The 127,181-nt window shown below is 43.5% G+C and overlaps 12 protein-coding genes, 3 long non-coding RNA genes and 1 other non-coding gene across 24 annotated transcripts; 10 read left to right on the top strand and 6 right to left on the bottom strand.

The window, feature by feature from the left end:
- Positions 1 to 10,040: 10,040 nt before the first annotated feature.
- On the top strand, positions 10,041 to 20,801 carry tgm2l (transglutaminase 2, like). The gene is made up of 15 exons (XM_085165635.1): positions 10,041 to 10,150; positions 10,579 to 10,749; positions 11,267 to 11,497; positions 11,685 to 11,803; positions 15,249 to 15,377; positions 15,533 to 15,710; positions 15,891 to 16,032; positions 16,929 to 17,032; positions 17,370 to 17,512; positions 18,050 to 18,149; positions 18,239 to 18,384; positions 18,462 to 18,591; positions 18,699 to 18,859; positions 19,711 to 19,847; positions 20,289 to 20,801. The coding sequence occupies exons 1-15, from the start codon at positions 10,135 to 10,137 to the stop codon at positions 20,470 to 20,472; spliced, it is 2,091 nt and encodes a 696-aa protein (XP_085021761.1). The 5' UTR covers positions 10,041 to 10,134; the 3' UTR covers positions 20,473 to 20,801.
- Positions 13,907 to 14,612, top strand: LOC146515959 (uncharacterized). The gene is made up of 2 exons (XR_014874977.1): positions 13,907 to 14,347; positions 14,450 to 14,612. It is a non-coding gene; the product is annotated as an uncharacterized LOC146515959 (long non-coding RNA).
- On the bottom strand, positions 20,167 to 29,188 carry LOC146515957 (uncharacterized). The gene is made up of 2 exons (XR_014874976.1): positions 27,394 to 29,188; positions 20,167 to 27,206 (listed from the first exon to the last, which is right to left on the bottom strand). It is a non-coding gene; the product is annotated as an uncharacterized LOC146515957 (long non-coding RNA).
- Positions 29,189 to 30,218: 1,030 nt separating this feature from the next.
- Positions 30,219 to 30,301, top strand: trnal-cag (transfer RNA leucine (anticodon CAG)). Its single transcript has one exon. It is a non-coding gene; the product is annotated as a tRNA-Leu (tRNA).
- A 699-nt stretch (positions 30,302 to 31,000) lies between these two features.
- pllp (plasmolipin) lies at positions 31,001 to 40,537 on the top strand. The gene is made up of 4 exons (XM_085167235.1): positions 31,001 to 31,619; positions 36,100 to 36,270; positions 37,287 to 37,403; positions 38,285 to 40,537. Exons 1-4 carry the CDS (start codon positions 31,458 to 31,460, stop codon positions 38,390 to 38,392), a joined length of 558 nt encoding a protein of 185 aa, XP_085023361.1. The 5' UTR covers positions 31,001 to 31,457; the 3' UTR covers positions 38,393 to 40,537.
- On the bottom strand, positions 38,907 to 41,432 carry arl2bp (ADP-ribosylation factor-like 2 binding protein). Of its 2 annotated transcripts, none has more exons than XM_085167233.1 (7): positions 41,310 to 41,432; positions 40,951 to 41,070; positions 40,608 to 40,669; positions 40,431 to 40,537; positions 40,251 to 40,336; positions 40,003 to 40,099; positions 38,907 to 39,855 (listed from the first exon to the last, which is right to left on the bottom strand). In XM_085167233.1, the coding sequence occupies exons 2-7, from the start codon at positions 40,995 to 40,997 to the stop codon at positions 39,757 to 39,759; spliced, it is 498 nt and encodes a 165-aa protein (XP_085023359.1). In that variant the 5' UTR covers positions 40,998 to 41,070; positions 41,310 to 41,432; the 3' UTR covers positions 38,907 to 39,756. The 2 variants fall into 2 exon arrangements, with proteins under 2 accessions (XP_085023359.1, XP_085023360.1); XM_085167234.1 differs by having other exon boundaries at positions 40,951 to 41,020; positions 41,310 to 41,421.
- A 1,549-nt stretch (positions 41,433 to 42,981) lies between these two features.
- rspry1 (ring finger and SPRY domain containing 1) lies at positions 42,982 to 57,538 on the bottom strand. 2 transcript variants are annotated; one of them, XM_085167227.1, is made up of 15 exons: positions 57,135 to 57,538; positions 56,073 to 56,691; positions 54,514 to 54,566; positions 50,879 to 50,991; positions 49,756 to 49,882; positions 49,551 to 49,609; positions 48,844 to 48,910; positions 48,094 to 48,225; positions 47,874 to 47,989; positions 47,637 to 47,780; positions 47,415 to 47,526; positions 47,026 to 47,128; positions 46,750 to 46,902; positions 44,394 to 44,498; positions 42,982 to 44,297 (listed from the first exon to the last, which is right to left on the bottom strand). In XM_085167227.1, the coding sequence occupies exons 2-15, from the start codon at positions 56,468 to 56,470 to the stop codon at positions 44,201 to 44,203; spliced, it is 1,779 nt and encodes a 592-aa protein (XP_085023353.1). In that variant the 5' UTR covers positions 56,471 to 56,691; positions 57,135 to 57,538; the 3' UTR covers positions 42,982 to 44,200. The 2 variants fall into 2 exon arrangements, with proteins under 2 accessions (XP_085023353.1, XP_085023354.1); XM_085167228.1 differs by having other exon boundaries at positions 57,391 to 57,537.
- Positions 57,539 to 58,025: 487 nt separating this feature from the next.
- On the bottom strand, positions 58,026 to 58,880 carry pierce1 (piercer of microtubule wall 1). Its single transcript, XM_085167236.1, has 2 exons — positions 58,759 to 58,880; positions 58,026 to 58,451 (listed from the first exon to the last, which is right to left on the bottom strand). The coding sequence occupies exon 2, from the start codon at positions 58,439 to 58,441 to the stop codon at positions 58,115 to 58,117; it is 327 nt and encodes a 108-aa protein (XP_085023362.1). The 5' UTR covers positions 58,442 to 58,451; positions 58,759 to 58,880; the 3' UTR covers positions 58,026 to 58,114.
- A 1,190-nt stretch (positions 58,881 to 60,070) lies between these two features.
- On the top strand, positions 60,071 to 61,560 carry anapc13 (anaphase promoting complex subunit 13). Its single transcript, XM_085167238.1, has 2 exons — positions 60,071 to 60,302; positions 61,240 to 61,560. The coding sequence occupies exons 1-2, from the start codon at positions 60,204 to 60,206 to the stop codon at positions 61,363 to 61,365; spliced, it is 225 nt and encodes a 74-aa protein (XP_085023364.1). The 5' UTR covers positions 60,071 to 60,203; the 3' UTR covers positions 61,366 to 61,560.
- On the bottom strand, positions 60,439 to 67,618 carry LOC146515950 (lathosterol oxidase-like). Of its 3 annotated transcripts, none has more exons than XM_085167231.1 (6): positions 66,963 to 67,618; positions 66,259 to 66,474; positions 66,041 to 66,173; positions 64,304 to 64,404; positions 63,827 to 63,955; positions 60,439 to 63,376 (listed from the first exon to the last, which is right to left on the bottom strand). In XM_085167231.1, the coding sequence occupies exons 2-6, from the start codon at positions 66,466 to 66,468 to the stop codon at positions 63,107 to 63,109; spliced, it is 843 nt and encodes a 280-aa protein (XP_085023357.1). In that variant the 5' UTR covers positions 66,469 to 66,474; positions 66,963 to 67,618; the 3' UTR covers positions 60,439 to 63,106. The 3 variants fall into 3 exon arrangements, with proteins under 3 accessions (XP_085023357.1, XP_085023358.1, XP_085023356.1); XM_085167232.1 differs by having other exon boundaries at positions 67,250 to 67,618; XM_085167230.1 differs by having other exon boundaries at positions 66,259 to 67,618.
- A 4,084-nt stretch (positions 67,619 to 71,702) lies between these two features.
- On the top strand, positions 71,703 to 72,472 carry mt2 (metallothionein 2). Its single transcript, XM_085167065.1, has 3 exons — positions 71,703 to 71,852; positions 71,943 to 72,008; positions 72,239 to 72,472. The coding sequence occupies exons 1-3, from the start codon at positions 71,828 to 71,830 to the stop codon at positions 72,328 to 72,330; spliced, it is 183 nt and encodes a 60-aa protein (XP_085023191.1). The 5' UTR covers positions 71,703 to 71,827; the 3' UTR covers positions 72,331 to 72,472.
- A 119-nt stretch (positions 72,473 to 72,591) lies between these two features.
- steep1 (STING1 ER exit protein 1) lies at positions 72,592 to 74,787 on the top strand. The gene has a single exon (XM_085167064.1). The coding sequence runs from the start codon at positions 73,487 to 73,489 to the stop codon at positions 74,162 to 74,164; it is 678 nt and encodes a 225-aa protein (XP_085023190.1). The 5' UTR covers positions 72,592 to 73,486; the 3' UTR covers positions 74,165 to 74,787.
- Positions 74,788 to 77,266: 2,479 nt separating this feature from the next.
- On the top strand, positions 77,267 to 101,787 carry nup93 (nucleoporin 93). Of its 3 annotated transcripts, none has more exons than XM_085167062.1 (22): positions 77,267 to 77,419; positions 78,261 to 78,440; positions 79,673 to 79,790; positions 89,842 to 89,904; positions 91,239 to 91,367; positions 91,978 to 92,052; positions 92,915 to 93,007; positions 93,118 to 93,257; positions 93,345 to 93,477; positions 93,934 to 94,091; positions 94,194 to 94,359; positions 94,496 to 94,589; positions 96,726 to 96,917; positions 97,001 to 97,127; positions 97,211 to 97,283; positions 97,719 to 97,763; positions 99,076 to 99,192; positions 99,273 to 99,391; positions 99,464 to 99,581; positions 99,684 to 99,767; positions 99,873 to 100,001; positions 101,450 to 101,787. In XM_085167062.1, the coding sequence occupies exons 2-22, from the start codon at positions 78,262 to 78,264 to the stop codon at positions 101,558 to 101,560; spliced, it is 2,463 nt and encodes an 820-aa protein (XP_085023188.1). In that variant the 5' UTR covers positions 77,267 to 77,419; position 78,261; the 3' UTR covers positions 101,561 to 101,787. The 3 variants fall into 3 exon arrangements, with proteins under 3 accessions (XP_085023188.1, XP_085023186.1, XP_085023189.1); XM_085167060.1 differs by having other exon boundaries at positions 77,269 to 77,419; positions 78,258 to 78,440; XM_085167063.1 differs by lacking the exons at positions 77,267 to 77,419; positions 78,261 to 78,440; positions 79,673 to 79,790 and adding an exon at positions 79,803 to 85,322.
- Positions 91,460 to 91,984, bottom strand: LOC146515947 (uncharacterized). The gene is made up of 2 exons (XR_014875166.1): positions 91,755 to 91,984; positions 91,460 to 91,712 (listed from the first exon to the last, which is right to left on the bottom strand). It is a non-coding gene; the product is annotated as an uncharacterized LOC146515947 (long non-coding RNA).
- Positions 101,788 to 105,335: 3,548 nt separating the features above from the next.
- zpd (zona pellucida glycoprotein d) lies at positions 105,336 to 111,805 on the top strand. 2 transcript variants are annotated; one of them, XR_014875035.1, is made up of 10 exons: positions 105,336 to 105,841; positions 105,946 to 105,997; positions 106,075 to 106,182; positions 108,182 to 108,390; positions 108,479 to 108,636; positions 108,833 to 108,947; positions 110,917 to 111,044; positions 111,121 to 111,304; positions 111,402 to 111,526; positions 111,643 to 111,657. XR_014875035.1 is itself a non-coding variant. In XM_085166000.1 (10 exons), exons 1-10 carry the CDS (start codon positions 105,821 to 105,823, stop codon positions 111,762 to 111,764), a joined length of 1,203 nt encoding a protein of 400 aa, XP_085022126.1. In that variant the 5' UTR covers positions 105,458 to 105,820; the 3' UTR covers positions 111,765 to 111,805. The 2 variants fall into 2 exon arrangements, 1 of the variants encoding a protein (XP_085022126.1); XM_085166000.1 differs by having other exon boundaries at positions 105,458 to 105,841; positions 111,421 to 111,526; positions 111,643 to 111,805.
- A 474-nt stretch (positions 111,806 to 112,279) lies between these two features.
- Positions 112,280 to 124,529, top strand: LOC146515944 (matrix metalloproteinase-14-like). Of its 2 annotated transcripts, none has more exons than XM_085165986.1 (10): positions 112,280 to 113,080; positions 114,184 to 114,332; positions 117,238 to 117,354; positions 117,441 to 117,757; positions 117,998 to 118,159; positions 120,261 to 120,637; positions 120,727 to 120,865; positions 121,725 to 121,875; positions 121,947 to 122,062; positions 123,813 to 124,529. In XM_085165986.1, exons 1-10 carry the CDS (start codon positions 112,967 to 112,969, stop codon positions 124,277 to 124,279), a joined length of 2,109 nt encoding a protein of 702 aa, XP_085022112.1. In that variant the 5' UTR covers positions 112,280 to 112,966; the 3' UTR covers positions 124,280 to 124,529. The 2 variants fall into 2 exon arrangements, with proteins under 2 accessions (XP_085022112.1, XP_085022113.1); XM_085165987.1 differs by lacking the exon at positions 112,280 to 113,080 and adding an exon at positions 113,100 to 114,029.
- Positions 124,530 to 127,181: the final 2,652 nt, after the last annotated feature.

Here is a 127,181-nt window from a genome sequence, read left to right as displayed (position 1 = left end):
AACTCTACATCATGAGTGTGATGTTTTTACCTGACCATCCAAAAATAAATTGCAAGATAGCGTTTTGACCAGTAAATTGAAAAAAATGTCAAAACTCATATATGCAATTTGATATTTAATTTCTTTTTTTATTTGTCACATTTAACTGAGCTTAATAAACAGTCCAGCTTCAAAAGTTTGAATTTTAAAATCTTTGCCTGGAAATTGTTAAACCGGCCAGCAGGTGGCAGTGATCACTATCCAATAAGGTTTGGACTGAAGACGCATGAGGAATGACAACACACAGGTGGAAGGTCAGCAATGCAGACTGGCAAACATCAGGGAAAGACAGTGTTGCAGTCTTAGCAGTGACACTGTTGATTTAACCCCCAAAAGTTGATTCTGTTCATCTGGATGTACCTTCTTTGGATGAGTGACGAAACGTTTCTCCCACTAAAAAAAGGTGCGTCCAGATTAACAAGATCAACTTGTGATGCGCTGCAATCAAAGATGATCGAGCATGCATCGTGACACTACTGGTTCAGGTTCATACGTGAGTTCAAACATTTCTGGCCTCTTTGATTTCTAAATCTAAGTGACTGCATTTAAAGCAGGAACTGCCCACCTAGGAACATGAGTACTGTAAAGTTTCGCAGTACTCACACAAGCACCACGCTACATCTGACATATATAGTTCCATTTTTTACAGGACATTGTTGAAATTATAAACTATATATTGCAGTTATCCACTTATCAATGATTTTTGAATAAATGTATGATCAATCGGTGTTTTTAACAAACTTTGTTTTTTGTAGAATTCATCAGCAGCTGTGGAGAGAATTTGAATAGCTTCTGGTTCCACTTTTCCTAACCTGGAAGCTGAGGATGGCTGATTCCTGACAAGGACACCAACCTCAGCGCTTATTGGGTGTTACATCCTCCATGCAGCCATTCCAGAGAGAAGGAGAGAGCAACGACCGCTTATTAACATCAGCCAGAAACCAAACTGTCCCTTCCTGGCAGCTGTGCAAACTTCCAATTAGAAAGTTTGCATTCTTACAACAATGATGTGTGTCATCGTATGAGGATGTTACAGTTTCACTTAATTCTGCTCAGTTAAGTGTTCTGATGATCAAATATGGCAGCTTTGTGTTGTGCTGGAAGTTAAAACTGATTGTCCTCATGAGCACAGCATCTAACAACTCTCCTTTAAAAAATCGACTGAATTTAACTGGACACACTGGTCTCAGTGGGAGATACATTCATCACTCATCCGTGACACTCGAGAAGTCACTTGGATGAGTGATGAAACTATTTTCCATGGAAACATCCAGAGGAAGTGAACTTTTGGGCATATCCTTGCCTGTAACTCATTCATCAAGAGATTTATGTACACATTTATTTTCAGTTGTTGTTGCTCTTGGATTAATTTCAGCCTCAGCAGCATCTCTCAGAAGAAAACCGCTGTTAGCTTTCTGCCATTATCAGGCAAAAACACTGTGGATTCAGGAGGTATTCTCTGCAGTTTAAGACCCAAACTGAACTCAAGCAGTGAATTCAGATTAGACTGGAATTGATAAGATGGATAGAAAAACTGCCGGAGCTGAATGACTGTGGTGCATATTACGAAAGAATAAAAACTCGATGTGAATAACTTTACTCTTCTTAAATAGGGCTGGGTTTTGATAATCAATTTATCGATTAAAATCGATTCTGGCTTGGATAACGTGATATCGATTCATTAAAATCCTGAATCGATTTTTTAATATGAATTTTATTTTGTCCGAAACGCCAGAATCTCAGGTTAAACCTCACAAAATTTCAAGAACCACCAAACAGTTAAAACAGTAAATGAGAGCAGGAACATGGATTCTGCACAAAGACGTAAACACAAAGCGCCGACGGATCAGAATCAGTGAGGTGTCGCCTTTCTCACTGACGGCACGGACACGGTCGGGGCTGAAAGCCGACAGCTCGCTAATTCTGATGTTTCGGCGGGTCGAGCTTTGTGTTTATGCCGTTTATGCGCTGATTCTAAAGCTGTTAGTTTGATGTCTCTCCAAACAATATTGACCGAACCAGCAGCAAAAGAAGATCCAAACTAGGCTTCACATAAACATCGTCATGAATTCACTCTGACTTTTATTGTTTTGCTTCCAACACGATAAAATCACACTTCATGCACAGCTCTCTCTCTCTCTTTCTCTCTCTCTCTGTACTTCAAGAACAGTTTCCCTCTAAAAATCTGTTTTCTTCATTATTCGCTTGCTTGTTACGCACAAGACTACTGTTGTTTACAGGCTGTCGGTCGCTGTTTTTTTTTCCTTTTACTTACTTCCGAAAAGAAAACCTAATTTCTGCCGTTCAACAGGCTTCTAAACAAATTTAAACTTTTTAAAATTGTACAAAATGCAAAACGCTCAGCTGTGTCTCTAATAAAACCGCTGTAACTTCAGAGGTAATGTTCATATGTTGATTAATGGTTTTCTTTCGTTTTTGATGTACTGCAGAATATTTTTATAAAATCCCAGGCCAGGAAAATCACCTTCATGTGTTTCTGTGTTTTATCTTCAGCTACTTTGACACAAAGGCCTCTGCTGTGATACTCACACCTTATGAATCGGAATCGAATCGATTCTAGAAATCAGTGACGATACCCAGCCCTATTCTTAAATGTCACTCATAAAACAAGTAAAGTACAAGTGTGCACAGGGTACAGACTTTGTCTACATGTACACTTTTTCACAGTAATTTAAATTGTGTGTTAAAAGAGATGGAGATTAGGAAGTAAAGTAGAGGATGCAGGGTCCATCATGACTGAGGCACGCTCTCCTGCACGAAGGCCAGGTGCTGCTTTCCCTGTGACTCAGAGCTGTAGTCATGCCAAAACCTGATTGCTCATATTTAAACTGCTATAATTTCATCACTGAACTCTATTTGCCAACATAGGTAAAGACATTCCACATAAAAAACACAGGCAAACATTGGAAATCAGTTGTTGGCACAACACCGTAACTGTCCTCTCCGGCCGGCCTGCTTGTTGTGTCCGTGTGGAGTGTTTGATCGTGTTCTTCCTCTTTTCCCATCTCCCTGCGTTTGTTTACGCTCGCGCTCCCCGACATTTTGGACACCAATAGTCAATTTCATCATCTGTATCTTTGCCACACAGGTGTAGATACTGTAGGTGCAGTGAATGCTTAAATTGTCTGTGAAGGTTCTCAGTCATCCAGGTCATCGTAGTCAAAGGAGCTTGTAAAGAAAAGCGTCTGGACTTCTTTAAGTTACTTGAAGACGTTTCACCTTCATCCGAGAAGCTTCTTCAGTTCTAAGGTCAAATGGTGGAGAGTCCCAGATTTAAACCTAGTGGGAGTTTCCCCCCACAGAGGGACAAAAGGACCCCCTGATGATCCTCTAATCGTCTGAGCCAAGGTGTGGAACTGGGTGTGGGTCCCAATCAGCCAGAGTTTCGGGTGAGTTCATTGTGAAACCTGGCCCCACCTTATCATGTGATTTCCTGAGGTCAGATGGCCCAGGATGTGAGTGGGCGTTAAGGCGTCTGGGGAGGGAACTCCAAACTGGATTATAGATGGCAGAGAGTTGGTGTCGTAAACCACCGCCTCTGTTCAAAGATGGTCGCTCACAGTGGACATAGATGGCTTCTTTCACTCTTCATTCAAACCATCTGTCCTCTCTGTCCAAAATGTGAACATTGGCATCCTCGAAAGAGTGACCTTTGACCTTTAGATGCAGATGGACAGCTGAGTCTTGTCCTGTGGAGGTGGCTCTTCTGTGTTGTGCCATGCGCTTGTGAAGTGGCTGTTTGGTCTCTCCGATGTAGAGGTCTGGGCATTCCTCGCTGCTGTACAGCAAACACCACATTGTTAAGTCTGTGTTTTGGCGTTTTGTCTTTCGGGTGAACCAGTTTTTGTCTGAGTGTGTTGCTGGGTCTGAAGTACACCGGGATGTCATGCTTGGAGAAAACCCTCCTGAGTTTCTCTGATACACCGGCTACATAGGGGATGACAATGTTGTTGCGTCTGTCCTTCTTATCCTCCCTCGCTGGTGTCTGATCTTCTTTTCTGTGCCTCTTTGCTGACTTTAAAAACGCCCATTTAGGATAGCCGCACGTTTTGAGTGCTTCCTTTACATGTGTGTGTTCCTTCTTTTTCCCTTCAGGCTTAGAGGGAACATGTTCTGCCCGGTGGTGTAGGGTCCTAATTACTCCAAGTTTGTGTTCCAGAGGGTGATGGGAGTCAAACAGGAGGTACTGGTCCGTGTGTGTGGGCTTCCGGTAAACTTCGATGTTGAGGTTGCCATTCTCTTCAATGTGCACAGCGCAGTCCAGGAAAGGCAAACAGTCGTCCTTCGTGTCTTCCCTGGTGAACTTGATGTTTTTATCCACAGCGTTGATGTGCGCAGTGAAGGATTCCACTTCTTGTGTCTTGATTTTGACCCAGGTGTCGTCTACATATCTGTACCAGTGGCTGGGTACTCTTCCTTTGAAAGAGCCAAGAGCCTTCCTTTCCACTTCCTCCATGTAAAGGTTGGCTACAATAGGTGACACGGGGGAGCCCATAGCACAGCCATGTTTTTGTCTGTAATAGCCTTCGTTGTATTTGAAATATGTAGTGGTGAGGCAGAGGTCTAACAGTGTGCAAATCTGATCGGGTGTGAAGTTGGTCCTGTCCTCCAAGGAGCTGTCTTCTTGTAGTTGTTTTCTGACAGTCTCCACTGCCTCCGTGGTGGGTATGCACGTGAAGAGAGAGACTACATCAAAGGACACCATGGTTTCATCTGGATCCAGGGTAAGTTTCTGGACCTTGTCAGTGAAGTCGTGGAGTTCTTGATGTGGTGTGGGGTGTTCCCCACAAGAGGAGCAAGGATGGTAGCAAGGTGTTTTGCAATGTTATAAGTGGCTGAGTTTATGCTACTGACTATGGGTCTGAGTGGGACAGCTTCCTTGTGGATTTTAGGAAGTCTGTAAATGCAGGGTATGGCATCCCTTGGATAAAGGCGGTGATATGTAAGGCGGTCAATGATTAAATTGTACTGATTAGAATATACTGGACACTTAATGCTAAGATTCAGCACACTATGTTAGAGGCTGGGATTTCATGAATTTGCCATACATCCAACTTTTGAGGATTTATTTTCAAATTGCATTAATAAACACAGCTATCATGTAAAAAATAAAACTGCACATGGTCGTTGATCATGTGCAGTTGAGAATGAATGTGTGCATGCATATCAGTAGCGTCATGTCCAGTCTTATCAGAGGGCTGTGATTTATGGGAGACCTGACAGCTGTTATTTGAATCAGCCTGTCTCAGAGCTTTTATCATCATAGAGTAATGCGGTAACATCTGGACTGATGTGTTTACTGTCAGCATTTTAATCACTAGTTTAAAGGTCAGGGGGTTAGGGTGCGACGTAAAATTTTCAAATAACAGGGCTACATTCGGTGATGCTAGCATTAGCCAAGTTAGCCATGTTAACCATGTTAGCATACCTTCAACAGGTGGTCAGGCTGAGTCCACAGGCGCACAGTCAGAGTTTCAGCTCCACGTTTCACTGCAGGGTCCCCTCATTCATCACATATCGGTGTCGGGCAGAGTGTAAATCCCGAGGCTGAACGGCCTTTGTGCAAGGACACCGGTGTTAGCAGGGCAAAGCTTTTAGCACAAACAGCAGCATAGAAAAATCCAGGCAGCCAGCCTGTGTCTGTCCAACCAATCAGAGAGCTCGTTACATCGCACCCTGTGGCTAATTCGGATTGCTTCGGAATTTTTCTAATCCAGTAGCTAATCCGCGAGCTAACGGGAAAGGAAAATTGATTTTTGAATGAAGAGTGAGATCGCAGTTTTAGATCTTTGAGTTTTGAATCTATTTGCTTATTTCTCTTTTTTTAAAATGTACTCAAACAGTCTCTAACTTTCCAGTAACAGAGCTACATTTGAAAAATACATTCGAACCTGTGACATCCAGATCTCAGGTTAAATCTCTGTAGTTATATCTCAGTATACGTCAGTGAATCAGGAATAATGTAAAACTATTTGAAACACCTTTACAGCATACAGAGTTCGGTCACTCTCCCCTGTTGTCTCTAGTGTCAGCTGCCTTTTTCTATTTACCCCCCTGCTTCTCGTCTCTGTCCTCTCCCTCAGCTTCTCTTCTGTTGTGTGAAAGCAGGTAGATCTTTTATTCCCTGTAAGGTCCCCGGAGCTGTGTTCTCTCACCAGCTGACTCCCTGACCTGCACTTCATCCACTCAGCTTATCTTTCATCTTGTATATGTAAGGACCAGCTCAATCATCTAGCTTTACAGCATAACTAATGTCATGTTCGTGTGCAGACTCTGTTATAGTAGTTTGATGTTGTTGTAATTTCCCATTGACCAAAGCACTTACCTACAGTTCTCTTCATGTTTGAGATCCTCCTTTCCTGCTAGTATCAACTCTACGGAATCTGTGGAAACATCACTTCCTGAAATATCCAGCTGTCTGCAGTCACTCCACACAACCTCAGCTCAAATCTCGTCCATTCTGGGCTTCTTCCCATCGCACATTTCCACAGTTTCGTTTAAAGTTTCATTTGCATGCACTTTGATGCTCACACCAGAACATATTCTGTCTCAGACTCATCTTAGAGAAATACTTCATGAAGCAGGGGATGTACCGTGTACGTACTGTATATTTTAAAAAGGACAAATTATATCTTTAAAAGCATCAGTGTATTAATAAACATCGTAATTTGTCCTTTGAATAAAAGTTAAACTGGTCTAAAAGATTTTTTAAACTTTTCAGCCGTGGGGTTTTTCCACAGAATTGTGCAGAAATTGGGTGAAAGACCAGTGTGTCACTCTGATAACACTTTGGTGTGATCAGGACACTGAGGTCAGTTAAAGACCTTGGTTTCCCGAACATGACCATCCCAGCATTCCTCAGTTCAGCATCAGACAAACAATGTCTTCCTGTAACTCAGTCTGGATTTTGCTTCTGTTCACCATCACTGTGGATATTACATCAAACAATCAAAATGTGATTGCAGTGCAGAATCTAAGCGTTAATCCAAGCGCTGTAAGAGAAATATTCCATAAACTGCTTTAAATTTACAGGAACGGGCGTACGGATGATCTGATATCGTCGTGTTGGTGTTGTTCCCAGATCATCATGAAAATGTTGTTCCAGGTTCAACATTGCAAGTGACCAATCACATTATTGTGACGTTATTCTTTTGCGCACCAACCCATTCGTGCATTTATGAAATTCCAATGTTGCAAGGACAATATCAATTCTGCTTAGCGTTTATTAAAGGGTTAGGGTCCGTTGATCGGTGGACAAAGGCGGTTTCTCGCAGCTTAAGTACAGTTTTTTGTTTTACGCCGGTTTTTCCCGAAGTCGCAAAAGTATGACATCACAACATTCTGATTGGTCACTTGCAATGTTGATCCTGGAACAACCTTTAGTATGATGATCTGAGAACAACACCAACACGAGGATATCAGATCGTGCATGGGCGTACATGGTCAGAGGCTCAGAGGTAATCAGGCAATGAGTGAGATAGAGATCGATAGAATTTTATTTCGAACATGCAAATATAAGTGAAATAACAAGAGAAAAGAAGAAAAACAAACTAAAACTTAAAAAAAACATCAAGTTTTCATGTATATCTCTATGTCTACACAATGTGTGCGCTCGAAAAGGAGTAGGATGAAGTTTAGTGGCAAGAAGCTTCAAGGTTAGAAGAGGCCAGTGCCCTTGTAATCCCATTAAAGAGATAAAAGCTTCTAAACTGGTGGAAACATATTAAATCTAAGATGGAAACTGCTTAAGTGGATTTTCTGCTGTTTTTTGGCTCCACTCAGCAAAATGACGACCCAGCCTGGACTACCAGGTGCTGCTGAGAACACAACAGATTTCAGAATAAATTTTGATATGTCCTGGTGATATTTCCATCAAATTTGCCTCTTTCAGCTGTAAATGAGATGAGCTGGGCATAAATAAATGAGTCAAGTGGCCGTACACGTTTAACTGACTCAGTACTGAATATCAATACTGTATAAGTGTTAGTGAAAGTGAGTGTGTGTAGTTTACAAACAAATAATTCCCATTGTGCGTCATCCTTCTAACACAGTAGTGACACCTCAGGCTATTTTCTGCACTGTGTTCATTGTGTTTGCTTTGTCAGTGCTCTCAGTCTGTCACAGACCTCATTATCAGGCACAGACACTCGGTGGGCACTGAGAAATCTAACACAATGCAGGAAGAGCTCCAGTTGCACCAACACATTCAGTTTCTTCATTACAAACCAAAGAGACTGTTTTACATCAGCAGATTAGGACAGAGTCCACGTTTTCCAGCACCTTTATGGACTCTGCAAAATGTAACTGCAGAAACCCCCGAAACACAAATGACTCTTCTTAACCTGCTTCAACTACGTGTTGAACTCATTCAAGATTTCTGGATGTGTGCCTCACTGTTTAAGCAGGCTGACGGGAAAAGCTCAGTGTGAGGAAACAGTCGTGTTGTTGTGACAGGAAAAGAGTCACATATGGCTCTAAAAGAGAAATCTGACTGTCTGGCTTTACAAACACGTTGCAACATAAGTGCTTCTGAATCAGTCCTCGTCAGAGTGATGCTGTCTCTTTCTAGCTTACATCAGCAGCTCAAAGCACACATGTTCCCTCTATAGGGAATACGTGTGTTGTAATTGGTGTGAGCACACACCAATTACAACACACGTTACAATGGAATTACAAGGGTAAGTTGTAATTGGTGTGAGCACACACCAATTACAACTTACTGACCCCTCAAAGAACACCGGAAGATTTAGCATCAGCAATAACATTGGATTTATATGTGTACAGATGTGCATCAGTTATTTTCTCACCTTTTCCGTAACTTTATATGATTTCAGTCTGTTTTCAGTTTGTCCAAAAGCATCAGATATTATAACTTTAAAGTCTAAATTTAGTCCTCACTATATATTCTTTGTGGTTATTCTGACATGAATCCCTCCTTTATCCCAAGACTCCATCCTTACATGGTGTTATTTGCTTATCTAATTCAGGGAGCTTATCACAACTATCTACTTCTTGACTCAGTGTACTTAAGTCACTAAATGAAATCCTACAAAAAGTCTTGTGTAGCTAAAATACGTTAGAACGACTATAAATGGTGGTTTCCTGTTTTTTAGGACAGCAGCATGAAGCTTAAAGCTATTTTTCAGCTTTACTTGAACATTAAAATTCAGCAGTCCGACCGTGTCAGTGTTGCAGAGGTGCTGACATTTGGTGTATGGGTTAAATAGAGAAGTTCAGAGTCACAGACACCCTGCTCTTGAATAATCTGGGTGTGGACATTTGCTAGATGACTAAAGTTGTATTTAGTAATTCAAGAAGGGCAAACTGACCTCAAGTTTGTGACTCTTTGACCCAACTTTGACCTTCCTGCTTCAGCTCAACTTCAGATCACAGAGTAAGAAACAGGACCAGTTGCATACAACAACTTACAAGCTCACAAGTTCGCCTGTACGCGTGCATGATCTGACATCTTTTTAAAGAAGTGTATCCAGACCAGTGGGCACGTGATCCTGACCTTCTTTGTTCTGGGGTCACTTTGGGGTCACTGGGCCTATATTTGGTTAAGACCTGTGTCTGCCTTCTATCTCTGACAGCTTCGATATATTCTGTAATTTCATGATCTTTGTTTAGCACCAGATTTCTTTCTCACCTGCTTTGGCTTCTGCTTTCTTTGCATGGTGTTACAATTCGGCCCACTCTGAGTGGTATTTGATGGGTTTTGTTTCCGTTGTGTTTGTTCAGCGCTTTGGTCAACGTGAGTCGCTATTTCTTTATAAATGTGCAGAATGACGTTTATATTATTGTGCTCTTGATTTCATTCTATTTGTCACAATGACTGTAAAGACTCAAGAGAGATAATAAAGAGCCTCCGAAGCTTTCACTCATGCCTACAGAGGAGTGTAATTTTTGGTATGTGAGAGGTCACAGAGGGAGGAGAAGCAGCATGACCGAGTGTTTGGGGGGTGAGTGTGTCAGATAAGTGGGAAGTCCTCTCTAGAGTATAAATACATGAGCCTGGTGGACATCGAGCACGAATCTGAGACAGCGTGAAGACATTTGGAGCAGATATTTACAATGGCCAACCACAAAGGCAAGTGAACGTCTGCTGCTGACTGCAGCTATTACTGCTATTACAAAATTAGTTTGGATTTTAATGTGTGAGAAATGTGCCGAAGGGTGAATCAGCATTTGGGTGCTACAGGACTCGTCCTGGGTCCCCACTGAAGGCTTTCACAGCTTTTGAGCAAAACTAGGACAGGAAGGAAGGCAGCTATGCATTGAGAACAAATACGTGTAATTTTGCAGATTATGCAAAGTTAATACTTTGTTAATAATCTGATTTAAAGGGAAGAAAAATCAACAGTTGGAAAAATCATAGGCAGAGCAACACAGCCGACGTACATCTTGACTATGATCATGGACTTGACTCTTAGCAATGTTGCTTAGCAATGACAGAAACCTCTAGAAGCCTGATATCAGTGCATGACCGATGTCTGAACTTTCTGCTGTTCGTCTTAGGTTTGATTAGTGATGTGGATCTGAGAAGTCGTGAGAACAACTCGGCACACCGCACCAGGGAGATCGATCAGAAGCGCTTGATTGTCCGTAGGGGTCAGCCCTTCTCCATCACTGTGCAGTGTAATGGCTCTTTGCCCCCCAAACACCACTTGGATCTAGTCCTGCACCTCGGTGAGTACAGGCTGACCAGGAAGGAGCTGTAACGATAGAAAAGATTAAACTCGAGTCTTCTGGGGAACATTGCAAAGAAAGCATCTTGTTTTGGAAGATTTCTTTAGTCAGTCAGCGACCTTATAAGAACTGTAACTCATTAATAAGTCAGTATCAGTTCGTACGTCCTTTCTTATGCTGTCTCAATTCCAACTACAACTTCAAATTGACTTGAGAATTATATAACAAGTTACAATATTAGTTTTAATGTATATTTATACAGTTATACACAGCTTGTTTGTACCTTTGTAAAAGAAGAAATCATATACAAACACTGATTGTTAGTAAACATTGTGTGTACAATAGACTGTACTTTTACGTATGTAGAAAAACTGGGTCTACACATAAGTCTATTGATCCCCAACACTGAGCTCTTCCTGATCATTCAGATTTATATCCATCACTTGCTGTGTAAAGCTGAACACCTGTTCACACCTGCTGTTGTTTCTGACCCAGAAGGCTTTGTTTGTTTCACCAGGTAAGAGAGACGAGGTGGAGATCAAGGTTCAGAAGGTGCGTGGAGCTGGGGACAAATGGTGGTTTAACCAGCAGGGAGCACAAGATGAAATGCTGCTGACTCTGCACAGTCCAGCAGATGCTATAATTGGCCAGTACAGTCTGGCTGTGCTGCTGATGTCACCGGACGGACGCATTTTAGAGAAAAAGGACAAAACGAGTTTCCACCTGCTCTATAACCCCTGGTGCAAAGGTAAAGTGTGTGCTCTCTGTGTGTCTGATTGCTTCAGCAGGTCAGACTGAAGCCACCGACACACTCTGAGTTTCATTTGCTTTTTCTGCGATTACGATGAATTAAATTCCACAATAAGCAAAATGATCAGATTACAACTGAAGATTTCATATTAGCAACACTGTCGTGGTCTTTATGCGTTTACCAGACGATGTGGTGTATCTGCCTGACGAGACTCAGCTGCAGGAGTACATCATGAACGAAGAAGGAATAATCTACATGGGGACCTGGGAATACATCAAAAGCATTCACTGGAATTATGGACAGGTAACACACAAACATTTAAAGTGTGACTGGGCTGAATACACCTGTGTCTGTCAGCCCAGTGGGGGGGTGACACAGTGGGCGATAAGACCACTTGTCTTTATTCTTAGTTAACATTCTTGTTTTGATTGAACCATATTTCACATGGAGTCTGCGACAGGCAAACATCTACTGGGTTTGTTTATTGTTTGCACTTTTACAGATTATATAACATAACATCTTGGTTTAAATCAATCTACAAGTTTGTTAAGTTAACATGTTCTTTATTTCAACTGTTCATTTGTATTGTTTACAAGTTACCTTCTTCTTCATCTTCATCTTCATCTTCTTCATCTTCATCACCACCTTCTTCTTCTTCTTCACCACCTTCTTCTTCTTCTTCTTCTTCTTCACCACCTTCTTCTTCTTCATCTTCATCTTCTTCTTCTTCATCACCACCTTCTTCTTCTTCTTCTTCTTCTTCACCACCTTCTTCTTCTTCTTCTTCTTCTTCTTCATCTTCTTCATCTTCATCTTCTTCTTCATCTTCTTCTTCACCACCTTCTTCTTCTTCTTCTTCTTCACCACCTTCTTCTTCTTCTTCACCTTCTTCTTCTTCACCTTCTTCTTCTTCATCTTCATCATCTTCATCTTCATCATCTTCTTCATCATCTTCTTCTTCTTCATCATCTTCATCTTCATCATCTTCATCTTCATCATCTTCTTCTTCATCTTCATCATCTTCTTCATCTTCATCATCTTCTTCTTCATCTTCTTCATCTTCATCACCACCTTCTTCTTCTTCTTCTTCACCACCTTCTTCTTCTTCTTCACCTTCTTCTTCTTCTTCTTCACCTTCTTCTTCTTCTTCTTCACCTTCTTCTTCTTCATCATCTTCTTCTTCACCTTCTTCTTCTTCATCATCTTCTTCTTCATCTTCATCATCTTCTTCTTCTTCATCATCTTCTTCTTCACCATCTTCTTCTTCACCATCTTCTTCTTCACCATCTTCTTCTTCACCATCTTCTTCTTCTTCTTCTTCATCTTCTTCTTCTTCTTCACCACCACCACCTTCTCCTTCATCTTCATCTTCTTCTCCTTCACCACCACCTTCTTCTTCTTCTTCACCTTCTTCTTCTTCTTCTTCACCTTCACCACCTTCTTCTTCTTCTTCTTCGTCTTCTTCTTCACCTTCACCACCACCTTCTTCTTCTTCACCTTCACCACCTTCTTCTTCTTCTTCTTCGTCTTCTTCTTCACCTTCACCACCACCTTCTTCTTCTTCTTCACCTTCACCACCACCTTCTTCTTCTTCACCTTCACCACCTTCTTCTTCTTCGTCTTCTTCTTCACCTTCACCACCACCTTCTTCTTCTTCTTCTTCACCTTCACCACCTTCATCTTCACCTTCTTCTTCACCTTCTTCACCATCACCACCTTCTTCTTCTTCTTCACCTTCTTCTTCACCTTCTTCACCTTCACCACCTTCTTCTTCTTCACCTTCACCACCTTCTTCTCCTTCACCTTCTTCTCCTTCACCTTCTTCTTCTTCACCTTCTTCTTCTTCGTATTATTGGCGGTTGGCAAACAACTGCATGATGCATTACCGCCACCACTGCTATGAAGTGTGGACAGAAATCACACTCAAAAAACAACAAAACAAAAACACTTCATATCCTCCCAAACAACCTTACTTCTCTCAAAAACAAACAATGCCTGATAACACTTATCCCCCGACTCCCTCTGTAGTAACCCTACAAGATCAAGTTTCATATCAATGCTACTGAGATTTCGGACCAACCGTCTCCTCTCTACCGTATATTTCCGACACTGCAAAACAACATGCTCCAAAGTTTCAGCCGTTCCACAATAATCACATTTCCCTGAGGCATGCTTCCCTATCAGGAACAGTGTGGAATTCAAACCCATGTGCCCAAATCTCAGTCTTGACACCACCACCTCCTCTCGCCTACTCCTTCTTGTGGATCTCCTCACTCCCACCCCCCTTTGACTTTTATATAACCACCTTCCCCTCCTGTCTTCGTCCCACTGTTTCTGCCATCTACCCCTCATTTCTAGCTTAATAATACTCTTTACTTCCTCCTGACCAAAACTATCTACCAACTATCTCATGATTAGTGGCTTTTGCTAACCTGTCCGCTGCTTCATTCCCCCTTACCCCATAGTGAGCCGGGACCCATACAAACACTACCGATAGACCCATCATATGTATCCTGACTTACCTTACCTACCTGTCTGCCAGAAACAAAAGGAGGAAATGTAGTTTTACTTCCTGCTTTATAGCTTCTGGGTTCATCTGAGGTCACAGGAAGAGACCAAGTGCAGAAGGGGAAGAACTCTTATAATTTAATAAAGTTGATTTTAGAGGGTTTATGAAGAAATAGATTTATTGTTGTAATATGTATTGATTACACCACAGAGTTTATGTTGCCAGTAAAGAGTAGTAGTAGAGGTTTGAATATAATCATGTTCATCTTACCTACTGAATGGAATAGTCCAGAGGAGAAATTGTTTGGTTAAGTGGACGATTTAGGCAGAAGAACTCAGGTGGTTCCAGACCATACTCCATACCAGTTGGTGGCGGTAATGCACCTTTCAATTGTTTGCCAACCGCCAATACAAACGTAAGAAAGAAGAAGAAGAACTCAGGTGTTTCAAGAGAAAGGTTCAGGTCAGTGTAGCTGCTGCAGTTTGACCTTAATTTCCGTTGATTTAAGTTCAGTTATGTTTATTTGAACTGAGTTAATTATAGAGTTGAGTTTCTTATTTGTTTCTTTGTAAATATTGTTTGGGTCACAAAATGGTGAATAAATCACTTGCTACACTGGACAGCATCAGTCTCCTGCACTTCTTTGACTGCTTAAGTCACGTCCTACCACAGGGGGCTGGTGTGAACTGTCACAGCAGTGTGGCAGAGACTCTCAGGCTTTGGCTGGATCAGAAAATCTCTCAGTTGTCTGGAGGAAACATCTGGATGCGATGTGTCAGAATGTAAGCAGACCACACAAACAAAGGCTCGCCCATTCACAGGTAGCTGCGAGGACAGAGAGGATGACTAACAGGCAGACTGTGGGTGTAACAGATGCACACGTACAGTGGGGGAAATAATGCAAATCTGTGGAGGGAGCTGAAGCCTTGAGTTGCTAAGGAGCAGCCAATAAACCTGAAGGAGTGTTTCTGTTAAAAGGGGTGGACCAAAATCCCCCCTGACATGTGCGGTTGTCAGAAAGGGTTTCTTCACCAAGTACTAAGTTATAATTTTCTTGAGGATCAAAAGTCATCAGCACAGAATCCAATACTTATTTCCCCTACTGCACACACTGGGCAGCCGATGGGAAACATTTAGTATTTAGAAAAAGGTTCTTTAGGAAATCTCTCCTGAAAAGCCTTTCCTGTTTTTAGGCGCTCTTCCCCGGTCTCTCTCACTGGTGTTCTCCTTCTCCTGCAGTTTGAGGACTATGTGATGGACATCTGTTTTGAAGTCCTGAATAACTCCAACGATGCTCTGCGAGACTCACAGATGGACATTGAGCAGAGATTTGACCCCGTCTATGTCAGCAGGATCATCACTGCAATGGTGAGAACCATTTCTGGCTTCCACTGAAAATAATGTTAACGGCTGGAAAACAGCGCGAGGGGAAACATTTGGTTTCATTTGTGTGAGCACATGATGAACATGATCTCATGAATGCTACAGCAGAGATCCTGAGTCTGACAGGTGAACTCTTGCAGGTGAACTCTAATGATGACAGAGGAGTGCTGACTGGGCGCTGGACTGAGCCGTACTCTGATGGAGTTGCACCGTACCGGTGGACCGGCAGCGCACCGATCCTCCGTCAGTGGAGCAAAGCTGGGGTCAGAGCAGTGAAATATGGCCAGTGCTGGGTGTTTGCTGCTGTTGCATGTACAGGTAACACAGACTTCCCTGCATTCAAGGATAGCTGAATCATTCCTTTAAAAGCATCCCTTCTGTAGCAGTTGTCTTTTAAACTACTTCCATCGTTCCAGATCTTCAGCACAAATACATTCACAACATCGGATGTAGAAACAAATCATTTGTCTCAGTTGGAGGCGTGTGATCTTTTCACAGTGCTGCGCTGTCTGGGAATCCCAACACGCCTCATCACCAACTTCTCTTCAGCTCATGATGTCGATGGAAACCTCTCTATAGACTTCCTGTTGGATGAAAACCTGCAGCCACTGGAGAGCAGAGGAGGGAGAGACAGCAGCTGGTAGGATCACAGGAACTCCTACGATCAGAAAAAATACATAAATATGTAGGGATGCAACGATACCAATTTTTTCAAACCGATACGATACCGATACTTGGATCTGAGTACTTGCCGATACAGAGTACAAAAACCGATACTTCTACCACACACACACACACACACAAATGCAATGAATTGGAAGACAGGTTTTATTTTATTCTCTGCCGATAAAAAATAAAATCTTAATAAAAATGACCACAAAAAAATTTCAAGTGAAAAATAAGCACTTCTGTTAAATTATTGCAGAGTCTCCACATTGTAATTTAACAAAATATCACTGAACTATTGACACTGTCTCGAGCTTTCAGAATAATAAATAAACACTTCTGTTCATTTATTATATTTCATATCGCAGCTCGAGGATGCTGAGAAGACGGTGCAATCCTATGTTTTCCACGACCAGCATTGGCTGGTCATCCAGAGCGATAAAATGAGTCAGAGCCTCTGTTATTTAAACTGCCCGTGGATTTTCTCTTGACATTTTTCATCGCTTTTCCAAAACCTGAGTTAAAGTTGGCTGTTCCACACTGCTGACATTTTGTTTGGCCTAGCAACAGCAGCCTCCAGTTTCTCTTTTTTATCTGGAGCTGCCAGTCTCACTCGTCTAACCCTGTGCCTGTTTAGCGCGGGATGTCCCCCTAGTGGCCAATCTAAAAAACTACAACAGAAATGACAAGCCACCCTCTGACTAATGAAATAAGTTGGTATCGGTTCATGGTATCAGTTAACTTTTACGAGTATGAGTACACACACATTTTACAGTATCGGCCCCGATACCAGTATCGGTATCGGTGCATCCCTATAAATATGGCATTATCTAAAGGGCGGTGATATGTTTTCCGTCCTCGCGGTTTTAGGAATTTCCACTGTTGGGTGGAGTCTTGGATGAGGAGAGATGATCTCCCCAAAGGAAATGATGGCTGGCAGGTTTTAGATCCCACCCCTCAAGAACTCAGCGATGGTACGGTCCTAACGTTTGATGTTTTAGTCCACATGTTTTTCTGATACTTTTCAGTGTAAACTCATTTCTGTATTTCATCGTTATGAACAGCTGTGAGGATTGTCACCGCTGACTTTCTTTAGAGCTAAAACAAAGATGTTGATAAAAAAATACTTTTCAAAACCTTATTTAGTTCAGAAAAGTCCCACAGTTGTTTCCTGAGTGTCCAAACGTAGTTCCAGATGGACTTGGGTGGTCATCTAACTGAATAATAATTGTTAAAAGTGTTTTTATGTCACTTAGTGATTCTCTACTGATGCAGGAAATGCTTTTAAATAAATGGACGTTTGTGCTTCAGGGGTTTTCTGCTGTGGTCCGTGCCCTGTGACGGCCGTCAAGGAGGGAAATCTGGGAGTGAAGTACGATGCTCCGTTTGTGTTTGCAGAGGTGAACGCTGACATCATCCACTGGATCGTTCAGAGAAATGGCCAACGGAGAAAAGTATGTGTTGTTTTTGTCAGTTTTTCTATCTTCCAACTCATAAAGCAGTAACCACACACACACACACGATCGTGGCTCAAGAGTTGGGAGTTCGCCTTGTAATCGGAAGGTTGCCAGTTCGAGCCCCGGCTCGGACAGTCTCGGTCGTTGTGTCCTTGGGCAAGACACTTCACCTGTTGCCTACTGTTGGTGGTCAGAGGGCCCGGTGGCGCCAGTGTTCGGCAGCCTCGCCTCTGTCAGTGTGCCCCAGGGTGGCTGTGGCTACAATGTAGCTACATTGGCTACAATGTAGCTACAATGTAGCTGTAGCTACAATGTAGCTACAGCCACAATGTAGCTACGGCTACAATGTAGCTACATTGTAGCCGTAGCTACATTGTAGCTACAGCTACAATGTAGCTGCCATCACCAATGTTTGAATGACTGGTTGTGTAAAGCGCTTTGGGGTCCTTCGGGACTAGTAAAGCGCTATACAAATACAGGCCATTTACACACACACACACACGTTTTTTCTAATGGTCTCTCCGACTTCCACAGATCAGAGTGGACCAGACCACTGTGGGTAGGAACATCAGCACCAAAAGTGTTTATGGGGACTTCAGAGACGACGTCACTGTGCAATACAAATATCCTGAAGGTTAGTTGGAAAGCAGAACACACGCAGGAGCATATAAATTACGTTTACATGAGTTCATGGCAGTTCTTCATGAAAACTCTTCTCCACAGGATCCAAGAAGGAGAGAGAAGTGTATGAGAAGGCGGGGCGTCGGGTGACAGATGTCCTCAGCGACAGCTCAGAACCAGGACGACTGCAGCTGTCCATCAAGCACGCCAAGCCTGTGTTTGGGACAGACTTTGATGTGATTATTGAGGTATGGACTATTCACACTGCAGCTAAATGAGTGGATGAACTAAACCTGAATTCATGACACAGTCGTTCTGTCCGTAGGTGAAGAATGAAGGAGACCAGGATGCTCACGTCCAGCTGACCATGCTGGCTACGGCTGTTACTTACAGCTCTCTCTATCGGGGGAACTGCCAGAGGCAGACCAACACTGTGATGGTGCCTGCTCACAGAGGTCAGCAGCCTAGATGAGCTCTGACATGTTACAGAGTAACATCTCAGCTGCTCATTAAATTCTGTAAGAGCTGGATGCTGTTTGATGCTGTGTTTGTGTGTTATCAGCTCAGCAGGAAGTGCTGCGTCTGCGCTACGATGACTATGCCCAGTGTGTCTCAGACGATCATCTGATCAGGGTGAAAGCATTCGTAGAGGCTCCAGGCGAGAACGAGCCCCTCCTGACTGTGACTGACATCCCACTCAGCAGACCTGACGTCTTCATACAGGTGGGAACACCTGCAGGGGTCACCTGGGTTATTATAGTTTTATATTTTCTAACACGTTTTAACTTTTTGTTTGTAAGTCAGAGCTGGTTTGTTTGTCCCAGTTTAGTTTTTACTAGTTTCAGTGTTGGTTTGAGTCTTTTCAGTTATTATTGTGTGGAGGGGACACGTCAGAGGAAGACTTTGGAAAATCAGTATTCCGATAAAAACACTTGCAGTTGACTCGCAGCCTTGTAGACATTCAGTTTCAGTAATGCGTCCAAAAACCACCTCAAGTCCACAAAATCATTTCACTTATTTTTAAGTTTTTCAAGATTGTAATTTTTATTTTGGTTTGTATTTTATTTAATTAAAATGTTTTTTTCACATCTGGGTTTAGTTTGAAGTGAACTTAGACTGAACTATAATAACCTGGTAGGACACACAGATGTTTTTGCTGGTGATGTTTCTTTAGTGCCCAAAGAAGAAGAAATGTAAACAAGAAGACTCGGCTATCCTCACAAAGACATTTGGCTGAATTTAGACACGTCTTCCTTCTTTCACCCCAACCGGTCGCAGCAGATGGCCCCGCCCCTCCCTGAGCCTGGTTCTGCCGGAGGTTTCTTCCTGTTAAAAAGGAGTTTTTCCTTCCCACTGTCGCCAAAGTGCTGCTCATAGGGGGTCATATGATTGTTGGGTTTTTCTCTGTATCTATGAAGCGCCTTGAGGTGACTTTTGTTGTGATTTGGCGCTATATAAATAAAATTGAATTGAATTTCAAATAATGTAACCAAACAACGTGACATCCAGTGTTATTGTGTTTGGTGATACCTTGTAGACGTTCTAGAACACAGAGCGGTCTCCTCTTTCTCCAGGTTCCTGGGAAGGCTTTTGTTCGTGAACAAGTAAAAGCTTCCATCTCCTTCACCAATCCCTTACCAGTTCCACTGAAAGGAGGTGTGTTCACTGTGGAGGGTGCAGGCCTACTCTCTTCCACTAAGATCCATGTTAGGTAAGTAATGGGTCTGCTGTTTAGAACAAAAGTTTAGCCCACAAAGCAAAGCTTGTTGCGTGTATGAAGAATGAGGCATGGGTCCAACATTGGGAAAATGTGGGATAAATGAGTGCGTGGGTGGGTGTTGTTACATAGACTATAAGTATATACTTATAGAAGCCCTCTCAATCACTTAAAAGTATCAGTATTTTACAATCTGCCTAGCGCTACTCGCTGTGGTCATTTGGATCCCTCAGTGTAATAATACGGTTTTTCTGGGCCAGGACAGAGTTGGTCCAAAGGCCAGTCCTTGAATAGGGATTTTTCCATGTGTGAACCAGTGGCTTGATTCTAATAAACTGCCCTTGTAGGTTATTCCTGATGACTTTAATGTGGCACTGAGGCACAGCAGTGAGTAAAAGACAAAATAAAGAAGAACACATGTATCTTCTCTTCCAGTGGGGACATTTCTCCAGGACAGACGGTGTCCATTGTGGTGTCCTTCTCACCCATGAGGACTGGGGTGAGGAAGCTGCTGGTGGACTTTGACTCTGACCGACTGAAAGATGTCAAGGGAGTCACCACAGTGGTCGTCCGCAAGAAGTACAGAAATATCTTCCCTGAAATGATCGAATATTATTAAGCAACCTTTAATTAATCTGAGACGATGTGACGTGACGTGAGCGGATGAGCCATCGAGCAATCAGCATGTTTGTGGAATAAAACATGTTCCACATACATCAGCCCGTGAAAGTCCACAAATACATGATGATAAAGCATTAGTTTGAAGCCACTATGTGTCAGCTATGAACATTTCTGACTTTGCATTATCATATTTTGCATTTTGTTTCAGTTTCACTGCGTTAGCATCTCATTTCTTACCTTTGACTTTTGCGGTTTGGTTTTTCTGCTGAATTTTGGCGCCTGGCCGACAGTTTAAAGGTTTCTAATAAAGGAAATTCTGTTGTTTGTATTTTTTGTTTGTTTCTTTTTCACTGTTTGTAATCAAAGTTCAAATGAATGCACTTTTATAATATTTGTGTTTCAGCCAATATATAAAAACATATACAGAAGTTTTTTTTCTACCAGTTACTTTATTTTTTTTTATTACTTTTTCTTAAAACAGTTGAACCCGTCTATATGTTTATAGCACATTTTGTAAATCAAGACCGTTTCAAATATTTAACACATTTCATTATTTAAATGAAATTCAACTTTAAAAAATGATAAATTATTTTAAATATAAAATCTCAAAGGAAAAAAGAAAAATAAAGAGGAGCACATGTCCTCAATATAAATGACGATAAAAATTTAAAGATAAAGTTTAGAGTAGTTAGATCTAAATTTATAGAATCAGCAGCAGAATCACTGTTTAACCAATCACAGCAGATGGCCCCGCCCCTCCCTGAGCCTGGTTCTGCCGGAGGTTTCTTCCTGTTAAAAGGGAGTTTTTCCTTCCCACTGTCGCCAAAGTGCTTGATCATAGGGGGTCATATGATTGTTGGGTTTTTCTCTGTATCTATGAAGCGCCTTGAGGCGACTTTTGTTGTGATTTGGCGCTATATAAATAAAATTTGTTTGAATTGAATTTAATGAAAAGCAGTTGGAAGCAGAACAGATCAAACTCCATGACACAAAGTCAGTTCAAAGTAGTCAAAATATCAGCTAATCCTTACTTTACAAATGCTGCCAATAAACCTTAGGCTGGAAATATTTGTTCTTCAGTGATAGAAATAAAACTCTGAGTTCTGATGACATACTAAAATACTTCAAAGACCACCTTAAATGGAGAAATTTCAACTGAAAAAGAAGAGCAGAGCATGCTTTCCGTCAAACAGCTGCAAACTCTTTCCAATGAAAAGACTGAACAGGGAACATCCCAAGTTATCCCAGAAGGTGGCGGCATGCTATAGCACATCACTGCATGAATCAAAGCTTGAGGGGAGTTAATTCTTCTAATTATTGGTGAAACATAGGCTGTATCCCAATTCAGGCTCTGCAGCCTTAAAGGCTGCATTTTAAGGCCGATTACGTCACAGTGGCGCGCCGAAGGCTGTCCCAATTCAAAGGCTGCTCGAAATGCGGCCCTCAAATGCGTCCTTCATTTCCCTGAATTTTAAGGCTGTGGCGGTGTAGACTTCGTGGCCCAACATATCCCACAATTCATAGCGCGGCAGTCGGTGTGGATAATTTTGCCGCAGACGAAGCGGAGCGGCCGAAGAGTAAACTGTGAAAAGTAAGCACTGAATATTATGTCACTTATTTATGTGCAAATGTTTAATAATGAGGAACATTAAAACATTCCCGTTGGCCACATGTCGGCAAAGTTATGTGACATTAGTGACGTTTGTACTAACTTGGTTTTAAAGCCTTTACTTTAAAATATACGCCGTTCAATAGCTGAGCTTAATCAGAGAATGATCAAAGCTCATGTAGAAACAAACAAATGAACAAAAGATTTTCTCCTTCATTTCTGTCAAACAAAGCTGCATGAAAAATTTCCAGCTGTTAGTATCATGGTTGCTAGGCAACCTGGGCAGCGCGACGGAGGCTAGACCGTCCCATTTCACAAGCCTCGCACTTCCGGCCTTAGCGGTCTTTGAGTACGCGGCCCTTGAGGATCGTTAAGGCTGCGTACTTTAAGGCTGCAGACCCTGAATTGGGATACAGCCATAGACCGTGGAAGTTTTGACTTGGGAGACCCGGTTCTGTTGATATGTATATATTAATGTAATGATAAGGTTTACCAGCAGGGTGCGCTGTATTTAAGAAAGCTCATGAATGCCTCCAGGGGAGCACATAAAAGAAGACTGGTCTGTGGTGTGACAGAAGAATGGTGTTAATAAAATGTTTGGGGCAGTAGCTCGCAAGGCATAAGTGGATGCTGTGTTATTTTTAACAAGCGCTACGAAGACAACACATGGTACCAGGAGTAAAAGTGGAAGAGTGGAAGCGATAGCAGTTCAAAGTTCTGTTTGAGATGGAAAGTTTGAAGCCACCGGAAGGACTGAAACTGGTGGGGAATGTGGACAGCAACAGGCGGTGTTTTAAGCAGCAGTTTGAGCTGTATATGGCTGCCATGGGACTGGACTCTAAACCCGATGCCAGGAAAATTGCTTTGCTGCTCACGGTAGCTGGTCCTCAAGCCACTGAAGTCTTCAACACGTTTGAGTTTGAGGAAGTGGGTGACAGGAATAAGTACGACAAAGTGGTTTAAAAGTTTGATGCACACTGTTCACCACAGAAGAACACAGTATATGAAAGGTATGTTTTCTGATCTCGGATGCAGCAACCAGAAGAGACTTTTGATTGCTTTGGGTTTGAAGCTAAAGGCACAGTCATGTGATTTTGGAGAGCTGAAAGATTCTTCTTCTATTCGCGATCAAATTGTGTATGCGATCCATGATAAACGGACTAGAGAACGGCTGCTCAGAGATTCCAAACTAACTCTGGATGAAGCAGAAAGACTGTGTCATGCAAGTGAGTTAGCCCTGCAGCATGCAAAGACATTTAATGAGACAAGCGTCGCTGCAGTACATGATGAGGAATATGTCACAAAAGTCCAGCAAAGAGGATACAGTGTACTCCTGTAAGCGATGTGGTAGCAGACATGAACCTAGACAGTGTCCAGCTTATGGCAAAAGATGTTTGAAATGCAATGGAAAAACAAACAATGTCTGTCTAAACCCAAACCCAAATCAGTGCATTTAGTTGAAGAGACTGACTTAAGCGAGACTTTCTTTGTGGGCATAGTGTCACTTGGGGATGTAAAAAGTGAGCATAACAAAGCAGAAGACAGTGACCGACGCTCAGATAATGAAGACACGTGGATTGTTTCACTCCCAATACAAGGAACTTTGTCATGCTGATTAGGTTTGCCTGTGCACCTGTATCAATCCTTAGTGTCACCAGAGGTCAATGCTATGAAACCAAAGCCCAAAATAATAAAGAAAAGAGTACCTCTAAAAGACTACAATGGGAAGAATATTGAGAGCAGTGGTCAATGCAGACTTAAAGTGACAATAAAACACAAAGATTATGATGTATTGTTTAATGTTGTTCCAGAGGGTCGTGAATCACTGCTGGGTGGCGTGACATCCAAAAGATTAAACCTAGTAGAAAGAGTGTACCGCAGAAGCAGCAAGTGGTCAGCGAGGAGCAGTTGACTCCATTGTGCAGCATTATGAGGATGTCTTCAAAGGTTTGGGATGTCTACTGAAAGAGGATGCAAAGCCAGTGATCCATTCACCACGTAGAGTCCGAGCTCCACTGAAGGACCGTTTAAAGAAAGAACTGGACAGGATGTCGCAGTTGCTGGTCGTTACAAAAGTGGAAGAACCAACTGAGTGGGTAAACTCAATGGTTTGTGTGGATAAAAGGAATGAAGACCATGATTTGAGAATATGCATGGACCCTGGCGATTTAAATCAAGCCATAAAACGTGAGCACTACCAGATACCAAAGCGTGAAGAGATTGCAAGAGAAATGGCAGGCGCCAAATACTTCTCAAAGCTGGATGCAGCGCAGGGTTTTTGGCAAATAAATCTGGATGAGAAAAGTTCAAAATTTTGTACTTTCAATACACCTTTTGGCAGGTACAGATTCCTCAGAATGTCATTTGGCATAATCTCAGCATCTGAGATTTTTCATCGTGCCATGGACAACATGTTAGAGGGATTACAAGGTGTTCGCTGTTGTGTTGATGATGTGGTTATTTGGGGCTCCACCCTACAAGAACATAATGACAGACTGGTGAAGGTGCTGCAACGTGTGAGGGAGAATGGATTAAAGTGTCATTTTGGTGTAAAGGAAATAACATTTTTGGGAGACAAATTTTCTGCTGGAGGTATTGAGCCAGATGAAAGAAAAATAAAAGCCATTGCAACCACGCCACGCCCAACAGATAAGAGAGGTGTGCTCAGAGTGATGGGAATGATAAACTTTGTTGGAAAATTCCTACCTAACTTGTCAGTGAGATCATCAGCACTAAGGGAGTTACTTCGTGATTCCATAGCATTTAAATGGTCAGCGAGGTATGAACGAGAATGGAATGATTTAAAAACCACACTGACAACGCGCCCAGTGATTGCATATTATGATCCAACTACGAGTCTGAAAATCTCAACAGATGCCTCAAAGGATGGGCTTGCAACTGTTTTACTTCAAGCTGAAGAGGGGAGCTGGAAACCAGTTGCTTATGCTTCTAGATCCATGACTAAGTCTGAAACCAGATATGCTCAGATTGAGAAAGAATGTCTTGGGCTGGTATATGGACTTGATATTTTTCCGGTAACAGTGGGATGCACACAGGGCAGCCGACGAAAGGTAGTATGCTCCGACATTATCAGCTCATCCGTCTTTCATGTCAAACTGAATTATTTAAATTTAAAGTTATCGTTTACTTTCTTGTGGTCCAGACATGACATGCTTATAGAATAGAATAGAATACAATTGACCCTGTGCACGAGAAAATGCTAACTTCCTGGTTTGAGACCGGATGTGGGGTTGTACATTTCCGGTAGCTTTACTTTGCGGTCAATCGCTACTGCAAAGATATTCTCCAAAATCATGTCCAAAACTCGAAAACGGAACGATCGCGTTAAGTTACAAAGAGAAGAAGGTGGGAACACTCACCACTGTTGTGTCATAAAAATCTAATGATCAATTTTGTTTAAAGAGTTTCGATCGATCAGTTGTTTACATCACTCAACACAAGCAGAACTACATCACTGCAGCAGAAGACACATCGTCCACATTCAGAAGCACATCTCTGTACAGTGACTGGTCTTATGATTTAAACAGGCAAATGTTCAGCATTCAAACTACAGGTGAACAATAGTCAAACCAGATGTTTCCCCGTTATGTCGATATCAGCTAGTCAAGTACACACCTACACAGCATGTTAACAAACCGTGAAAAAAAGCCACACAAAAACTTAATGATTGCTGGTAACGGTTTCTATACATTAGTATTTACGAAGGGTATGTTGTGACTTACCTTCAAAATTACAGCGGTCCCTCGCTATAACGCGGTTCACCTTTCACCTCGCTGTTTCGCAGATTTTTTAGTGCAAGTTTGCATGCTTTTTTACGTCCTGCGTCCTGATTGCTGCAGACGATCTCCTCCGTCTCTCCTGTACAGTACAGAATCTCTGCATCGATGCTAGCAGTGTGACTCTGAAGTGCTGTATGTCCACAATGTCCACGAAACGTTTTGCACCGTCAAAAAATAAAATTGGCTACTTGATTTCACCTATCACTGGTTATTTTTAGAACATAACACCTGCGATAAACGAGGGACAGCTGAGAAATATAACATTTGAATCCATTTTCTCTTTTCCCCTGAGGCGCGGGGGAAAAATATCGACAAGTCGATGAACATCATTTACAGATATATTGGGTAAATGCCCGAGACATCTATAGAAATGTAAATCGCCGCTTTATTTATTTATTTGCTTAACTTGTTTTGGACCGTAAACAGGGCGCGAATAGGACACCGGAAACAAAGCTCCCCACAGGAGTTTCCGCACCGGAAGTAGCATATGCTAACGTGCACATAGTCAATAGAATGCCTTTTATTGTCACTAAACGCATGTACAGTGAGATACAGAGCATCTCCAGTGCAGACGTGTGGGAAAAGAAAGAGGAGGGTGAGGTGCACAGTTAGCAGCACTATATACACATGAACAGCATTCAAAAATAAATGTGCAAATACACAGGGTGGGCCATTTATATGGATACAGCGTAATAACATGGGAATGGTTGGTGATATTAAAGTCCTGTTTGTGGCACATTAGTATATGTGAGGGGCAAACTCCTCAAGATGGGTGGTGACCATGGTGGCCATTTAGAAGTCGGCCATCTTGGATACAACTTTTGTTTTTTCAATAGCAAGAGGACCATGTGACACAAACTTATTGGTAATGTCACAAGAACAACAATGGTGTGCTTGGTTTCTCCCTCCACAGATTCGTATTATTTCCCCCACTGTACGTGTGCATCTGTTACACCCACAGTCTGCCTGTTAGCCATCCTCTCTGCCCTCGCAGCTACCTGTGAATGGGCGTGCCTTTGTTTGTGTGGTCTGGTTACATTCTGACACATCGCATCCAGATGTTTCCTCCAGACAACTGACAGATTTTCTGATCCAGCCAAAGCCTGAGAGTCTCTGCCACACTGCTGTGACAGTTCACACCAGCCCCCACTGGGCTGACTCAGATGTATTCAGCCCAGTCACACTTTAAATGTTTGTGTGTTACCTGTCCATAATTCCAGTGAATGCTTTTGATGTATTCCCAGGTCCCCATGTAGATTATTCCTTCTTCGTTCATGATGTACTCCTGCAGCTGAGTCTCGTCAGGCAGATACACCACATCGTCTGGTAAACGCATAAAGACCACGACAGTGTTGCTAATGTGAAATCTTCAGTTGTAATCTGATCATTTTGCTTATTGTGGAATTTAATTCATCGTAATCGCAGAAAAAGCAAATGAAACTCAGAGTGTGTCGGTGGCTTCAGTCTGACCTGCTGAAGCAATCAGACACACAGAGAGCACACACTTTACCTTTGCACCAGGGGTTATAGAGCAGGTGGAAACTCGTTTTGTCCTTTTTCTCTAAAATGCGTCCGTCCGGTGACATCAGCAGCACAGCCAGACTGTACTGGCCAATTATAGCATCTGCTGGACTGTGCAGAGTCAGCAGCATTTCATCTTGTGCTCCCTGCTGGTTAAACCACCACTTGTCCCCAGCTCCACGCCCCTTCTGAACCTTGATCTCCACCTCGTCTCTCTTACCTGGTGAAACAAACAAAGCCTTCTGGGTCAGAAACACAAAAAAACAGCACATATTGAGTTTTTGCATTTGATTTCTTCTTCTTCTTCATTTATTATGTAAGTACAGATAGAAAACTAAGTTATGTGTAATTGTATAACTATATCGTATAACTTGTTATAAAATTCACAAGTCAGTTTGAAATCCATCGATCCATCGTCGTCCACTTATCCAGGGCTGGGTCGCAGGAGCAGCAGCTCTTAGGACTATTTTTGTGTGTACACCCATCGATAACAACAACATGCTTTCTTTGCAAATTTGCCTCAAAAGAGCATCAAGTTTAATCTTTTCTATCTTTACAGCTCCTTCCTGGTCAGCCTGTACTCACCAGAGATGGGCAGTAACGCGTTACTTTAATCCGATTACTTTTTTCAAGTAACGAGTAAAGTAAGGGATTACTATTGCAAAAACTGTAATTAGATTACTGTTACTTTCCCGTAGGAACGCTGCGTTACTGCGTTACTAAAACCGTGATTTTTTGCGAGAATGTCTCATGACAGTGACGTAAGCGAGTGCGACGTTCGTGACAACAGCTGTGTGCAGATCAACAATGGATCATATATCGAGTGCAGAGAGAGTATGAGCGTGCAGCGTTTAAAGCGTGGAAGTACTGACCTTACTTTGAGTTTGATTCCATAAAAAGTGACAAAAACATTAGTGTCCGTTGTGCGTGGGAAGAAAACTTCTTTTTACAGTGAAAAAAACCCCTAAACGTCCGAGCAAGCAGCGAGTAGCTACGACGTAATGGGAAACTCACAGAGAAACTCGCGGATTCTTCCACTGACCGCTGCACACCTGCACCAGGGTAACCCTCCGCCTACCCCACTCCTGCTTTACAGGTGAAAATAGAGCAACAGGACCGCTAGTCTTTGACTTTATTTATTTTCTGCTGTGTTTTACTTGCATCTATTTGAAAGACTGAGTGTAAACACAAAAAATATTTTATTTTATGTGCTGGAATGTGCAGAAAATAGGTTTAAATATTAAACTAATTTCTTCCAGTCAGAGAATGTTGCAGATAATTAACTTTTTGCTTGATGCATAAAGTTAAAAGATTAAAACTAATAAAACAAGTTTTAAAAAGAGACTTTTCCATTTGATTACATTTACAACTCTGGTGCCACTAGGTTTTTCTTCCATAGACCAAGCAATTGCTTCCTGACGTACATCAAAGAGCGTAGACTCTGGCTTTTCCCTCACCATCTTGCGAAGCTCCCTTCGCAGAGTGGAGTCTCTTACTCCCTCCACAAACTGGTCTCTAACTGCCATCTTTGTGTCTCGTACTGCATCAGGCCTTTGTTTAAGGGCTAAGCGGAGGATCTGGGACAGAGCGTGTGAGTACTCAAAGAAATCTTCACCTTCTAGCTGGAAACGTCTCTCACCATAAGCTTCTCTGAGAAAACAAAAAATTTCTTCGGGTTCAATCTGCTCTCCCCCAGTACATAACTTGATCTCTTCAAGTGCAGAACCCCTGAGGAGGGAAAAATGAAGTCAACCTGATCATCATTACCCAAGCTCTAGTTCTGATACCCCTCTGTACTTCATCAATAAACTCCTCTACAGAACGTCCATCTACGGTTGCATCCCCACTAAAGGGTTGAATAGGTCACTCTCGCAGCAGATATACATATGACCTACTTGCCCCGTCACTCAAAGCAGTTATCCTGGCCATAGCCTGGTCATGTTTGTTACTCAGTTCTGACAATTTTGCCTGAAGCTCAGTGACAGGGTCCCTTCCGGTGGCCCCCGCCAAACCCTGGTCATCGTCACTGTTTGTGTCTGACATAATGAAATGTCTGTGTCCAGATTAGTCTTTGGTCAGGATGCAGAAATTGCCTTAGCAGTCTATTCAGCTAGGTGCCACTGATGTCCTCTTCTCCTCTGGAAAGAATCCTTCCCTCGATCGAAATCGCCTTCTTCTGGACAGACTGGCCACTGCGCCTCTGCATACCTCTGATATGGCCCCAATCGCCAGGTCCTTTCCACTACAGTTATTTTTTGCACTGTAAAATAACCTACTTAAACGGAAACCCATAAAAAATTAATTAATAAAAAATTCTATTAGAATTTTATTGAATTTTAATTAATTAATTAATTAATTAATAATTTTTTTCATTTATGTTTGCATGTGTGTTGTTGCTGCCTGTGTTTAATTAATTTCTGTAACTGTGAGACACTTGCTGCTGCTCTTGGCCAGGTCTCCCTTGAAAAAGAGGTTTTTAATCTCAGTGGGATCTTCCTGGTTAATTAAAGGTTAATAAAATAAATAAATAAATAAACTTGAAATGGGAGAGAATACGATTATAATAACACGGGAAATAAAACTGAAACCGTATAGGTAATAGAGGGTGACTGTGTAACCTGTCTCACGTGGAGTCATTCCGTGAGACGCTTATTAACCAGAATCACCAGCAGAGGGAGGGCGAGGAAACCGGAACCGATGTTCCGCTAAACAGAAAAACGTTTCCGTGCCCAGTCTTTACAAATGATTTGCGCAAAAAGAATAACGCTGCATTTAGAGCTATATTAACCAGATTTTGTTACTCGGCTGTTATCAGTCAGGATGGCCGAGCGGTCTAAGGCGCTGCGTTCAGGTCGCAGTCTCCCCTGGAGGCGTGGGTTCGAATCCCACTTCTGACATCACGTTTTTGTTTCATTGTTACTTCTAAAAATGTTTTACATGTTTAAAACTGTTTCCACACGCTCAAAATCGATGTTCACTACACCACAAACACTATAATACATTATATTCAAATAGATGGCATGTCTCCCAGGGAGAGGATAAGAATTTCAATAATTAATTAATAACATTTAGTTAACATAAATTTATGGAGATTTTGTTTCTCATTATATCATCAGTGAGAAAAATATTTCTAGCTTTAATGTTTTTTTCTTTGCTTCTTGTTTTGGTCTATTTATGCAGTAATTCTTTAATAATTGCAAAGAGTTAAAATTATTTCTTTTTAATATCTCCATATTTTTCAGTGTATTCCGACTGTTTAATCTTTCAAGCTACAGTCTTTATGAACAGCAAAGCAAATAATAAAGAAAACAATAGAAGAAAAAGCAAACAAAGTATGCTGCAATTTTCAACTCCTTAACTGACAGTTTGGGTTAGTGGATTTTTTGAGTTAAACATTAAAACATCCACAGCATCCATCCATATGTGTTATTGATTAAACTAAGGAATGCAGTGTTGTGTCATCCCTTCTTATCAGTCCATAGGGGAAGAACAAACATGTGCGAGCTCCACGCCTAGAGGGCACCACCGCCTTGTGTTGTTTTTTCCTCCCTCCTCCCGGAGTTCAAACACATTAGTGACTGAAGCGCTGCAGGTGAGCAGCCTGCATATGGGAGGTGCCAGGGGAGCAAAAGAGAGCAACCCAAAGCAGATGGGGAGAAGATGACGACGCACTCAATATGTGTGTGGGTGTGTCAGAGGGAAAAGGAGAAGGCAATATGTAGAGAGACTCACACCACCTCCACCATTACACACCTGTCAGAGCAGGTGGAGACACTGACAGCTGATACCTGAACCTGGAGGTCTGGCTGGGGGGCTCCTCTTTAACTCAGTGGAGGGTTTTTGTTTCTTTTTTATTTATTTTTTCATTTTTGAAGGCGTCGGGGTTTTGAATGATTCTGTTTTGTCATATTTTCTATTTTTCTTAACTATTTGAAGATTGAGATTTGCTGGTGCCTCCAGTCGACGTAGGGATTCGATTTTTCATCAGAACCTTTTATTGAGAACACTTAAGGACTCTGTTATTGTGGCAGCTGCGTCTGTGAGAGCTCAGTCATGGCAGACTTCCCGTCCAAAGTTACCACAGAGACCAGCGTCCCTAACTCCCAGAACTCCCACGGTGGGAACAGCATCCGAGGGCTGCCTGGCAGCATATCCTCCAGGGTGGACTTTTCATTTATCCGAAGCATCCCAGCTATGCTGATGATCGCTGAAATTGTATGTAACCAACTAAATGATTACTCTTCTGTCTGTCCTGCACTCTGCTCTGTTTAGTGGGAGGGATGCCTACTCTACTTATTTTATGTTCTGAAACCTCTTGCACTATAAACCAGCAGGGCATCGGTCCATCTTAGCCATTGTGACTTTTTGACGGACAGAAACATAAAAATATTAAGTGTTCGAACACAATTTTCACACTGAAGATACAAAAGTAAGTTCCTAAAACAGCCTGTAACTGTAGTTTTTAATAAACGCTCGTCAAACAACAGTTAATTTAACATTTTGAGGGGATTGTTTTCAATTCAACTTTATTTACACAGCGCCAAATCACAGCAACAGTCGCCTCAAGGCGCTTTATATTGTAAGGTCGACCCTACAGTAATAGGTACAGAGGAAAAACCCAACAATCATATGAGCTCCTATGAGCAGCACTTTGGCGACAGTGGGAAGGAAAAACTCCCTTTTAACAGGAAGAAACCTCCAGCAGAACCAGGCTCAGGGAGGGGCGGGGCCATCTGCTGTGATTGGTTGAGGTGAGAGAAGGATTTAATGATAAATGATGGAGTGATTTGTTTATGAATGGCCAATTTAAAATGCTTCGGGGTTGTTCAGCATGGAAAAGCTAATCAAGGTGACTCAACCTCTAGAGATGGACACGCCCCTTTTTGCTGAAAAGACTTTAAGTGAATTTTAAAACTGCCTTCGATGCTTTATTTTTAAAAGCACTGAAGATTTTCTTTACTTTGGATGTTTGGAGGTTTTTTGAAGAGTGTTGCATTATGAACACGTTGTACATTACCTCTGGTGGGAGGTGCTGGAAAGGTCCTTTAAATATGATGCTTATTTTCACCTCCCCTTTTATTGTTGTCAAACTCGTTGCTTTACACAAATTTTTTTAAAATAATCATTAATTATCTTATACTGAAGCTCGGTGAAGCTCCCGTGTGCCTGAGTGGACTATTTCAAGGATATAAGCCTTTAATGACACAATACAAGAGTAGAAAAAGAAACTTGTCAGCGTCTGTACGGTTTATGTTCAGCACAGAGCAGCAACCAAACTAACTAGGACTCAAACATCTGTGAGGGAGCTTGAGGCAACTGCTCGCCTTACAGTATCTGCTCTATAATTTGATAGTATGACGGTGCTGTTGGTTTATGACAGAACTGCTTTTGCTGAGTTGCCAAAAAAAGTCATAAAAGCTTAATAAACAAACACAAGAAGCCCTGAGCTACAGTCGTTTACTCCACATCGCCTGGTGTACAGTGAGGCAATGTGCACGTCTTATCAACCTTTGGACAGCCTGACCCATTTAAACACTGAAGACTATAAATTCCACTGCAGCAAGAAGTGTAATGATCCTCATGGTGGGCTGAACGCAGCTCAATGCAGCTGCAAAAGACTGAACTCACGTATTTCACACCTGGGAAGAAATATTGTTAGGATGGATTAACACCCGTGCCTGTCTTTGGCAATTTAAACATTAAAAAGACTAAATGAAGTGATTTGTCTGAGTTAATGATTAAAGCAAAACGTTATTACTCTTCCGTGCTGACTTTTACCCGACCTACTACTACAACACCATGAAATGTCAGCAAAAACTGCACCTAATAAAGCCCGGACAGGTGACACGTTTCAGTCTGAACATTCACAAGGACGCCGCCGTGCATGGTTGTTCATGCAGTTTTAGTGCAATGCTGGGGAGATCAGTGGAGTGTGACAGGAGGAGCCAAAGACCTCCCCCACCTCTCAGACGTTAGTCAGCCATGTTTCCTTTGCCTAAAGCCAGAACATACCTGAGAGGGGGGGGGGGGGGGGGGCAGATTGGACCGACCACTGGACCACTGTTCACCTTCCCTGGTACTTCACACAATTAGGTTTATGTGGAGAAAAAACTATTTACATGAGCAGACACCATCATTGATTTCATTTTCCAGGCTCTGTGTGACTTTCTGATAGTGAAGCTTTCCGACTGTACGCCGCACAGTAAAGCAGCATGCAGCCATTTTTATTGTTTATAGATAGCCAGGAAGGTTTATGGAGCATAAACGGAAACTTGTTGACACACATTCAAATTCTGTGTCATCTGATTAATGGTGCAGACACACACGTCTTTATCTATGACTGCTGACGGAAAGAGCTCATCACAGGTTTAACTCACAGGACTAATATATAACATAAAGATATTATATTATAATATAAAGTTATCCTGGATTACCTACACTGCATTCAATTCAATTCAATTCAATTCAATTTTATTTATATAGCGCCAAATCACAACAAAAGTCGCCTCAAGGCGCTTCATAGATACAGAGAAAAACCCAACAATCATATGACCCCCTATGAGCAGCACTTTGGTGACAGTGGGAAGGAAAAACTCCTTTTTAACAGGAAGAAACCTCCAGCAGAACCAGGCTCAGGGAGGGGCGGGGCCATCTGCTGTGATTGGTTGGGGTGAGAGAAGGAAGACAGGATAAAAGACATGCTGTGGAAGAGAGACAGAGGTTAATAACAGATATGATTCAATACAGAGAGGTCTGTTAACACAAAGGTGACTGGAAAGGAAAAACTCAATGCATCATGGGAATCCCCGGCAGCCTACGTCTATTGCAGCATAACTAAGGGAGGATTCAGGGTCACCTGGTCCAGCCCTAACTATATGCTTTAGCAAAAAGGAAAGTTTGAAGCCTAATCTTAAAAAAAAACTTAAAATCTATTCCTTCACTGCTGCAAACTTTTGCTGTACCTTGCGTACTCTGTGTATCAGTCCACATCCTGTCTTCCTTCTCTCATCAACCAATCACAGCAGATGGCCCCGCCCCTCCTTGAGCCTGGTTCTGCTGGAGGTTTCTTCCTGTTAAAAGAGAGTTTTTCCTTCCCACTGTCGCCAAAGTGCTGCTCATAGGGGGTCATATGATTGTTGGGTTTTTCACCTTGAGGCGACTGCTGTTGTGATTCGGCGCTGTGTAAATAAAGTTGAATTGAAAACAACCCCCTCAAAATGTTAAATTAGCTGTTGTTTGACGAGCGTTTATTAAAACTGAAACACACCCTTTCTTCCCAGACGCTGTTTCCACAATGAAAAAGCAGAAGTAGTAATGTGAGAGTAAAGTTTGCTGCGGCTGAAACATGTGACGTCATTGTTTGATATCCATAATGTTTAGCACCACCTTGTTGATTTTCCATCTCCGCATCAACAACATCAACATAAAAAAACAACAAATTAGTCTCAGCAATATTTTTGCACACATTTTTAAAAACAAACATCTTTTCACCTGTTCTTACTCTGAAATTAGCAGAACACGATTAGTCTCCTGTTTCAGGTCCTGATGCAGTATTAATATACAACATGCCCTGCACACTCCATTATAAAATGCATTTGCATAATGCATAAACTCCTGCTGCTGTGCTAGAGCACACAGTTGAACTTGAACGATGTTTGAACTTTGGCCATTAAACGATATATTTAGAACACTTTATGGTGCAGAGTTGTCCTCTAATAGGAAACACTTTATCCAGCTCGACAGGGTGAATGCCCTCTGTTTCATTCAAGTTCCTCGCTGATTTTGGTAAACACAGTTTACACAGCAGTGTCACAGCAGACTCCCTGGTCGAACATGTCCATCACAGCTGGACTTTACTGTTTTACTCAGGAAGTTCAATGATTTCCTCTTCCTTCGGTTCAGAAGAGAAAAGCTCGTTATGATGCAGCTGCTTTGCAAAGGTCTACTTTGGAGAGCATGCTGCGTATGCATGTGTGTAAAAAGTGAAACCTGACCTGTGCATACATAATGGACTGTCCTTTCTCATGAGACTGAAGCAGGAAGACATGCGTGCAGGGAAAGAGGGACGCCTCGTGTGTTTTGTACACTACCTGCAAGAGTCGGTCAGACTGACTTTTAAGATCCCCATGAAAACAGTCTGCCCACCTCAGTGTCACAGACAGTCTGTGGTGCTTATCTGGACATCAGTGACCTCAGGTTACGAGATTATCCTAAAATCTGAGATCTGCTGGCGAATATCTGCTGAGCATCGCAAAGCATTTAACAGCTGGTGTTTTCCTCAGAAGTTGATGGTTGGAGAAAGATTACAACAGCCATGTGTGCTGTAAATGTTGATATATATTAATTCTAAGACTCAAAAATGAAACCACACATAATGGATACAGTTGCTGGAGGTGGTTACGTTGTTCTTGCATGCTCCGTCTAACACAATAACTACTGCTTACCTGTGACCCAGCAGATTTAGAGCCGGTTATCTACCAATCAGAAGGTCGGTAGTTGCTCTGTGTGAATGTTAGCCAAGGTATAGAAACGTCTGTTTAACTGGATGGATTCGTCGTAAAAAGCACTTTGAGTGCTCAGAGTAGAACAGCATTCACCATTTGTTTGTTTTTTAATGTAATAACTGTTTACATAACTTTATTTTTCGCGCCCTCAAACTGATGCACCTGTTGTTTCCTCCCTCTCACCTATTTAGGTTTTTGGGCTGCTCCACTGGGCGCTGATAGCAGGCTCCTATGTAGTGGGAGGAGCGTATGGCTGGGTATTGTTTGTCGCCATCACTCTGTGGATCCTCACCACCGTCCTCTTCTTCGTCATCCTGTTTGGTGTCACACAAAAACTGCCTGCTGTCCCATGGCCCCTGACGGTATGTGAGAGACGGAGGGCAAAGACGAGTAAAGTCAAAGAACGTACAGAGATGTTCCTTGGCAACATTTTATAAACCACCTGTGACTTCGGGCATCGTTTCAGTGCATTTACCTACTTAAAAGTTGTTACATTAGAAAAACCAGGAAACAAAGAATTAATTGTACCCAGTTACAGTATAATGTGTCTGCAGCACAACACACCCTGCACACCTCAAAGTGCAGCATACTTATGATCGTGGCTCAAGAGTTGGGAGTTCACCTTGTAATCGGAAGGTCGCTGGTTCGAGCGCCGGCTCGGACAGTCTCGGTCGTTGTGTCCTTGGGCAAGACACTTCACCTGCCGCCTACTGGTGTTGGCCAGAAGGGCCGATGGTGCGATATGGCAGCCTCGCTTCTGTCAGTCTGCCCCAGGGCAGCTGTGGCTACAACTGTAGCTGCCTCCACCAGTGTGTGACTGGGTGTGTAAAGTGCTTTGGGGTCCTTAGGGACTACTAAAAGTGCTATACAAATACAGGCCATTTACCATTTATGTAAAATAGGAAAATTGTTTGATTTATCAACAGTAAATCACTTAAAATGACATTATTTGAATTAATTACAGTGTAATGATTCCTTTGTTTCCTGTAAAACCGCGACTCATTACATCCTCAGTCTACTGTTAATAACTTGAAATGTTTGTATGTGAATATAATGACATCATAATTTTAAATAAAATATGTTGAAGTTCAGTTTAATTACAGGGGAATTACACCCTTAGTCGCAGGTTGTATTAGAAACAGTTACCGGTTCCTTGATTTTGCAGTTTGGATGTTTGGTCATCAGTTTTGAGAGATCTGTACTCTCAAAGAGCAACAAAAAGGCTGATGAAGTGGTGACGATGACGAGGCTGCAGAAACAGCTCAAAGATAGAAAGAGAAAACGACGAGGATGCAAGGCCACAGAGGGGCACAGCGTGGCAGGAAGACGGCGAGTTATTGTGCATTGATGTAATGTTTGTTTTCTCCATTTGTTTCAGGTGATGGTGTATTTTAGCGCAGCCACAGTCCTCTATCTCACTGCTTTCATCACCAACGCAGCTCATGTGACTCCCTTCTACTGGTACTATACCTATGGACATTTGGCAGCTGCTGCAGTAAGTCGCCGCTCACACTATCTCACAAACTAGCCCAATGTCCAGGAAACACAGAACAGCCTTTTATAACGCACTCGGTGTATTTGATTAGGTGTGCCGCTCACTAGTCCTGCTAGTGCTGTTAGTGCTGGGAACGACCTTCTGCCTTCAGAACAGCTTAATTTCTTCATGGCACAGATTCAACATGATATTGGAAATATTGATCCGAGTTTTTCGTCCACGCTATCACAGCATCACAGTTTCTACAGATTCGTCGGCTACACATCCGTGATGGTTTTCCACATCACCAAATCCAAAAGCTTCTCTATTTAATGGAACAGATCAGTAGTGTCTGAAATAATTAAACCAGCCTGTCTGACACCAACAATCAAAGGCTGTGTTGGCGAGGCCTACACGCCTAAACGCACTGAGTTCTTGCCAAGTGATCGACTGTTTAGATATTTGCAATAATGAGCAGCTGAATAGGTGTGCCTTATAAAGTGGCAGGTGACGTATGACTTCCAGTGGCAGAAACATCACATCTCCTGTATCGGTGTGTTTTATAGTTCCTCCTGCAGGTCAAAGTCTGTCCTGGTTTACAGCTTTAGCAGAAGCATTGATCACATGATTTCACACACACACACACACACACACACACACACACACACACACACTCTTATCAGAAACTGCCTCTGAGCCACTCCTGTCTATATTATAGAGATAAAGTCCCACTAGTACATTGTTTAATCTGCTAAATTGCACAGCTGGGCTTGGTATAGATATGAATTCAGAAACATAAACATCACTGTGATTTATGATGGCTGATAAGAATTTCAGACGTTTGCTCTGCTTCCTGGCGTCCCTTCGGCGGTGTAACCGTGTCTCATTTTCTTTCGCTGCAGTTCTTTGGTGCTGCGGTGACCTTGGTGTACGCGGCCAGTGCTTTCTTCTCCTACTTGGACTGGAAGGGGGACGGAGGAAACGCCGCCACCAACACAGTGCCGACTTAGGGCTGTGCGGCCAGCGGTGCTCCTCCCAGGAACAACGCTCACAAAACTCAGATCCTGACTGAGGCGAACCCTGATAATAATAACCACGAGATGAAACCTGTTCCAGGTGGTTTATTGTTTTAGCCATCCCAGTAACGCAGTAAATATACTGTATTAATACTACGAAATGTAATAATCCTAGATTGCATTAAAAATACACTTGAATTATTATGTACATAAAGTTATAAATTTCAGTAATAATTGAACGAAATCTGAAAATGTGAGTAGCATTAAAAGAAAAACAAGCACAGGCTGCATGTGCTAACTACAGTGGAGGGTTATTTGGTTAGAGATCACCAGTGGATAAACCTGTTAGCTAAGGCAGATCTCGACCTCCAGCTTTGGGCGTTGGGCAGTTCTCTGCTGCATTCTGCATCTATCAACAAGAAGATGAGGATGAAACCACTGAAAGTTGGCTTCACAGTTTGGGTTTACTGGGCCTAACAGAGCCTTTTAGCAATAAAACCACCCATAATGCACCTGTAAGAAAATAATCATGATGCTGACACACTGACACTGATATTTCTGCATGATTCAAATGTTGTTCCACAGGCGTGGAGTACTGTTTTTGTGTGATTCTGCTCCTCTCCTGCTGTACTGGACGTGCCTTTATGAACCACGCGAGTCTTTTTGTACCAAGAGTTTGAACGTTGGTGAAATCCTGCGCTGAGTGCTAGAGCTCAGCTACGCACTTCAAATAAACGACTGAGGTTTTCCTTTTGTGCTTATTTGAAAATATCTTTTTTTTGTTGTTGTTTTTTTACAGACAATCGTAACAACACCGGAGAAATAAATATACTTGGAAAATGAAACATTTCTAAACACGTAAAAAACAATTTGTACCAAAAACTAACTGCAGACACACACAATCATTTTACATTAAACGTTACTTTGACAAGTTCGAAACTTAAAGACTGTTAAAATAATTTACGTCCATGAAACATATTAGTTCTACTTTACTACTTTCTGAAAAAAGATTTGTTTCACAGCAGAGGGACAGAAATACTCTACTTCCTGTTTCAAACAGGCAGTTCCAGTAAAAGCTAAACAGAATCACTGCACACGAGTGAAAGCATGAAAATATGAATTACAGTTGAACAAATATTAACTTTTCAAGCAGTCACATGCAGTCGAGTGATTGTTAACAGAAAGTGGGCAAAACCTTCAACCTTTCATGGCGAACAGAAACAGAGGCTCTTCCACTGATCCCTCTACATAAAACGCAGAGAAACACAAATATAAATTATCCGTTACAGACAGAAGATTTACGTTAAAAGACTGAATTGAACACTTTCATTAAGGCCCTGGAACAATTTTCCAGAGATTCACTGAGATTCATTAAAGTCAGCATGCTTGGAGCCTCCGAGGTTCAGAGATGTGACCACCAGTCCCTGACTCAGGTCTGGACACCGGCCCTCCTTTTCCTAGAAATATACATCCAGCATTAATGTACAGTACCACACACACACACAGGGTTCAAAACTTCATAACAAAGAGCCACGTGTCACAGCTGCCCTGTTATTTAAACGGGGCCACTTTTATAGTTATTCTCCAGCTCACAGAAAACTCACAGCTCTATATTGCAGAAACATCTCCTTGAAAGCCATGAAGTCAGTGAACGTCAGCAACATGTCAAAGATGTCACCTGACACTTCCTCCTTGTGCTGCCTGCAGAGGAAGGAGATAAACTCGTCACTTTTTCAGCGTACTTGGGTGCCACCTTGTGGTCTAATGCAAAATAACATTTCTTACGAGCAACATAACATAACTGACACATGGGTCGCTTTCAGTTCAGGTTCCACTTTCTGTCACATCTTACATGAGTAACTCTTTAAAGGTGTCCATGCTGAAGCCGGGAATTCTCTCCATCAGCTGCTGCTCCAGGTATTTTTCCAGCAGGTCGATCTAAATAACAGCCAAGATTCTGCTTTAAGTCAACGTATTTTTAAAAACTGAACATCTCTGCATGAGTGTGAGAGTGAAATCTGCCCACACTTACATATTCATTAAAGATGGGTGTGTAGCTGAGCTTGTTCTCATCAGAGTCATCAAACTCACGGTAATGTTTCTCCATGAAAATCTGCTGAATCTGCTGGAAGTCGTCCTCTGAAAGAGAAGCAGTGGACATGTAGAAAGCGTCTTCATCACTAACTGGCGGCGCTGTCAGTGCACCTACCCATGATGATGTCCTCTATGCAGCCAATAACGCCATCGAAGGCCGTGTCTGCAGCCGAGGAACTGAAAGGAGAGAAGGGAGAGAAATCAGCACAAACTCCACGAGTTCCTGCTCTGTGGTGGATTTTACACAGCAAGAGAAAATCCCAAATGACTCTGAACTTTTGCACCGTTAAACATGTTTGCTGAACAATCACTCCACCCTGGAAAAAGAGAGAAATCGCTAAAAAAAAAAAGCCCAAAATTACCCTGATATTCATGCCCACGATGAGTGCATCTAATCGGACTTAAAACAGGACGTCAGCTTCCTGCAGACGGTTAGAAAGCATTTCACAACAACCCACCTGGAAACAGCAAAGTGCTCCTCGTCCGTATCGAACACGTTTACCATGTTGTCTCCACTACTCCGGATTTCTGAGAAGATAAAGCGAGCACACAGGTGAACACTGCCCGTCTGCGAACACCTGTAAGATGAAACAGGCAGGTAGCCAGCGCTAACGTTCACAACAAACGTAACATCAGCTTTGAAGTGTGTTTCCGTTATTTGCTCTCATCAGAGTCCCCGCGCGAGCAACGTCAGTTAGCCGAGGCGGCTAATCAAAGACGCACGCGGCGTTAAATGCCCGCCATTTCTCATAAGTGAAAAAGTTCATTTACAGAAGTCTCGTGACGTATTCAATGTGTCCTAACGTGTTTAACTCACCCGGCTCCCTGATGTCCATGTCGGCTAAACTGCTCACTAGCGTACTTAATCCTGTTACCAAGGAAACGAGTGAACTTTGTGCGCCTTCGCGCCCCATCGGGTAAAACAAAAACTACCGTATATCGGTTCCTACATTCGAAACAAGACCACATTTATTTGGAAGGGAAACAGCTGGTACTACTAATAATATTATACATCAAAATGTTCACGAATGTTGCAGATTACACTTATTTGTTCACCAAATCATTCGTCGTGAGGATGATTCACGTTTCTTCCATCAGGCTGTTACTTTTAAACCGTCACCTACAGACGATCATTAGCCTGTTTCAGCGGAACCAGATGATTGTTGGAGCTTAAAGATGCAAAAAGGAAATACGTTTAACTCAGATGCTGTCTCACGTCCATCAGAAGCGCTCAAAATCGGAGATTATATACTTCTTCTGTTCGTGCCTCAAGAAAAGAGCGAATGAGACGGTGGATCGACCATAAGTTTTATTATTAATATTATTGCAAATTTAAAATAGAAATCTAAAAGGTCGTATTAATATCGGTAATATTATGTAAAAGTAATTAAAATCATCTTCAGCTGCAACATTAACGTGAGGTATTAACGAATCTGTAATTATCCTGTAGCATAACGTATTATATTTAAAGTACTTCATGTACATTTTTATGCCAAATCCGACTTCGTAGGTTATTATCATACCAAGCAGGATTATGACTTTCCAAAAGGAGTTATTAAATACAAAATAATGTTTAAACTGTTTTGCTGTGTCACTTTCCCCGACACATCTGTTCTGAGTGCATCGGGCTTCATGTGAGCCTGAGACACTGTAATTCTTTGTGATGAATTACCAACACACCAAAAGACAAAAACATAGCAATAGATCCCTGACTAATATCCATCTGTTACTTAAAGAGTTGCTGTGTGTGTTTAAAAATGTCTACATTTCACAGGCCAGTGGGTAAATGATCAGTGAGTGTATCAATAGTTTGGTTTTGTAGCAGGAGTCACACAAAAGAATCACATGAACATACATTTATTACAAATGTCACAATCCAGGAAACAATTCTTCAATAAATCACATCTTTGGGAACTCTGGGAGATTTTCCTTTACAGATGTTTTAAATACACTCAGTCTCACTCACACACACACACACACACACACTTTCCTGAACTGGATCTCCAAACACAGACCATCCACCTCTCACCTCCATGGATAAGGTGCTCCAGGAAAATACAACATAGCAAACAACGACCAGACCGGTCTTTTGTCATACCGAGAGATTCTGCTGTTGTCATAAACTGTTCTAGTATCGTGTGAATGATTTTACTGATTTTGCTCATGCAGCATGAAGCGTCAACTCCTTCAGAAACTATAAGAACAGGATAAATGTGAAATTGCATTCATGTGAAATGCCACTGGGCGTTTTAAAATTGTACAATACAATTTTACTGAATTATGATTTAACGTACGATTAATTTTGTCACCTGTTTCCAAAATACAAACATAATTCAGTCAACCCAGAGATGCTTCAAGTAAAGGATGGACAGAAAGACAAACACAAGGCAAAAGACGAGACGAGGGAAGATGAAGAAAAGGGAGCAGGAGTTGTACAGAACCCACGTTTTTACTCCGCCTGAGCACTTCTGACAAACTTTGTTTTTAACACAAGATCACCAGCAGCGCTGTGACGTGCAGCACGTGAACAATCAATCCACCGCTCAGCTCGTGAGCCAACATCAGCGTTCAGCCTCATTTTAAGTGACCAACTAAAAACTCCTTTTGTGGACTGAAGAGTGTCAGGTTTGTCATCACAAACCAAAAATCAAACAGCCTCTCAGACAAGCTCGACTCCTGTTCCCCAACTGTTGGCACTAATCAAGTTTTACAGTGTGTGGTTGTGCGAGTACACACTTCCCTTACACTGGCTCTTTAAAATATGCATTTATAACCGGAAGGAAAAAACCTGACTGCGATCACTTGTATGTGACTCTAATGTAAATTTGAATCCCCACATTCTGTGGTTGCTTTATAAACGAGTAAAGCACAAAAAGGAGACAGAAACATGTTATTTCTGCCATTTACTTTCTTTTGTGATTTTGAACAGCTTTGTAAACTTAATCAGAAAATTGAACTCAAGCGATTAAAGTCAACTGAGACAGAGTAGAATCAGAATAGAATGAAAACCCTCCGACTGGGTGATCGATCAGTACAGACGGGAAAGCTGCCCAAGGTTTGAGTGTTGGAGAAAATGCTACAGTGAGAACACAATTACTCACGCATCTGTAAGCAAAAAAGAAAGTAAGACACATTTCAAGTTTGTACCTTCGGTTTAATACTGTACTACAGGCTGCGCTTTCCTCTGTGACCAAGCCCTGTCACGTCTGCAGACGTGTGCGTGACGGCGATGGGGTTAAATAGTAGCAGCCTCGGGACTGAAAGCACAAGTGGGATCCTCGTGATGGAAAGGTTCTGTGTTTTTAAATAGCTTTACACGGGGCTTGGAGATAAGAACTCGGTTCTGTCTGTAGCCGAGTTACACGGTCTCTGCGCTTTTATTTTGAAAAAAAAAAAGTAGAAAGTTTTCTTGGCCCAGCTTCTGCAGCGAGTTGTCAGAAGGATATAAAAGAGGAGATGTAGATACACGAGGAAAAGCTCCTGGGGGTTCCAGCTGTCGGTTTTTTGCCCCTCCTCTCATCTCCTTTCTTTCATCTATCCACCCCTCCATCGCCGCCGTCTCGTCCGACCAGAATTCAGCGTTCTGCCATCATCGCAACACCGTGGCAACGTCCTCGCAGCCCTGTGGGGTAAGAGGGGATTAGAGGAGGAGGAGGAAGCTAAAGGGCTTGTGTGTCTCCGTTTACTGGAGCGAGGGCAGGAAGTGTGTCAGGAGACGTGTGCGATGAGTCTGACGCGGGTCTGGATGTCGTGACGGCAGAGGGGGCACGTCTCTAACTGTAAGGCACACTCCATACACATACCACTGGGGAGAAGAGACGGACAACGTCAGATTGTTCCTGTTTAAGGAGTGAACAAAAATGAGCTTGAGACATTTTATTGGCAGCAGAAGAACACATACCCGTGTCCGCAGGGCCGCAGCTCTGTGTCGGCCATGACGTCGCAACACAGCGTGCAGCAGTTGTCTCGGATGCTAACCTGCCTCATTAAGGCCAGACACCGGTGTCTAGGAAACACACGCACACAAACACACACGTGACGTTTGTATACACATGCAGGTGCACCGTCGGATGGGGAAAAAGAAGACTGGACACACACACACGGACAGTTTTCATGCAATCGTTCCTTCTCTTCACGCCGTCTCCCACAAGCGAGTGATTGATCAGAGTCATTCCACTCATTTAGAGCCATGCATTTCAAGTTCAAAATAATCCCCAATTACCTCATGGTGCTCTGAAACAAGCTGTCTTAACCCTAAACCTTAATTTAAAAAATGTTAATTGTTGCATTTTTTGCAAATGTAAAAATAAATCAATAAATAAATAAAATAAAATCCAGATGTGGAATCTGCAACTCAAACGGTTACATTTAGGTTTCTTTTCAAAGGTCACATTTTATGTACATTTTTAGGACGAACAAGCTAACGTTCAGCTGCTGAAGCTCAGCTGACAGATTTTCTGTGGGACAGCTGCTTAATGCGTCATGCTGCACACGGTGGTGCGGACAGACGCTCGGTTTTTAGATGCAGCCATTTTTATTGCGTCAGTCTTTCCTTCATTTAGCCCGACTGTCTGTTCCAAAGAAAAGACAAAAACAGAGGAAATGGAAAGCTGTCCGTCCTTTTCATTCGTCAGTCAGTGACAGGACACTATAACAAACACCTACGTCGAGTCTTTTCTTTGTCCAGATTATTTTGTTATTTTTGTTGATGATGTTTAAGAGACGCGATGATCCAACTGTGGTAACGGTCAAGGTCCCGTTGTTGCAACAGATCGCTGCAAAGTCAACAACGTCCTGACACAGAGGAACATTAGAGCTTTATATTAAGCAGCTGTAGCCCGTCTCCATCCTGTCTTATTAAATCAGATATGACATCAGGGTTTCATTTTTGTTCCACTTTCAGAGCATGGTTGCGTGGTTACACTGAGCCAAGACCGAGTATCTGCCCAGAGCAAAGTTTGATGTGTAGGAGAAAAATGCACTGAAGATTTTAATGTTGAAATAAAAGTGCTGGTTTAATGCAGCCGACAGACTCTAATGAGAGATTTAAAGAATGATGAGTGAATGAATTAGTTGTATAAAGCGCTTTGAGTGCTCAGAGTAAAAAAGCTATACAAGAACCATTCAGGGACAGTTTAGTTACAGCAGATTACACACTGCTTTCCCAACCTCTGACAGCATCATCCAACTAGGTCTGCCACGATTAGTCGACTAGTCACGATTACGTCGACTATCAAAATCGTCGACGACTGATTTAATAGTCGACGCGTCGTTTGAAGCTTTGTAAGATCACAAAAGACGCAGGAATAAGTAGTAGGATTTAAGAGTGTAATAACGGACTGAAACAGAAGATGGCAGCACTGCATGTACAAGGATGCCAGCTGCCGTTAAACCCCGAAGAAGAAGAAGCTGTGTCCCAGAATTCATAGTGCAACCCAGCTCAGTTTCCAACAATGGCGGCAGCTAGTTAGTTTTAATATTACTCTTATTATTCTTTCTGGGTCACAAAATAAACGTTTAACATATTTTCAGGCGAGAATGTAGCTGTGTAAACCTCAAATATCTGCTCAGTTTATCAAGACACCACATATTTTCAAAAGCGCTCCGACGTTTTCGGAGACGTCTGTTAGCCACTAGCTCGATAGCTAGCCGGGGGCTAGGCTAACTAGAGCCGTGAGAACACCGGACTCCCGGCAAATAGTTTTCAAACCCACCGCCGTCTTTCACTACTCAAGTTAAATATATATAAGTCACTTAGATAACTTAAAAATGTTATTGTTTGGCTTTTTTCAGTATTTTATTTGTTCCTGAGTAAATCGGTTTGGCTGGATTAAAGTTATAGTTTTTACACAGCTGAATAAACATCAAGCAGACAGCTGATTATCAGAAGTGTGAGATGCTCCAGAATTTACTCCGGTGTCCTGTTATATTTTAGATAGCAAGGAGTTTATTAAACTTCACCGAAACAATCTGCAAATTTGATTAAAATTTAATAAACTATCATCTTGTCTTTATTTTTAGTTAGCACATACCTTAAACACTTCAAGCTGTAAGCTAATGATAGTTATATAAGAGCAGATGCTGCTGGTGCAATAAGCTGTAGTTTTACGTCCAATGGATGATGATCTGATTAGTCGACTAATCGCAAAATTAATCGGTGACTAGTCGACTATCAAAATAATCGTTTGTGGCAGCCCTACATCCAACACCAGGAAATAAATAAATAAAATAGGTCACGGACCTGTTTCATGTCTTACCTGGGCAGGATGATCTTTTCACTGGGCAGCAGTGAAGCAAAGTCATTGAAGGTGCTGAACTTGACAGAAGGTGGGTGACGGAAAGGCTTGGCCCCGAAGTTAAACTCACACTGCTGGTACGACATGAAGCTGGCTGCCGCGAAGAAGCCGGACCTGGCACAGAGGAGAAGAAAACACGGGATAAATGAGAGAAAATGTGGAGAACAAAATAAAGAGAAAAATGAGGAAAGGATGAAGTAAAACATGACGAGAGGAGATGACTTTGTGTGGACTTACGTGGCAGATGAGAACACCTGTTTCTCTGGCGGTAGCTGATGTCCGTTCAGATAAAAGATCATCTGCTTTTTGCTGAGATCCAACAGGAAGCCGATGGCATCTCCTAAATGGAACGCACACGCAGCAGAATGAAGCTTTGGCGTGCTATTACTGTTATCTGTGTGGGCTGTGGGCCAGAGCCTGACTGTTGGCAGTGACAGCGTGGGTGCTAAAAATCACAAAACAGTCACGCCGAAACAACAAAGCTATTTCCAAACACTGACACTCAGAAGCCTGTTATTATAACACAGATCTCTTAAAATGGGAACATTTGAAAACGTCTTTAAAGTCAGCAAAAAGACGGCAGCAATGCCTGATTATAACTACATGTGCGTGTCAGTAAAGCGTACCCTCCTTCCAGCAGGGGTGAGCGTGAGGTTTACTGCGAGCGTTGTACCAGATTAGCTGCCTGCAGCCATCGTACGCACACGAGTATTCATCATCTCCTATTCCATAACCTTCCTGTAACACACACACACACACACATTAGGTGGTGCAGTCGACCCAAAGCAGAATATCTAATCAGATTCAGAACACTTTGCTAAGGGCAAACTGTAAAAGTGTTCAAGTACATGGTTTAGGAACTTGCTGTCCTTGGTGGCCCATCCGATCTGCATCACCCCCGATGTAATAACCGTCACCTCGTAGTACCAAACGCCCGAATCCACACAGAATGTACAGCGCACGCTCTCAAAGGATGAGGCGTCACATCGCGCCTGAAGACAAGAGCGAACAGAAGGAGCAACGATTCAGACTTTTCAGTTACAATAAAAACTCTGCATCTAATCTGCGTTCACACGCAGACTGACCTCGAGTCCAGTCGGGGAGATCTTGAGGTACTCGCTAACATCGTTGCTGTTCAGCATGGCGTTGATATTCGTGAGGTTGACTTTTTCGTAAGTGAACTGACGACCGTCCTTTAGGACTGGATGGAGAAGATGGAGAAAAATGATGGCTTTTCTTTAGTCGGTGACTCAGAGGATTATAATTGGCTCGTCTAAGAAACGGGTGAAACATGGGGCTACTCACACAAGTTGTCGAGGCTCCATTGTGCACAAAATCCAACCTGCCTCTTTAGATAGTCAGGATGTTCTGCCCAAGACTCCAGAACAGCCAGACGATCGCTGATCGAAGACTCGGACACGGTCAGCTTGTTCTCGCCTAAGCAAAGGAAACCAGAACGTCTGAATACGTCATAACACTGCTGTGTGTAAAAACATCCCTACACGGGAGGATCACAATTAGCTGAGCATCAGCAGCTTCAGTGCTGTTTGTGCACAGCATCGAGCTACAGTCGCCCACGTCTCAGGAGCACTCGGAGCAGAATTGACAACACAAACAGGAGAAAACATGTTGGAGAACAAACAACATCAAGAAAACGTGAGCCATTTGAAATGAAGCAAAACGAGTCACATGAAAGTCTGTCTCTAAACAGACCTCACAGTTCTTTATGCAGTGACTTCAATTAAACGTGTAGGGGGCAGCTCAATGCTAACATTTCAGAGAAACTATAAGAAAAGATTTGTAACTGAGACCATCACGTCCTGGTCGTGAAATACAGAGAAGTGGTGGGTTTTAGTGCTATTATTGCTCAGGTAATAAAACTGCTAAACAAAAGCACTCATCTGAATTCTGCACACAAACACTCATCGACAGCAGGGGAGCAGAAGAGCCGTTTACAGCTCCTCGGCTCATTTACCTGATAACACACGTCTTACTTCACCAGCCTAATCGTGACTCTTCGTTTTTAAATTGGCTTCATGTAGTGAGTGAACCTACTTGTTTGAGAGAACTTCTCCAAAGCGATGAGAGCAAACAGCATGACAGTGGGGTGGGCCTCGGAGCTCTGGAGGAACAACGACAAACATCACACATTCATTTTCCACATATTTCACCAATTAAACAAACCTTTAACGTTCATGTTATAATTCAACCTTAACGCTCCCTTGAGTGCTTTAGAAAAAGTCGCTGCAGTGACGTGATCGCATTCATGTTCGCAGCGGCACAAATACAACCAGTCCACAGAAACTTATTCCCACTACATTTGGCCACTTCAATATTGCGTCTGTTTGTCTTTGTCAGAAAATGCTGCAGATGTGTTTTGCTGCTGTTGTTAGACGAGCTTGAAATGCGCACTGCAACAGACCCGACTTCTTTATAGCTCTGACAAAACTTGATGAAGCAGCGTCACAGAAAACAGTGCAGCTCTTATCTAATAAAAAGCGAGAGCATCCCAGCAGATGTAGCAGAGTGGTGTCCACATCTTTATAGTCGTCCACCGTCTCCGCCGGGCATTTGTAACCTGGCTGCTCGACGTGATTGGACCTTACCAGACTTCGTTCTTACCCGGTGTTATAGAGCTCCGTCTGAAGGATAATAAAAGCTCTCGGACCACAAGGCATCAGCAAATTGTAGGCAATGTGCAACAGTGTCATTCGTGCAGCATACCACACACTAAACCACACCGCGTGTCAAGGTCTGCTCACCAGGCTCTCTAGAAGGTATTCAAGGGTTCCAGGGCTCAACAACCCGATACTAGGCAATCCTACAAAATAAAAGGTTTGTAAGAAACAGGGAAAACGTACCAAACATTTAGTCTTTCTTCAGGTTTATTGAAAACATAAAAATACCAAAGAGCAAAGCCAGCGACTCAAAAATGAAACACAAATAAACCAGAACTGTGGACTGTACCGGCTAGCTTCTCCGCCAGGCATCCCAGGACCGCAGTGGTGTTTCTGTGTTTAGCGGGGTTCAGAGCGTCTTGTTGTGCAACAGCTGAACTCAGATTCAACATGTCCGAGAGTTTCTGGAGAGCATCCTGAACAGAAAAGGAAAAGTCACTTCAGCGAGGATCATTCATTGTTTCTCCAAACAACCTAAAAGTCAAGCACCACAGAAAGCTGGAACGCTTCACTTCCATGATCCTGACAGATGATGCTACAAGGACATAAACCAGGATCATTCCATGCACAGTTGGCGCGGAGCACCCACAATTTCTATTCTAAGATTGTACTGATTGAGTCTTAGGGCCCCGTGATCGGAAGGTCAGGGGTTCGATTCCCCTGAGGTACCCCTGAGCAAGGTAACGTCCCTACACACTTCTACCCAGGCGGCCAATGGCAGCCCACTGCTTCACTGAGTGAATGGGTTAAATGCAGGAAAGAATTTCCCCACAGGGATCAATAAAGTACACATTATTATTATTATTATTATTACATGAAATTGTGTGAAATATAAGTCCCACTGGATTCACTGCATTTCTGTGGGATACTGTGAGGAGCTCACTCTGTTCAGAGTGTAGCGGTACGGCCTCTGTCCACACATCTCTGATCATGGAAGCAGGAGGCACATTTTATTTGTTCAAAGAAGTTAAAAAAAAGGTTGTGGGTGAAGGGGGGGAGGGGGGGATCGGAGGGGAAAAAACAAAAAAGTTTTAGCTGAATGAGCACTTCTTCTTCTTGTTGTTCTACACAAGATTAATCTACCCTGGACAATGATAACAATAACTGATTTCATTTTTATCATTTCTAATTAATAGAAATGATGAGAAATCTACAAAAATAGCTGCAGTTCCTTTAATCTGTGTGACTTGAGTGAAAATTGAAACTAATGATTTAAAAAGCTGTTTCCAAATATAAACGAGCATCTTTTTAACTGAAACATATGTGCAGAGAAATGTGAGTGTACGATCATCAAAATACAGAAAAGGGGAAAGAACAAGTCAAAGATTGTTCTGATTAGAGCTGCAGTCACAAACAGAAAGGCCGAGGAAGATCACATCCATTACTTTCTAGGTTAAAGGTCAGATTGATACCTTGGTGGGTAGAGGACACTCATCCAGGAGAAGTGTGATCACTGCAGGGCCTAGTGGATCATCCAGAGGAATCACTCGTATCAGAGACTGGACAACCTCCAGCCAGCCGTCATCTAAGAGAAAACAAGAAACTTTCAACCGAGATTTTGTATCACTTTTGTCATTTTACACTGTTGGTTTTTGGTAATCTGCCTCCTTGAGAATCAAAAGATTCGTCATTGTCATTAAGCAGTCACACAACATAATTCTGTATGATAGTTCTCAGCTTAAAACACAGAAAGACTTCAAAGAAATAAATACAGACAACAGGGAAACGAATAAAGAGGCAGCTTTGTAGCCGCATGGTTTAAAGTGCAGGAGTCCAGTGCATGGCTCAGCCTTTTAAGGCCGAGGTGCCTGCATGTGTGTGCGTGTTGGTTCTTGTTTCAGTGGTCCTATACCGTCCTCCAGAAAGAACAGGGACAAAGTTTATCACCGGGTGGGCGGAGTCTACAGCTAGCTTTCCTTCTGGGCATAGCCAGCATACACTGGATTCAGATCTGGGAGAGACTGTCCCATAAAGCCCCATGTTTTTCTCACTAGCCTGGCCAAGTCCTTTCTGTCCTGTTGCATGCAGCTGCCATACTCTTCCACTAAGACACAAGATGCTTTTCTATTGTGGTTCTGCAGCAGCCTTGAAGGAAGCCCAGTTAGTTTAACCTCTTAAGCATCAAAATATGGGTGCAAAAGGGAGGAGATTACAGAGATCATAAAACCGCTGGGGGCTTAACAGGTTAAGCTTTCTGGGGGAAAAAAGAGCCTTTGCTGGTCCTTCTCTACCAGGCGAGATGTAAATTAAGGCACAGGCCAGGTCAGCCGTGACATGAATGCCCTAGATCAGCGGTCTCCAACCTTTTTGGCGCCACGGACCGGTTTATGCCCGACAATATTTTCACGGACCGGCCTTTAAGGTGTCGCAGATAAATACAACAAACTAAAACTAGTACCGGTACCGAAAAAAAGAAGATTTATTCATAACACACGTGAAAAGACCCAGGAAAACCGAGTAAATGATAAAAACGATAACAAAATAACGCTGAAAACCGATAAAAACCCTGAAAACTATACATTTCACACCTGAGCCTCAACTCTCGTGGCACGGTACCAAACGACTCACGGACCGGTACCGGTCCGAGGCCCGGGGGTTGGGGACCACTGCCCTAGATCTTACGGTTCTTTAGCTGCTCTACCTCACGGTAGTGAGCATGTGTCTTCCAAAATACATAATTTAAATCTAAGGTGCAATTATTAAATGGTCCCACAAGATTTTGCCTCATTTTCTGATGTATTCAGCTAGAACAGAGTTGTACACAGATGCTGTTTGGATACTGGCATTATATGGTTGACACTCGTGTTCTGTCTGTAGGGCAAACCAGCCGTCATTGAGCCCACACTAGCAAAAGCAGCAGCACACTTCTTGGTCTCTTTTCTGAGACCTGTTTGTTCATTTCTACAAGGTGTATTTAATCTGGCTCAGATTCCATGATTTGCCCATTTCATCTGAAAAGCCCCCAGGAGATGTTTCTGAAAGGAGCAAGTATCCGTGGACTGACGATGCTGGTTGGAAAATTAAAACTGAAAAAAAGAATAAAACAGTCAAGACTGTGTGAAATCAATGAGCATGTCTGGGTTGTTTTTCGCATAAACCCTTAAATAATAAATACTAAGTGCAAAATATAAATTCCTTTCTCTTCTCCATCATTTCCTTTCACAGCTGCTGTTAAAGCTTCATCCAAGCAAAGCTTCCTCTGCTGTTTCTCTCACAAATGTTCGAGTATCCGTGCTTACCAACATAACCCTCGGCTCTGAGTATAATACGCAGCCTACTAAAGCATGCATTTCCTGCCCATTAGGTGACTCAGTGAGAAATCCTTTCTGTAATATCACTCATGAAAGCCAACAATCTTATGAATAATTTAACATTGCTTGCACGTGTCAAACAGAAAGTGACTGATTTGCTTCTTGGCTGGACTCAGGGTTCAGGACTGCAAGCTAATACCCAGCTTGGCTGCTGTCAAGCCCCACAACACCGAGCCTTGTGAGCGTCAAACACCATGTGTGCATGACACCAGGCTTGAGCAAGAATTCAAAAGGTACCGCATACACATCCAAACACTGCACGCCTCAAGCAAATGTGAGGGCTTCAACCATATGCACACAAAACCACAAGCACAACAAAAAAAATTCAACAGAAACATCAAACTAGCACAAAATAAATTCATATAAATAAAACTCACTCGATTGGGGTAAAAGTGTGAACTCTAATACATTATGTATGTGGGATAAATCATGACTGTGTCCCTTCCCCAAATGATGAACTGCTCCCCTCAGGCTGGGCAAGCTGGAGTACATATGCTGAGGAAGCAACCTCAGCTCGGGACTGCTGCAGTCGCTCTGCTCACATTCAGTCCACTCAAACCTGATCGTGCAGGTTTTGCGTATTTTGGTCAAAACTGTGCTTTACTGTTAACAAGAGATTGCACCAGTTATGTTTACTAAGAACTGTTTTTGAACACTACAAATTGCATAATTGAAGCGTGCATGCACACTTATCTGAATAACGGAGATGATACATCAATTCAAGACAAACAAACGGGGACTGAAAAATGACTAAACAGGCCACAACTGGTGGGAGTCAAGCTCATACACTGAGCAGATCTCATCCAAGTGCTAATGCATGGTGTCATCCAACTGTCTTTGCTCCACAAAAGTACCAACATGTAGCATTAAACTTAGCAGTGCTACCATACAGGTGTGCTTTCATCATAACCTGAAAATAATTGGATCCACTTGGAAATCCTTTGTGGTTAAGGCGAGATTAGATGGGAAATAGAGGCACAACATAAATGTGACAAACTGTTAGCTGCACTTCCTGACTACTAGCATAATCTCACCAAGACGTTGTACTGGGGAGCAGGTTTAAGACCAGGTAATGTCTGATCCAGTGGCACCTTGCATTCGTTGCTCATGAGCACCTCTTAGACGAGGCGAGAGCTGCAGCGCATGTGGGAAAGCTTTAGAAGGATATTGTCACACATACGGCGTCTTTTCCGGTATTTACCTGGCAGATAAAGCAAACTCTGCTGCTGAATCGGCACTAGTGGTAACCAGTCGGTATGATGTCCAGAAGTGAGCATTTTAGAATACCACAGGTAAATTTGGAGCAAGCAAGTTTTCAAACAGTCCAGATATATCAAAGCAGAAAAACATCTGAGTTCAATGCACTGTAATGATACTTCCTCAGCACTTCTCATAAACAGCTCAGACACTGGGCCTGAGGGGGGGAAGGGAAAGCATATGCACACAGGACTGTTAATTCCTGGAACTCCTCTCTAGTCACTAATAAAGATAAACCCTCGATAATAGAGAAATGGGTTCATTTGACAAACCAAGAAATGTTTTTGTCACCTTATCATATCGTGTTTTCCTCACAGAGCAAGTGTTCCTTCTTTCACACATCTGATAACCTTTGAACCAACAATAAAAGCTCTTGTGTCGCACACTTCTTCACCGACTTGCCAGAGTGGTGTTTGTTTGCTGTGTGGCTTCATGTTTTGTGTTGAGCATGTGAACGTGTTTCAGAGAAGTTTCCTTACCCGTCTCTGCCATCTCATGCAGAGTGATCATGGAGTAGGGAGGCTCTTGATCACTGAAAAACAAGGCAGGGTTTTTTGTTTTACATCTTTTTCACTTTACACAAACATAACAAACTTGCGCGTGCACAATTAACACAAATGTAGTGATGCTCACTAAAAGCACTCAACCAGCCAAAGTGTTTGTGACCCTGTGATCACAGCATCTGGAATAATATCAACAAATGACTCATGTCTTTGTGCGTTTCTGTGATCACAGTAATGGATATAGACAACAATGTTATCCTGTGGAGAGGCTGACGCGAGTGTATAGTTACGATGTATCTGGTTCAGTGGATGTAACTGATGACAACGCTTCTGTTACCATTACTTATTGTAGCTGATCCCACAAAAATCAAACCCACTATCACTATAGCCAGCCACAGACTCGGCTTAATTCTCAGATTTCCTACCATTACTTAGTAATTCTGCAAGTGAGATGTCTTTCATTAATTAGTCATATTGTTTGCACACTGTTGGAATAATGTTTTAGACACAGCCATTTTCAAACTGAGATTATACAATAGTATTTTAAGTCTACTTTATTTTGCCAATACATCGATTTTAAGACAAACAGTGAACCTCTAAAACACTGTTAGTCCGATTTTTTGCAGCTTATTGTTGATCCTGAAGAGGTTTACTTGTGTGGCAACACACTGTTAAAACAGATGTCAGTGATGTTAAATGAAAAATCTGGAAATAAAAAAAAGGGCAACTGAACAAGTGGCTGAATCAGACAGAACGTGCTGAAAAAGCCGACATCAAACCACCGAGAGATGGAAAATCTGTTCTGTTGCTTTAGGTACAAACTGAGATGTCTGCACAGACGGCTTTTAAACACGATGAAAGAAGAGTTAATAAAGACACCGTGGCTGTTATTTGGTGTATACTAAGAGACAGATGCACAGATCTGTGACAACAGTCCCAGTGGACATGAAACACTCAGTAAAATCTCTCTTTTCTGATTATCTACAATTGCAAGGACATCAGTTTTCCCTGGGAGCATCTCTTCTTATTGCATGAACTTCAGAACCATGACTCACTATACTACGCCTCAAAATGCAAGTTGGTTCTTCAACGACAACAAATACGTGGAGGAGGTGGCACGGGCTTATGGGTTCTACTTATTCAAAGCCACAAGTTCTACAAATTAATGCTTGCAACTGCAGCTCAGAGCGCTTAATCGCCTTTGTTTTACGCAGGCTTTTGTGTGAAAGAATTGATTTTTCATGAATAAGCTGCAGCTGCATGCTTTATTATTAGTCTTTTCTTTATGAGAGATCCCAATTTCCTGAAAAAAAGAATAACTCGCCAGTTTATTGTTATAATACCACAAGAATAACACTGAACCCTAATTGAGACCTAATTGTTAACCCACTGTTAACATTACAGGTTGATGTTATTTTAAAAAAAAAAACAACCAAGAATTATGATAGACAGAATTTAAGAGCTGTAGACCAAGAACACCCTAAGTTTTCATTTTGTTTAGCTTATTGAATAGTTGTTGGCATTTTCCAACTTACTTGTCTACAAGTGTCCTGATGACAGCCAGCGTGTCCAGCACCAGGCCATCTACATTCTGCTTTTTCCGTCTCGGCTCATGAGGCCCTCGACCTCGACGAGGTGGCCTGACCGGGTCCCTGGGCCGACTGCTCCGAGCCTCTGCAGCGTCAGCACCCACACCTGCACTGTGATCCACCCGCCTAGCTTGTCCTCGGGTTGCTCTCGATGAACCATGATGTTGGTCCTCCAAGTCACTATCTTCTCGACATACACAGCTATTACCCATGGTTCCAGAGTTGGAGACCAAACTGGCAAGTGTTTCCCAGAATGGATGAAGGGACTTTGAGGAAGAGAGGAAGAGCAGAACCTGTACAAGGCTCCTGCAGGCACAGAAAGTAATCCAGGTGGCTACTATCATATCATTTGGAGAGCTTGGTTTTGGGGGGTTCTTGTCCCTGTGGGCTGGGTGGGGCCAGTGCAAAAGACCATACTGTTGCCAAGCAGAGACTTGTGTGGGACTAGTGAAAAATGGCTACTAAAATGAACCAGAAAAGGTCTGGTGATGCAGCCAGGAAAGCTCGGAACATCACAGGCAACCAAAGGCTCCAGTCAACCTCTCATCCAGGACTGGATGGATCGCTGTGAAGGCAACACAAACACAAAACAGAAAGCATTTAGCTCAGCTGCTTACTCAATCTGTCAGTGCAGCCAGCAGCAAATATTGAGACTTGCGGAAACGACACACCCCGTACGATAAATGTCAGCAGATTACAGAAGTTAATTATTGAAATTAAACATGACTCCCCTTTCTCTCAAACAAAAGCGCCACTAAACGACGTTCAGTTGTTTTAATCTATAGCTGTGCTGCTCAATTAAAAAGGCACATTGTATCACACGGAGCAACTAAACGATGACACATTTTAGTATTGTTGACAAACAAGAGCTTTTCAGTTAGCTGACTTGCAAGCTAGCCACCCACAAAGCAAGCAGTTGTCACGTTAAAAAGGAAACTCAAGTTTCCCGAACTTGTTCTTATCATTAAAAGCAACAATGGTTCCATTTTAGACTAAAGACATACTTACGGTGCTATCTTGTAAAACAAACACCATTCAAAGCGCAGTCGAGCCAGACCAAAGTAGTTAACAAACCAGAAGGCTAACAAGGTAGCTGCGTTGTGTATGAGCTAGCCTCCGAGCTGTTAGCTTCGATAGCTGGACCCTCCTCCGATTCTCCCGTCGGACTACACAAGTTAGGTAACGAGAGGAACAACAAGCTGAGCGTGGTACTCGGGTATCAGGACACATTTATACCACCCGTCTATATTCCGCCGTAACACACCTTCACTGAAGTAAAACAGCCACACGGTCATAGCGTACACATTTTAAACGACGCTACTAAGGAGCGCTAGCTGGTCGCTAAGTTCCGTAGCGCTGCCAGCTAAAAGGTTGGTCATCGTCAGCTGTGGATGCGAAGGCGAGACTGGAGAAGAAGGGAGGATTTTTCTCTCTAATGTTACGTGAACATAGGAGTTCTGCCTAATGGTTTTACTTTTTCTCTTAATACATGTGTGAGAAAATAAGAAATATATGAATTAATTTGTTAATTTTAAAAAAGGAAATTGATTGCACAACACAAAGTTCAAAGAATTAAAGAAACGGTATGCTACACCTCAGTTCAGTACAGCAGAGGGGAACTATAAGACTAGTAACCTTTAAATTTGTACACATTTTATTCGTTCAGCCTGAAACATTTACTAAAGTGACCCCCCCCCCCCTTCAAAAAAAGAAAGAAAGATTTCTTTTGTTTACTCTCCGAAACATCAATTAAGGATATTTTATCTATTTAGTAATGCCAGATGGACTACCTATGTGTTTATAATTCATCTGAGGTTCAAAATAATATATACATATAATATTAACAGGTTAAGACAAATAAATCAAACGCCTAGGAAAACAAAAACATCAAAACACACGTGCTAAACAATGTCATTTAATTTCACACATGTGCAGATATTGAACACTGCAGTCGTTACATTTGAGATTTATGCTTTTTTTTTTTTTTTTCAAAAGACATGTCCTGCGAAGCAGTCACACACCCAGCTACGGTCCAGGGATGTATTAAAGGAGTGGTTCCGATACATCCCGATCTTCCTCAGCTCTTTGGTGAATCTTTGTGATTTGGGGTGGAAAGTGCACGGAGAGCTTTCAAAGGTTGGAGGGAGGCGACCATAGTCGGCGGATGTGGTCTTATACATGATGCTTTCGAGCTTTGTTCCCGCTGCAGACATCAGACCTTTTGCTTGTGGAGTAATCACGCAGGTAAAAACTGGGTTTCCAGGACTGGTTGATGTTTTGGCATCTTCTGCCTGCTGCTCTGGAGAAACATGCATTGTTGATCTTCTATTACAAAAGGAGGGGAAACGATTTAGAAGATTATTTACACATTTACATTAGGTATGACTCACTAATGGTCAATGGAGAGTTGCATATAGCGCGCATTAGTTTTACACGGATTTAAGATTATATATATTTCAGTGATTACAGTTAAATTATTTTCGATCATAGAGCGGTCCAGCGATCTTTGTGATTCATGTCTATTCATTTCTTTTAACTTCACTATCTAGCGCTAAATTTCGCACAACTGAGTTTTTTATTTCTTGACTGAAGCGTTTTTGTTTCCAAACTACGATGTGATTCATATAATTACCTTAAATTCGTGAACTCAACAAAATACACCGACTGGTCACGGGTTGAAGACAGGGAAACATGTGGTTACCATAGCAATGACGAGCCAGGCGCTTGACCTCACATAATCTCACGAGACTTTCGAAGAAAGCGCGAGAGGACGGGGCTCCGACTTTTTTGTACTGAAAAAAAAAAGACTCTCTGTCATCAGCAGCTGGACATAGTTTAAAGAAAAAATTACAGCTACTGACAGATATTGGCCCTGGCAAAAACAACAACAAAAAACTTAATAACTTGCCTATATTTCCAAACTTTGGTTAAAATCTACCTTAAAATATGTAATAGTATCCCCCAGCTCGCTATACTAATAATTAACATTCAAATATGAGCACTATTTTCCATCAGGTACCTTAAACACAGCACCACCTTACTCCTCTCTTCAAACATCTCCCTGAACTCATACAAGAGTCTCATATGTCAGATGTAATGCTGCTAACTGCCTCCTCTCAGACATGCTCTGGACAGTCTCACAAGCAAACACTAATCAGAGTAAACCAAGTTATAACACAACATAAAGAGGCCTGATTAGAAGACTGAGAAGAAGAGAAATACAGATTAGATGTGAAAAGCAGGTTTTTTTGCTTTGCTGTCAGAGATAAAAATCAGGCAGTCTGGTGGTCAAATAAAGGAAGACATAAAAAACAACAATAACAAGAAACCAAAAGAAACCACAGTGTGTAGTCACTGTTTGATATTGCATGATCTTAAGTGCAAAATGATAATTGGAGAAAGAGTGACGGTATGTGTTGCTCACCAAAATATAGAACATACCACAACCCATGGGGCACTAAATAACCATAGACACATACCACACACCAAAGACACACATGCATGCATGTGCTAGAAGACAGAGACATGAAACTCAACTAATCGTCACTTTAAATATGTGGGAGGGCTGTGACAAAGCAAGGACTTGAATGGTGACTGACCATTTTCTGCTTACAGTTTTTGGGTCCCAATGATCAGTGAATCAGGTCATTTAGATAATACTCTAAAATAACTCCTGATGGGCTAAACTTGCCTTCAGGTGGCATACAAGGCAGTATACTGTGGAGTATAAATGCCACGTTGCAGTCTAAATGTTGCTCTTGTGTAAGTTCACATATTTGGACCAATGGCTGTACATAAACATACATATATACTGCATATAATGTACTGCATATATACAATCTGTGGTTTCGAGAAATTGTATTGGATCTCCTGCTAGTAAAACTCGTCAGATTCGTATTTTTCCACTGCACGTAAAGGCACCATTCACTGCGTCATCAGCACGTGACAACCGGGTACGTAGAATTACTGCGACTGCTCTTCTCAAACAGCAACGGCGTTGTTCTCGGACGTAAATCTGGGGTCCTGTTGCCCCTGCTGTTGAGGCTAGTTGGCAGCCGGCTGTGTCTCGGCGGGAGGATGGACAGTGAAATCCAACGGGATGGGAGAGTCCTGGATCTCACCGATGATGCCTGGAGGGAAGACAGGCTGCCGTACGAAGACGTCACCATTCCTTTGGTAAATGTTAATGCTAAGGTTAACGTCAACAAGGACCAACGATTACAGAAAGCAGAAATGTTTTTGCAGGATGTTCCCGAGCAGTGCAGTTTATGAGAGGACACTCCATAACATCCAGCCAATGACGTAGATTAGATTAGATTAGATAGCGCTTTATTAATCCCTCGGGTGGGTTCCTCCGGGAAGTTCAGTTTCCAGTAGCAGAGCACCGACAGAAGTTGCATATTACAGAGTTAGAGTATAAAATAGAGGAGAATGAGAGGATATGAACATAAATATACACATATGGTTTTGGGGGGGATTTTGCTTTGGTATACTTCTCTTTCCTGTTCTGGGTTTACAGAAGATGACATGCGCATGCTTACCTGCTTTCTACTATATACACTCATTAGATACACCTTGCCAGGGTTAAAGCCTTCAGAACTTCTCTGATTTTTCATAGCAAAGATTCAACAAGATGCTGGAGACATGAGATGTTGAACCATGTTGACATGATAGCATCACGCAGTTGCTGTTGATTTGGTCCATGATCCAGATCTCCTACTTGTACTACATCCCAAAAGGTCGTAATTTGAGTGCCGTGAACACATCGTGTACAAGAAACAACAACAACATTTTTCCAGTCTTCTGTTGTCAAAGTTTCATGAGCCTGTGTGAATTGCGGCTTTAGTTTCCCGTTCTTAGTTGACCGGAGCAGCACCCTGTGTGGTCTTCTGCCGCCGTAGTCCATCTGCTTCGTGGTGTGTTGTGCGTTCAAAGCTCTGCGTGCTTGGATTGCCTTCACCTTCCTATCAGCTTGAAACAGTCTGCACATTCTCCTCTGATCTCTAACATCAACAACACATTTTCACCCATTTGTATTTTACCTTAAACACAAGTGACGGTTTTGTGGGAAAATCCCAGCAGATCACCAGTTTCTGATGCTGGTTTGTTGCAGAGTGAGCTACCTGAGGCTGAGCAGGACAACGGGGGATCGACAGAGTCTGTGAAAGAGCAAGAGATGAAGTGGACAGACCTCGCCCTGCAGAGCCTACATGAGAACACACCGAGCACTGGAAGCTGAAAGACTAACACACAATCGAACTGTACAAATAAAATGCACAGACGTGGTGCGCACTGTGTCCGTTTTGACACACAAATGTGCCGTATCTTCTCTGCGCATTGGCCTTTTACTTGGTGGTGAACTATCCATCACTCTTATTGTAAAACATAAAAACATTGTTTATACTTTATGAAACCGTGATAAATGTGTTGCACATAGTCCTCCTGTTTGTGTGTGCATTTATTAAACCACGGCTCTTATTTCTGCAGCGTTATAATGAGGAACCCTGGCTTTGAACAGATCTAGCCTCCTGAGTTTGTAACAAAATCATCTCACCTTTACCCATGCAGTAATACCATAGTTATCTTGCAGGTAGTCTGGCCACTGGATGTCGCTGTACTATAGAGCTGCCACGATTAGTCGACTAGTCACGATTACGTCGACTATCAAAATCGTCGACGACTGATTTAATAGTCGACGCGTCGTTTGAAGCTTTGTAAGATCACAAAAGACGCAGGAATAAGTAGTAGGATTTAAGAGTGTAATAACGGACTGAAACAGAAGATGGCAGCACTGCATGTACAAGGATGCCAGCTGCCGTTAAACCCCGAAGAAGAAGAAGCTGTGTCCCAGAATTCATAGCGCAGCCCATCTCAGTTTCCAACAATGGCGGCAGCTAGTTAGTTTTAATATTACTCTTATTATTCTTTCTGGGTCAAAAAATACACGTTTAACATGTTTTCAGGCGAGAATGTAGCTGTGTAAACCTCAAATATCTGCTCAGTTTATCAAGACACCACATATTTTCAAAAGCGCTCCGACGTTTTCGGAGACGTCTGTTAGCCACTAGCTCGATAGCTAGCCGGGGGCTAGGCTAACTAGAGCCGTGAGAACACCGGACTCCCGGCAAACCGTTTTCAAACCCACCGCCATCTTTCACTACTCAGGTTAAACATATAAGTCACTTAGATAACTTAAAAATGTTATTGTTTGGCTTTTTTTAGTGTTTTATTTGTTCCTGAGTAAATCGGTTTGGCTGAGATTAAAGTTATAGTTTTTACACAGCTGAATAAACATCAAGCAGACAGCTGATTATCAGAAGTGTGAGATGCTGGAGAATATACTCCGGTGTCCTGTTATATTTTAGATAGCAAGGAATTTATTAAACTTCACCGAAACAATCTGCAAATTTCATTAAAATTTAATAAACTATCATCTTGTCTTTATTTTTAGTTAGCACATACCTTAAACACTTAAAGCTGTAAGCTAATGATAGTTATATAAGAGCAGATGCTGCTGGTGCAATAAGCTGTACGTTTTACGTCCAATGGATGATGATCTGATTAGTCGACTAATCGCAAAAATAATCGGTGACTAGTCGACTATCAAAATAATTGTTTGTGGCAGCCCTACTGTACTATAAAAGCAGCCAAATTATTGGGGGAAAAGGTTTGCTCTTATGCATAAACATGCTTAAAACACATTGATTCAACTTTCAGTTTTCTGCTACAGTTGTGTGTAACACCAGAATCTGTGCTCTTTACATTCATACCAGTAGTACTACTTAACCCTAATGACACTGTTGCTAACATACAGTGTGTTATTTTGCTATGCTTTATAATTTTCATCTTCTGCCTGGGTAGTATCTAGCTAGGGCATCTGCATATTTTATACCGGCTGTCTCTTTCTTCTGCTTTAGACCATTGGCAGCATAATAGCCTGTTAATGTCCAGAAATGTCTCTCTGCTCTGAGCGTCCATCATCACTGTGTCTGTGCTGCTTCTGTCGTCAGCCTGTGAATCTGGTCACGGGGTCCCTTCCCCAGCAGCGCCGATGGGTGTCGGTACGAGCCTCCCAGGCGATCCCAGAGTGTGAAGTATTGTCCGTAATTGTAGTTGAAGTACAGGTGATGATCGACATGGTGAGCGGCGCCGTTAATCAGAAATATCAGCGGGCCTGGAAGGCGGTAGTCTCCATCGTGGATGGAAATGGTCCAGATGTTGACGAAGACAAAGAGGGAGAGGTAAACCACCTGTAATTTAAAATAACTCATGTCAGCTGAAGCATTTCACAGTTTGAAGACAACTGTGCACTTTCTCAATTTCAGTGTATCAACATACACTTTGTCAGTCACTTAGACGTTTTACTGCAGGTTAATAGCAGTAACTTAATGCAGCCCTGATTTACAGCAGGGTTGTCAAACACCAGGCCTCGGGGGCCGGTGTCCTGCAGGTTGTAGATCTCACCCTGGGTCAACACACCTGAATCACATGATTAGTTTTAATACCAGGCCTCTGGAGAACTTCAAGACATGTTGAGGAGGTCATTTAGCCATTTAAATCAGCTGTGATGGATCAAGGACATCTAAAACCTGCAGGATCCTCGAGACCTGGAGTTGCCAACCCCTGGTTTACAGCGTGGTCCTCCTTTGACCTCAGATCGGGCTTGTCAGTATTTCCTAGCAACAGCAGATGATATGCACCTTGTGGAGAGGGAAGATGAAAGGGTAGATGTGGTACGGTAAGCTCTGCAGGAAGCCATCGAGTGGGTGGAAGGCATGGCTGGCAAACGGTGTTGGTATCTTGAAGGTATGGTGCTGCTTATGTAAGTGCTGAGGGGGAGAAACACAAATGGTGTCAAGTCTGAGATTTTCTCTTAATGAGAAGATACACAAGACAAACGAAGTCAAAGCTGTGGAGTTAAAATAACTATAAGAGTAAAAGAATATTCTACATGTTTCCTTCAGCTGCTCGGTGTTTTACTGTGCGCTAAACCGAGCCTGTAACCTGTTTGGTGCAAACAACTGAGCATAAAAGTGCTGAAAAGCCCAAAAGGTCACGCAATCATTGTTTCATGGGTTCATTGGTACAGGTGGACCCTTTTATTGTAGGAAGCCACCCACTGACAAACTAACTGCCTGGGGCAAGTGTAGGCTGGCAGCACAGATGCTGAAGCTCACCTTGTAAATGTTCTGATGGTGCATGGCGCGGTGGATCCAGTATATACACATGTCAGTAAAGAACAAGAAACCAGTGATGCTTACGAACAGTCGTGACCAGCCTGGAGCAGAGACATACGTGAGTTTTCGGTTTTGCAGACTCTTGGTTAGTTTCAGTGAGTTAATCACACGCAGCCTTAAAGTGGACGCGCTCATTTCCAGCCACTTATTCACTTTATACTTGTCCTTAGTGCAGCCACTCGCCTCTCCCTGAAAAAAGTACTTTAAATCTCATCCCTTCACTTTAAGGCAACTGTCTTTTGATTGGCTGCCTCTCAGAAGCACACGATTATGCTAAACACAGCTGTGCAGCTGAGATGACCATATGAGGGATATCTACTCACTTTTTATCTACTCACTATGTAGATAGATATAGAGATAGATACATATAGATAGAACTATTTCAACAACCACCACACATTAAGAGCAGGTACACGGATTCCACACAAAGACGTAAACACAGACCCGACGCGTCAGAATCAGCTTTGTCTTTGTCGGCTTTCTCACCCGACGGCCCGTAGACGGACACGCTGTCGGAGCTCAACGATTCTGATGCGTCCGCTCCGCTCTGTGTTTACGTCTTTTTGCGCTGATTCTGAGCTGCAGGTTTTGTCTCTCCAACCAAAATTCGCCGAGCCAGCAGCAAAAGAAGCAGCAAACTACGCTTCACATTTGATCAATGTCGTCATGAATTGACTTTTGCTGTTTTGCTTCCACCACGATAAAAATCACACTTCCTGCACAGCTCTCTCTCTCTCTGTGTACTTCAGGAACAGTTTCCCATCTCAAATCTCTGTTTTCTGCATCATTCATTCGCTTATCACCCACCAGTCTACCGTTGTTTACAGCGCTGTCTCTTTCTTTTTTCACTTAAATGACCTCCGACAAGAAAGCCTAATTTCTGCTGTTCAATACTGAAGAAATTTAAACTTCTTAAAATTATGCAAAATTGCAGAATATTTTTAAGGTTATCTGCTATAAAAAGCCAGACCAGGAAAATCTCCTTCATGTTTTTCTGTTTTATCCTCAGTTACTTTCACACAAAGGCATCTGCTGATGTTCACAATGCTGATGAAGTCTCACATGTATCAGTACTGATAAATTATCAGAATTATAATATTTCTGACTGTCTGAGGCTAAATTGTATCAAATCAGGACTTTGAGAACCGGAATCGAATGGATTATAGAAATCAGTGATGATACCCAGCCCTAGTGAGCAGCCCAGGCCCGACAGAGTGGATGTAGCTGTAATAAAAAAAGATGAAAAGAACGATTGATAACTTTTTTGTTAAGTTAAGGCCTGATCCGTCTGAAATTCATAGGCAGCTCTGACACGGTGCCATCAATCTCTGAACGCTGAAAAAGCAGCAGCACCTACATTTTTAAAGTTAGGCGCACCGGTGCGCCCATGTCAAAAGGTTAGTCTAGAGCCCTGATATATATATGCCTGTTTATATTGTGCTATTCTTGTGTATTTTCTGTCTTTTTTACTGTTTGTTTATAATGGAGCACTGTAACTTTCCCCCAGGGATCAATAAAGTATTCTGATTTGAGCCTTTAGCCATATTTACTATAAGAATTTTAACAGTACATTCATTAAATACAGTAAGCTCACTTTGAGATTTTCCTTTTTAGTTTGACATTAACTGGAGTCAACATGAATCGTGTGCTATAATATGTAAATAACCGTTTTCTCACCCAGCGAGTTTTCACTGATGCTGTCATGAAGTTTGCTGTGTCCTCTGACTTCCCAGAAGAAAAGCACCACGGTGGGAAAACTCATCCAGAAGATGGAGATGGTTCCCAACTGGATCTCCTTTCTTACTTGATGCTGTTAGTGAAGCAAATGCACAAAGTTGGGGTTTAGGACAACCTTGGAAATGGTACCAAAGCTGGCTATCCATTCACGGGCCTACCTCGATAAACTGCGGATGCTTCATGAGTACATGGTCAAACACGTAGTAGAAATTAAGAGCACCAAAAACCAGGTAAACCAGCAGAGCTCCCAAGTTGGTTACCACCCACAGGCTGATAATCTGGCGCACAGCCCAGCTCTCAGGCCATGAGACCGGGTAAATGTAAGGAGTGAAGAAGTAACAGTCAGCTATGTCCAGCACATGATCCATGGCAGCCTGTGAAGACAGTAAATGATGTAGTGCTCTTAGCATGAGAGAAAACGAACCAATCACAGCCCGCTTTGCTAAAATTAGGTCGAGTGGAAACGTTTTATGTTTTAGCGAGAATTGAACAGCCTGAGCTCTGTGGCGTGTACGGCACACACTCAGCTCTGCTTCAGCCAGAAACTGGATAATCTGTGTTATTGCTTCTCTGTCAGAGAGCACATGTACACATCTCACATGTAAGTGCATGAAAAACTGCAAAAGGAGCAACAATAATAAGACAGGTACAAAATCCAACACTGCCCCTGCGAGGCCGATGCATCAAACACTCAGCTGTTCACTTTTAAATCTTTTATTTAAACGTCTTCGTTGCCTTCCTGCTCCCCGCGTCCCTGCATGACTACAGAAGTGTTCTCAAGCTTGTTTCTATAGTAATCGAAAAGCTGTTCTGGATCTGTTTGGTTCAACATGAATCATAAGCATTTCTCACACCTACTCACCCTCTTCACTCAGTGACCCCCCCACACACGTCTGCAGGAGAGTCAGTGTGGAAACGTGGAGTTTCAGGCTGTGCAGCTCTAGAAACGTCTCAGCTTGTGTTTATATTCTTAGTAACGACAAACATATAATTAACAGTAACAGTTATTTAGTGCACCTACTGCAGCTTCATCTCAGTGGTCAGTGTAAGAAAATCCACCTCAACTTTCCAGGTTTTATCTCGTTACTATTTAAAAATGATTATTAGTGAAGCGTTTATTGCTGACTTCATCATTTCTGCTGCACTGACCTGCTTGAGGACGAGTCTGTCACCAGATTAGAAAGAACCTTCCTAGAAAGTTGATGAGTGCTCACTCGTCCTCTCACCGTCTGTCCAACAGCAGATCATCTGGAAAACTGCACACGCTGCTAACATGGGTTTACCGTGCAATAGGCCGGCGTCTCCACAAACTGCAAGAGAAGCTCCGGTTTTCTTTCTCTTTTCTTTTTTTTGCGAGGTAGTTGATACCGTGTGCTCGGTGGATCCAAGAAGACACAGACATGCCTGTCCAGGTGGAACAAGATCCCAGCATGCTCAGCAAATAACACAGAGCTCAGCGGCAGGAGCTCGTCAGCTGACACCATTTTCTCACAATATCTGTGCTCATTGAATTAAATATTATATATATATATATATATATATATATATATATATATATATATATATATATATATATATATATATATATATATATATATAATATTCTACACAGTTGTGAAAAGTGCATTGTAGCAACTCAGCTGTATCATCTCAGTTTTAATGCAAAATAAAATCCCTTGCAATGGTCAGCATGTCATTTTTGCGTGTGTGCAGTGGATGTACTCTGTCCCATGCTGGGCTTGGAAGGATCAAATATAGCAGCTCAGCTGTCTGCCCTGCACACACACACACACACACACACACACACAGTTAAGAGAAGCGAGTCTTGCTGAGAGCATGCCTAACACTTTGTGATCATAGAATATCCCATCAGTGTAAAGTAGAGTCTGTCTGTCGGCATTACTGACCTTTGACATAAGACTTAAGACACGTAATCACTTCTCAGAATGAGCAGAGCAACACTTGCACAGCGGCTCTGACCAGGACGGGATGTTGTTATGCCACTTCCACACTTTTCTCTCCTATAACTGCTCGTTATCGTGTGTCCGTCACATTAAGTCGGTGCAACTGTCGCCCTCTAGCGGTCGCTGACTGAAACAGCAGCTTCTGGGCGTAATGAACAGTTCTCACATCCAGTGTCCAAAATTAATCACGTACAAAAACAGGAACTACTGCATATTTATCCAAGCAGTGTATTCATAAAGGATGTATGACAGATTATTTACATATAAGGTGGAGCTTTTTTCTTCTCTCTTTTACTTTGTGTCACGTTTGCTGTTAAAATGCCGGCTTTTCATAAAAACATGGCTAAAATTTCAAATAATGAAAATGTTCTGCTCTTGGCTCTATATGATGTTTCAGTGAGGGGATAGCCTTATTTTGATGACATGACTATATTGATGGTGTGATCTCAGTCACACAGCTGTGGCTAGCAGAACAAAAACCCCTAAAAGCAGCTGTTCAAACTTCTGCTTGTAAGAAGCAGCCAATCAAAAGGACGTAGGCCAAACAGAGGCGGGGCTATAACAGCTTGTTTCAGACAGTGGCTGCACTGACATTTTTAAACCGTAAATAATGCAAAGTTGCTTTAACAAAGTCAAAAACTATAATTAGGACGTGATGTGATTTAACCTTTAACCTTTACTGACAGGAAATGTAACTACGTCACACATCTTACGGTTTTGAGATGTTCAAACAGGCTGAACCTTAACAGGACTTCTGTTTCAGGCCAATCAGTGTTTGCTTTTTCTAAGGTGTATTTATTATATTCACGGTTCCACAGTGAGCACAACAGCAGCATTTACAGTGTTGAAGAAAAGAAAACCATTCATTTTATAACCATTCTGATAATATTAATGTCCTAGCAATATGTTCAGCTGGTATATATTTTGTTCCCAAAATATTATTTTTAAAGCTCTAATAATATTGTTTAAAAACTTTTTAAAAAATATTTGGTCTTAAGTAAAATTTGTACACAATTGTTATCCTCCCATGAAATTCCTAACGTGTTTTTCAGTGGCAGTGTTTCATTTAAGGGTTAACAACACGTATGAGCCAGCATGGCGTAGTCTTGGTCCTGGGAGAGAGAAAGACGTCTGTTAAGTCTAATTGTTGAATGTTGTCATTGGGCTTCTTAAATTTGTAAGTCTGAGTTTAATCTATAGGATCAAGACATTCATTTGATCCTGACCACCTCTCCAGCCCCTCTGTGCTGGGGGAGGTTTTATTGCAGATACATCCTGTCTGACAGATCTGTTTCTTCTGTTGTTGCTTCCTGTTTTTATGATCCTTTTGGTCAGCAGGAGGTCACACACACACACACACACACACACATTCTTGCACATGCATATACGTACTTACACACACACACACACACACATTCTTGCACATGCATATACGTACTTACACACACACACACACACACATTCTTGCACATGCATATACGTGCTTACACACACACATAGTGTCTTGTCTTAGAGCCATTGGGGGGGTTTTACAGAGGGAGGTGAAGCTGCTCTTGGAAGGATTTTGGGCTGGAGACAGGAGCGTGAGCTCCAAGAGCTGGTTCTTGACCAAAACGTCCCTTGTTAGCGAGTGAAAAACCGGTTGTAGATGTTCTGTTATGTCTTGTTTTCTTCATGATGAATAAGTCTCTAAACTTGCCGGCTTGTGGAAACACAGACCCAACAACGTCGTTCATCCTCACAATCACACAGTGACCAGTTTAGAATCACCAGTTAAACCAACAAACCTGTGTTTGGACTTTGCTGCTAATCACTGCACCAACAGAAGCAATGATCCAAGTCAATTTGGTCCAAGTCCTATAAAGTGTGAATGTGTAATTCTTGTGAATACACGATAGGCTGTAAGTATCTGTGTGTCTGTCCCCAGAGACATTTTGGTCTGATGACTCTAAATGAAAAGTTGTGCAGGCACAGAGGGTTGTGTGAACATAGTTGGGACTCCACTAGAGTCTAAGAAAACAAAAAGAAACGGGGGAAAGCACAGTAGTTCCCCTCTCTGTTTACACCCATGTTTTTGGACAGTCAGCTCAGGTAATTGAGTTCTTTAAAGTGTTTTCTTCTTCTTGATTTGTAGTGTTAGCAGACCGGAGTACTCTGCCCCCTCCCTGGATGAACGACAGAAAATGGATGGACTGAATCTAATTGCAGTATTATTATATTAATTATTATATTATGACTGATTTTTCCCTCATAATTGCCATTTTCAGCTGCTTCACTAAGAAGAGCAGCGCTCATCTCTAAAGCTCGTTTCGCTCGTCGCTCCCTGCGGTTTACATCGGCTGACACACACTTTCTAGAAACTACGTGTTAGTGGAGAAACACTCAGTGACTGTGTCGAGTGCAGAGTGAATGATGCTGCCTTCACGCTCCCGTCATGAAAACCTAAGTATTGTAAACACAGATCGTCTTTATAGACAAATAGACATAAAAAACTAAGCAACCAAGTGCGAAACATCGAGGATTACGGTGGCCGAGATTAATTTTGTTCTATTGTACTCACACACACTTTTAAAGCTCGTCTGTTCTGTTTGATTCTTTATTGTTGCGCACCGATGTTTCCCCACTGATATTTTATGCGTAGTGTGATTTTGGTGTTTAATTTCTTGTAAGACTGCTATTATTAAAAATATATATATTGTGTGTAAATGCACAACAATTTTCTCTGTGGGGAGACGCGACGTCGCACGTGCCATATGCACACGGCTCGCTGCTGAATCCGGTATTTCCGATAGCACACGGTACGTGAACGCAGCATATTACAATAGCCTGTTTGCTTTGGTTTGCTCACGAGCGGCCGCGTGCAGCTCGGCACCGACGGGAGACGGACGCCAGCTGGTTCGCACCGTGTGCACAGCGCCGGAAACAGCCCGTGTTCAACATCATGATGACTATATTATTTTTATTATAAAAAACGAGTAAAACTGAGGAGTCACACGATATATTACATGTATTTTTTTAATGAGCGGTTAGATTTGGATTTAGGATATTTAATGTGGATGTTTACCCCCATGAAATGATCGCACTGTCAAAATATTACCGGTATAGAGTGTATTCGTTTCAATTAATCAAGTATGAGGTTAAGTTTGTTATGAAAACACTGAACGGAAATGTTTTCTGTGAAGAATCTTCGCAGATGCTGAAAAGTTTTTTGTAATTTTTAAAATAATACTGTTGGTGATCATTCGTGCGCCCATCCACCCAACATCCTCTCATATGAGCCCCAAATGGTTGTATAAAGTCACTTCATCCATATAAAACTAAGACGTCCTGATTGGAGACGCGCACTTCATGTAGCCCGTTCTACATGAATCAGTGTTGGTGAGCGTTTGTGATCGTGTGTTCAGATCTCCGTGTAGCCTGAAGATGTTCTCCTCTGTTTAAATACATGAATTAACTGCATGATTGAATTTCTCCAGGAGTTGACATTCTTATATAATGTTCAGGCAGCAGGCCATAGATCTGGCTATGAGGATCTCTCTGTTCCCGCTGCTGAAAGGTTGGACCATGCCGTGTGCACAAACCTCTTTGTAATCATTAACCACGTGCTTGCGTGAAGCTTGACATGCGTGTTTTGCACTCGGCTCTGTTGTTCCCAGGACGCTATAAAACAGCCACTCCTACACCGTCATTCACAACATTCACTCAAGTCCCGACGACACGAGAGCAACGCCAGCATCACTCTGACCGAGCCATCGACTGAGAAATGGACCCCTGCGAGTGCGCCAAGAGTGAGTATTCCTGCCGCTGTTTAACAAGACTGTTTAATGCGCTGCTTGTTACTCTGACCACATGAAACTGAACTGTCTTTTTATGTTCAGCTGGAACCTGCAACTGCGGAGGATCCTGCACGTGCACAAACTGCTCATGCAAGAGCTGCAAGAAGAGTAAGTCTGACACGTCACAGCAAACAGTCTGTCGACCTGTTAATGTTACGCTCCTGTTTATCTTCCCAAGTAACACGCATAGTGTGAAGATTGTCTCTTATAGTCATGCGCCATTTCTTCAAAATTCCGCATTTGATGCCATTAAAAAAAAATGCGCAGCGGCTCGAGTTGCTTTAATGACATCTGTAGTTTTCTTTGTGTTCTGTCAGTAATGATGTCTGTCACTGCAGGCTGCTGCGACTGCTGCCCATCCGGCTGCAGCAAATGCGCCTCTGGCTGCGTGTGCAAAGGGAAGACGTGCGACACCAGCTGCTGCCAGTGAGGAGTCTGCAGCATCAGCTCTCTGCTGAAATGATTGAGCCATTTATTTGCCACTAATCATAAATTTACACGTCCACGAAATGATGACGAATGATTTTGTACTTGTCTTTGGGTGTTTGAAATAAACGTGTTTATTGACGCTATGACCTGTCTGGTGTATTAATTCAGCTGATGTCAGTGCATCATTTCACTTGGGTCACGCTCTGTGGTACTTTGTTAATGCTGAAATCTTCATCTTGGAATAAGGACTAAAGTTATATTGACTCAGGATTGCTACTAAACTGTGTGGCCCACTTGAAAGGCTCTTGCAGGGATGAACAGAAACTGTTCTCAAATCTAAAGTTGGAAATCCAAATGCAGATGGCGTGTTGGACAAGGTCAGCGCAGTATTAGCATTTGGAGAACGGAAGTTCAGTAACTTGAACTGACCTAAGGCTGCTATTAAATTAGTCGAGCAGAACTGTTAGACGTGTCAGTGAGCCAGCAGACTGAAAATGTCTGACATGTTTAACCAGAAATGGAATTTAAACTTGCGAGCCCGTTTGCCTAGTTGAATTGGGGGGGGGGGGGGGGGGGGGGCAAATACGTAATATCCTTTTTGCAGTCTCTTGATCCTCTGTCTTTCCCCTCACCTCCAATCATGCTGGCTGAAAGAGGATCCTCCTCTGCTCTGTTACTGTAGCCCAAGGGTGGACCGGTGTCCTGCAGGTTTTAGATGTGTCCTTGATCCAACACAGCTGACTTAAATGACCTCCTCAACGTGAGGCCTGCTAATGAACTAAACATTTGATTCAGGTGTGTTGATGACCCAGGGTGAGATCTGAAACCTGCAGGACACCTGCCCTGGAGGTCTAGAGCTCCCCTGTAGGTGCTTGCAATAAAGAGCACTATTGTTGTGAGGTAGTGTTACACACATACGTTTAATCTGTAATAAAGTTGTATTTCTTAGTTTGGGGTTGTAATAAAATGTATTTATTTTGAGTTTCGCGGAACGATCTATGAAGGCGGAACAAATATTCGACACTTGGGTTTCTCGCGGGAACAATATCGTCGGTGCACACAGGAACTATTGCGTTGTTTCTATTTTCTGGGCAAGTTTGGCTGTAGTGGTGTTTCTGATCCCGTCCTGGTAGTAAAATACACCCACGCGTGTGAACATGCCGAAGGTGGTTTCCAGGAGCGTCGTGTGCTCGGACACCAGAGACCGGGAGGAGTACGACGACGGAGAGAAGCCCCTCCACGTCTACTACTGCCTGTGCGGCCAGATGGTTCTGGTCCTGGACTGCCAGCTGGAGAAGCTGCCCATGAGACCCCGGGACAAAGCCCGGGTGATCGACGCCGCCAAACACGCTCACAAGTTCTGCAACGTGGAGGAGGACGAAAACACGTACATCAAGAGAGCCGAGGGTATCGAGAGGCAGTACCGCAAGAAGTGCGGCAAATGCGGCCTGCTGCTCTTCTACCAGCACCAGGAGAAGAACAACCCGGCCACCTTCATCGTGGACGGGGCCGTGGTCAAGTTCGGGCAGGGCTTCGGCAACACCAGCGTCTACAGCCAGAAGCAGCCCGAGGCTCCCAAGAAAGTCCGAGTGATGATGACCAAGCGGACCAAAGACATGGGCAAGTTCAGCTCCGTCACCGTCTCCACTATCGACGAGGAGGAGGAGGAGATCGAGGCCCGGGAGGTGGCGGACTCCTATGCCCAGAATGCCAAAGTGATCGAGAAGCAGCTGGAGAGGAAGGGCATGAGCAAGAGGAGGCTGCAGGAGCTGGCTGAGCTGGAGGCCAAGAAGGCCAAGATGAAGGGCACTCTCATTGATAACCAGTTCAAATAGAGTCTGAGGAGACTCCTGCTCTGCTGGGACTCGTTGTACAGACAGGACTGATGAGTGTAGCGGTCGTATCATAAGAATGTGATCTGGCCTTTAAATTAGTTTGTTATAATGTTTTGTACATACAGGAAAAGACAAAATAAACATTTTTTTTGTTGTTGGTATTTTTAAAAAGTGTTTTATGTTGTTGTCGTTATCACCAGCAGAGAAGGCGTCAGCTGTTTGAAAGAGTCAGACCACACAAGGAGGGAAACTTCATTAGTCACCATCAGTTTTGAGTTGTGTATAATTCAAACCAAATATTTAATTAAAATTTTAATTTTAAAGCTACAAACACATCAGAACAAACATGAGTTAATTTTTTTATTGTATTATTTTCTTTCGCTCATTTTTATTTGAGCCAGTGAAACATTTCATGTTGGACCTGGTTGAATGTTTCTCAAATTATTTAGCAGCAGGTTAGTAACATGATTAGGCACAAAAAGAGGTCAATCCAGAGAGACTGAAAAAAGAGAAGAGGGTTCACTACTCTCAGACTTGTGTGTTCAGAATGGGTGAAACTATTTAGGAACAACATCGCCAAGAATCTGGGAAAATCTTTGTGGTCAGTTGTCAAATATGATGATTATCCAACTTGTTATCAGTGCATAGTTCAAAAGAAAGCATCTGTAAAGCTGGGGGAGTGTCCAACTCGAGGGCCGGTGTCCTTGATCCAATACAGCTGATTCAAATGGTTAAATCACCTCCTCAACATGTCTTGAAGCTCTTCAGAGGCTGGTAATGAACTAATCATGTGATTCGGGTGTGTTGACCCAGGGTGAGATCTAAAACCTGCAGGACACCGGCCCTCGAGGCCTGGAGTTCCCCACCCCTGGATTAGAGCATTCTTCCAAACTCTTCAGGAGAGTTCCTTAAATATCTGATCCCACAGAGGAAATGATTGTGTTGCAGCAGTAGGATAAATAAATAACAAATAGAGTTAAGTTAAAGTTCCACAGGCACATAGGGAAGGCCATAAGCTGTTAGATCTTTATTTATAAAACAGAATAAAAAGAAAATAAATACAAGGTTAAGCTAAAGAAAAGTAAGACTGAGACTGGGCAATAAAGAAGTGCAGACTGCATTCACAGATACAGAAATATAAATATGGAGCAGGTCTGTGGAGCTGTCACAGAAAGGCTCTGCTGTCTGTGCAGGTTTTAGATCGCACCCTGGGTTAACACACCTGAATCACATGATTACTTGTTACCAGGCCTCTGGAGAACTTCAAGAAATGCTGAGGAGTCATTTAGCCCTTTAAATCAGCTGTGATGGATCATGGACACATCTAAAACCTCCAGGACACCGGCACTCGAGGCCTGGAGTTGCCCACCCCTGGTGTAAAGTTTGGTGACTTCTGTCTCTTACTGACTGACACGCCTCCAAATTCTGACCAATGTTGGTTCGTGCCTTATGAAGCAGCTTGCTAATACACCATGGCTCCATGATTCAGGTGGTAAACTGACAACAAACGAGGCCTTGAACTGTTGAGGAGCCCAAATGCTAAAAAAAGATCCTGTGATTAATGAGAAGATAGAATAACTGGGGCAGTGTCCAACCAGCGCACCAGACTCAATGTAGGCCACAAAATAAGAGATCAATTAGGAGAACAATGAGTCGCCTGGACTGGATCTCAGCGTCACTGCATCTGACAGAAGAGCCAAAATATTTGGGGCTTTGGATGCTGATGGTAATGAAAACAAACAGCTTCAAAATAAATTGGAGACACAACTAAAAACTTTAACATTGAACAATAACTTGGCTACATTTGCACTTTTCTTCTGTGGTACAAACTGTTGTTACTGAGATCCAACACAGTATGTTTATCATTTTTATGCTTACTGTGATCTTTGTCACTGATTAATGTGAACTGGGTCTTTTTTTTCATTTGTCCTCACTGGTTGTTTTTCTCTCTCACATGTGAGTTTTTCCAGTCACGAGGTTAACTGATGATCCCTGGGACCAGCGGAAGACTCAGCATAGCTTCCAGATTTCTGTACTTTTGTATTCAACAGTAATACAAGCCCTGTGCCTCACTTTCTGTCTGCTTTTTGTTGTATAATAGGATCATACACATTGTATTATATAACAAAGTAGCTCAAGGCGACTGTGCGCCACATGACCAGATTTCTCCTGATGAAGCCACAGACTGCAGCTTGGAAGCAGGAACCCATCGGATCTTTGTGATTTAACCTGAAGCCACTGGTTTTGTCTCAAGGCAGCAGCAAAATTGAGATAAATAAAAATCAAACAATGTCAATAGAGTTTAAATGTATGCCTGTTCCCCACAGACAACAGCTGAATCTTGAGACTATCTAAAACGGGGATAACAAATTAATTTTACATGATGGGCCACATGTAGCCTTTAAGTGAGCTGGACCAGTGACACTTTCTGTCACTGTATAAACGTTTAACTGCACATCGAATTCATGAGATATCTTAACTGAGGTTTCAACTGTGTGTCTTGTTTTTTTTATATGATAAAGGACTGCTGCTGCAGCAAATGACTGAAACTTGTCAACATGACTCTATGAGCAAAAGTCTACCTGCCTCTGTGCCCATATAGAGGTAGTTCAACTCCATATGAATAGACTGGTTCTTATATAGCACCTTTCTAACTGAGTACTCATAGCACTTTACACAAATTGCCTCATTCACCCATTCATACACTGTTCATGCACTCTTTTCTATGCTTCTTTTACACAAATGCTTTCTATCACATTCATACAAGCAGCTTGGGGTTAGTATCTTGCCCAAGGATATTTTTCACACAGGCTAAAGCAACCTTCCAAATTAGTAGGTGACCTGCTCTACCTCCTGAGCCACAGTCACCCCAAGTAAGCATTACAGTAACAAAACCTTTGACAAAGAATACTTCTAAAAGCGACTACAACTTTTCATATTGTACACGTTTCTGCCTATATTTAGAAGAGTTATCCTACTACTTAGTGTTATAATAATACCAATACTAATAATAATAATACTAATAATAAATTATGACAGTAGGTGACGATATGCTTCGTTAATATTTGAAACTAGAGAAGAAGAAGAACTTCCGGGAGGGATGCGGGATTGTCCAATCACGATCGACTCCAGAATTGCCGGTCGGGGCAAATAATGTACTTGCGTGCTGAAGAAACGGAGTAACAGAAGATAACTGTAAATACATTCACGCGTGGATATAAACAGGACCGTATTTTCTCCCACCTCACACAACAGGTATGAAGTGTAGTTGCTTCCAGCCGCGTCATCAAAATGAACTTTTTGAGTTAACGCAACACTGAGCATATGTAGGAATAATAGCAGCTTAGCATGCTAGCTAACGTTGCACAGTGTAATTCATTCTGACTTGTAGCTACATGTTAGCATGCTAAAGAAGCTTAGCCAAAAGGACGGCACTACAATAAAATAAAATGAATTCAAACATGTTTTTATCGTGATTCACATCACGCCACATCACAGCAGCCGGAATTGAGTTTCATTTGAAACTGTACATTTTTGTTGCTGTTCCTAAAGCGAGTTCATAGCAACTAAGCTAACACCACAGCGCTCCATGCGCGCGCTCCAGGTGTTGCTGTCAACTGTCCGAAAGCTCACAGCTGTATGTCCTTATATACATGGGTGTTTATGTTATTCACAGTTTGTATGTTATCGACTAGGCCTAGTCCTAAACGTGTTTTGTTGTTGTTGTTGTGGCAGTTCTCAGCTATATTACGTCTGAAACGTTTACGTGCTCACTTTACGTTTACTTCTGAATTTGTGTAAATCTCCATCCACGCAGTTGAGGAATTGCAGTACATTTTAACCCAGTCCCTTCTTCTAAGGATCGAAATGAACAACAAAAATACATACAAAACCTTTAGTCAGTGAGGTACAATGTTGATTAGGTTTCGAAAATAACAGCAACATATTTATGTAAAATTGTCCAGGCCAATTATACCTTTTCCCCCCAAAAGGATGTGAGCACCCTAAAATTATAGCTCCCCAAACCACTGTACACTATTCATCTCACCTCTGATGATGTTACATGTAAATATCTTCATTTGTTTCTCTATAGCAGCATGGATACAGAGGGATTTGGGGAGCTCCTGCAGCAGGCAGAGCAGCTGGCTGCTGAGACCGAAGCAGTGTCTGAACTTCCTCACGTCGAAAGGAACCTTCAGGAGATCCAGCAGGCGGGGGAGAGGCTTCGATCCCGCACCCTGACCCGCACCTCCCAAGATGCTGCAGACGTAAAAGCGTAAGAAATATAAGATAGAACTTTATTATTTTTCCTGAGGGAAATTCTTGTGGTTTCTGTTATTGCACAGTGCTATAAGAGTGGAAACAAAACACTTAGTAGTCACAGAGTAAACCAGCAAACAACAAAATAAAGCTGAACTATAAAATAACAAGATACAACCAAGAACAGTATGAAATATGAACATCAGTATGTGCAGATAGGCAGAAAATGTCCCACTGTTAATCATAATATTACTGCTACTGGCAAAAATGGTAATTGATAACAACAGATAATAAGTTACAAGTGTCACAGGACATGAAACATGGAGCATAGACAAACAGGACAAGTTCAAATAAAAAGGATAGGGTTGGGGGAACTGGGAGTGTGATTAACCACATACTGATCGTGGTCACATCATGTAAGGACGAGGAGTGCAAACAGCAATAGTAATGTTAAATAAGAAGAATGTCATCTATGATAACAATAATAATCATCCTTATGTGTCGTTACTTATATCTCCATCCATCCCACATAAACTCCCACATATAACATACATACATGTGCCAATGCATACACAAGAAACTGGGGGGGGGGACAAATGAATGGTTATCTATGTGTACAAAGTTGAATAAATAAAGTAATTAGGTCCCAATACCAGTAAAGAAAGGGACGGGCTATTAGGGAACTAAATTGGTGGTAAACAGTCACACAAGGCATCAGGTCTAATTTTTAAAGATCAACATGAAAAAAAGAGCCTGGGAAGAGTTCCTTTTATATATAGTGGTAAGAATCCTACTAATAATAATACACGTTTCACAATAACAGACTCCTGTATATCTGATAGGTGTGATTTAGTATAACCTACTGCAATATATTCTCATGTAAATAAAATGTAAAGTATAAAATCATTTTTCCTTTGTTTCCCATTAATCTCTATGATAGACACACTCGTTTCTAAACTATACGTTTGGTTTTAAAGATTTAAAGAAGATATTCCTTAATCAATAAGCTTGAGTGATATTTAAAGGATTTAATCTATTAATTTTCAAACTGCATTGATATTAGATTGAAATTCTCTCTGTGATGTATGTGATGACACCTGATTTGATGTGTAACAGTTCACATCAGTGCTACAGTGTAAAGATGGTTTCTGTAACGGTGGTAAAGCGTTCTGCGACCTCTAGTGGTCACGTGGAGCAACTGCAGTTATTTGTGAGTCAGTTCTTCATCACCTTTCTGTTTCACCTCAGGTCCATCCTCCTTGGTTCCAGAGGTTTAGACATCTTCCACATTTCTCAGAGGCTAGAAAGTCTCAGCGCTGCCACCACGTTTGAGCCCCTGGAGCCAGTCAAAGACACGGACATACAGGTACCATAAACTAGCTGCTAGCTAGCTGCTAATGCAGTGTTTTTAACCTAAATGAACTGGTTCACTACAGGAAGACTCGCTTACTACTGAGAGCACTGAGAGGTACTTTGTGGAGTGAAATAAGAAATAATCCATTGACAGATGGTAGGAAACTAGTACCTAGTCTTTTAATAAGCATGTGCATATTTCACTGCATTTGGAAGTGAGGATTAAATTTGTTTTGTGGCTAAGGTCTGAAAGTAATTAACTGTAGATAATAAGTCTGCATTTTGTTCCCACTGACAAGATAAGCCTGATAAAAACTGAGCAAGTGTGAAGTTTGTTAGTTAAAGGCTGAAAATGTTGAAATTTATAACTGGAGGCTGAACAGAACAAAGATTTAAGAGATAACAGAAATAAGTACACAAAGCCAACGAGTTAATTATTCCAGTGGAAAATTGGGTTTACTGTGTGACCCACAGGCTCTGTTTTTGTGGACAGTCATGGAAAATCTCATTGGTTTCAAGGTCACATTGTGCTGTTTATTCTCTTTAACTTTGAGTTTTAATCATATTTTCTTTCTGCAAATTCATTAGACTGTACTTTACTATATGATGACATGTATCATCAGTCACACTAAACTACATCTGTGGAGTTAAATTAAAAAAGCTTTCACCCATGTAAAAGCAGTGCATGTCACATAATGTATAGATGTGGCTCTGCAGGTTGTGCTGTGACTGTGTGTGTGTACAGCATTTGTGACGGATACATGGTTGGCATGTTGTTGCATGTAGTCAGGCGTGAGGAGGTAGTTGTGTTATGTGTGTGAAACTGTCTTGTAGTTTGGCAGGTTTGAGCGTGAAGACGTCTGATGGATTGCCAGAGGCCATGCTGCTCTAGTAGAAGTTGGTTAGATCTGAAGATTATACGAGTTATGGAGAAACTGTGATAGCAGGGAGGTAGAACAAAGTGAGCTTATCGTGCGCTTCTGTGCTTTGTTTTAGGCTGCAGGCTCAAAGCTGCGTTTGCTCCTGTGGTACATGTGAATCTTGAACTGTTTTGACGGTGTTGGAGACAGAAGGTTTAAATCTAAAACAAAGGTTCTGTTAGAAGTCTGAAAGTGCAATATCAAAGTTTATTCTTTTAATGTTGAGTACCAGATTTTCTGCTCCCTGAGTGCTCTCTCCATCCCTTATTCCCACCCTGCTTAATCCTCCTGTATTTATTTCTCTCCACTGTATCTGTTCTCTCCATCAGGTTTACACATGCATGTGCCACCACTCTATCACCCTCCTTTCTTATCTCTGTGTTTTTTTCCTTCCACTGTTGCAGTCCAGCCTCTTCTCTGTTTCATTGAAATCTTCTTTATTCTTATTGGTCGGCCAGATGTATCCTGGCCAGGGGGGGTTTCACTCACTGACTGGAAAAGCACTCAGCTTCTGGCAGTGTGAGGGTGAACACACACACACACACACACACACACGAGCACTCTGCCTCCCTGCGATTGCTCTTCTGGGTCTAGAAGATGACATTGCATTACGTTTTATTTCAGGAGAAATTTTCCGCTGCTGTTTCAGACACAAACAGCTGCTCAGTTTAAACAGCCACATTACAGGAATTGGTCAGATAAATGGAAAGTCAGCTGACATAGTAGTGTCGTATTGGCATTTACCTAATGGGCCCTGCGTTGAGCATATTCAGTATAAATAATTATGATCAAAAATGGAAAATTAATGGAGCGCACTGTACAGTTTTTCATATGATACTGATGCTGCTGCGGGTATCTGCTGATGCCAAGTAGTTATCTGATACCAGTGTTAAACTAATAAGCTGGAGCTCTGCTGCTGAGGCTTTGTGAGGTAAACCCAGAACAGCAGAGAATTGAAAAGATCGGCTCCGTAGATCAGCTTGAGTCAGGATTGGACTCCAGATGTCAGATTGTTGGATGCATAGACTGCACACAGTAGTCTTTCATATATATGTGTAATCTATAAGCACAATATAGGATGATTTCCGGACAGCCAGGCTAACTGCATAATGGAGCTTAAACAAAGTCTTCACCATTTTCATTAAGCCTGTTTAGTGGCGCCGTGAGCCAAAAATAGTTGTTTACTTTGGTCTTAAATCGTAACGTTGTGATGCTCTGCTCTGCCGCCCCCAAACTAAAGGTAAATCTTTAGCAGCATCAAAAAGATTTATGTTTTAACCTTTTTAGTTGCTTTACAGCAGTTTAAGCGAATCTAGCCAGACCAAGGTGAGGAGTCATTCAGAAAGCTGTCTGCTCCCCCATGGGAAATCCTCTTTTAATGAAGATCATAACGTCACATACACACAGTTTGAATTTAATTGCAAATTGTGACTAATTGTGAACCTAATTTAACTGGGCGTGTTTGGCTCCACGACAGTGTGCCAAAAAATGAAGCAGAATTTAAGCCAGAATAAGAAAACAACAAAGAAATGTAGTTTAAATTTGAACCATTGAAAAGAGAAACTGAGCTCAGCTTTTTTCACTCCGTTTAACTGATGGCAGGCTCAGCCACTTTATATCATCAAGTATACACAAAGGAGCAGAGCGGTTATTTGATCATGATGACGATGATAATGAAGAAGGCATCACCAATAAGCTGTTTGAGGCACTTTGTTGAACAGCTGAAAGCAAACAGAGTATTCTTAACACACAGACGCTACATTTGACCTGCGATTTACACTCAGATGCACGGATGTAGTCGCTCAAATCTTAGTTACTTTTGAAAGAAAGGTGGAAATAATGCCTACTGAAAAGAAATAAATGGTTTATTCTATAATTACACAGCTGGTGCAGTAACAGGAGTATTCTTATTAAATATTTAATAAAACTCTGAAAGACTGCAGTAGTTTATATTTGCAGTACTTAAAACACGTTTTCTCGTCACTGTTACAGCGACAAAAACACTTTCTTTAGGGCCGCGTTCGCTCTTCAGTCATCATCGTTGGAGACTCAAGCCTTTTGTGTGTAAATGCTAAAATATGCGTTTGTCATCGCCACTTTCAGGACCTCTGTCACGTTCTCGCACAATCTCACATTTCAGCACCACCTGTGTTTGTGCGTGATGGAGTTACACAAATGGAAGCATCCCCAAAATCAGTGCACATTTTTCTTTTTTAATTAGCTTTGATTAATATTAATTAGGAGTGAAGTTTAGCTTTTTAGTTTTGTTGCTTCCTTTCCTGTCACGATACACTTCATATTAGACTTTTTTCTCTGTCACAGTCTCACAGCCGACTATTTGCAGAAGTTATTGTTCGTACAGATGCATTCCTATAACCACACAAAGGATGTAGCCTGTCTATATTTATCTAACACCCCAGATATTATCGCTGCACATGGACAGAGTCTCTGTTTTTACAATCACATATTGTTGTTTTATCTGCAGTCTGTCAAGGATTTTATCCATCAGCCAACTTTTCATCATCTTTAACTTTCAATTTAAATCTACGCTTTACATTTTCCCCGTTACCGTTGCTGACTCATGCATGTGCACCCATGGCAACCCTGAAATCAAACAATGTATCCAAATGTAACCAAGGACCTCTAACGTGTGCATCCTCGCTCCTCAACCGACCTCAGTGCGTCAGATTGTGTTTCATTAGGTTTAAGGGGTGTGAGGCAGTCGAGGCTGTAGTTCTCCAGGATAGACGGGACACAAAGGAAATGGAAAATGTGCTGTGTTTTTATGAGTGTGTGTGTAAATGTGTGTGTTTGCGCACGAGTGAGCTGGTACATGCCTCTGCGGCTCACACACGCGTGCATGTAGAGGGCAGTGCTGTGTGATATATGCTGAAGCGCTCCTGTAGGTTTTAGCTCGTCTTAGATTTTGGGCTTCGTGGACGTCGGAGCTGCTAGCAGGGATTAGCATGTTTTTAGGTTGCACATACTATGGACAACTTCATATTTAGTAAGATTATGTGGTTGGTTAGATGAGGCTTAGTTTGTTCCAAACGTGAATATATTTACATCTCATGTTTAGGGTCTTTATCAGAGTGCAGTCTGCTTACAAAGGATTAACAGGAAAGGATTCAAAAAGCAGAGAAAGAGAAGAGATCACATGATAAGAGCAGAAAAATGAAACTGTACAAGTGAAAGGCAGAGAGCAGAGCGGGTAGAAAAATGGCGACCGGCTTCAATATTTTTCCGTCTCCCTGTCCTTGTCTCACTTTTCACTGTTCCATCTTTCTCTGCCAACGCTCTCTTTCTCCTTTTTTGTACATCACACTCGTTCTGTGTGTTTCTCTGCTTTCATTTTTTCCCTTTCTCTCTTAAATTGCATATTTTCACATTTTTCTGCTTCTCCCATTTACATCCTTTCTCTTCCTCTCCTGTTCTTCTGCCCTCCCCAGCCCTTAAACACACACATATCCCTCAGCAGTGATGGCATGCGTTCAGCGGACGCAGTTGGCTAAGCCCAGAGCATCTGCTGAGATACACGAACGCTCCTGACATAGCTTCACAGGATGTGTGCGTCTCTCGTGCACGAGCTTCGTGTGCTGAGATTGCATGCCTGTGCGTCAGGCGCTATCGATCGCTGCTGTATACGGTGTCTGAACCGTGTATTTATGAATGAATGTGTAGCATAGATTTGTCTGCACGTGGTTGCGTGCATCCCTGTCTGCTTGCCTGCACACATGAATCCAGTCGTGTGTGTGAGAGAGAGAGAGGCTATGTGCACAAAACTTCAGGAAGTGCATGGATTAACATGCCTGGAGCTGTTTGTGTGTGCACGTGTGCACTATAATAGACAGACTGCATATAGGAATACCCCCCACGCACCCACCAACCCGTCCCCTTTCTCCCCATGTGCCTCCCAAACCCTTCATTAACTAAACATGACCCTTAAGAGCATGATTAGCCTCATTTCGAGACAGGATGTCGGAAGCCATCAACCGAGGGGGAAAAATCCATTACTATAATTGCATTGAGCTGAAGGAGGGAGGAGAGAAGGAGGGAAGAAAAGAAGGATGCATAGATGGATAAAAAAAGAAGAAAATGAGTGGGACTGAGGGAGGGCCGTCAGAGATGCTAGGACGAAGTGAGAGATGGAGAGAGAGACCGAGGATGGAGAATGGCTGTTTGGGGGGGTGGGGGTGTCAGCTGATGGCAGGAACTGATATTCTATATGAATCCATAGTTCTTTCTCGCGGGTTCCCCCCGTGTCTGAGCGCTCAGTTGGTACAGCCCTCCGACAATAAAACAACCTCCAGCGAGTCTTGATGTGGCACTTTCACTCGATTCTCCGGCTCACGCACCAGAGTCACTGGCCTGCTTTGAACGGGGAAAAGGCTGCGAGCGGACCGCCATGCCGGCTCGACGGGGCACAGGGAACACGCCCCAGCATGGCGGCCGCCGCTGCTGCCCTGGCACGGTGACACGGTGGGATGGAGAGGCGAAGGGGCGATGGGCTGTCAGAGCCGGCGTACCTAGGCTCAGACAAAGAACTGAAAACCAGTTTTTTACTTTTCCTTGTCTCGTCCTGTCCTCTCGTCTGTCTGCCAGACAGGCAGGAAGGCTCCTCATGAGTGAGTATTGCACATACATACATGGATACACACATATACTCAGTCACTGATGGGTCTGGGCTTTGTGCGTCTTACTTTTTGTCATGTCTTCTCTGCTGTGCACAGTGTGCGGACATACATGATGATGGAGGTGATAGAGTCATTTGTGAATGTGAGGCACTCTGATCATTTATACTTACATGTTATATTTATGTTCTTTATTTCTATTTCACCACACAGGAAGTGGAAGAGTGAAAGGGTGGGGTTTCTCTCTCACACACACACACACACACACACTCACACACACACTCTCAGGCAGTGGTCGGTTCGTTCTGTCATGCTAAATGTTTTTGCTTTGCTTCATAATGACTTCCACAGTGAGGCTTTTCCCCGTCAGCTCGTTGAACGCGCCCTTCTGTAACCTCTAGATTCCTGAAAATCACACGTTTCTGCGTCGACTCGGTATCTTAATATTGTTCGTATAGTGTTATAAGCATGACGCTGGCTCAAAAGAGTGAAAATATAAAATAAGATTACCTTTATGCATAGATGGCGTGACTGTCATTAGCAGTGGAGACGGGGGCCTGTGTGCCAGCACAGATTTAGCATGCGTACAAGTTTGAAGAGAAACATTTTTAAATATCACATTTATACTGTCTGCTAACATTTAGTCATGTTTCATTTTGGCGTATAGAAAATAATATTTTTAGAGTCAAATGTGCACCGATCTTTCACATCATCTCCATACTGTCGATGAATTTGGAGACAAAGAATGGAACTTGGATCATTTGTATTTATATTTGAAGGCCGACTTGTCCTCGCCTTTACCTTCCTTCCCACCCCCATCAGTATTTCCTGATTTATCAACCATGATTAAATCATTTTCGGTGGCAGTGCTCCTCTTCCTGTAGAAGCTTCTGGGCTGTCTGGCCAGCAGGCTGTGGGTGTTCACAGCAGGTTGCAGATCTCTGAGGATACACAATACAGGGGTGGGGCAAAAGAAACGTGCATCTTTGATACCCCGGTGCTCAGTGCATCATCGAGCGTGATAAGCACATTTATTAAAATGTGTTTTTTCATCTTTCTTACTTCTAAATGTTTCAGCGTTGCTTTTTTAAATGCGTTTCTCTATTTCATGGTTATTTTTACCATTTGGGAACAAATACGAGGAGGAATCAAACATTGGCAGCGATTAGTCAGCGCGAAATGCCGGTGTCTGGGTCTGAACAACGTGCCAGGTCTTCGGACTGTGCAGCGCTGATCAAAATTATAAAGAGGTTATATGCGACAGCGATGCTGCGCCTGCCTGCGACGAAGCTTCAAACATTTTAAGAAGCAGTTACGTGAAACTGGCCACCTCCTGTGGTGAGGAGGGAAACAGTTTCCAGTTACCAGCAGTGCTTTTTATCTGATATCTAACTGCTGTATATTTGATTTAGTGATTTATCAAGCAAAGCCACAAAGACAGAAATCATTTGCATGTCAGATAAATGGGATTGTTGGCCTCAGCTTTTGGCTAACTCATCGATTTACACTTGGCACAAAAAGTAATGTATAGGCAAGTGGTTGGCACACAGTGACAAATGTTTGCCACCTGTTGAAGGAAAAATGACGAGGCAGTTCCCCCTCGGTGCCCAATGTACCGCCGTAGTTTTAGATGCTTTAAGCCCCGCCCCCTGCCTGTTTCTGTAAGGATCGTCAGTCTCATCGCCTTTTCTCCAATTTACAAAAACACTTGGATCATCGCAATCAGCCTCTGATCTGTGAACCTTTTCTGTTCTCTTCGTTTTTCCAGTGCAGCTCTCCTGTGAGTGTTGACCTGAGCTCGTCTTTGGTTTGAGTGGTTAAATTTAGACCTATTGTCAGCCTCTCCCGGGAAAGTGAGACGGGGAAGAAACGAGGGAGGGACAGAGCAGGAAAAGGGAAGCTAAGGGTAGCAGGGATGAGCTGCTGCGATAAACGGGCGACGTTGGAGTAGCTTCTTTTCTTTCTTAATTACCAGAGTAATGGTGTTACATATAAGTTCACCAAGTTTACCTTTAACTTGGCTGTCAGCCGTGCAAACACCAGTTTTTCTTCTTTAATTTGCAGTGGATAATCTGTCATAGATGATTAGATTTTCACACAGTAATACGACGAAGTAAATGATGTCTTTCTCTGTTACTTTACACTGACCTGAACGAATGCTGTGGCTTAAACTCAGTGACACGGTACTGACCCGTTTTAGAGGAGACGCGATCCATTACGGTTTAACACGACAACGTCTCTAAAATTCAACTGTAGCACAAAACCAGATGAGCCACGTAAACTCAAACACCTGCAGCGACTGCAGCAGGAAACGTTTGTCCTATTTTCTGACCGACCTCTGCAGAGACTTTTTTTGGATCTTGACATCATCTTTTGTGACGGGAACTCTTCTTCTGCAGCTTTGAAGATGTCACAATATAAGTAGTTTCAGCTGTTTCCAAGATGGAAAATATGCTCGTTATAAAGATGTTGTTTGACAGACTGTAGAGCGCCTGAAGCGAAATAAAACCCAAACGATATCAATACTGCTCCACATGTGCTGTCAGATGTTTAATGTTTAAAGCCCAGAAATAATTAACATGGAGAAATACAAATACTGATAATCAGTCACTGACATGTCTGTGATGGCAGGTTGTGCTAGTCAAATTTAACGTTCTGCACATTTTCATCATGCATTAGCTAAGCTGTAACCTCCTCTTGTTTAGACCCAAAGAGCCAACAGTTGAAATACGCTGTCATAAATCTACGGAGCTAAATAGTGAAAATGAATATTTCAATGTTTTCAAATTTCTTGCTTTATGAGTGCATCTACATGGATTTATAGTTTCTGTTGGTGCGTGTAGGTGTTTGCCTGTGCTACATGAAGAGGGTTTTACAACCCACGCAGACAGGCCGCAAATCACACACAGGTTCAACTCTGATTGGTTGAAACGTGAGGTCGTACATAAACGGGAGAAGTGTGAAAAAGCGTAAAGAAAATATTTTCAAGCATCAGCATGAAAAGAGCAGCGAACATTTCTCTGCTTTCTGTGTTATAACTTCATGTCTGCGCGGGTTGCGCTGCCCCCTGGTGACGGTAAACGGCAGCACGTAGACGTCAGTCTGCTAAAGTGTCGGTGGGCTCATCGCAGAACCAACGCCACACCGTGAAAAAGCCAAGAGATAAAGCTCTGTGTTCGTGAAGGCTGCAGTATGCTGTACAACTACACGATTATATAGGGCTCATTTTTTCTTTATAATAAACCTACTGAACATTTTGTGTCTGTTTTCTTTCATTTTTTTATTCTCACTGGTAAAAAGGCTCACCCACAGAGCGGTCAGAAAAAATCAGCACGTAAAATCCAATAATCATGTTTTTAATGTCTTTCTTTGACTGATCCAGTTACGATCGGTAACCTGTGGTAACCTGTGGTAACCTGTGGTAAGCCTGCTGTACCTTCATTGTGAGTTACTTGATGGTGTTTGTTATTGACAGTTCTTCAGAAAGGTGTTCATGCAAATTGCCTGTTTAGCGTCAGGCAGAGGTGATGAGCTTGTAAAAGGAAGAGGTAGAAATTGGACTGAGCCAAGCTTTTGGACGTAGACGCACACGAGAGGACGGGAGCGAATTCAGCTTCTTAAGAGCTGAATAAACCGTTCTTGGCTTTGGAAACTAGCTGTGTCTCTGATCAACTGCTGGCTTCAGATAATTCAGCAGTAAATGATTATTCTGTTATCTGACAAAGGGAACAACCTTCCTCAGTCTAAGAAGCTATTATGGCCGAGCTGCACGACTTGCAGTTATATAAACCTAAAAAAGCAGAAGAACTCAAGGTTAGCGGCAGTACTTACCTGCACGTGATAGAAGTGCACCTTTGCATGATGCACAGTGAAGCTTTCTGACAAATAAATAGATCATTTAAATAAATGCACTGACCTTTGCTTCAGTGTGTTTCCTATTAGTCAGTGACACAAGCGGGACAGCTGCAGTTTGAATAATCGGGGTTTATTTTTAGAATTTGCAGTTTTTTCTTGGTTTTCGTGGTAAAATCGCTTCGGGAGTCGGCCACCCTCTGCATGAACTTGTATTTCTTTGGGTTGTTTCATGTTTTTTGAAAACAATAACTCAGTTATAGGCAGTAAAATAAACGATGGGCAGAGACGAAGCACAAACAGCAGTGCAACTTTAAATAAGTAACATCCAGCCCTCTTGATAATCTGAAGCTTGTGCATGAAATCGTCACCATCCTCACTGAAAGGGCCCCAACCAGGAGGTGTGTGTGCAGCCATCTCGAGTTTGCACCAAAATGGAGGCCGTGGCCACCGAAAAGCACGGGCACGGCCTCCTCTGCGTCTGTTAACATGGCCGTCATCCTAATCCCAACATGGAAGGAAAGAAAACCGAAAACGGGAACGGTCTCCTGAATAGTAAATGATGCACCTGCTATCTCCGTTATCTCCGTTTCGCTTCATATCCTGCTTTCTGTGTTCATCACCGTGACTCTTCTCCCCACATCTGTCTGTGTGTCCGCAGGGCTTCCTGAAGAACGAGAGGGACAACGCCCTCCTGTCCGCCATCGAGGAGTCTCGCCGCAGGGTCGGTATCCGTCCAGAGTTTTTAGTCCTGCAGTGTAGAAACTAGTTCACAGGCGCTCTCAGAGTAACGCAGGCCTGCAGGGCGCACGTCCGAGTGCCATTATACTTTTTATTCTTTAGATGATTAAAAAAGAAGATGATAATTAGTCGCAGCAGTCACAGACACCGCGTGTGTTTGTTTGTCGTATACTGAGGTTTACAAAAGCATTCGTTTCACTGTCTCGTAGCATCACAATACGAACACTTAAAAACGACATTTTTAGTCATTTCTGCTCGCTGTGATCTGAAAGTCCTTCTGGTGTGAACCTTTGGGGAATGGTTCTGAAATGGCTTCCCTGATGTGCAGAGCTAATAGGCCCCGTGTTTAATTAGCTGCCGTTCCCATTATCTGTCTGCGCTCCCCGAGAGAGGAAAGGGACTTATGTGCAAGGGTGGGGAAAACAAATGCACTGAAGATTAAAAAGAAAGCGGGTGTTAGATGTTCCTGCAGATTTTTATCTCGTAGCTTTAGTTTTGACATCAACATGAAAAGCAGGCGTGTTACAGTAACCACTGCAGCTGTGCTGCTGCATGCTTTGTGTTTCTAAAACAGAAAATTGTGCAGGAAAAAGCCTGATAACAGAATTAATACATTTATAACATGAAACTTTTTAAACTGTTAAACTCCTGTGATGTGCTGCTGACAGGAACGTTTATACTCACGATTTAAATACAATTTTAATATCTTTTTAGACTTAATGCAGTTTTTAAATTGTTTAAAGCTTTGACCAAGTTAACCCAGTAAACGGTGGCTTTAGTCTAGATTTGCATCTCCCTAAGCTGGAGATTCAATTATCTCGAGTTCCCATTATCTCACTTTGAAGTCTCTGTGGAGGGTTAAAATAGACGCCGCCGAGTCCTGGTGGACGAGTCTTCACAGGGGTCTGCTGTTAAACCCAGTTTAGTGCCGGAGCGACGTTCATCTTACCGTGTGGATGTGGATTAACGTACTTGTGCTACAAGGACAAATAATTTTGCTCGTTTCTAGTGCAGACCCCTCCACTCATCCTGCCTGCAAATGCATCATTTTAGCTCCTTTAACTTGAAGGTCATCTTGACTTTAAGCCGACTTATTTGTGATTTGCTGCCACTCACAAACAGGAAGGTTTGAGTACCTGGTGCTGGGCAGAGACCATGTTAAGGACAATCCCAGCTTGATCCCAGTGAGCTGTGTTTTTCCCACAAAAGCACTGAGATCTCAAACCAGCAGCACCAAAACGATATTAAAGGTTAAACTGTCTCAGTCTGCATGCTCGAATATGACTGGAGGCTTGCTTCCCATCGCCGTTTGTTCAGACGTTCCTGCTGGCTGAAGAGTACCATCGGGAGTCGATGCTGGTTCAGTGGGAGCAGGTGAAGCAGAGAGTGCTGCACACGCTGCTGGGAGCAGGAGAAGATGCTCTGGACTTCAGTCAAGACGTGGAGGTACGGGACAGAGCCGTATAAGTGCTCACGGTGGCACCTGCACCTTGTAAATGATGTGTCATTTTAATGCATTAATGAATCTGTTATTTGTAGTTATGAACAATAAATTCAGAGGTTGTTCTTCCAGTGTGTCTCAGGTAACGTGCAGGTGTGTCAACAGCATGGTGGATTTATTCATCGTGACCTCGTTCGAGTGTGTAGGAAACATTTCTGTAGAGATCAGAACTGTCAAGTGCTGCATCGTTCCCGCTTCATTAGGTCTTACAAATAGCATCGTTTTTGTAACACGTTTAAACTTCTTGGACTGAATATGTCTGCTTCAAAGAGCCACACACTCCCACCTGTCTACCTGCTCGACTGAAACAAGGTAGCGTTTTCATCTCCGACTCAGAAACACTATTTTTATCATCACCCTGAAACAAAAACAAGACTTTGATCTTATTGTGTGGGATTGTGTCCCAGCGTGTCGAGCAGACGGGCAGTAATCACGGGACGTCCTGTCTCAGACTCTCAAAGTAACGAGCAGGAAAAGTTAGTTAAACGTTTCAGCAGCACACGGCTGATCTGCTACTTCTGTCTTTGCTTACCACCTGACCTGCGGTCATTACAGCCCAGCTTTGTGAGTGAGGTGACCGCTCCAGGAAGAAGTGCACTGGACAGCGTGGAGGTGGCCTACGGACGCCAGGTCAGTCCCCGATAGTCTAATTATTTTGGTGTGAAGATTTCAGGTAAATGCACACAGCACATCAACATTCCTGTTTTATGCAAATTACCTTTCAGTGCATTCATATTGTGGCGTTTTGCACAGCAGGTTATTGTCACTGAAGCATTTTTCTATCAGGTTAACGATGCAAAATCTGAATACAGATGTTACTATAAGGGAAATACATTTTAGTGGCACTTTGGGGTTATTAAAATGTGTTGTGCTAATGCCTAATAATGCCTGTTATTAATTGCTTTTTCTTATATAATAAATATGTAGCTGCATAGAAGGAGAATAAACGTGTGTGTTGATTACATGCTGGGATCTAATGAAGGGGAAAAGGAGGACAGACCTTGGTAGTATTAATAATAATAATAATAATAATAATAATAATAATCATCTCTAGCTGTGTTCTGTTAAAGACATAAAGCTGTCTGCCGATCGTTTGGTTGAAACGGGGTTACAGCGAAGCCTGGAAGCTGCAGCTCAAACATGGATCAATTGTTCTGCAGAGGGGGCGCGTGTCCCCGCCCCGGCGCTCCACCCAGCATCATCCAGGATGACCTTCTGTCGCTTCCACTCGCTGCACCACACATTATCACTTCGACCATGTGTCGGCACATTGCGTGCGGCGTCGTTTGTCTGATTTTCGTGATCCTCTTTGACGACCTCGTCAACATTTTGATGCTTTTCGTGCTGTTTTTTATCGTGAACCATTTCACTCGATGGTCGTGACAAAAAGTTCATTTTTAACTGGAGGCTAAGTTTATATGAAAGTTTTGACATTTCCTTATAAAACGAGCATTTAACAGTTTGTGGACCTGCCTCCGTTTTGTTCTGTCAGATCTACATTTTCAATGAGAAGATCGTGAACGGTCACATTCAGCCTAATCTGGGAGATTTATGTGCTTCGGTAGCAGAAAGCCTGGACGATAAGGTAGGAACGCTGATCTCTCACTGATGTATCAGCCTGAAGTTAATTGTTACTGACAGATGTAACAGATTACTCGGTATAAACGCACCTTTTTCTCTCTCTCTTTCCTCCAGAACGTGTCAGAGTTGTGGCTGATGGTGAAGCAGATGACAGACGTGTTGTTGGTTCCAGCCAAAGACACTCTGAAGAGTCGCACTAGTGTTGAAATGCAAATGGCCTTTGTGCGCCAGGCACTTGCTTTCCTTGAGAACAGGTAGCCTTGTTTCTGTGGATGCATGCACCGGATCTACAGTTTGCTGAAGCTAGAATGAACCATAAATATGAATTCTGTCTTTCCCAGTTATAAAAACTACACCATGGTGACTGTCTTTGGGAACCTCCATCAGGCCCAACTAGGAGGGGTGCCTGGAACGTACCAACTAGTGCGCAGCTTCCTCAACATCAAGCTGCCAGGGCCTCTGCCTGGCATGCAGGTACCACACGTGTCTGCACTGTTTAAATGTTGGGCTGATAAAGAGCCTGCAACACGCAGCTTTATTTAACTCCTACAGGCCTCATCAGTTGTTACCTGAATCACCTTTACCAGACTCATGTGCTTTTCCTCACTGTTGCAGTAATACTGTCTGTGCAGGGTGACCCAGACTTGGTGCACGAGCACCTAATCAGAATCATCTGATGATCAGAGTTTATCTTTTCTTTGGCATTCATGCAGTTGGTCGTGCACACCTGTGCTCTAAAAGCCGGCGACTGATCGGTGCAAACGGTTTCATTTCCCACCGTTGCTTCACTGATTCTTGAGTCTGTGTGGCTGACAGGTCACGTCTGCCTGTGAGGATCTCGATGCAGCGAAGCTCCGACCGTCTGAAGAATTAAGCAGTGGCTACAAAATAAATAAATAATACGACCACTCTGTCCAATTTGCACAACAGGACGGTGAGATAGAAGGCCACCCGGTGTGGGCTGTGATCTACTACTGCCTGCGCTGTGGCGACCTGCACGCAGCCATGCAGGTGGTGAACAGAATGCAACATCAGCTGGGAGATTTCAAGACCTGGTTTCAGGAGTACATGAACAGTCCTGACAGACGGTGAGCTCCTCTCAGCTTATTCTCGTCCTCTGCACACAGAGAAGTCCTGAAGGTCGAACCAGTCTTATCACGCTTCCTGTTTTATCTGGTTTTCCTCTTCAGACTTTCCCCGACTTCAGAGAACAAGCTTCGCTTGCACTACCGCAGAGTGCTGAGAAACTGTGCCGACCCATACAAGAGAGCTGTCTACTGCATGATTGGGAAATGTGACATCAACGACAACCACGGAGAGATCGCAGACAAGACTGAGGACTACCTCTGGCTTAAGGTACCGTTCCCTTGGTTTGCTGTTTTTGGGTTAAAGGCACGATTTAACCCGGTTGGTTAGAGATCATCGCCCCAGTTTGATGTCTCGGCGCTGCGCTGCTCCTTCGCGTAATGTGCGTCGCGTTTTGTCCCCACAGCTGAACCAGGTGTGTTTCGATGATGACGGCAGCAGCTCTCCTCAGGACAGACTCACCCTGCCACAGCTACAGAAACAGCTGCTGGAAGACTACGGTAGGGCACTGAAATTCTCCTTCAGCTCTCAAAATAACTACAAATATATGAACTTTAGTTTCCTGAGAATTGCGGCGCATCACACTGCCTCTCCACCTTCCTGTTTTTCCATTATCTCTTCCCCCGTAGCACAGAGGAACAAGCTCAGGCTTGCACGGCCGAGCTGTTTGCACCTCCCAGGATGCAGATTTTATTTGGGTTACTGTTTGCTCTTTGCCTCTCGTGCTGTTGTGAGACTGCATCCATGTTTGTGCGGACACGTGGAACGCAGGGCGACGGCATGCATACGGACGATCTGTCCCTCGTAAGGAGCGAGTCGTCTGAGAAACAAAATGTTACATTTGAGTCCGTTAAAACCTTTTTAACTACATCAAAACGAGTTTCCTTCAGTGCTGGTCTTAAAAACAGACATATTAGCGATGGTGTGAGCACCTGCACAGAGTCGAGGTGCACAACCTGTAACGTGTGCGTGCTGGTGACCAATCACAGCACGGCAGAAAAACTGTTTTACGTGGAGCGCGTCAGGATTCGCTTCATCAGCTGATTATTGTTGTCAGCATCTCAATTTGTTCTTATATGATGTCAGATTCTTATTTTTAAAACATCGTGTAGATATTAAACACTAAATATGTGAAGTTTTCATCAGTAACTGTTAAAGAGAAGCGATTCGTTTCCCTGTGTAACTAATCGCTCGATGAATATTTCAACTATTTTCCTGGACATGAATATTCTTACTACCCTCCCCATAAGCCTCAGCAGCTGTTGCCATGGACGACGAGCCAAGTGTGACTCAGAGCTTTGTCATAGTCGGCAGGAACAAAAGTTCACGAGTGTTTGTGAATTGATTTCTTTTCTGTAACCTGGAAATGTGGAAATAGCAGCAGTCGTTCATCTTTGTGCTGATGATGATGAGACTTTCCTGCTACCTGCATCAAGTTAACCAACACCCACCTCATCTCCACAGGTTTCATCAAACACCGTCAGCAAAGCTCCTCCGCTTAAAGCAGGGAGATGAAAATGGGTCAAACGCCGTTAAGAGCGCCCGAAACAAACTGGGCCGAGTTTATGTCTCAGCATGATTAATATTACAGCAAGAGACTCGGGGCACATTTTGGGGCATTGGTGGTGTTGAGCACGGAGCTGCGGGTCAGCAGACACGCTTCGATTCTTCATCCAGAATCCATTTAAAGTAAAACACCCGCATGTCCGGGACACAAGTGCAAGGGCGCGAGGAGGCCTTCCCTCCCACAGACGGACAAAAGCACAGCTTCCTCCCGTGGGTGTTGCCTTCTCCAGGCTGATCCTGCTCTGTTCAGATAAGACTCGGAGCTCTCTCTCTGTCCATCTCCCATTTTCCCTCTCCCGCCCTCGCTGCTCGGTGGGAAGCACAGCCCGGAGCCTCGTTCTGTTTTCTCTCTCTCTGGCACAGCGTTCCTCGTCGTCCTCCATCTTGCCTCACAGCAGGACACGAAGCCCAAAACCCATCTTCATTTCTCTCACACGCTCGTCGGCTTCCCTGCATCCCCGCCGTCGTCCCTCCTTCCTCCCACTGATTCTTGTCCTCTTTCACATTCTTTGCTGTGCATTTCTTCTTCTCTCTCTTCTTGTTTGCAGCGCCCTCCCCCTCTCACACCCACACTCCTATCTCTCCCCCTTTGTCCTTTTTATTCCCTTCATCTCCCCCCTCTCCTCCCCTCTCTCTCCCGTTTTGAACTAAAACGCTGCGAGTCTGCGATAAGGCTGTAAAATGGCTGACATGGTCCACCCTGCTCTCCTCCTCAAACTTTCAGCCAACAAGAGGATTAGGATTTATAATTAAAAAGTAAACTTGATGACTAAGTACCTGCACTCAAAAAAAGGTCTTTAAATTTCTCCTCCCATGTTTAAAAACCGACGTGGCCACGTGCACGGCTCTGTGAAGCAACGGCGTTAAACAAAAGTCTCCCAGCACAGTTTCTCTGTGAGGCGGTGAAACGGTGAAACACCCACACAGGTGACGTCCGTCCGTCTCCGCAGAGTGATTGGAAACGCTCGTTTACTTTGTTCATGTGGAGGATGAACCGTTTCCTCCTGAACTTGTTTGCAGGTTTTGGTCACAGACGCTTGATTTTCCCACCGTCCATCTTTTCTCTGCAGGAGAGTCCCATTTTTCTGCGAGCCAGCAGCCCTTCCTGTATTTCCAGGTGTTGTTCCTGACGGCTCAGTTTGAGGCGGCGGTGGCTTTCTTGTTTCGAGTCGAGCGACTCAGGAGTCACGCCGTGCACGTGGCGTTGGTCCTGTATGAGCTACGGCTGCTGCTGAAGTCCACCGGTCAAAGCGCTCAGCTACGTGAGTATCACCTTTATTTTGTAGGGTAATGCACACGCATATTCTATTTCCTGTCAGTCTCACTGATCACATCCTCCCCGCAGTGAGCCAGGAGCCCGGGGACCCTCCCATGGTGCGTCGGCTCAATTTTATCCGCCTGCTGATGCTCTACACTCGCAAGTTTGAGTCCACGGATCCACGAGAAGCGCTGCAGTATTTCTACTTCCTGCGGTAAACACATTTCTCGCCCTGCACGTCACACACGATATATTGTATAGCTCCAAGTTTAGATTCATATTTCTTCTTTTTTGCAGCAATGAGAAAGACAACCAGGGCGAGAACATGTTCATGCGCTGTGTCAGCGAACTCGTTATTGAGAGTCGAGAGGTGGGCGGCTCGTTTTACTGTGATCAGACGTTAGCACAGTTAGCACAGTTAGCACAGTTAGCACAGAATGACTGTAAGCTTTGCACTGGTGACAGATGAGCTGATGTTTAACATCTTAGAAGATCAGAGCTGCTTCACGGTGCTTCTCGTGGGGCAGATAAGACCTGCATGATTCCCACTGTTGTCCTCGTTAAATAGGAACAGAGCTCATCTGTTTAAAAATACTTAAAGAATATGAAAAATAGGTTTATGTTAAAGCAACGTTTGACAAATGTTTGTAATAAAAAAGGACAAATGTGAGGAGCATGGAGAGAATTTTAGATTCAGAACAATGTTGCTCAGATCTCTCTCCTGGAAAACAAGTTTACATATAAACTTTGACGATGTTGGATTCATGTATTTATTGTCATGTGGTGATTTTTACTCCTCTTTTAGTTCGACATGCTTTTGGGGAGATTGGAGAAGGACGGCAGTAGGAAGGTAGGACGATGGACACGTCTCCGATGTCTCGGCTCATTTTCATCTCGGCGATGGTTATTTCTATAACCTGACTGTGCCTCCCTCACCTACTGTCTACCCGTCTTCCTCGTCTTGCTTTGAATTTGTCTTCCCTGTCCCTGGGGGGGGGGTCCTTTGGCACGTGTCCCACATGTCTCAACACGCCCCGTTCAGCGTCACTCGGTTCTGCTGTCACGGGTCGTCCCACTCACGACTAGGGATGGGTATCGTTTAGGTTTTATCTGATACCAGTACCAAACCGGTACTTTTGAAACGGTGCCGGTGCTTAAACGGTGCTCAAACCGGTGCTTAAAGAATGGAGAACACAAAATTGGTCCAAAAACCTCTCATGTTCAGCTGTTTTCCACTTCTTCTTTGGTCATTTTAGCCTTTTTGGCCAGGGTGAAGGGAGTATCTGCCATCAAACAAGAAGACAGCTGCATGTAGCTATGATGATGTTTGCTAGTTCACCTTACATGCATTAATGTAATAACGTGGTTAGCCTACTCAACGTAAATTACACACGAACAACATTAAGCTACTCACGCAGAGAAGAACGGCTGCTGCTGCATCATCATCCTCATCATTTCTGCTACACTGGCAGGGCTAGGGGCCAGGACTCTCCTCTTCGGGTTTTTGGGGGATGTTGCTAACTCCGGGTCGATAACAGGCACCACACCTGCAGTAGATGTGCTCGGTGTGAGGTCTCGCAGCAAGCTATCAAATACGGCGCATTTCTCGGCTTTTAAAAAAACGCTATGCGTCGCCAGGTGTTTCATCAGATTTGAGGTGTTACCTCCTTTGACAGTATCACAGTATCAGCTTAAAGCACTTGTTGCAGCTGCTGAGTTTGCATCTTTTGCTGTGAAGTACAGCCAGACTTTGACCGCTTCGCCTTGGACATCTTTAATCTGTAGCTCTGCTCTAAAAGAACGTACGTACCTGGACCCGCCTACTATCCTCGGAAACGTAAAATGAGAAAATAAAGCACTGAAATGTGCGCTGCTTTTTGGTCTGGTTACTACCGTTTATGTCAGCGGATACCGGTACCCATCCCTACTCACGACTGACGATGTTAAATGCGTCACGGCGCATCATTAGACGTGCAGCTTCATGCTGTCCGATCGAGGGCCGTTCTGTATTAACGGCTTACTTAAAAATATGCGCCGACTTATTTTGATGGACAGTCAGGCTTTAAGGACGGGTTTTATTTTGTTTTAGTGACACAACAGAATGCACATTGTTACTGTCTGAACCGCTCTCAGCCTCACGCCGGTCTCATCCTCTCCTGCAGCCCGGAGTCATCGATAAGTTTGCTGGGGACACCAGAGCTATCATCAGTAAAGTGGCTCTGGAGGCCGAGAACAAAGGTCTGTTTGAGGAGGCGGTCAAACTGTACGAGCTGGCCAAGGTGAGCAGACCGTGCACTGCGCAGCATCTCTGCAGAGCTGTCGCTTTGCGATTCTTCACTTTACGTGTGTCTCTGCGTAGAACTCAGACAAGGTGCTGGAGCTGATGAATCGGCTCCTGAGTCCCGTCATCGCCCAGGTCAGCGCGCCTCAGTCCAACAAGGAGAGGCTAAAAAACACCGCCGTGGCCATCGCCGAGAGGTGAGGACGCGGACACGCCGTGCGCTGGTCAAAACACACGCACCTCTGTAAGCTTTTATTTTCCCTCTGCAGGTATCGCTCTCAGGGCGTAGCAGGAGATAAGTCGGTCGATAGTACCTTCTACCTGCTCTTAGACCTGATGACGTTCTTCGACGAGTACCACGCGGGGCACGTCGACAGAGCTTATGACGTGAGTGCAACTCTGAAAATGAACGCAGAGGTTAAACGAACAAGCAGACGTGAAGCGAGACGTACGCGGCCTCGTCACATTAACGCTGCCTCTCTCTGTCAGGTGATGGAGCGCTTAAAGCTTCTTCCGCTCAGTCAGGACAGCGTGGAGGAGAGAGTGGCGGCGTTCAGGAACTTCAGCGATGAGGTGTCGACTCGGTTCTGGACACCAAACACAAAACCGATACTCAGTCTTTATATGGACTCCACTTCTCTGCTTTCTCTTTATCTAAATGTCGTTTTGTTCCTGCAGGTGCGTCACAACCTGTCTGAGGTGCTGTTGGCCACCATGAACATCCTCTACACGCAGTACAAACGCCTGAAGGGGGCGCCAGCCGGCACACCGGGGCGGCCACAGAGGACCATGGAGGACAGAGACACGGTGAGGAAATGAGCACAGCACTAAAGACGTGTGTTTATAGGTAGATCTGAACCTAACGCAGTCTGTTTTATACAAAGATCCATTTACTTTAAATATTTGAGCTAATACGAGTACATAGGGCTGGGCGATATGGCCTAAAATTCATATCGCAATATAATTTCAAGCATGTGCGGTAACGATATATATCACGATATATTATTTTCTTCTGTATAACATATTTTCCACACTATAAGGACTTAAAATCCTTTAATTTTCTCAAAAATCGAGAGTGTGCCTTATGTATGAATTCTGGTTGTGCTTACTGACCTCGAACAGATTTTGGCTGCAGAAATCTGTTAAAAAATGTTTTAGTACAACTTTGGTAAGCCGCGCTGCTTGATGGATTGTCAGAGCATTACGGCTGCCGTAGTGAGTAATCTGGGTCCAAAACTCCGCCTTCTTCAGGTCCCAAAGTCAAACGAACACAGAGTAAAAAACGGCCTAAATTCTTTCATCTGTAATAAAATCATCAGCGTTGCTGCTTTACCAGGTGTAACAATTAAGTTTAACATCCAGGCATCCATGAAAATAGAAGTTATTAAATTTAACGGAGTTAGAAGTTAGCAGGAAGTTAGCTCGCTAGCTTCCACCTAAACATGATAGCATGTTCTGACTGAGAGACTTCTGAAAAATTCAAACGTACAGCTCTGCTACCACTTCCGACATAAATGAAGACAGAAAACTAAACAGCAGTGAGTTTGCAGGGTTACTGAAGTTGGACTAGCTGGTATATAATGTTGTGCTACGTGATTGCTAGCTACACAGCTATGTTAGCATAATATTAGCACAGTGAAGCTGGAGGATGAACGCTAACTTTTTTCCACTCGATAAAAGTCATTAATGAATCAATGTTCCGGAAGTGGAGGAAGCGCAGTTTTTGGCTTTCCCCATATTTCAAAAGTGCTTCATCTCTTTGCTGTGACTGTCGGCATATTTGGCAGATGATAATGGTTGTAGCCGCTGCGATGCTTTCGACCAAAACAGGCGCAGCTTGATGACATCATCAACACGCGCTATCGCGATAGAGCGGTACAGTCAAAATCTCTATCGTTGGCCAAATTTATATCGTTTCTATCGTATATCGTTTCTATCGCCCACCCCTACGAGTACATTTAGTGGTAAACTGAATATATTCACTTGCATGTGACATTTTTGGCAGAATTTCTCGTTCGTCCCTTGTCAGTATGTCTCCGTCGCTCCTCTGGATTCTACCGTTTCACTTCTACTTACATCAGACACAGAAAGCCTGGTGACCCAGAAGCTTGCTGACTACAGCTGGTGTCTACAGAAGGATTTTAGGTTGTGTCGAGCCGGCTCGTGCAACGAGAGCCTGTCTATGCCCAGCTCGCTTGTTGTTAAATAAATATTCTGTCTCACTGATGTTAACACGCCATCTCTTCTCTGAACAGCAACTACGCGGTCAGGCCAGAGCCTTGATCACCTTCGCTGGCATGATTCCCTATAACATGGCCGGGGACACCAACGCGCGACTGGTGCAGATGGAGTTACTGATGAACTGAGACGCACACACACACACGATGAGCAGAAACCTCGGGGCTTTTGAAGACCGGCTCATTCACACGCTCACCTGTCATCTTGTTTTGTAAAAGCCGCGGCGTTCATCGCCACGTTAAGCCATACGTTGGTTTTTTTGCTCATCTGAAATCCTGTCGGTCTGTTTTTGTTATTTCCATTGTTTTGTTTCATATTTGTATCTGTGATGATTTAGAATAAAAAGTTTGCTTTTCGTTCGTCTTTTTTATTTTGAAACATTTTATGTTTCGTTACATTTTCTTCCTTTTTTCCCTCATTTTGCTTCATTTTATTTCAGTGCTACTGTCAAAGTTGTGAAAATATTATGATATACGTGTTTAATATGGGAGCCATTACATGCAGGCTTGAGCACATTAGTCATCACGCACCTATATTAACTTGCACAAAGGAAATACTGGAGAATACATCCTGAGAGTGAACTCGTCTGAAAAAGAAGGTGCATACACTTTTGTTTTTTACCCAACAGACTCGAAATGCTCCACGTCCCCTCTGAGGGAATAAATCAGGTGAAATCTAATTGAATCGTCTCCCTGGGAAACAAAACAAGACCGTTTCTCTCAGCCTCGCGCAGTCCCGAGTGTCGCAGGCCATAGCCGTGCCGTTTCCACAGGCTGTGGAGCGTCCTGTCCCCTGGCAGATGGTTGGTTGGCTTAATCTCAGCTATCGGACTTGGGGGGGATATTTCTGTCTCTATCAGAGGGGAAATCAGTGGAACAAAAAGAGACATTTTACCGCATGCTGCAGAACGAGTGCGTCCTCGTGATGCTCGTTCCTTGTGCGCATTTTCAAAGGAGGTAGTCTTAAATATTTTATTAGTAAAGAAACCAAAATCAAATCTTTAACTAAAAATGTGGACGTTGTTTAACTTTGATACGTTTGTATACAAAGTTCCTTCAAATCTTTTGTTAGGGCTAATGTCACCACGATTTTGTGGTATGCGCACCGTAATCGTCCGGCCATGCTCCGGCCAGCATCTTAACCACTCCTGCCTTTATAATCTAGCTGAACCCAGACCGAGCCCCTCCTGGAGCGCCCTGTCGAACATTCAGCAGCACAACCAGACATCGCTTGAGGTTTGCTAGAAAAACTGGCCCTCCGTCTCCTCTGTTTGTGGCCCACACTCTGTGTCCTTCAGTCTGGCCTGAGAGAACACAGATGGAGGCTCATTCTGTCTCTGCTGCTCCACATAACTGCAGACAATCGGAATCATTTGTGGTCACAAACACAGCTGAACGGTAAAGGAGGTCCACGCTGTTGTGCTCGAGCGTCTTTTTGTCTCACCTTTGCATTTGTTGTTTTATCGCCTCCTTATGTTTTTCCTGCTTACGTCGTCAGCGCCGCGTTAGACTGTCAATTCAAGTTTTTATTGGGCGGTGCAGTCTCTCAGGAAAATGCTCGTGCGTGTTTTTTAAGAGCTCCATCACCAGAAGATCTGCCTCTCAGGTGTGTGTGCCGCAGCTGGTGTTGTGAATCAGGCCGATGACACACACCTCTTATAACCCGGCTATTTCACAACACCAGGGTGGCCCTGCACCGCTGCCGACGAGACGAGGACCCGCTTCAGCCGGACGGAGCAGAGCTGGGACAGCTCAGTCTTCAGTACAACGATCATTTGTGTACTTTAAAAAGGGAAAATAATGATCGTGTTTTTGTCAGTTAAATCTGCCGAGATCATTCTTTCTTTCTTTTTCAGTTATTTTAGTCAAATTCACTCTGATATCAGGTGCTTGATGAAATCTTACATAAACTCACCGCGTTAAGCTGTAAAGCATAAGATTCCCTCTTTGGTCCATTAATAAATTCCTGTATGTTTCTGTTCTCTTTGACTGAGATTACAGCCAAAGCAACACCGTGGATTGTATTACCTAGAACAGCTAGAGGGGAAATCAAAGCACAGAAAGCATCATTTCAAATGTAGCAGAATGTGACTCTTTGTTGAAGCCGTTTATTTTAGTTTTCCTCACCACAGAAGTGCAAAGACGAGCACACGTGCCTACATTGTAAATCTAAAGCTAATTACCAACAGTGTAAAACGAGGACATCTTTGTACTGTAACAGTATTTCATCTTAAACCAAAGTGTGACGTGTGCCGAGCCATTATTTATCGGTAATTTAAAAATCTTCGGCCTCTGCTCTTTGCTGGATTTCAGCCGATTTTTCCTCAGAGGTTTTGTAACATCGTGTCACATCTACTCAAATTTGCAAAACTGAAGATTGGAATAATAAAAGTGTACAGCTCTGAACAACCAGAGACAAAGAACCGGCTCCTCGGTCCTGTTCGTGCCTCTGCAGCAGAGAAGGGAGGCCTGGCCAGTGATGCCTGAGAGTATGGACCCCAGCCTCGGGGTGTGACGAGTTGGAACAGAAGGAAATGCACTGACCCACTTATGGCTTCCCTGGAGACACAGATATTTCCAACCACAGGCCCATCATGCAGGAGCCCCACACAGTTTTGACCTGCTGACACTAAACCCTTCTGTACCCGCTGTGGTCCAAATATGGAATCAAAGTGGTTTTAGTGATTTTCCAGTGTCCAGATGCATCTGGCTCAAAGTCTTTACTTTAGTGGAGAGCCGAACTTCAAGTCACCTTAGTGACTGCGGCGTTTTTACTCGTACTGTAAACCAGACCTTCCCAAAGTGTGGGGCCCGCCAAAAAGGGGGGAAACAAAACAAAATGCTTGGACACTGCTAGCACGGGCGCCCACAGAAACGCAAGGCAGGAGATGAAGCGTCGCTGAATATGTTTCCAAACCAACTTCATTCTAAGCCAAAGACTAGAAAATATGATGAAGCAAATCTTCCCTTTGGCTTCACCTGCACAGGTGCAGAGGTAGGTCTCCCTGCAGGATTGGTTTTCCTTCGTCAGGAGCAGCGCTGGGCTGTTTAAATCACAGACAAACAGGATCCCACATTCTTGATCTTTAGTTCACAAACACTTGTTGTAATGACTAACTACTCCTGACATGTTGGAGATGTTAGCTCTTTATACAGTAAAGTTACAGCGGGATACAAATAACATCAGGATGATCCTGACACGATTTGTCCCCTCGGTTCAAATCAGGACAAACAGGATCCCACAGCTGTTTATGTTTTTGAACCCATTTTGCACAGAGAGGCATTTTTGAAAAATTTATTGACAGCAATGTTGAATATTATTACACAGGAAAAAAACAACTACATGTAAAATAATCACAGCGTGACGCCTCTGCCTTTGTAAATGGAGGGACAGTAACTGTGTGTAAAACCTGCAGATAGTCAGATTAACAGTATTTGTCTCTATCTGCCATTCTGCAATTCATCTCATGTCAACAATAACGTGGCAACAGCGTGACGTGAAAAAAAGCACATACCTTTGACGTTGTGTGATGAACTCTGTATTCCTCGTCCACACGTAAACGCAAAAAAGGAGTTTTAAAAAATCTCCGTTTTCGGTGATTCGAAACGCCGTTTATGTGGACGAAACAGCTGCGTTTTCAAAAGTGTAGGTGTGGACATAACCTAACAGAGTTAGTAGTTTATTTTATTACTACCTGTAATTTATTGCAGTTTACTTGTATTTGTTTAATTGTTTACTAAATGTTTGAGGTGTGAAATAAACCGCAATGGAGCAAAATATGTGTGTGTGCACGCGCGGGGGGTGGGGGGGGGGGGGGGGGGTGGGGGGGGGGGGAGGGGGCGCGAACATTTTTCTTGTAAAACAAAGGGGGGGGGGGGGCCCTGCAAAAAAAGTTTGGGAGCCACTGCTGTAAACGGTGATGAGATGACAAAGCACGGAACTATGAGGTGGCAATAGCGCCCCCTGCTGGAAACGTCTTGATATATAAAACCAATTTTATCAGCACATCCACGAAGGAACTAAAAAAAAAAGATGTTTGTGTTTTGCCTCTTTTTATTTTCTTTCCCTTTGTTTTAAGGGAAACCGTGAAACTATAAAATGTAAATATAATCAATTATCAGAATATTATTTATGTTAATCAATAAAACGCAGGAGATCGACGTGGTGGGGCTGAGTGCTCAGAAATGGCACCAAACTTATTTGATATTTTAAACATGACATATTTAGACGAATTAATTCGCGGGGTTAAAGCTCCAAAACCCTCCACGGAAAAACACAGCAGGTGTTCCTGATTGGAGACCGGCAGGTGAAGTAGCGACGGAGCGGAGAAGGACGTCTGCAAATATAACGCCAGCGTGTCCTGCATATTCCCACAGATCGTTACTGCAATGAGCTTAACCGGCTTGAAGGTAGGCCCGGGCAAAACATCCACAGCTTTATTGTCCTTTAGTGTAAAAAGAAAAGAAAGATGGATAAAAAGAGTAAAAGCGGAAATATCCTTCCTCCAAAATAGCTTCCCGTGGCTCTGCTGCTTTTCCTCGGGTTCACGTTGGACGGGGTTGAAGGTAAGAAGGTTAAAAAAAATGTGAGCTGTGTTTCAGCGTGGAGATTTATCAAGTTCGTTTCCTGTGTCCTTTCTAAGGAACCTGCAGTGTGGAGCATTGCACTGACCCCACAAGATGCGTCCTGTCTAAAGACCAGAGGAGCTGCAAATGTGCGCTCGGCTTTTATGCTGACAAGTGTGACCGAAGTAGGCTCTCCTGTCTTTTCTTACGTTTATTTCAATGCATTTCATCAGTTTTGTCAAAGAGAAACTGAAAGCACCCCAGAATCATGCTGAGTTGGGCTGATTCTGTTTAGGACATTTGAATTGGAGATTAAATCATAACAAGTACAAAAATGTATACTTGTCTAAGATCAGCATGAAGACTTCCCAGATTGATCCCGGTGCTAATATCTCTTAGAATATTATTTCAAAGCTTGTCATTGTGAAAAATGAGTTTTTGAATCATGCATTTGGTTTGTGATAGCATGCATTCAGCTGCACTGTTCTGCAAGTCATCTTATACCCACTTCCATGTCTTGTTCCAACATAAATATGTAGTGGTTTTTATTTTGGAGGGCAGCCGTGACAGTCCTCAAAGACTGAGGTGTGTTTGGGCTCATTATCCTACTGCTGTGTATGAATCCTTAACCACAAACGAACGAACAACTTAAGACTAGTCTCCAAAAGTTGATTCTGTTCATCTGGACGTAGCGTTTTCTGGGAGAAACGTTTCGTCACTCATCCAAGTGACTTCTTCAGTCTCAGCTGACTGCAGGTTTCAATCTTATAAACAGGACATTTGCATAATGACTGAAACCAGCCCACTGAAGGAACAATGGGCTGTGAGGTCAGTTCCTTAATCATAATTATGCAAATTCTCATGACCATTGATCAACAACCACTGACCAAAACCCACTGATCAATAACCATGAGTCCCATTCACAGAGAGTTGGGGAATGGCTGCAATCACAGCATTGTAAGATGGTGACAGATGTACCCTTAGGCCCCTCCTCCATTCAGAGATGGTCTTTCCCTTTTCACGTAAATGGCCTCCTTGACTCCGCCCTCAAACCAGTGTTCTTCCCATCCTGGACAGGGAACATCCTGGTTTGAACCCCGTGAGCGTGGAGGAGGAACTGACCTCCAGCCCATTGTTCCTTCAGTGGGCTGGTTTCAGTCATTATGCAAATGTCCTGTTTATAAGATTGAAACCTGCAGTCAGCTGAGACTGAAGACGTCACCTGATGATGACGAAACGTTTCTCCCAGAAAACGCTACGTCCAGATGAACAGAATCAACTTTTGGAGATTTATTTTCCTGGATGATTGAGATGCATCAAGACAACTTCAGAGTAGCCAAAACGAGCCCAGATTTAAACATTTCCTCCATGTTTCACTCTGCAGTACCCTTCTGTCTTCTGCTTCTCCATCTGTTACTGCCACAAACTTGGATCTCCCTCCCTGGTTCTTCTACTTTAAAATGCTGATAAGCAACAACCCACTCACAGCTTTCTCCCGACTAGTGTAGATGCTTCTTTTTCTGACAGCATTTTTAATGGTGCTTTTCCTGATCGCAGGTTCGTGTTTTCTTACGTAGCAAATTCAATATCTGTGACGTTTCTTGCTGTCTCATTCAGCAAAGCCTGATGTTAATTAATCTCATCTTCTGAAGGTGTGCTCATTTTTACTTGTTTTAGAGTACTGCGTACTGCCCCCTAAGAAATCTTCAGTCAAATTATGGTTTGACGTGGAAAAACTTTTTCCTAATTTTCTATAGAAACTTGAGGTATCGTCACATTTGTAACTAGCAAACAATGACAGGGCTGCCTGTCATCTGACGTGTTTCAAGAGGTGGGATATAACCCAGGTTATTACAGTTAACGAAAGCTTGGTGTAAGAAGAAGTTTAAACTAACTGCAATGAAAACGAGTTTTAAAAACGATGAGAAGTAAAATGAAGTTCATCCAGGCCTTGAGACAACTGATACGTCCTTTTGTTTCAGTGTTTTCTAATAATATTGTCTAATGGGAGGTTGTATAATGTGAACAGTAGTGGTCCTAGCACAGAGCCTTGTGGGACTCCATGGCTAACTTTTGTGTGTGCGACAAACTTCTCATTTACACGAACAAACTGGAATCTCCGATGGATGCGATTCAACAACTGTGTGTTTATCTTAGAGACTCGCTGACGTTTGCTTCTTACAGATGCACATCTCAAGGTTACGTGTGGTAAAGACCACGTAGCAATCCGAGCAGCGGAAGCTTTCTTCGAGTATCACGGCGTGCCACTGGAATCGCTTCACTTGCCAAACAAATCTTGTGGCGCTAAGAGAGAGCATATCGACGGCGTCCCGTACTACGTGTTCAGGGTTTCCAAACACAAATACGTGACCTGTGGAGGACTGCCGTTTGAGGTGCAGCTCGAGCACAAGTCATTTAATGTCTGCGTCAGCCTAGAAAAGGATGAGCACCTCAGTGTTTTCTTTTATTGTCCCCTTACAGAAAAATTTAACTCACATCTGGTTTTCCCTGAGTGTGAGGTCAGACCCTCGGGTTACTGGAAACCTCATTAGAGATCCAGTTATCAGGATGGATTTCACGTGCATGTATCCATTCATCAGAAGAGTCAGTCTGCCTTTTTCAGTTTCACCAATCTCCAGGTGAGGGCGAAATAGACACATCTTTAACATTGTATTTAAGCTGCCTTTGTGAGCATTGTAATAAGTCTGTTCAATTGATGGACTTCTGAAACCCGTCTGCTGAAATCTTTGCAATGAGTTCATGATTTTCCATCCATTGAGTTTTCAGAGCCACCAAACAACCCGCCTTTCTTGACTTTCCTCTGTTTACGTGCAGCGAGACGGTGATGCGAGTAGACGAACTTGAAGCCAAGATACGGATGATGTTGTACACAGACCACACTTACACTAAACCTTACACAAGCTCTCCAACCATTGAACTCCGAGACAAGGTGGGTTAAGATTTTAACCAGTCACAGATGGAACCGATGCTTTGACACAAGGCTGGACTTTTGGTTCACCTGTGCTGTGATGCAACAACTGAGCTGAGCAGGTACATGTAGTGCTAGTCAACGTGCACTCAGGGCTGTAGAAATATTACTCATATTGATTAATAGGATTTTGTTCATATCTGATGGCAACAAGTAGAAGGGTTTAGTGCTAAAATCAGTCTGTTTGATACAGAACTACAGATCCTGAGCACTGTTGCCCTCCTGACCACGGTCTGACTCGTGATGCCAGCTGCAATGGTGGAGCCATTTTCCAAGACTGTTGTGGTTTTGTAAATGCTGATCTGTTATCTTGGACAGAAGCTGCCCAAGAGCAGTTTGATTATGCACAGGTTACAATGCTGATGTGTCCTGGTTCGAATGCAATAGAATAGCCTTTTACTGTCATTGTACATGTACACTAGAATTGTGGGTGCTCCACACCAACGGTGCCAGAATGCAATATAGATGGTAGAAAACAGGAATACATGGCAAACATCACGGGGGTTTCATTGGCGTGCTTGACTGTGACATCGCCGTGGCTGGGCTCATCTCTGGTGCAGATGAGACGGCGTACAGGGCGCAGGTAGAGGACCTGTCCCGCTGGCGTTTAGAAAACAACCTGAAGCTGAACGTCCTTAAAACAAAAGAACTCATCATGGACTTCAGGAGGCACCGACCGGTCCCATTATGTGGTGGAATCTGTCTCCACCTTCAGGTTTCTGGGACCCACGTCTCCTTCCATCTCACCTGGACACACAACACCAACGCCCTGGTAAAGGGGGAGGTGGTGTGCAGGGTCACCTCAGACTGAGAAAAGAAGGCTCAGTTTGAGGGGGAGGTTTGCACATCTTGGAGTGGTGTGTGTGTGCACTGAGGTGGAAGACTCAACGAGTTGGCCGGGCTAAAGACAAATATCTGCAGCAGATGAACAATACATGAAAGTCAAAATGGGGGGGGATCCAGTGAAGACCTGAGAGAAGCATCTGGTTCTTCAGCTGAGTGATTCATGAACCGTTTACCTCTTTAAAAATGGTCTCAGTGGTAGAGCGGCTGTCATGAAGGTACACGAGAACGGTAGCAACAGGCGTCACGGAGCGATGCATCCACATATCATCAGTGTCTACAGACGAGGTCAGAGCAGCACACCAGGATGTCTAAAGTCATCTGTAAAGCATGGAGGCTGTTATGGTTTGGGTTTCAGTAGTGTTGACCATCAGATTTACATTATCATCTGAAAAGCTTGAGATTGGCAGCAGCTCCATTTTTCATGAATCCAAGGACTGCAAATGCAGTGACATGGTTAGTTGGTTATCTTAACATTACTGAAGCAATGGAACAAAAGGCAGCCAACATCCAAAGAGGAGCTCTGAATGTCCTTGAAGGTTGGTTGACGATGTAGAAACTCTCTTTGCCTCAAATGTTTCCATTTGTTTGCACGTTTCAATAAATCTGTCCTATTTTCCTAACAAAATATCAAGAAATGAGGGGTTGCTCAAGGCTTTTGGACAAAAACCATATTTCTGGTCATCCACACCTCAGCTGCTGTGGCTCTGTTGTCCACAGCTGGTTCCCAGCACTGAGTTCGAGAACCACGAGTTTGACCGTGCAGGCTGTAATGTATGGTGCAGGCTAAACGCTGAAAACGAGGTTTAAAGGGACGAAACTTTCAGCCGAGTTTATGCTCGGGGTGAAATTAGTCGCAGCTAATGTTCCACACACTGATGGTGGCTTTGACTTTGTTGACTTTGTAAGCACGCGCTCCCATTAGAGATGACCTCAACTGGGATTAGCAGGTCGATCCTTTCTCTGCCTTCAAAGAATCAAATCAGAAGTTTGGGAATTTTGACATTTATTCGTAGAAAATCGTGGTTTAAGAGCCTTCTGAAGAACCAAATATTCATTAAAGTGACTTGTTTTGTGTTTTGCACAGGTATATGTCGAGGTTACGATGATGGAGCCTGCAGATTTATTTCTGCTCCGAGTAAACGAGTGCTGGGCCACGCAGTATCCCCAGCCGAACTCTACAGAGGGATCTGTTCACTTCCTGCTTCAGAACGGGTCAGAACTTCTCTTTGTGTTGTTTTTGGCCCGTGAACTATGACCTCCTCACATCCAGTGACTTCTCTCATCCCAGGTGTGTGAAGGACCAAACGGTTTCCTTCCTTAATATAAGCGAGGGACAGTCTGGACGTAATGGGCAGAACTCCACCGTCCGCTACAGCTTCGACATGTTTCGCTTCACAGCAGACCCTCATGACCTCTACCTGCACTGCACCGTACAGCTGTGTGACCTGGACGACCACGAGTCCTGCATTCCCGTGAGCTGCTGCTGTTATTAATGAGGGCGATTTAGGAGTGTGTGGACAAGATGAAGTGCATCGTTTTTACCGTCTCATCATCTTTGACTTTTCTCAGGAGCATCGTTCTTTTTCAGAATTGTAACTCGATCAGTAAGAGAGAAGCGGTGAGAGCAGACCCCGATCAGGGTCTCCTCACCTATGGCCCCATCAGGATCGAAGGACCAGACAGATCTCAGTCCAGTAAGCTCCTGTTTCTACATTCATCTTTACTCTGCCTGCTGCTCCTGCAGCATCAGCAGGTTTCTGCTAATGACAAACGTGTCCCTTTATTCTCTTTAATTTCACGTTTGTTTCAGGCGCACTGTTGGCGGTGGTGCTGCCCGTAGCAGCTGTGTGGACTCTCGGCTTCTTCCTCATCATCCTCATCACTGTGGCCAAGGCTGGCAGAAAGAGGCTAGCGAAAATAGAGGAGCAGTGATGACAATGCTGCTGGCAGCACAAATAAAACATTAAAATGTGCATTTTTTTCCCCCCCTTTTATTATTATGACGACCATAACAAGTGTTCGCACTGCAGACTGTGGGTGTCAACTGAGGAGAAGCATGGCTGCAGAAGGACCTGGTGACCTTTAAGCAAAAATCAAGTTTCATCTAAGATGAGATTAACTTGTGTTATATTTGCAAACACTGAGATCCAGACACATGTGGGCTCATCATTAACAAAAGCAACCAAGCTTATGGCAAGTTTGTAAACTGGAGGGTGATGTTGTCAGGAAAGCTTAATATCAGCAATATTGGATATTTCACAATCTCTAATTTTCTCCGTAACTCGATTAATGAAGGCAGCAAATTTTATGGAGATGAAATTAAACCGTCCTGTAGCTTCAAATATCTGTGACGTCACTGCGCGTCACTCTGTGGAAATTTTGTTAAAGAAAAAGCGAATTTTAATCGTTTTTGAGGGCTTTAAAGAACACGATGCGTGTTTTACATGAAGATTTTATATAGTTAAATAAACGGCTGTGGTCACGTGGACCTGCAGCGTCCCGTTCACAGCAGCAGAGGGCAGACTGACCCTTACCTTATGTGGCCTTTTGTTGGGGTCAAGTTTGTGAGACCGTGAGAGGGGGAGGTCTTAACAGGAAGTCGGTAACAGATATTTTATCGCGGATTCTTTTGTCCGATGATGGGCTCAGGCGTGCTGCGCGGTTAAAACGTACAGAAGTCGATTTCTGCGGTGAGAAAGTGAAGCAACAGTTTCTCCCTCGGGTTGTTTTTTGGGGGTTACTGCGGTCGGTTTGTGCGGTAACCCCAGAAACAGCGCAACAAGTCCTTTTACTTTTCATGCGCTCATTTCGCTGCTCGGACGCTTGAAGTTGTGACTTTCAGCAGGATTTCTCTTTGAGTCCTCAGCTGCCGATCAGCCATTGTGACCGTCAGAAAGGGGCAAGGACTTGTGCTGCATCGGCTCCGTGTGAGGAAACAAACGCTCGGATGAGGGAAGCTGTCCGATCGACGAAGAATGGAGTAGAAACACTTTGTTTTCTCGGGCTTTTAAATGCGCCTTAAGTTTCTCAGCTTAATAATGGCCCGATAGATCACGTTCCGCAGGAGTTAAATGTAAAAGCAGCGGCTTGGTTTGATATTTGCCATTCAACAAGTCTTTGCGTCCGAGGGAAGGATGACATCCCAACAGACCTGGGCTCAGATCATCATCACGTCCGCCTCCTTACTGTCGCTGGTCTTGTGCAGCGCGGTGCCAGATGACCCAGAGGAAGAACAGTTGAGCGCCGAGGTACGCTGCAGAGACTGCGGTGTTGTTATTTCAATCCTTGTTACTGCACATTGAACTGAATCATCCTGCTTTCAACAGTCTAACTGCATAATTACAGGTTCAAAACATCAGGCGGGAGGTCGTTTGACCTTTGTCCTCTTTCCAGATAACAACTCTGCAGGTGTGACGACATCTGTTTACAAGGAAACAACCCGAGTGTTTCCTTTGAGTGGTGACAATGTGTCTGAAGTGGCATCTTTAGACTGCAGAGTGAAAATCAGTCATTGTAAAAGTTTGAAACTCACCTGGAAAACTGATGTGTGAAAAACTGATGTGTGTTACCTGTGATTGTTTATTAGTGAGTTTATAATCATACACCATTAACTGTAAACACGAAGTGCATGGAAAGCTTTATCCACCGAACACAACACGGAGGCTAATTCAACGTGTTTTTAAGCTCTGCTTTTAAATGTTTAACAGGGACATTAATCAGACTTTATTCTGTCACTTAAACCAAACTGCTGTAGGAAAGTGTTCCTCTCTGGGTGCTTCGGCCCGTCCGGCTTCATAACGACACATTTGGTTGGTTAAGGATCTCCAAGGATTTTCTGTCTCAGTGCGCACGAAGCCGCGTTGCGTGTGGTTCTTCGTGTTCTCCTGCTGAGGCTTCTTATAAGGCAGATGTTACCTAACATCAGGACCCCCCCACCCCCACCCCCACCCATCTGGAGCCATCATCCTGTTTTGCGACTTCGTGGCTCAGTTTCAAGGCCATCAAACATGAAACGAAGAAGAATAATTCACAACATGTGACGCTTCTTTCAGACATCAGGCGCTCACGCAGAGCTACAGGTGTAGCTGGTGCACCCACAGGACTGACGTGCAATTTATTTAATGTCACTTTTCCCGTTTCTGTCCTTTCTCCCCATCTTGGCTGTCAAAACAGGAACGAAGGAGCAGGAATGTCCTGGTGTTAATGCGAGCCATCTGCTTTATGTTTCTCTTTCCTCCGACTCCTCAGATGCTGCTCTTCCAACAGCTGGGCTGTCGCGCTCATATATGCACCATGCATTCCTCATGCACAAAGCAAATCTGACGACTTCTTCTATTTTCCTTCCACGCAGGCATGGCTCCGTAAATTCGGCTACCTGTCTCAAGCCAGCAGGCAGATGTCCACCATGCAGTCGGCTCAGATTATGTCCAAAGCTATCAGCGACATGCAGCGCTTGTATGGACTGGAGGTGACCGGGAAGGTGGACTCTGCTACGCTCGCGTAAGCTCTTTATCTGTCACGCTGAGAGCAGTGACCACAAAGAGAGCTCAAGGATATTGTATAGACTTTTTCTTCTATTCATTTGCATAGTACAAATTCAACGTGTGTGTGTGTGTGTGATAGATGGAATGACAGTTCCAGGCACAAATATTTCCGAGCATTGGCTTTTCCTTCAAAGATTTTCAAAATAATTTTACTGCAAATTCTCAGCTGGAAACGCCGTTTATTTGTGGTTTTCCTGTCAAGTGTGAAGACTGTAGTGAAACTACAAAGACCTGCATCTTAGATTAGCTGTTCATAAAGCCTGGAAACTGAGGGATACATCTGCATCTTCTTCCACTTATCCAGTTTACAGTGGCAGGGGGTTGGAGCCTGTCCTGGGTATCGTAGGGCAAGAGGGGAGGGTATAATTTAGGACTGTCAATAAACCCAGCCCCTTATACCCACTATCATGCAAACTCCACAGAGAAGAGCCCCCGACTGGATCTGAACTCTCACTGTGAGTCAATGGTGCAAACCGCCACAGCACCGCCCACACTTTGCTGAATAGTCCAGGTTACAGCAGCCGGCTGTTTCCAAAAGTTCCCAAGAGCTGCATCGATGTACAGTCAGGTTCAATTCAACTTTATTTATATAGCGCCAAATCACAACAAAAGTCGCCTCAAGGCGCTTCATAGATACAGAGAAAAACCCAACAATCATATGACCCCCTATGAGCAGCACTTTGGCGACAGTGGGAAGGAAAAACTCCCTTTTAACAGGAAGAAACCTCCAGCAGAACCAGGCTCAGGGAGGGGCGGCCATCTGCTGTGATTGGTTGGGGTGAGAGAAGGAAGACAGGATAAAGACATGCTGTGGAAGAGAGACAGAGGTTAATAACAGATATGATTCAATACAGAGAGGTCTGTTAACACATAGTGAGTGAAGAAGAAACTCCCAGTGCATCATGGGAATCCCCGGCAGCCTACGTCTATTGCAGCATAACTAAGGGAGGATTCAGGGTCACCTGGTCCAGCTCTAACTATATGCTTTAGCAAAAGTCAGGTCCATAAATATTGGGACATCGACACAAGTCTAACATTTTGGGCTGTATACACCAGCACAATGGATTTCAAATGAAACGAACAAGATGTGCTTTAACTGCAGACTGTCAGCTTTTGAGGGTGTTTACATCCAAAGCATGTGAACAGGGCAGTATAAGAACCACTTTTTAATACTTGGTTGCAAATCCTTTGCAGTCAATCACAGCCTGAAGTCTGGATCACACAGACATCACCAGACGCCGGGTTTCATCCCTGCTGATGCTCTGCCAGGCCTCTACTGCAGCAGTCTTCAGTTCCTGCTTGTTGGGGTATTTTCCTTCAGTTTTGTCTTCAGCGAGTGAAATGAATGCTCAGTCGGATTCAGGTCAGGTGGTTGACTTGGCCTTTGCGAAACAGTCCACTTCTTTCCCTTCAACTCTTTGGTTGCTTTTGCAGTTAGCTTTGGGTCGTTGTCCATCTGCACTCTGAAGCGCCGTCCAATGAGTTCTGAAGCATTTGGCTGAATATGAGCAGATAATATTACCCGAAGCCCTTCAGGATTCATCGTGCTGCTTTTGTCAGCAGTCACATCATCAAGAAATACAAGAGAACCACTGGCAGCCGTACATGCCCATGCCATGACACTTCCAGCGCCATCCTTCACCGATGAGGTGGTATGCTCAGGATCATGAGCAGTCCCTTTCCTTCTCCATGCTCTTCTCTTCCATCACTCTGGTACAAGTTGGTCTCGTCTGTCCTCAGGATGTTGTTCCAGAACTGCGACGGCTTTTTTAGATGTTGTTTGGCAAACTCTGGCCTTCCTGTTTTTGGGGCTCACCAAAGGTTTACATCTTGTGGTGAACCCTCTGTATTCACACTGGTGGAGTCTTCTCTTGATTGTTGGCACACATGCACCACCTCCTGGAGGGTGCTCTTGATCTGACCAACTGTGAAGGATGTTTTCTTCACCAGGGGAAGGATTCTTCGGTCATCCACCGCAGTTGTTCAGGTCTTTTGGTGTTGCTGAGCTCACCGGCGCGTTCCTTCTTTTTGAATGTTCCAAACAGTTGTTTTGGCCACGCCTGATGTTTTATCTCTCTGATGGGTTTGTTTTCTCAGCCTAATGATGGTTTGCTTCTCTGATAGTGACAGCTCTTTGGATCTTGGCAGTTGACAGCAACAGGCTCCAGATGCAAACAGTGCACTTGAAATGAACTCTGGACCTTTTATCTGCTCGTTGTAATTGGGATAATGAGGGAATAACACACACCCGGCCATGGAACAGCTGAGAAGCCAATTGTCCCATTACTTTTGGTCCCTTAACAAGTGGGAGGCACATCTGCAAACTGTTGTAATTCCTACACCGTTCACCTGCTTTGGATGCAAACATCCTCAAATAAAAGCTGAGTCTGCAGTTAAAGCACATCTTGTTCGTTTCATTTGAAATCCATTGTGCTGGTGTGTACAGCCAAAAACGTTAGACTTGTGTCGATGTCCCAATATTTATGGACCTGACTGTACATCGATGCAGCTCTCGGGAACTTTTGGAAACAGCCGGCTGCTGTAACCTGGACTATTCAGCAAAGAGTGGGCGATGCTGTGGCGGTTTGCACCATTGACTCACAGTGAGAGTTCAGATCCAGTTGGGGGCTCTTCTCTGTGGAGTTTGCATGATAGTGGGTATAAGGGGCTGGGTTTATTGGCAGTCCTAAATGATACCCTCCCCTCTTGCCCTACGATACCCGGGACAGGCTCCAACCCTGGAGAATGAGAACGCTAATCTCGTCCAGCTTCATGTGGAACTGAGAAATCCTTTATTGTCTTGTTAAAGCTTAAGAACTTTGTGTGTGTGTGTGTGTGTGTGTGTGTGTGTGTGTGTGCAGGGCCATGCGGCGGCCTCGTTGTGGCCTCCCTGACAGAAAGCCAGAGGATCTGGTTGACAGGAAGAAGCGCTTCGTTCTGACTGGGCAGCGCTGGGACACAGATCACATCACCTACAGGTTTCCAGACCAAATAAACAATCAGACTGCAATAACTAAAAGTGCTACGCAGGGCAGCTCTGATACGATTTTCCTTCTGACCTCAGTATAATGGACCAAAACATGCCCCCCTCCCTGGGAGAGGAACGGACGTACGACGCGATCCGCAAAGCCTTCGGCGTTTGGAGACGAGTCACGCCGCTCACCTTCGAGGAGCTACCACCAGGAAACGGCGTCAACGGCAGCCAGACGAAGCTCGCCGATATCCTGCTGCTGTTTGCCTCCGGTTTCCATGGTGATATGTCACTGTTCGATGGTGAGGGTGGGTCTCTGGCCCACGCCTACTATCCCGGACCGGGAATAGGTGGGGACACACACTTTGATTCAGATGAGCCGTGGACACTGGACAACGAAAACCCGAAAGGTCAGTGGGTTTGTTTCTTCTGCTTATGTGAGAACTTCAACTTTGTCTCTGGACAGTCGCCGTGTTGCTCGATATCAGCTGGGAGGCAACCTGGAAGGATGCGGTCGTACTCGGTGACCTCGCTTTGACTCCGCAGTGATAAATGTTTGGGCCAAGATCTCTCGGTGCCTTTTGTGTTCGTTTGTGTGCACCAACCATAAAGCAACGTGCATTTCCCTTGTTGTCTCTCTCGCCTCGCAGGTATAGATCTGTTCCTGGTTGCGGTTCATGAGCTCGGTCACGCTCTGGGTCTGCAGCATTCGGATAACCCCGGAGCCACAATGGCTCCTTTCTACCAGTGGGTCCACACACAGAACTTCACGCTCCATGAGGATGACATCAGAGGCATACAGTCCATATATGGTGAGAAGAACGCGCTCTATGGATGATGGTGATACAAAGAGTTATTTCTACCAGCATGAGATGTTCTTTTCTTTGGGCTGCAAAGTGCTCTGGAAATTATGGATTTACTAGAAATGATGCTCATGGTGAATCCTTGCACAGCGGTCCAGTCCAGTGTTTGGAGCTACTTAAATGCATCTTAGTAGTTTTTATTGAAAAACACTGTTGAATCTAAAAGCAAATGCCCCAAACTTTATTTTGTCTTTCCTGATTAACATTTCAAATCTGCCCTGCGGCGAAAGCCTTCATCTATTCTTGATCGTCCGTGTTGTCGGGCTCACCATCCTCAGAGCGGTTTCATCATCTTCTGTTTTCATGCTGAGCTTTGATCACTGCGACGTTAGCGAGCCAAATGTCAGTCATCGCGCTCGCGTCACATCTGGATCCTTACAGAGGATACAGGAAGCAGCAGATGCCGAATGTCATGCATTCCAATACGATGAGCCCATCTTCTTCCTCCTGAATAGACGCCATTGTTGATTAACAGACGCCATTTGTCGGCGTGTCGCGCTGCATTAAAACCACAGACGTGGATTGTTCGCACTTGATGATTTATGAACTTTGCATTTCTTTTGCTTTAGATAAAAACGAGGATTTTCCGCAGGTTTCACGCTTGTTTTGATTTTACATCCCGTGACGTTTGATTCTCTCACATCAGCTGTTTTCTATAAATGTCCTCCGAGTAACAGCTCGGAGCTTTTAGTGCTCGGAGCTGGAGATGGTTGATGCAAAACTGAGCTTAGAGCAAGAGCGAATGTTACGTTTACCGTGTGGTCAGACACACGACCCGAATAAATCCAAATGCTGCTCATTGTGGCGTTTGCTCACTAGAGGTGGGAATCACCACACATCCCACGATACGATATTATTGCAATTTTTTAAAATATTTTGCGATATTCAGATTCTGTACATAAAGGTAAACTTTATCAATATTCATTTTCTCTAATATCAAAGTCTCACACTCAGTCTTTCTCTCATTTCAGTTTGATTGTTGACAAACTGAACGGTTTGTATTACAGTCTAGTCCAACTTAACTGAATCAACCATCTGGTACAATTATAGCTATTCTGAACTATGCAGTTTATGAAAACTATGCAGCCCCTTCAGCAACTGAAGAATTTGAAAGTAAATTAAAACAAAATATAATTTTACATTAAATAAAAAAGTTTTAAACTTCATTAAAATAAAACATGTCTTAAATTAAAATAAGTAAACTGTCATGTTTATTAAACACATTTGGACAGTGAAGGAATGTCAGGATTCTTGCTCAGAAAAAGGATCAACATGCTCTGAAGTCAGAGCACAAAAACCTTTTTGTAACAAAGTATCGATTTCTGCTGTCCCTGTATCCATACATTATTAGCAAACAAAATATCACCATGCTACACAGTATCCATTTTTCCCCCACCCCTATTGCTCACAGCTTCCTCCTGATTGGCTACGAGTGAATGCTGCCTGACATCTTTGGGTTTGGGATGTATTTTGTATTTTGCTTTGGAGCCAAAAATGTTGTAACATCGGCGGGCAGTCGGCCTCGTCCTGGAGCTTTTTCCTTTCTTTGTGCAGAGACTTGGACACGCCCGCTAGTGCGAGTCCTGTTTTCCTGTGAGGATAACGGCGACTAGGCTCTTTGTAAATGTTTTTATTCCGCTGAAAAACAGCAGAGTTTAAAAGAAGAAAACTAATGACAGTATGTTTGTGCTGCGATGGCCTCAGTTCTCGTTTGGCAGCACTGAGGTTTTGTTGTGTTGCTGCAGATGGTGGATTTCTTCACATACTGGCCTCGATATGTTCGAGCAAAGCCTTTGGTCCAGTGTGACCAACACGTCTTGGAGCCCATCAGCTGATACCTCTTGCATAACTGACTATCTGTGTGTTTTCCTCTCTTAGCAACCAGCAGATTTTTCCAGCGAGCAGCAGCAGAGTGACACTCAGTCACAAAATGGAAAACTGCGTTCGCTCTGCTGCAGAGTTTAGTCGAAAGGAAGCGAATAAAAGTATTGATGTCTAATGCCACACAGACAGACTGGAGCCTTTCCTGTTGCCTCCTTTTTCCCCCAAGGTCCTCCCCTCATCACAGATGCTTCGCCTACTTCTCCGCTCGCCCCTGACGATGAACCCAGCGTCGACTCCCCCACCTCCCCTTCTGTCCCAGAAGTGCCCACCACTTATTCTCCAGCCGATGCCCCGCGCGTCCCGACGGACGCCGACCCGGATCCTCCGGCCCAACCCGAACCAAGCCCCGGCCCCACCTCGCCTCCCATCCTCTCTACCTCCACCACCACCCAATCCCCGCCCGTGCCAGAACCCGTCACTCCACGGAGAGACATCCCTCCTCCTCCTCGGCCTCCCAAGCTGCCAGACAACCAGCCCCCTGACATCTGCGATGGAGACTTCGATACAGTGACCATGCTGAGGGGGGAGATGTTTGTCTTCAAGGTAAACAAACAGGGCTTTGCTCACAGCTGCAGCGTTCGAGTCGTGCAAGGGAAAGTAACTAATCGTGCATCGTTGTTTTGCTTTTGCAGGGTCGTTGGTTCTGGCGGGTTCGGAGGAACCGCGTCCTCGATAATTACCCCATGCCGATATCTGTATTCTGGAACGGTCTCCCCAGCGACATTGACGCAGCGTACGAACGTCACGACGGCAAATTTGTCTTTTTTAAAGGTACGTCACAGCTGCTTCCACAAAGCGTCGCCCACCTGCTGAGCAGCGAGTGTGTTACGCCTCGACATTACTCTAGTTCAGCTCCCTGCTCGATGCTTTAGTTCCTCATTCTGCGTCCTCTCTGAGGAGCAGCGTAACATGAACTCCTGCACAACTTGATTTACAAGGTTCTGAATCACACGGATTTGAGTAAAAAATGTTTAAAACATCACAGAAAAAGAAACGACTCCCCTCAAAAGATAAAACATTACGACACGATTGCTGCAAACTGAACGAGAGCAGCGAGTTTGCATCTATTAATGTGTGTTTATGAGTTCATTGGGTGTCTTGAACAGGCCTGTGCAGCGTGGCAGCCGTGATTGGCTCTGCTCCGCTCCAGCTGAGCCCCGGACGGCCTCATGAAAGAGGTGGAGGGGCTTACATCAGCCTCTGACTGCGCTGCTCCAGATGTGAGCAGCTGTGCTGCTTTACTGAGCGTTTTCAGGATTTCTGATCAGGCTCGGACACTTCAGTACATTTTATTGGGCTGCAGCGCAGCAGCCTGGCAGTAGAAGCGGAAAGTGGCTGAAAGTGTCCAAAGATTAGCAGAGTTAACCCTCACATATGGAAGTCTTGGAAAATGTGTGCATGCCATTTCAACCTTGCCTCTTTTCTGCTTTTCTTCTGCAGTGAGTGAACCTGATGTACACCATGTGTGCTGACCATGAGCTTCTTTTCATCTTCCTTTCTTCTCCTCAGATTTACCTTTGCCTTAGATTTTTCCCTCTGGCCGTGTCAGAAACACGAGCTGTGCGGGAAAGCTCGACTCGGTGTGCTTTTGTTTCTTTCTTCAAAGCGTCGTCTCCATCTGTGCCCACAGGTGACAGATTCTGGGTGTTCAGGGAGGCTGACGTGATGCCAGGGTACCCACAGCCCTTATATCACTACGGAAAAGGCGTTCCTCCACACGGGATCGACACGGCTATCTGGTGGGAGCCCAACGGACACACATACTTCTTCTCTGGAGACAGGTATGACTCGGATACACGGAGCGCAGAGGTTTTAACGCCGCGTAGACTTAATACGTCTTATTGCCTCGCAGGTACTGGCGATACAACGAGGAGACACGGACCACAGACCGCGACTTCCCCAAACCAATCAGCAGATGGGGCAGGATCCCTCCCTCCCCTAAAGGAGCCTTCCTCAGCGATGATGGGGGTAAGTCAGGAGTTTAAATTGAGCAATTTGCCTGGGTTTTATTTTAGCAGTGGGAACATCCAACAGCTTCGGTTTATGAGAATCACAACAAACTTCAAAAGCTTCGCCTTCACTGTTGGAAGCAAGAGAACAGCCTGACGGAGCAGCAGGGTGGAGGTGGAGGGAGCGAAAGAAGGAAAGGTTGGAGGAACCGGTGAAGCCGGAGCAACAAAGCAGAGAGAGGAAGGAAAGCATGGTCTGTGGGTCGGCCCGTCCTTCCTTTTGGAAATGAGATTTGTGTGCGAGCAGCATCTCCACAGACGCTGTGCAGGCAGCCTGTGCAGCGTCTGTGAGCTTATTCATGCAGCATGTTGTCAGTAAGTGCACGAAGGCGAGATTTCAAAGGATTTATTGCATTTTGGTTTTATTTTATCCAATAATTTTGGCATACTTGACTAATATCGTCAGGCCTGGCCGTCACCAAAGCGGCGCACTGTGTGCAAAAATCTTTCCTGAGTCTTTGCACACGACCCTTTGAATGTACAGCGATTCTCCATTTCTTTCTTATTTTTGCATATTTGTCGCACCCGTACGTTTCTGATCATCAAACAAGTTTATAATATTAGAGAAAAATAACCCGAGAAATAGAAAAGACTGTTTTTAAATGATGATTTTATTTATTAGTCCACCTTGTGAAAAAGTTTCTGTTAGTAGGGCCGATCGTGGTTCAAGAGTTGGGAGTTTGTCTTGTAATCGGAAGGTTGCCGGTTCGAGCCCCGGCTTGGACAGTCTCGGTCGTTGTGTCCTTGGGAAGACACTTCACCTGTTGCCTACTGGTGGTGGCCAGAGGGCTCGGTGGCGCCAGTGTCCGGCAGCCTCGCCTCTGTCAGTGCGCCCCAGGGTGGCTGTGGCTACAATGTAGCTACAATGTAGCTGTATGTAATGTAGCTACAGCTACATTGTAGCTGTATGTAATGTAGCTACAGCTACAATGTAGCTACAGCTACAATGTAGCTACAATGTAGCTACATTGTAGCTGTATGTAATGTAGCTACAGCTACAATGTAGCTACAGCTACAATGTAGCTACAATGTAGCTACAATGTAGCTACAATGTAGCTACAATGTAGCTACAATGTAGCTACATTGTAGCTACAATGTAGCTACAGCTACATTGTAGCTGTATGTAATGTAGCTACAATGTAGCTACATTGTAGCTGTAGCTATGTAAGCTACACTGCCATCACCAGTGTGTGAATGGATGTGTAAAGAGCTTTGGGGTCCTTAGTAAAGCGCTATATAAATACAGGCCATTTACCATTTTTTATTTACCATTAGAATTTGTTTGATCTGAAACATTGTGACAATAATGCAAAATCCTGAGGGGTAAATACTCTTTCATAGCACCAAGTTAAAAATACAGTTACAGGATTAATCTGCACGTCGTCTCTGCAGGTTCGCTGTTGAACACGACGAGGTCGGCACGTAACTCCTGGAAAACCACAAGTTCATGTTTTTGATGATTTGACTAATAAGATGTGAGGAGTGAATTTATTTCGGTATCTTTGGACAGAGCCTCTTCGTTGTTTGTGAGAGCTAGCTGCAGCTGTACAGAGAACTACGTACATTCACTGTTAGATTGATCTGACTCTATAATGGTCTACAGCCAGAAAGGCTCTGTTCACATGAGGGGGGCTTGCTCCCAAACATCAGCACTGTGCATGCAGCATCAAGTAAAGATGACCCAAAAATGTCTCCTTCTTCTCGTGCAGCTCACACCTATTTCTACAAAGGCACCAACTACTGGAGATTTGACAATCGCAGATCCGAAGCAGACAAAGGCTTTCCCCGCTCCATCCTGAAGGACTTCATGGGTTGCGTGGGGGTCCCCGACCCGAAGCCCGATGCAGACACCGAGCCGGAAGACAAACCGGTCGAGCCTTCGGACCGAGGCGAAGATGAGCACAAAGAGCCAGACGGAGGCCGGGACAGCGACGCGAACTCTGAGCGAGAGGAGACCGCCAAGCCTGACAGCGCAGAGGAAGAGGAGGACGTGAACGTGGTCGTGGCTGTGGCTGACAACGAATCAAAGGTCATGACCCTGATTATGGTGGTCGTTCCCCTGGTTCTCATCCTGTGCATCCTCGTCCTAATCTACGCCATCCTCAGGACTCTTCAGAACAAAGAGACGCCGAGGGCCTTGGTGCACTGCAAGCGCTCGCTGCAGGACTGGGTGTGACGCTCGAATCGAAGAGACAGTGCAGGTGTCCGTCGTTCATCTGGTGCAGCTGTCCGGTTTTTACTTTTGGCGTTAGAGGAGAAGAAGCTTTGAAAAAGCTGACGATGGGCCTGTTAGTCTTTGGGAGAACTTTGATTGCTCGTGTGACGTGATTAAAAAAATTGTGAATTCAGCGCCTGTGGAGCTTTAGTAGTTTTTCTACTGTGCCTCTCTTTGTGCCTTCCAAAAGTCTGAAAAGCCCCCCCCCCCCTCACCAAAATCCCCCCCCCTTTCTTTAAAATGACATTTCACCAGGAATATGTGATCGCATCATTTCCAACTGGACTGAGGACGTTTGGGGATTTATTTGTAGTGTAAATGCAGACAAAGTCTTTGGAGCACATATATTAGAAGCACAGCCACATAAACACGTTTGCTTGCTTTAATAAGCTTTTTGATGAAGATGCTTTTTGATGAAGATGCTTCAACATGTTTCTTCTGTTTAGCACAGATCATTTGCACTTTGCCGTCTCTGTGCTGAGTTTGCGTCTCTGCAGTAATGTTTGTGTGTTCGAGCTCGTCCTCCTACCAGCGCAGGAATGTTGGACAGCTGTGTGTCCGTGCCTTGCCCGCTTCCCACTGAGCCCATTATGTCTGACCTTTCCTGCACACATGACACACATTAGCTCAAAAACAGCTTGTATCTGCACTGATTTGTGCACGTTCGCTCGTCCACCCGCAGCACGTAGGTTTTTTCTTTTTGTGCACAGACACTCAGGCTCCAGCCTCCCCTCCTCCTGCAGACTGCAGCGCTACAAACACGATCCCAGCGGAGACGTGCTGATATACGGCCGGTGCCGGCGTTGGGATTTATTCGCCTTTTTACGAGCGCTATTGAGAATTATCGAGGTCTTTTATAAAATCTGCAGCGTCAGCCTGTGAAGAGTGAAAAAGCAACTGTGTCCTATTGCTTTCTTTAATGCTAAACATAGAGTTAAAGCTAATTATGTCTACGAGGGAGAGGCCTGAAGAATGGGTGAGGGTCTGGTTTCCATTAAGGCCACATGTTGCAGATTTAGGGCATGAGGGGAGGCGGGGGAGCCGGGAAAAATGCAGAAGGGGGAGTTATAAAAAATGATGGCGGTGAGTAAAGCGTATAAGGGAAATGAGAGGGAAGGAGATGAGGAGAGGAGGAAAAAGGAGAGGGAGGGCTCTGTCAGTGTTTCCTCAGGTTTCTGCATAAAAGGACGAGCGAAGGAAGGAAGGAGGAAGGGAGGTTAGAAGGATTTAGAGGAGGAGCAATGCTGGCGTTGTGCCTCCTGACCTACATTGGGCCACTCGAGTCCGCTCTGTTTTCACAGGCTGCTTTTTCTCTGCTCACTTTTCTTTCTTTCAGTCATTTATTCCCCAGTGTGTTCATTTTCTCCTCCACTCTCCTGGAAAGTCAGCTCAAGCATAAACAAGATAATGAATCCACAGAAGCATCTGCAGGATGGGCTCTCGTCTTATTGTCTTTCCCGGCTCATCGATCAGCATTTTAAACTTGTTAACCTTTGCATCGAGTTTCGTTGAGACTTGTTTTCCCTCCTGTGAATACTGCAGGGGCGTCTTTTTAAGAACTATATAAATAGTACGGGGAAATGTTTTCTTCCTTTTTTACATTATCATTTGTAGTTTTGCACATTTTGTGTGCATTCAGATGTTTTGTTAGAGCAGCAGTAGATTTTTTTTGATGATGATGATGCATGCAGGGCATGTTCGATAAGGCCTGTGCACTCCAGTGTAGAGTACATTAAAGGTTTCACAATAAAACTCAAATAAAAAGCAACACAAGTCGTCTTTGCTGCCGTGTGTGTTTCCATGTTGTCTGAAACTTCAAGTTCAGCAGTTTTATTCCTGCTTTTGGCCACAAGAGGGAGTCGTTGCTCCAGAAAATGGTGAAATCTCGCAAAACTGCATTTTTTTTTCCTACTTAAATCTTTAATATTATGAATTTATGTCGATGTATGAATAAGAATCTTTCAAAGGAAATATCTTTGTTGCATTTATTTACATCTAAAGTCAGCAGTGACTTTATTTGTGGTCTAAATGATGGAAATGAAAACCACCTCTAACAGTTTCACTCGTCTAATATTCGCAGTAAGTAAATTTGCTGTTGTGTATTTTTTTAAGCATATGAAATTTGAATTTTATCCTTTTTCAGTGTTTTTCCTGTTGGTTTGAGTAAAGCATGAGGCTCCTGCGTGACTTCCTTTGTCTTGTACATGAGAGCACCTTGATGTCAGAGGTAATGAGGATTAGTTTCGTCACAGATCATCCTCAGCTGCTCTCTCTTTTCCTTCGACTCTTCTTTTGTCACCTAATCTCTCAGATTAACTCAAATATGACACTTTCAAGACAAATTAGGGGGGGGGGGGGTCCCAGCTGGACACAGTTGTGTATCCGTGCGCTCTCTCCATACCTCATCTTTTCCCAAACCAGCCGCCTCGCCGGGTCTAATCCAGCTGTTCGATTAGAATCGAGGACAGTGTTGAAGCACTGTATCCAGCTCTGTGTCATCAGCCTGTTTTCTCAGCTTATCTCACGCTGAGCTGATAATGAGATCTACCTGCTGCCTCCTGCTTCATCAGCACCATAAATGGTTTTCACTCTCAAATGCAGCACGAGGCTTTTTTAAATGATCTGAGCTGGTGAATGTTTGTCCGCCTGCAGGGACTTTCTCACTTCAGTCTGTGTTTACCTGGATGATCAGACCGACGATCTGCTCTTTCAACCAAATTAATCTGATAGCCATAAAATCGCCTCTTACTGCAGTTGTTCTTCTTCAGCTCCACCTTAGAGTTCGCACACCATCAGCCGGGACGATCGACACGCCACGTCATGTTTACCAGTTTGCTTTTTAACAACTGCTGCCCTGAATCCT

The sequence above is a fragment of the Neolamprologus multifasciatus genome, chromosome 7 (genome assembly GCF_963576455.1).
Source record: "Neolamprologus multifasciatus chromosome 7, fNeoMul1.2, whole genome shotgun sequence".
Lineage (NCBI taxonomy): Eukaryota > Metazoa > Chordata > Actinopteri > Cichliformes > Cichlidae > Neolamprologus > Neolamprologus multifasciatus.
This window is presented reverse-complemented; position numbering and strand designations above follow the sequence as displayed.

Excerpts from the sequence above, each read along its gene's own strand:
- tgm2l (XM_085165635.1), top strand. Across the intron at positions 11,804-15,248 it reads TTCACTGGAATTATGGACAG|TTTGAGGACTATGTGATGGA; the intron begins GTAACACACAAA and ends CTTCTCCTGCAG. Across the intron at positions 17,513-18,049 it reads GAAATGGCCAACGGAGAAAA|ATCAGAGTGGACCAGACCAC; the intron begins GTATGTGTTGTT and ends CGACTTCCACAG.
- pllp (XM_085167235.1), top strand. The coding sequence starts at position 31,458 with ATGGCAGACTTCCCGTCCAAAGTTACCACAGAGACCAGCGTCCCTAAC. Across the intron at positions 36,271-37,286 it reads CTGTCCCATGGCCCCTGACG|GTGATGGTGTATTTTAGCGC; the intron begins GTATGTGAGAGA and ends CATTTGTTTCAG. Across the intron at positions 37,404-38,284 it reads GACATTTGGCAGCTGCTGCA|TTCTTTGGTGCTGCGGTGAC; the intron begins GTAAGTCGCCGC and ends CTTTCGCTGCAG.
- arl2bp (XM_085167234.1), bottom strand. The coding sequence starts at position 41,406 with ATGGGGCGCGAAGGCGCACAAAGTTCACTCGTTTCCTTGGTAACAGGA. Across the intron at positions 41,021-41,309 it reads CATGGACATCAGGGAGCCGG|AAATCCGGAGTAGTGGAGAC; the intron begins GTGAGTTAAACA and ends TTATCTTCTCAG. Across the intron at positions 39,856-40,002 it reads TGTTTCTGCAATATAGAGCT|GAAAAGGAGGGCCGGTGTCC; the intron begins GTGAGTTTTCTG and ends GTATATTTCTAG.
- rspry1 (XM_085167227.1), bottom strand. The coding sequence starts at position 56,470 with ATGATAGTAGCCACCTGGATTACTTTCTGTGCCTGCAGGAGCCTTGTA. Across the intron at positions 48,911-49,550 it reads AATACCTTCTAGAGAGCCTG|AGCTCCGAGGCCCACCCCAC; the intron begins GTGAGCAGACCT and ends TTGTTCCTCCAG. Across the intron at positions 47,527-47,636 it reads ACAGCAAGTTCCTAAACCAT|GAAGGTTATGGAATAGGAGA; the intron begins GTACTTGAACAC and ends TGTGTGTTACAG.
- pierce1 (XM_085167236.1), bottom strand. The coding sequence starts at position 58,441 with ATGCATGTTTCTCCAGAGCAGCAGGCAGAAGATGCCAAAACATCAACC.
- anapc13 (XM_085167238.1), top strand. The coding sequence starts at position 60,204 with ATGGACAGTGAAATCCAACGGGATGGGAGAGTCCTGGATCTCACCGAT. Across the intron at positions 60,303-61,239 it reads AAGACGTCACCATTCCTTTG|AGTGAGCTACCTGAGGCTGA; the intron begins GTAAATGTTAAT and ends GGTTTGTTGCAG.
- LOC146515950 (XM_085167230.1), bottom strand. The coding sequence starts at position 66,711 with ATGCACTTACATGTGAGATGTGTACATGTGCTCTCTGACAGAGAAGCA. Across the intron at positions 64,405-66,040 it reads CATCAGTGAAAACTCGCTGG|GCTGGTCACGACTGTTCGTA; the intron begins GTGAGAAAACGG and ends TCTCTGCTCCAG. Across the intron at positions 63,956-64,303 it reads ACCATCAGAACATTTACAAG|CACTTACATAAGCAGCACCA; the intron begins GTGAGCTTCAGC and ends TCTCCCCCTCAG.
- mt2 (XM_085167065.1), top strand. The coding sequence starts at position 71,828 with ATGGACCCCTGCGAGTGCGCCAAGA. Across the intron at positions 71,853-71,942 it reads CCCCTGCGAGTGCGCCAAGA|CTGGAACCTGCAACTGCGGA; the intron begins GTGAGTATTCCT and ends TTTTATGTTCAG. Across the intron at positions 72,009-72,238 it reads ATGCAAGAGCTGCAAGAAGA|GCTGCTGCGACTGCTGCCCA; the intron begins GTAAGTCTGACA and ends CTGTCACTGCAG.
- steep1 (XM_085167064.1), top strand. The coding sequence starts at position 73,487 with ATGCCGAAGGTGGTTTCCAGGAGCGTCGTGTGCTCGGACACCAGAGAC.
- nup93 (XM_085167062.1), top strand. The coding sequence starts at position 78,262 with ATGGATACAGAGGGATTTGGGGAGCTCCTGCAGCAGGCAGAGCAGCTG. Across the intron at positions 92,053-92,914 it reads AGGTGGCCTACGGACGCCAG|ATCTACATTTTCAATGAGAA; the intron begins GTCAGTCCCCGA and ends TTGTTCTGTCAG. Across the intron at positions 99,582-99,683 it reads ACGTCGACAGAGCTTATGAC|GTGATGGAGCGCTTAAAGCT; the intron begins GTGAGTGCAACT and ends TCTCTCTGTCAG.
- zpd (XM_085166000.1), top strand. The coding sequence starts at position 105,821 with ATGAGCTTAACCGGCTTGAAG. Across the intron at positions 108,391-108,478 it reads GTGGAGGACTGCCGTTTGAG|AAAAATTTAACTCACATCTG; the intron begins GTGCAGCTCGAG and ends GTCCCCTTACAG. Across the intron at positions 108,948-110,916 it reads CCATTGAACTCCGAGACAAG|GTATATGTCGAGGTTACGAT; the intron begins GTGGGTTAAGAT and ends TGTTTTGCACAG.
- LOC146515944 (XM_085165986.1), top strand. The coding sequence starts at position 112,967 with ATGACATCCCAACAGACCTGGGCTCAGATCATCATCACGTCCGCCTCC. Across the intron at positions 117,758-117,997 it reads GGACAACGAAAACCCGAAAG|GTATAGATCTGTTCCTGGTT; the intron begins GTCAGTGGGTTT and ends CTCGCCTCGCAG. Across the intron at positions 118,160-120,260 it reads AGGCATACAGTCCATATATG|GTCCTCCCCTCATCACAGAT; the intron begins GTGAGAAGAACG and ends TTTTCCCCCAAG.